General features: G+C 42.2%; 2 long non-coding RNA genes across 2 annotated transcripts; both read left to right on the top strand.

The window, feature by feature from the left end:
- The first annotated feature begins 22,355 nt into the window (after positions 1–22,355).
- Positions 22,356–103,139, top strand: LOC142827568 (uncharacterized). Its single transcript, XR_012902241.1, has 3 exons — positions 22,356–22,704; positions 99,266–99,337; positions 102,448–103,139. It is a non-coding gene; the product is annotated as an uncharacterized LOC142827568 (long non-coding RNA).
- Positions 103,140–123,675: 20,536 nt separating this feature from the next.
- LOC142827767 (uncharacterized) lies at positions 123,676–128,846 on the top strand. The gene is made up of 3 exons (XR_012902515.1): positions 123,676–124,257; positions 124,633–124,771; positions 126,438–128,846. It is a non-coding gene; the product is annotated as an uncharacterized LOC142827767 (long non-coding RNA).
- Positions 128,847–142,712: the final 13,866 nt, after the last annotated feature.

Here is a 142,712-nt window from a genome sequence, read left to right as displayed (position 1 = left end):
CAGGACTACCCAGGCTTGGGTCTTTTGCATCATAGGCAGTTTGGAGGTTAGCCCCATGTTAAAGGATGCAATGCCAAAGCTGGGGGCTTTATTTTAATAAGGAGGAGCAGTACTGTGGATAAGGGACACAGGCTTGTGCCTCTCAGGGCTGCAGATCCTTTGATACTGAATTGTATCCTCCAGTTGGGAGCCACCTCTTTAAAGGGTGCGTATGGAGATGCGGCTGCAGATCCATCTAAAATTTGGAATGCAGATTGCAAATTGGGTACAATTTAAGTATTGTGGATGCAGATCCAATGTCAATCGAAATTTTTACATCTGCACGTGGCTCTAGTGCTGAAATCTTTGTGATATAACTTATGGGAATATCACTTCTAAAATATAATGCTCTGCGCTGAGTGAATCATTTGTCTTTGGCTTGGTTTGGTTTGGTTTGTTAATGGGCAGTAATTCTGCAAAAATTTCATGACCCTGGTGAACATATTCATTAGAGGTACTAGAAATCAGTAATTTAAAAACACTTGTTCTAAGTCCTTGGCGAGTGCATATTCACTCTGTCATATAATCTCTTATTTTATCTTTGTCAAAGATTTTTGCAAATCTGTTTTCATTTTTTCAAAGTAAATATATTATTAATAGTAATGGAGTAGAATAATATTTCTCTTTTATATCTCTTCTCATTGGAATTAACTTCAGCACACTTGACAGCTGAAGGACAATGTGTTGATTTTTCTTTAATATCAGCTGTAAGTTTGCAAGGATATGAGTCAGCCAACCATTTGCCAATTCAAGATGGGTTGCTACTACATAAGACTGGGGGGAGGGGTTTCTTTTCTCTCTAATGGGACTATTCTTCAGGCAAAGTTCATAATATGTGGGCTAATTTTAACAGCCACTGAGCAGTTCTGTATATATTAGCACAACCCTGTGTTTTACATTCAGACACACATCCAACTGTATATTGAATTCATCTCTCTTATTTTTGAAGATAAAGCCAGTGTAACTGAGAGCCATCATGAGGCTTTGCATAAGTATCTTGTCAGAGACTACAGCACACAGATTGTAGGCCAGGCCATCTGCCATCTATTCAGCTTCTGACACAGACTTGAAGTTGCCATAGCGTTATGAAGAGAAGATTTGTCCAAGACTTATTGGACTTCTACAGAGAATGGTTGAAAAGATGAGAAATGCTGTGTAGGAAGGAGGGGCAGTGAAAAATCTGCTAGGTGAAAAAAAGCCTATAGGGAGAAGGCCCTGGGAGATAGTATTTTGCCTAAAGAGCAAAGAAGAACACTGCAGCACTCAGGAGTATGAGTGAAGGGCAAGGAATGTCTGCATAACCCAAGAGAGGGAGGAGAACCAACTGTCTGAATGTTTATTTGGATTTTCAGCTGGATACCTGTTTCCTTCAGTTGTAACAAAAAGTGAAATTTGACCTCAGAGAGGGTGGGGGCATGGAAAAGTCAGACACCTATTGAGTTCTTGGGAGATAGGTGGGCTCGAGTTCACTCACATGTAAAGACCACTCCTCCATCTTAAGGAGAGGAGCCACTAAGCCCAGGACTCAGAGAGGGTCAAGGGCAATTAATGAAAAAGAGGGTCCAGAGAGTATCCAAAGGGGACATAAAGCAAAGGACCGCACAGAGAACTGTGCCCTGGAGAGCTCCCCAAGGCTGTTCAGGAAGCCAATAGATATGACCAGTGGATGTAACCACTATTCCCTGTAAGCTGTGCACTTGGGAGCCACCCAGGAGAGATTCAAATGCTGCCCAGCTGATTAGCAGAACACCACAGTTGTCCAGAGATGGAAGCATGTGTTTTTATTGTGGTACACATCTGTGCATGCCTTGGTACTCATAGATGGAAAAATTAGAGGGAACAATGGATATGACCCAGAGGAATTCTGCCCATACATGTGACCTGAGGAAAGAATGGGAATAGGCCCCACAGTCACAAAGCACCTCCAATCCCACATCTTCCTCCTGGTGTGATGGATGGCTACTTTGGCTAGGACCAGAAAGAGGTTGACAAGGAGATCTCTTTATTTTGTGGGGCCACTCATAGGGTGAGTATAGTTCAGGTGGTGCAAGGAAAAACACAGCCACTTCCTATGGAGAAGACTATGGAGATGCCAGGAAAGGGGCTTCACCTCGTGCATTCAATGTAAATGTTCATTAGGGTCTGCCTTGTGCTGCAACAGAGATAAATACTGGGAAGTGGGGTGAAGTGCACCAGGCACATGCCTGTGTTACACGCCACTGAAGAAGCTGCCAACTAATAATCTCGATAGGCCTCAGGAGTAAGATGAAATACATACTGGCCCATGGGGTTCTTCATTCTCCGCAGGTGGTAGAAAGTCCCACCATGCACATTCTTCACAAATATTCTTCACAAATTAGCGTTTTAAAAAAATAAATGAATGGAGATTGCCTATGTCCTAGAACTGGAAAGGACAAGGAGTTCAGTCCCCTGCCTTCACAACCGGACCAAGGACCATCCCTGACATTTTTTTACCCCCAATCCCCTCCTTAAAGATTGAATTCATAACCTTGGGTTTAGCAGACCAATGCTCAAACCACTAAACTATCCCTTCCCCCGTTCCACTACAGATTAGGGAGAGAATTGCTATGACAGTTGCAAGTAACTGATTGCCTTTTAAATGTGCATTGGTTCATGGGAAAGTGTGAACTTTTCCATTCCTTCCATGTCCCTTAGCTTCCTGATCTCTGAAATGTTCTCTTTGAGAAAGGAGCTATTTTTCTTGATGCAACACCAACTAGCATGATTACTGTCCAGTGACTGGTATTAAATACGGTAACCATAGTTTAAATCAAATCAAAATTGTAACAGCTGAAAAATTCTCATCAAAATTAGTTTTCAGCAGGCTGGTCAAGGAGGGATTAAAATATATTCCCAGTAGAATAGCAAATGAATTAACTTCAAACCTTAGTCTGTGAGAAGCACTGATTTCTTCCCTTGTAATAAAACAGTTTTTGTTTGTTTTTGTTTTGCTTTGTTTTATTATTTTGTTTTGTTTGGAAAAACATAAGTCTATAATAGTTAATGGACTGAAAAGAGATTGACAGTGGGTAACTGGAACGTGAGAAAAGAAATAAAAAAGAATCCTTACCAATATGATTCTGCTTATTTTATGTGGTATAACATAATAATGTTTTAGGATTGAAAGAGGCCCTAGGTTGACTTTGATCAATCAATAACTCTAGCTAGGATCAGATAAATTCCTACTGAGTTTCTTCTACTTCTAGAACCCCACTCATTCATGAGTATTTTAACACTGCTGAGTGTTTATATCTCTATTATCTGTATAAGTTTATATGTGTTTAGGTTTATGTATATATGTATAAATGTCCAATTATATATAATGTGCTTGAAGTTACAGTTAAAAAAAAGTGACAGACTTTTGTGTAGGTATAGTGTAAGCTTCTCCAAATGTCACTGAGTCCATATTTTTCCCTACACCATTGTGACTTCAGATCTTGTGCTGTTTGTTGTGCCAAACTGTGTGGTCATTTTTTGATAGTCCTTAAACTTAAATTGATTATTGTGATGGGCCGCCAACGGCCCGCACGCCAGATGGCCCAAGCCGCCGGGAGCTGAGCAGAGCCACGGGCAGAACACCCCCTCGGCTCAGGGCCAGAACCTGCCTCCGTGCCCGCGGGAGATCACCAGCCCCTTCCATGGGAGTGCTCAGGGAGGGGCTGTGTTGGAGAGTGACTGCCGGGACATGGCCGGGGAAGCTGCCATGTCACCGGAAGGGTGGGGCCTCCAGAGTGCGTCTGGCCATATGGGCCATTTCAAAAGGGCCACCGGCCGAAAGGAAGGGGGCAGCCTCCTCTCAGGGAGGTAACTACGGACCGAGGCCCAGGACGGATCGAGTGCGTGCCCGAGACCGGCAGGCAGCCCGTCCCTGTCCCAGAGACTCCCGGGACGGCCCCCCACAGCCAGCGGTTGACGAGTCCCGGATCGGAGGATGACCAGGACAAACCCCGCTGCCAGCATAGAGAACCACTCAGTGGGGACAAGACCCGGGAAAACCAGACGACCCACGGGACTTACGTGGAATGACCCCGGACCCGGACCTCAGAATCCTGGCACTTAGGGTCCCGGGCTAGGACCCGGAGAGAGAGTGGTCCCGGTCCCCCTCCCAACCCTCCTTGAGCACCCAATCCCTTTCAGAATTGGAACGCACACTGACGTGCTAACTGAGGCAGCCGGACCGCAGTGCTGGCCAGGGTATCACCCCTCTGAGGGGTGAGACATGGGGCGCAAGCCCCTGCTCTCCCCCTAAGGTGGGGTATAGACACGGGGTCCGCTGAACCCCCCTCTCCTGCCCTGCAGGGAGGGAGTGATCGCACCCACCTTACGGAACGTACTACCAGGAATCCTGGCCAGGGGCTGGGTTAGAGGATGAAGGGGTTCGCTGAGCCCCCTGCCCATCCAGTAGGGGGTGATCGCACCCCACGACTCATCCACAATGATCTATGTCAAAATTTGAACCTAGTACTACAATTGTGAAAAATGTGCGTTCACCCACTATAGTGTTTGCTACAACTCAAAAGTTTGTTTTGCAGGCCTGACAAAGAGCTCTGGGTAAGCCCAAACACCTTTCTCCATCACCAATAAAAGATACTGGTTCATCCACCTTTACTCTCTGAGGGTATGTCTACACTACCCCGCTAGTTCGAACTAGCGGGGTAATGTATGCATACCGCACTTGCTAATGAAGCCCGGGATTTGAATTTCCCGGGCTTCATTAGCATAAGCGGGGAGCCGCCATTTTTAAATCCCCGCTGCTTCGAACCCCGTGCAGCGCGGCTACACGGGGCTCGAACTAGGTAGTTCGGACTAGGGTGCCTATTCCGAACTACCGGTACACCTCGTTTCACTTTTTGCGGAAAAGCATCCATGGCCAATCTAGACGCGCTTTTCCACAAAAAAGCCCCGATCGCCATTTTTTGCGGAAAACAAATCTCTGCTGTCTATACTGGCCCTTTTGCGCAAAAGTTTTTCAGAAAAAGACTTTTGCCTGAACGGGAGCAGCATAGTATTTCCGCTAAAGCACTGACAATCTTACATGAGATCGTCAGTGCTTTTGCGGAAATTCAAGCGGCCAGTGTAGACAGATGGCAAGTTTTTCCAGAAAAGCAGATGATTTTGCGGAAAAACTTGCCAGTCTATACACAGCCTTGTAGTGTGGATGCTCCACAAGTTTTGGTGCAAAAATGGCCAGTTTTGCACAAAAATTCTGCAGTGCAGACATAGCCCCATCATTTTCCCCAGCAAAACATGTGTGATAAAGGAAAAGAAGTTTTGTAGAAAACTTCTGCACATAAGTCAAACTATGTAATGTTTATCCAACCTAGTGTGACCTCAGTGTGGCTTCATAGCTAATATTTGTACACATTTCTGAACTCAGTCAAATAAGCCACTCATCTGAACACACAAATAAGCCAGTGTTCAAATGCACTGACATTTACCTGGCATGGTAATTTTCCATTGGGCATCTGAAAACAGTCCAGCAATGAGTTAGTTTGAACTCCCTACACACCTCCCAAAAAATCACACCATTGAGCCAATGGGAAATTCAAGCTACTTCAAGCGTGGCAACAAGTGAAGTTGAGGAAACATAAGGGAGCAGTCTGCATAGCATTCAGTGCATCATGATCTTATTTCAAACGTGTTTTTATTTTTGTGTGAAACTCTCCTGAGGCCATAGAGTGTGTTTCAGTGGAAGGAGCAGATGAGAGAAAGGAGGAAGAGAAAAGCAAAGAGGCTTATACTGATAAGAGAAAGGTATAGATGCCAGAACAAGGAGCATCTCAAGTTACAGTGGAGGAGGTCTAGGTCAGAAATTAGGAAAAACTATTTCACTAGGAGGGTGGCGAAGCACTGGAATGGGTTACCTAGGAAGGTGGTGGAATCTCCATCCTTAGAGGTTTTTAAGTCCTGGCTTGACAAAGTCCTGGCTCAGATGATTTAGTTGGGGTTGGCCCTGCTTTGGGCAGGAGGCTGGTCCAAACCTAGGATTCTATGACAGTATGTGAAAGAAAGCATAGAGACAAATAGAGTAAAAAGAATAAAAATCTTCAGTGACTCCAACTGTTCCATATAATCTACATAGAATCTAGATAGTTTATGACTAAATAATGAAAAAGATAGTGGTAGGGATACTGTATAGACAATCTGACCCAGATGGTGGTGATGATCATGACTGACATATGTTTCAAGAGATTAGTGAGTTTATAAAAATAAAAACAGTGAATAATAATGTGGAATTTAAACTATCTCCACATTGACTTAGTTATTTGTAGTGTCAATAAAATGCATTCGATTCTTGAGGTGACGTACTGATTCCTGGAGAAGTTAGTTCTGGAACAAGGGAGAAGCAATTCCTGATTTAGTCTAAATGGAGCTAAGAATCTGGTCCAATAAGTCAATATAGCTGAACTGCCTGGTAAGACAGACCATGATATATTTAAATTTAATAATCTTGTGGAGGAAAAAAACATGAAAAGCACGCCAAAGTAGCATTTAATTTACAAAAGATTCTGTTATGGTTTGTCCACCCCACACAAGGCCTGAAGGAGTAAATTTGTCCAATTAATATTTAGGCCACATCTGGAAAAGAGCTAGAGAGTACTAATGTACAATTTCACAGAATCATAGAAGATTAGGGTTGGAAGAGACCTCAGGAAGTCATGTACTTCAACACCCTTCTTAAAGCAGGTCCAGCCCCAATTAAATCATTCAAGCCAAATCTTTATTGAGCTTGGCCTTAAAAAGCATAGAGATTCCACCACCTTTCTAGGAAAATACATTCCAGGGCTTCACCACCCACCTAGTGAAATAGTTTTTCCTAATATCCAACCTATACCTCCCCCACTGCAACTTCAGACCATTGCTCCTTGTTCTGTTATCTGCCACCACTGAGAACAGCCTAGCATTATCCCCTTTGGAGCTCTCCTCCAGGCAGGTGTAGAATGATATCAAATCCCCCCTCAGTCTTCTCTTTTGTAGACTAAATAAACCCAGTTACTTCAGCCTCTCCTCATAAACCATGTTCTACCCTAGCCCCCTGATCATTTTCCTTGCCCTCTACTGGATATTCTCCAGTTTTTTGACATAATTTCTGTTGTGAGGAGACAAAACTGAATATAATACTCCAGAGCTGTGTCTAGACTGCATCCCTTAAGAGGAATAAGGTATCTTTTGGAAAAGGCTTTATTTTCCGAAAGATCCCCGTCTAGACTGGCGCTTTTTTCTGGCAAAGGCCCAAGCCCGAAAAAAGCAGCAGCCATGTTTATGCAAATGAAGTGGGGGGGATTTAAATCCCCACTTCATTTGCAATTGCGATACGTCTAATTTGCATCCCTTTTACGGAAAAGGGATGCAGTCTAGACACAGCCCAGATGTGTGTCATCATTTCCAAGTAGAGTAGAGGGAAATAAGCACTTCCATCAATCAGCTGAAAATGCTCTTACTATTGCAGTCCAGTTTGCCACTAGCCTTACTGACAACAAGGGCACATTGTTGTCTCATATCCAGCTTCTCATCTACTATAATCCCCAGGTCCTTTTCTGAAGAAGTGCCACTTAGCTTGGAAGAATCCAAGTACTGCTACAGGCTGGGGACCAACTAGCTAAGTGCAGGAGGACTCTGCACTTATCTTTGTTGAACCTCATCATATTTCTTTTGTTCCAATCCTCCACTGCATCTAGGTCACTCTAGATGCTATCCCTAACCTCCAGCATGTCTACTTTGTCGCCCCTACCCGTAGGGTAGTATCATCCATAAATTTGTTGAGGGTGCACTCTATCACATAATCCAGATTATTAATAAAGACGTTGAACAAAACTAGCCCTAGGACTGGCTCTGGTGCACTCCATTTGATACTGAATGACAACTAGACATCCAGTCACTGATCATTCCCCTTTCAGACTAATGATTTGGCCAGCTTTTTATCCACGTTATATCCCATCCATCCAAGCCACATTTCTTTAACTGCTCGCAGCTATACTGGCGGAGACTGCATCAAAAGTTTTGCTAAAGTCAGGTATCTCATTTCTACTGCCTTCTCCATATCCACAAAGCCACTTATGCCACCATAGAAGGCAATTAGGTTAGTCAGGCATGACTGTTTCTGATCACCTTCCTCTCCACTGAGTGCTTCAAAAGAGATTCCTTGAAGACCCAATCCATAATTTTTATGGGAACTGAGATGGGCTGATTCATCTGTAGTTCCCTGGCTACTGTTCCATTTTTGAATATGGGCACTACATTTGTCTTTTTCCAATCATCTGGGACTACCCTTGAGTGCCATGCATTTTCAAAGATAATGGTCATTGCCTCTGTAATAACAGCTGCAAACTGCCTTAGCAGGCTCAGATGCATTAAATCCATCTTCATGGACTTGTGTTTGTCCTTCTTTTTCATTTGTGGATGAATTTCTAGCTGGGGAACAAACTGGGCTGAGTTTACAAAACCCAGGATTCTGGCAACAGAAAGTGGCTTCAGGGAAATAGTCTGCAGTCATTCCTGGGGAGAATGGAGGTTTATCAGGCTATAGAGAATAGCCTACAGTTACTCCCTGGGAGTTTAAGCTGGTACAAACAGAGAAAGAGTGGGGAACCAGTCACTGTCAGAAGGAATCCAGGGAAAGAGAACAAGGACTGAGGGAAAGTAGACCATAGCTACCAAATACAGGGTTCCTTGACTAGAATCTGGAGTACTGAATGGATCTGGATTCCTCTACCAGCCACTGAGGAAGTATCACCATCAGAGGAATACTCGAGAAGATTGTTTGGGAAGGATTTGGGGTAACCCCTGGAAAGGGAAACCACATAGGGCATGTCTACACAGCAAAGTTTTTTCAGGATACCAGAGAAATCCCGGAATAGCTATCCCATGTCATTTGAATGCATCTGCTATTTCGAAATATAGTGGATGCACTACTTCGCCACCCCTGTAAACCTCATCCTACGAGGAGTAAAATGTGCTCATATTTTGAATTTTAGGTGCTATGTAGATATACATAGTCACCTAGCCAAAGGGCAGAGTCACAAAGAGGAGGCTGTAGTTCCTGGGCCAAAAGGGGTCGCAGGATGAAACAGCATGGGTGAAGACACTGCCAGAGGACAGTACAATGGCTGGCTGAGCTAACTGCCAAGACAGCCAGGAGGAGACACCGCCTTCAGTGAGTGGACCATGTTATTAGGGCACTACACAAATGGAAATTAATAGGTACAGTTACAAAAGTGAAATCCCTTTGAGTCGTATGGAAACATTTTAAAAACACCATGACAGAGGCTGAAATTAAATATATACCCAAATTAAAAACTACCACCAACATAGTATGAGATCCAAAACCATGGCTAAATAGCAAAGTAAAAGAAGAGAGTAGAAGCAAAAAAAATTCTTTAAGAATTGGAAGTTAAATCCCATGGAGGAAAATGGAAAGGAACATAAACTCTGGTAAGTCAAGTTCAAAAGTATAATTAGGAAAGGAAAAAAAAGAAAGAAAGAAAGAAATTGAGGCACAGCTAGCCAAAGACTAAAAAACTAACTGCTTTTTTAAGTGCATCAGAAGCAGAAAGCCTGCCAAACCATGATGCGACTGAACGATGGAGGCACTGACAGAGTACTCGAGGAAGGGCACTGAGGAGAAGCTATATTAATTCTTTCCATAAGTCTTCACTGCAGATGATGTGAGAGAGATTGCCGCACCTGAGTCATTCTTTTAGATGACATTTCTGAGGAACGGTCCCAGATTGAGATGCCATTAGAGGAGATTTTGGAACAAAATGCTAAATTAATCAGCAATAAAACATCAGACCAGATGGTATTCATGCAAGAGTTCTGAAGGAGCTCAAATGTGAAATTGCAAGACTATTAACTGTGGTATGTGACCTATTATTTAAATTAGCTTCTGTAGCAGATAACTGGATGACAGCTAATGTAATAAATGGTCTGATAGCACTTTATAGACTAACAAAACATGTAGATGGTATTTGTTAGTCTATAAAGTGCTACCAGACCATTTGTTGTTTTTTTCTGTACAGACTAACTCAGCTACCCCCTGAAGCTCATGTAATCCCATTTTCAAAAAGGGCCCAGGAATGTTCCATCGATTTTCCATACATGTATGGAATACATTTTATTATGTGCATCAGGGCATGTGCAGATGTACACCACCAGTAGAAACACATGCTGCTGGCAGGGGGCACTCTGCTAATCAGCTGGGTGACATTTGAATCTTGCGTGAGTGGCTGCTCAAGTGCTCAGCTTATAGGGAACCTGCTCAAGAGATGATCACAGCAATTACAGGCTGTTAAGCCTAAATTCAGTACCAGGGAAATTGGTTGACATTTTGGTACAGAACAGAACTCTCAGGCACAGAGATAAACACATGTTATTGGAGAAGAATAAACTTTTTTTTTAAAGGGAAACCTGTGTTATTTCCTGGAGGCCTCTTCTTTTGGAAAAAAAACAAACAAACAAAAAACCCTCCTCCCCATCCACACATGTCTTTTTCCAAAAGAGCTCTTTTGGAAAAAGGCTTCTTCCTCGTAGAATGAGGTTTACCATCATCGGAAAAACCCCTCTGTTCTTTGACTTTCTGTTGAAAGAACACAATAGCAGTGGGGCCGTAAGTATAGTTTTTCTGGAAAAACTCTGCATGGTAGACATATCCAGAAAGAGGAAATTAGTGATGCCCCCCAGGGGTCCATATTGGGACCAGTACTGTTCAGCATATTCACAAATTATCCTGGAAAGGGATTTATAGTAATGACAAAATCTGAAGATGATATAAATGTATTCAAAATGGTTATGACCAAAGCAGACTTAGAATTACAAAGGGATCTCATAAACAGAATGACTTGGAAACAAAATGGCAGATAAAATTCAGTATTGATAAATGCAAAGTAATCCTCATTGGAAAAACACAATCCCAACTATACCTGTAAAATGATGGTGTATACATTGGCTGTTACCACTCAAGTAACAGACTTTGGAGTCATTTTTGATAATTTTCTGAAAACATCCACTGAAAGTGTTGTGGGAGTCAAAAAACAGGATGTTGGGAATCATCAGGAAGGAGAAGGATAGCAAAAGAGAAAAAATCCAAGATACACCCATATCTTGTATGCTGAGAGCAGATCTGGTCACATCCTCCCTCTCATTTAAAAGATCTATTGAAATCAGAAAAGGTAAAGAAAAGGGCAACAAAATGATTAAGGGTCTGAAACAACTTCCTTATAAGGAGAGGTCAATACGACTAGCTTTAAAAAGAGATGATTACGGGATGTATATTAGAGGCCTATAAATCGTGACGAGTGTGGAAATAGTAATAAGAAAGTGTGAGTTACTCCTTAACATAACACATGAACTATGGGGAACCAAATTAAATTAATAGACAGCAGGTTTAAAACAAACAAAAAATAAGTATTTCTTTACACAACTCATAGTCAGCCTGTGGAACTCTTTGCCAGAGGATGTTGTGAAGAATATAACATGGTTAAAAAACAAACAGATAAGTTCCTGGAGGATAAATCCATCAACGGCTTTTAACCAGGACAGGATAATCATACTTGGAAGTGACCCTAGCTCCTGTTTGCCAGGAGCTGGGAATGGATAATAGGGGATGGATTACTTGATGTTTACATGAAATCATAGAATATAAGAACTGGAAGGGACCTCAAGAAGTCATGAAGTACAGTCCCCTGCCCTCACAGCAGGACCAAACATAATCTAGATCATCCCTGATAGATGTCTATCCAACCTTCTCTTAAATATCTCCAATAATTCCACAACCTCTCTAGGAAATTTATTTCAGTGTTTAATCACCCTGACAGTTAGGAAGTTTTACCTAATGTCCAACCTAAACCTCCTTTGCTGCAGTTTAATACTGTTGCTTCTTGTCCTGTCCTCAGAGATCAAGGAGAACAATTTTTCTCCTTCCTTCTTGTAGCTACCTTTTAGATTCTTTAAAACCACTATCATGTCCCCTCTCAGTTTTCTCTTTTTTAAACTAAACAAGCCCAATTCTTTCAGTCTTCCTTCATAGCTCATGTTTTCTAGACCTTTAAATCATTTTTGTTGCTCTTCTCTGGACCTTCTTCAATTTCTTCATATCTTTCTTGAAATGTGGTACCCAGATTTAGACACAATACTCCAAGGCCGTGTCCAGACTCAGGGGTTCTTTCGAAAAAAGTAGCCTTTTTTCGAAAGAACTTCCCCTGCATCCAGACTCAAGCCGCGTTCTTTCGAAATTATTTCAAAAGAACGCGGCTTTTCTTTCGAAATTATTTCGAAAGAACGCGGCTTTTCTTTCGATGGCGGTAAACCTCAATTTACGAGGAAGAACGCCTTCTTTCGAAAGAGGAACTTTTGAAAGAAGGCGTTCTTCAATGTAAAGAGGCCGTCTTCGAAAGAGAGCATCCAGACTCGCTGGGTGCTCTCTTTCAAAAAAGCGGATTTCTCTTTCGAAAGATCCGCCTGCAGTCTAGACGCGATCTTTCGAAAGAGGCTCTTTCGAAAGATGCTTTTGAAAGAGCCTCTTTCGAAAGAAGCCTGCAGTCTAGACATAGCCCAAATGAGGCCCAATCACTGCAGAGTAGAGTGGAAGAATTACTTTTCATGTCGTGCTCACAACACTCTTGTTAATGCATCCCAGAATCATGTTTTCTTTTTTTGCAACAGTGTCACACTGTAGACTCAAATTTAGCTTGTGGTCCACTATGACCGCTAACTCCCTTTCTGCAGTACTTCCAGCATGACTTATTTTGTTCATTTTATCTGAAGCACATGGCATTAGTCACTGTAAGAAGACAGGATACTGAGCCTGATAAACCATTGAGGAGACCCAGTATAGATATTCTTATGTGCTGTTCTTTTGTTCTTTTTCCTTTCTTACCTGATTGGACCTTGATGGAGAACTTACTCATAAACTTTTCATTTACATTTAAATTATATAATTTCAGCTTAGGATAACTCATTACAGGTCTCCAAAGGAAGAGATTTGCATTATTCAGAGTCTGGGGAAATCCAGCATTAAAATAATAGAACATTACTGAGACCTGAATTGGGTGGGGATTATTATACAACAAAAGGTTTCAGTTCAATGCTTCTAAAATGAACAAGAGCACACTGTGTTTAGATAAAACAGCTGAATATTTTGACATCCCTGGAAGAGATGTTATTGCTTTTTATTATCCAAGACACAAATTTCAGAACAATTTATTCACAACGTATAGGGCCAACATTAAAGATGCTGAGATTGTTTTCTCTGGAACTGGATTAATTTATTCCTTCCTTAACTGGAATCAAGCTTTTCAGGTGAATTGCGCTGTAAAGAGCTATGACAAGCAGGAGTAGTTATGTGTCTTCATCTTTGGACAACTGTTCAGAAAAGGGATAATATGAGCTTTGAAGATATCCAGGGGAAATTTAATACTGGAATCTAAACACTTCTTTTCCTACTATGTGCAATCAGGCACTCAAATTCTTTGCTTGCTCTAAAAAGATATAATAAAATTGCCTATTGAGACCCCAATTTTTCTATCTTTAAAGTTAATGGCAAGATTCCCATGGATTTCCAAAAGAGAAGTATTGGGACCTGAACCTGGATTTAGTGATTAAGAGTAACATTTTTTTTCTATATAGTGGTTTTTCATATATTGTATCTATATTTTTGTTAAATGGTCCTACAATACTGTAAAGTGCATACAAACTCTACAAACCTTTTTGAATAATCGTATTTCTCACTTTCAAAGTATTTTCCAATACAATTAATTGCAGATGGAAACTTTAAAGAAAATGTAGTGTGATATTGCTAATGTACCATACAGGGGAACTGACACAATTGCCTGGCCTCTTAGCAAGTGTGGCGAGATCTGCGCTCCTGGAAGAAGTGGGACCTCAGGAGAAAGAGGGAGCGTTGGGGGGAGGGGGCGTAGGACACTAGGCAGCTAGGACTCCAGCAGTGATTTAAAGGGCCTGAGGCTTGAGCTGTTGCTGCAGTAGCAGAAGCTGCTGCCTGGAGCCCTGGGCCCTTTTGAATCGCTGGGGCCCTAGGGCAGTTGAAACTTTTGCTCCTCCCTGTTGATGAGTATAGTAACATACAGCACATTCCCTTTTCTGCTTCCAGTACTAGTGGTGTAAGTTACGATTGAAAGGTAGTTAAGAAAAAAGTTCTAAAGAACTTTCAACTTTATAGGCCTTTTACAGTGTTGTGAAGAACATCCTCAGTCTCGATATATGATCTCTCTATTCAATATTAAAATCAAGGCTGGCAGCACTGCTTAACATTAAAGTTGTCTGACACTGACAAGACCCTGTTTTTAGTTGTTTATAACATTGCCACTCTTTAATTGGTATTTTCAAGGCCAGGGATCTGCTTCAAGTTGATATTTTTTTTCTGAAAACTTCAAAATAATTCAGCCTTTTATGAGTATGAAGCTTGGGGAAACATTGTTATTGTTACAGTGTTTGAGCAATCCAAGAGAGATTTTTATTAGCTTTAGCACTTCCATATTATGAATCTGAAATCTGACAGGGCAGTGGCCTTTCCAACAGAGACGTGCCTTTTTCTATCTGAGTAAATATCTGCCCACATTTGGCTCAATAACAAGGCAAAAAATGAATTTTGCATATGCTAAATAGAGACTTGCTTGTGCATCACAGATGTATCCTGAAGATTCCATTCATATTGGGAAACTCCAGACAGGGGTGAGTAGGACTTTATCTTCAGTTGCTGATCCCTGTTTCTGCAGGCAGGACACCAAAATAGAGAGCAAAGCTTGTCTTTCCAGTGCTCTCAATTACCTATTGTGGGGACCAGGCAGACAAGAGTGGCAAATGACCTGACTGAAATGCAGCAGGGATAATAGCTTAAGAAGAGGAGTGTGTATGGAAAGATTGGTGATGGACACTGGAACTGGTGTCTAACACGGAGTGAGATAAGTAGACTGACATTGGTTTGAGAATGTGAAGGAGATGAGGAACCAGTAGAGACACATGGATTAGGGCTGGTTTGACAAAGAGACAATCATGGAATCAGAAAATTATAGAGCTGGAAGAGACTTCAAGAGGTGATTGAGTCCAGCCTCCTGCCCAAAGCAGGACCAACCCCAACTAAAACATCCCAGCCAGGGCTTTGTCAAGCCAGGACGTAAAAACCTCTAAGTGCTCCGCTATTTCAAATTAATTTTGAAATAGCGATTTGCATGTATAGATGCTATTAAAGTTAATTCAAAATAACGGCTGTTATTTCGAATTAACTTTGCAGTGTAGACATACCTTAAAAGAGTAATGTTACATTGTCAATAAATGTGGTGTTTTGCCATATCCCTCTAAAAAGATCCTGTGGAATTCTTTTAAATATAACAAAATTGCTTTGTAATAGTTTAGGCACTTTTAGATCCATCAGTGAGTGCCCAGGCAAGTTAAAATGTTCCTCAACGAGTTTCTGTTTATTACCGTTTTAAATATCTGATTTGTGTCCATTAAACCTTTGTATTAGAGATTGTCCAGTTTGGCCAATATACATGGCATAGGGACACTGTTGGCACTTTGTGGTATAGATCACACTGGTGGAGGTGCAGTTGAGCCTCTGATCTGGTGGCTTATGTGGTTAGATCCTGTGATGGTGTCATTTGTGTAGATGTGTGGACAGAATTATCACTGGAGTTGATTACAGGGGTGGAGTCCTGGATGACTATGATGAAGGTGTTCTGTGTATTTGTTGGAAAGAATGTTTCAGGTTAGGGGGTTGTCTGTAGGTGAGGATTGGCCTGTCCCCCAAGGCCTGTAAGAGTGACCGATCATTTTCTAGGATAAGTTGTCAATTGTTAATGATGCACTGGAGTGATTTAAGTTGGAGGGCTGTAGGTATGACTAGTGGGGTTTTGTTATTTTCTTTTGTTGGGCCTGTCTTGAAGAAGGTGATGCCTGGGTACTTGTCGGGCTCTGTCAATCTGTTTGGTTTTTTTTTTTTCCACTTCCTTGGGTGGGTATTTAAGTTTTAAGAATTCCTGATAGAGATCCGTAAGACATCGGTAGGTGTTTGCCTCTGTCTGTGGGATTGGAGCAAATCCAGTTGTATCTTAGGGCCTGACTGCAAATTGTTTGGGAAATGTGTCTTGTTATTTATTTGTACTCTGGACCCCTTACTCCTTTCATCTGCAGAAGTGGGTTGTGCCCACGAAAGCTCATGATACCATCTACATTTTTTGTTAGTCCCTAAGGTGCTGCAGAACTATTTATTGTTTTTTAAGTTTTTTTTCAGTTATAGAATAACACAACTACCCCTCTGAGACAATGAGGAGAATGTGACTGGGTTAAGGATCTAGGATGCAGAAGACACATACATGACACAGAGGTAGGTGCAAGGAAGGGGGCCAAGATTAAGATAAAAGAGAGATGAAATTATGCTTACTAGGAAATATTTTCCAAAGCCTGGAATAGTTCCCAAGATTTCTGAGTTCCACCATTCTTCTGTTATGAGAAAATATTTATGAAACACACTGGCAGAGATTCTATCTCCCTTTAGTGCTTGGCCACAGAAACGATAATAACCTACTACTGCAACTATTTTATTAACTCAAGTGACAGAGGTCTGTGTAATTGTCTAAAAAAATTCAACTCTGCTGATGATCATCTGGGTATCAATATGATATAATTTGGGGGGTTTTCAGTTTCTTTTTGTAAAAAAGGGACCACATTCAATAAAAAGTCTTTAAAAAAACATTATTAAGCCTTCAAAAGTTAGGAAATGGAAGACTTATGGTTTCCTGAACAACCTGAATTTAGCCCCTGTGTGCATATGCATTATGATGCACTCTTTAATGATATGATTGCATATTATTTTTCCATGGGTCCCCTGTCTTATTTTGTACACAGGATTGATATGTTCTGGGAATGAACATGGCCCCTGAAGGTTAATAAGTCTGATGCTATGATCCACTGGGAAAAGTTAGTTCAAGAGACTCAGGGCACAATCATTGTTACTTCCATATAATATGTAATTTTTCAGCATTAGTGTGCAGGATGGACAATGCTTTCTGAATAATAAACTATTCCACATAAGGGAATGAGTTAGTCATGTTATATTCCCCATATATACACATCCTCTTAATACAATAGAAGACTGAGAATAATTGTGTTTGCAAATTAGGTTTGCATGTGCACAACAACTACTTAAATCTCTGGTCTAACAGCTACACCTTTCAAACTGCATTCCCTGGTTCATTTCAAAATATTTAACTGATTTGCATGAGATTTTGCATGCATAATATGCCACATGCATATTCTGCTTTAACAAAAATATTTTGCTTTAACAAAAATAAAGGAAAGACCAATTTTCCTCTGGGACATGTCAGCTATTCATTTTAGCTGTACACATGGCATCAATCAAAATGATTCATTACATGTGCTGTCTATGTGATTAAATCTGTGCAAAAATGAAAAACAAAAACCAGCTCTAAACATTTGATATTCTAAGGGAAAAATTCCAAATTCCCTCCAAGTTGGGCTCTGTGTAGATACAGTAGTAATGGATGGTGCTGCTCTTTGTGGGCACATCGACACAGCAGTGCTATTTCAGAATAACTGACATTATTTTACGTAAGAACATAAGAACGGCCGTACTGGGTCAGACCAAAGGTCCATCTAGCCCAGTAGCCTGTCTACCGACAGTGGCCAGCACCAGGTGCCCCAGAGAGGGTGGAACAAAGACAATGATCAAGCGATTTGTCTCCTGCCATCCCTCTCCAGCCTCTGACAAACAGAGGCCAAGGACACCATTTTATCCCCTGGCTAATAGCCTTTTATGGACCTAACCTTCATGAATTTATCCAGCTTCTCTTTAAACTCTATTATAGTCCTAGCCTTCACAGCCTCCTCTGGCAAGGAGTTTCACAGGTTGACTACACGCTGTGTGAAGAAGAACTTTCTTTTATTAGTTTTAAACCTGCTACCCATTAATTTCATTTGGTGTCCTCTAGTTCTTCTATTATGGGAACTAATAAATAACTTTTCTTTATCAGCCCTCTCCACACCACTCATGATTTTATAGACCTCTATCATATCCCCCCTCAGTCTCCTCTTTTCTAAACTGAAAAGTCCCAGTCGCTTTAACCTCTCCTCATGTGGGACCTGTTCCAAACCCCTAATCATTTTAGTTGCCCTTTTCTGAACCCTTTCCAAGGCCAAAATAACTTTTTTGAGGTGAGGAGTCCACATCTGTACACAGTATTCGAGATGTGGGTGTACCATAGTTTTATACAGGGGCAGTAAGATATTCTGGGTCTTATTTTCTATCCCTTTCCTAATAATTCCTAGCATCCTATTTGCCTTTTTGACCGCCGCTGCATTCTGTGTGGAAGTTTTCAGAGAACTGTCCACGATAACTCCAAGATATCTTTCCTGATTGTCGTAGCCAAATTAGCCCCCATCATACTGTACGTATAGTTGGGGTTATTTTTCCTGATATGCATTACTTTACACTTATCCACATTAAATTTCATTTGCCATTTTGTTGCCCAATCACTCAGTTTGGTGAGATCTTCTTGGAGTCCCTCACAGTCTGCTTCTGTCTTGACTATCCGAAACAGTTTGGTATCAGCTGCATACTTTACTACCTCACTGCTTACTCCTTTCTCCAGATCATTTATGAATAAGTTGAAAAGGATTGGTCCCAGGACTGACCCTTGGGGTACACCACTAGTTACCCCTCTCCAATCTGAAAATTTACCATTTATTCCTACCCTTTGTTTCCTGTCTTTTAACCAGTTCTCAATCCAAGAAAGGACCTTCCCTCTTATCCCATGGCCATGTAATTTACACAAGAGCCTTTGGTGAGGGACCTTGTCAAAGGCTTTCTGAAAATCCAAGTATACTATATCTACTGGATCCCCCTTGTCCGCATGTTTGTTAACCCCTTCAAAGAACTCTAAGGGTATGTCTACACTACCCTCCTAGTTCGAACTAGGAGGGTAATGTAGGCATACCACACTTGCAAATGGATCCCGGGATTTGAATTTCCTGGGCTTCATTTGCATAAGCGGGGCTCTGCCATTTTTAAAACCCCGCTCGTTCGAACCCTGTGCCGCGCGGCTACACGGGGCACAAACTAGGTAGTTCGAACTAGGCTTCCTAGTTCAAACTACCGTTACTCCTCATTCCACGAAGTAGGAATAAGAGATCCTCTGGAAAAGGGCTTTTTTCCGGAGGATCGGGGCCAGTGTAGACGCTCTTTTCCGGCTTTTCTAAAAGCCGGAAAAAAGCAGCGGACATTTTTATTTAAATGCCGCGGGGGGTATTTCAATCCCCCGCGGATTTCCCTATTACGACCTGTGAAATTAACATGCCCCTTTCGGAAAAGGGACCAGTGTAGATGAGCCCAGTGCGTGTCTACACTGCAAGCCATTATTTCCATAAAATTTGAGATGGTGGACTACTTATTCTGACTCCTGTAACCCTCGTTTCATGAGGAGTAAAGGAAGTTGAAGGAAGTATATCCTTCCTTTGACTATCTGCTGTGTAGACAGAGCCAAAAGCTGAATTAAGCTATTTCAACTTCAGCAACACAATTGATGTAGCTGAAGTTACATATCTTAATTAGACTTTTGCCCTGCAGTGTAGATGTGCCTTGCATGTTTTGTTTTGAATCGTCTCTTGTGACTTTCTGTACACCAGAGGGCAGAAACAGGGACAATCTGAAAAAAGTAATATGCAAACAGGATTTGTAAATCAGCATCAAGTTAGGTGTTTTTGGAGGATAAGGAATAGAGAGCAGAACAGATACCAGGTGGACTTATCATGATGAAATGTCTGTTGCTTACAATTTGTTAGGGGTGAGAAGGCTTTTGTAGAAGTATAACCAGAAAGCAATGTTTTGATCACATAAAATCTCTATTCCTAGCATTCTTTGTTTGAGATAGGAAATAACTGGAAACTCTCATTCAAAACCTCTAACACTAATTTCAAATGGTGCAGTTAAACTTGAATCCAGATGTAAAGCATTATCTCAACATTTGTATTTATTTTTTTGAAAAAGACACCAGAGCAATGAGAATTTGCAAAATCAAAACTCAGCCTCTTTGGCACATCTCTCATCTTAATATTTTAGTTTACATGAAGATTAAATCAAGCAAGTCCTGATCCCTTAAGCTGCATTTTCCTTCCATTCCCCATTGCAGTTACTGAACTATTTCATGGAAAATACTTCCTAGACGATGGGAGATCCAGGGGGAGAAAAACTCTTGAGATATCAAACTCTTGAAATATCATTCCATGAGGAGTAACGGTAGTTTGAATTAGGATCTTTAATTTGAACTACCTACTCCGTGCCGTGTGTAGCCACACGCATGGAGTTCGGACTAAGGGGGATTTAAAAATGGCGGCGCCCAGGAACATGCAAATAAAGCCCAGGATATTTAAATCCCAGGCTTCATTTGCAACTCCATTTGCCCTAATTACCCTACCTAGCTCGAACTAACAAGCTAGTGCAGACATACCCTGATTGTGTAGTGAGTTATAACTGAATAAACTGGTGAGCTATTGCTTCTTCAAACTTTTATGCAGTGCCTTGCCACCACACTGTCATTTCTGTATAATTCATTTTGCAGGAGTCAAGCAAGAAGATATTTTCTGAGTGGCATTGTACTGCCAAAATTTCCACATCAATAGGCATTACCTGGAACATTCCCTAGGAAAAATACTTGTGTCCAATTCCCATATTCCCTTCCCCCATGTTCCTCCTGAAAAAAGCCAACCTCTATTAATTCCATACTTGGGTTGCATCACTGTTACATAGCCTTGAAAAAAGTAAATAAATCATTGCTAGGAACAGAGTAAGAAACCTTTTTTTTTAAATAAAAAAATCATGATTATCTCTGTGAGAATTAAGAAGCTGGTTTGTTTACTGGAGGTCTTCCTTTCCAAGACATCAGTGCTTCTTTGAAGGAACTAAAACTAAAGTCACTTTCAGCCCTTCAAAGAGGGTGCAATTTAGTATTTTTAAGAGGGAGAGCAGAAGAGTGACAGACTAGGTGTAAATGTATTTTGACACAATTAATGTAAAAGAAAATTACTATTGCAGAGGTTGCTATGGTTAGCACTGAACAGAGATCACATTAAAGAGCATGCCACAGAATTGAATGAATGCTCCATGTCTAGTCACCACTGCCTTAAATGGAACTAGCCATAGTCTTCAAGGTCATTTCACATTTTTGGATTAGCATAAGGAGTAGCATGGAGTGTACATCTCTTTGGAAGTCACTCAAATGTGAAAGTGGCTCTTTCTCATGTTACAAATAGTAATGAAGAAAACTGGAAAAACAATTTTCATAATGTTCCTTTTATACCCCCCCCCCCCCCAATTAATCTCAGTTGTTTAGACACAATTAGCTCACAATTTGAGCCCTGGTCTACAATAGTGAATGTTTTCAAAATAACTCCCCTTATTTTAAAATAATAAGTGGAGCATCCACACTAACAACCTTGTTATTTCAAAATAATGGGCTGGTTATTTCAAAATCTGTAGTCCTGCTTTCCTCGGAGAATAAGTTTAATTTGAAATAAGCTTATTTTGGGAGTTATTATTTTGAATTTAGTTATTTTGAAATAATTTCCTAGTGTAGATATGCCCTGAGAGAATAAATGAAAAAAAGCTATTAGAACCTTGACAATATTGGCTCCTATTTATTTTGTGAAATGTGTCTTTGGAACTGAAAACAAACTTTTTCCTCATTTGTATGCTGCTTAGTATATGGCAGTGTGGCCAGTATCCCTCCATCTCTTGTTTCCTCCTGAGTCCTTTGGCTTCTTCCTTTGTGCCTATTCACTAAGCCTGACAGCAACATCCTTTGACCAAAACTGAGGAGAAAAACAGGTAGAGGCTGAGACTCTTTAATCTTCAGCACCTCTCAGGGTATGTCTGCACTGCAATCAGATACACATGCCAGCTGACTTAGGCTAACAGGCCTAACTAAAGTGTAGACCTACTCTCAGAGATGGCAGATTTCTCTTTTTTCTCCAAGGATGTCGGTGTCGAATTACCCAAACAATCTTATACAGAAGATTTACTAAAAACCAGATACAGTGACATTTCAACAAACCTTTCTTTTATCTACCTTTACTCATCCTTCTCAAAAACGAAGCTAGATAAGCTATTCACAGCTTACTTATAAAGAGAAAATGAATAGCTTTTATCCTGCAATAGGCCACACTGCTGACCATTTTGGTCCACCTTTTAGCTTTCTTTGGTGACTATGTCTGACGGTCCGACCTCGACCTGCACTCAGGGGGGAGCTGCGGCCACGACCCCCCCGCAAAGCCCAGGAGACATGCCTCTGCGGAGTCCCTGCTGGGGCACCGCACCAAGTGCAGGGCAGGAGCAAGCGGTGTTTCCCAGCTGCGCCAGCAAGCCCGAGCATACCGAGGACAGGGGAAGCCGGGACGCAGCCCTGCCTCCTATGCCGTGACTTAGGAGAGCCAGCAACGCTGGGGACGGGGCGAACGCCAGGGACACAAGCCCCGGCGGACCATTTAAAGCTGGGACCGGGGCCAGAGGAGAGGGGAAGACGCCAGGAGGGTGATCTCTCCCTTCCCCCCCAGCTGAGGAGCAAGGCCCGGCTGCCGGAGGAGGACACAGACAGGCTGCCGCAGGCCACCGCTGCGGAGGTAAGGGCCGAGAGGCCGCCATCCTGCCAGACCAGTTTGGAGGAGGATAAGAAGCAGCCCAGGGCAGGTCTGTACTGGTGCCCGTGGGCTGACACATTACGGGGAGGGACCCCGTCAGCCCGGTGAGGGCTAAAGACCCAAACCCTTAGGGCCCCGGGCTGGGACCCGGTGGAGAGGGAAGGCCTGGGTCTCCATCCCCTCCCCCCCTCACTTCCTTGGTTCCACCGAGCGATATGCACCAGAACCTTAACGTACGTGGGCTCGTAGGGACGTAACCCCGGCATGGGAGGGTTACGTGCTTGCACCCGAACTAGAAGCTGTCACAGACAGAATAGCCTAAAGACGGCTGGCTCACAGGGCCATAACCTCGGCGTGGGCAGGTTACGCGCTCGCGCCCGAACTAGAAGCCGTCAAACTAGGTATGAAGCCTTTGCTGTGTCCAGTTCTCTCTTACTAACCTCCTCTGTCTACATACATCAGTTTCAAATCATGTGCTATCATTGCAGTTAATTTTTTTTTTCATTTTCCATCCATCCTTCATCTATGGGTGTGTGTATTAATATATATACCCAATCTCAGTTGTAACATTAGGATAAAACAGGAAGGGCATGCTTCTGAAGCTCGTCCCGTTGCTTCTATTTTAACCTCTGCATATTTGTTTACCTTGTCATCTACCCTTCCCTTTTTATTTGCTCTATATAGTCCAAGCTCTATATAGTCCACCAGGATCAGGTCCTAAAAGTCTTTTATAGATTTCTATCAGACTACTGTAACTTTGGGTAAGAGCTGAAATATTATTTAATGGGTAACATGTCTGATTCCTTAGAATTAGTAGAACTTTGCATATTGTGAATATTATTTTAAATAACCCTAACCATATTTGATTGGCTATCTGGGTGGGAGCCCACAGCTGATTACTTAAAGGGAGCAGTGCTTTTGGCTTCTGATTAATTAGTGAGGTATTATAAAAACTGTTTTGTTTCTGGCTTGGTGAATCCAATTATAAGATCAACAACAAGTGCTAAGGATTGTCTGCCTCATTTTTAGCTCTTTGCCCTAGCTGAGCCAATTCCAGTGTGCCCCAACCCATAAACATGATGACCTATACTATAAGCTTGCAACAACATTTTCAAAAGCTCCTTAGGGATTTAGGAACCTAAGTATCACTGGGATTTATGCTTCTTAGTCATTTAGGAACTTATGATAATTCCTTCTTGGAGTCCATCTTTCATGTATAACTTATGAAAATCTTACAAGGTCTGATATATGGTAGTGCATTAAGTGGTTTGGTATTACTGCCACACTGGAATCGCGTGCACATTCAGGCTAGGTCTACACTACAGAGTTTTTGCGCAAAAACTCATGGAGTGTCCACACCTCAAGTGTGAAATGAAAAGAACAGAGGGGTTTTTCCAGTGTAGGTATTCCTCCTCCTATGAGGAATAACTCCTTTTTACACAAGAGTGCTTGCGCAAAAAGTGTGTGGAGATGGGCAACAGCATTTTTTTGCGCAAAAAGAGGCAATTGAAAAAAGCACAGGTGCCCTGGTAGCCATTCTGAAAATAGCAATCAGAGTTTCCTTTTGAGAGAGCGTCCATGCAGTCTGGATGCTATCTTGTGCAAAAGCTCATTGCTTTTTTGATGCGCTTTTGCAATGTGGATGCGCTCTTGCGCAAAAAGTTTTGCGGAAAATCTCTTCCGCAAAAACTTCTTGCGCAAGAAGCCTGTAGTGTAGACGTAGTCTCAGACTGCAATTTTCCTGGAAAAAGATAAAACAGACTCTGAGAGTTGAATTTTTCTATATCTACATGGTTGGCTTTAGGTATCAGTGTTGGATGTCTCTCCCAGGTTATTAATGCACAATTTGCATAGGCAATAAAAATCATGAGACAGAGGAAGAAGGATATATTTTCAAGGTAAGTGTCTTTTAAATCCAGTGTGATTGCCATATAGCATGTGAAGTCATCTGCTCTCCCTGACAGGTGAAGAAGTCATTCTGCTGAGTTCATTAATCATAGGGGAGAAATTCTTGGACTAATTTTTATCCCTATTTATTGCAGTTTTACTGGCAGAAGTAGATATGAAATTCTAAAACTTACCAGACATACAGTGTACAGGTTTGGAGCTTCTGCAACAGAAGCTTCCCAGCTGCAGCCAAAAAATGAAGGAGGGATAGGAAATACCTCTGAAAAAGGCCATAAGACATTACACTAGAACACACCATTATACATATTTGAGGAACAATATCAGAAAAGAAAAATATTTCATTTTGGTGTGAATAGCAGCAACCCATTGTATTCTGGTTATACAATGTCCTTATATTCCTGCTCATCAGTCAATGTTCCAAGCCAAGGATTTGAAATAAGGTTTGTAATCATTTGGAAATTATAAATTTTGCAGCCTTTCCTCAATGTAACATTGTGACATATCATGTCACAGTCTAGGCTAAGTCCAATATTATGCAGTCCAACTCTGAAGGTGACTAGGGGTTTTATTTTCAGACTTGACAAAGAGTCTGATTAGTTAGAGTATATGTTCAATGAAAATTTCTGCCAATGAATCTTATATGATTTTGAGGTCAAGATATGTTTACCTAGAACACACACAAAAATTTTAAGAAAGAATCTTTCAAGTTAATACTTGAGTTTCACTTCCTTTACTTGATTTATGATCTGTCATCCACAGTTCCACTCATTCTTTTGTGGTATTTTTCTTTTTCTGTCACTTATGATGAAATAATGCATATTGAAGATAAAACAATAAGAACGGCCATGCTGGGTCAGACCAAAGGTAGCCCAGTATCCTGTCTGCCAACAGTGGCCAATGACAGATGCCCCAGAGGGAGTGAACAGAACAGGGAATCGTCAAGTAATCCCTCTCCTGTCACCCATTCCCAGCCTCTGACAGAGAATAGGGACACCATTCTTACTCATCCTGGCTAATAGCCATTGAAAGTCCTAACCTCCATGAATGTATTTAGTTCATCATTGCAAGCTTACATATAAAATAAGCAGAAAATAAAACCCGTGTGTAACAAAAATGAGGATTGTTATGGTCTGGATTACACCTTGTTTTGGGTTAAGTTGAAACCTCATTGAAATTGATGTATGAATCGGACCTACATTTAAGACTGTTGCATGAGACTGTTGAAGGGAACCAAACCTGAAACAGGCCTAATAGTGCCTGTCTAGAATCTTGTGCCATGTGAAGGGTTCCTATGGGCATTGTTCTGGGGTATACATGCAAAAGAGAGAACTGGGGTGCAGACAAGAAACAAACTGAGAGCAGAGGGGGAAAAAAGCAGCTGTGATTGTGGAGAACCTTTCAGAAATTTTCAGCATTGGGGATACTGTCTAAAGGAAGCTTGGGTCTGTAAATCTAGAAAATGCTCCTTTTGGTTTGGTGCTGTCTGCACTCACAGAAGCAAGACTTCATGCATTCCCAATCAATAAACAGGGTTACATCAAAGAAAATATCAGTCTCCATAATTAATTCCTACTCCCAGCTGGAACATACCTTGAAATCCAAACTTTTGCTAGCCATTTAGGTCAATAAGGGAATACACATATTAAAAATTCAGCAACCAAGAGTCAGTATAAGAAAACTGATTAGGGAAGAGTCACAAGGGGTTCTGAATTTTGGTTCAAATAAGTATACCAAATTTGGAACCTATGTTTTGGAGTCCTGAATGCAGCTGGCCTCTGAAAATTCCATGACTCTTCCTAACAATAATCAAGGCTGGGCCTTAATTGGCAGGTACAATGCAACTCCCTTCCCTTATGTCCTTTTAATGCTTCTAGTGTGTGCTTCTGCCTTCCAATCTAGACTAGACTTTGCATAGGACTTGATAGTGGAAAAACACCACTGCACCTTTTTGGATGCCTCACTGGGGTCAATGAGAGTGGGAATGTTAATTAACTATTGAAACTAAGAAGCTAGTGAATGGTAGCTCATCAGGACAAATGTAAAGGAAGGAAAAATGGGCGAGCAAGTTTACCTTTTGAGAACTTCCTGTAGGTGAATTGCTCCATGTTCCATGTTGTAGGAGATGGAAAAGATCCTACAGCATTTGTTCTTGGAAATGGTATCATCGTTTCTTGCTAGATCAGATCCTATTCCTTCCTGCATAGTAGACACATTCATATGTATTGGTTGTCAGTCATATACCAGAATACCAAAGTGTGCACCGTTGATAGCCTTTTCCCTGCATTGATTTAGTGGGGTGGATAAACTTGATTGTGCATATAGCTTGTGCAAATGAGTTAGTATGTACACAGCGAGTCCCCCTGAAACTTAATGGAACAACATACATGCATAGAATTAATTGAGAAATCGGATGGTCCAAGGCAAGGGATTAACTCAATCTGGTTTTTGCTCTGTGTCATGGCAGGTTTCCTTTGTGGCCTCAGGCAATTCACTTAGTTTTGCTGTGATTTTATTCCCCAATTTAAAATAGGGATAATAGCACTGCCCTGAGTCACAGTGTTTATTCTCTTGACACAGCCACAGAAATATAAAGAAAGCACTGGGCACTGTCTTTTCCCAAGCATTTGGGTACTAACTATGGAAAAACATGGAAAATCTAGCCATGTATACACTGATGCTCTGTGTTCGGATACTTTCTGTCATCTACAACATGGTGGGTCCCATTGGAATGCCCAAAGTATTTAAAGGAATACAAACCTATTCCTATATACTGCAGGGTGTGGTGATGATAAATAAGTATACAGATGTTACAGTAAAGGAACTTATAGACAGAGCTAATTCAGGCCTTAGTTTTTGGTGGGGGTCAGATAAAAACCAGGCAACATGATAGCTTATTTCGAAATATCACGTCTATGCTTCAGGGAAGTCTCAACATTTGTCTGAGGCAGGCTTTCCTAAGGTAGAGGTGCTAGCTTGATTTAGAGCCCTAGTAGGCACTGGGGAGGAATAACTTAGAATGGCCTTGGTGAGGGGCTATTTTGAAATAGCAGAATTGGGGCGTCTACACACACCTTATTTCAAAATAGCTAGCCTTGGTCCAGATCTGATTGGGAGTTATGAGTAAGTGGTTTGATCCAGGGCCTGCAGAAGTCAGGGTACGTCTACACTACAGCGCTAGTTCGAACTAACTTAGTTCGAATTAGTTAATTCGAACTAAGCTAGTTCGAACTAACGCATCTAGAACTAAAAACTAGTTCGAACTAGCGTTTTGCTAGTTCGAACTAGTAAGTCCACATTGAGTGGACTCTGAACAGGGCTTAAGGATGGCCGGAAGCAGTGCCGGCAGGGCATAAAAGGAGGACTTAGAGCATGGAGATACTGTCTCAGGCTAGCCGAGGGCTGCGCTTAAAGGGTCCCGACCCCCACCCCGGACACACAGTTCTAAGGGGTGCCCCGCTTGCAAAGAAGTTCTGGCTTGGAGTGCCCTGAGTGCCCACACTGGGCACATCACACCACTCGGCCATCAGCCCGGCTGCACTTGCCGCAGGCTGCCATCTGGGGAGAGGGAGTAATTGGGGGGCTGCAGGAGAGCTTCCACCCCCAGAAGCCCGCAGAGCCAGCCCAGTCCTCCCCATCGGGGGCTCGTACCCCATTCCTCCCTCACCTCCTTCCACTTGCCCTTCCCTAGCCCCCCTTCTTCTTGATGTACAAAATAAAGATAACGTTTCTTCCAACATTGACTCTGTCTTTATTGAAAAAAACTGGGGGAGACTGGGAAAAGGAGGTGGGAGAGGGGAAGAGAAAGGCTGGGAGAGGGGAGGGCAACTAACATGATCAGGGGTTGGGAACAGGTCCCAGATGAAGAGAGGCTACAGAGACTGGGACTGTTCAGCTTAGAAAAGAGGAGACGGAGTGGGGACAGGATAGAGGTCTCTAAAAGCAGGGGTTGGGTGGAGAGGGTGCATTCAGAAAAGTTCTTCCTGAGTTCCCATAAAGAAGGACTAGAGGACACCAAAGGAAAGGAATGGGTAGCAGGCTTGAAACTAGTAAGAGAAAGTTGTTCTTGACAAAGCAAATAGTTAACCTGTGGAACTCCTTGCTGCAGGAGGCTGTGAAGGCTAGAACTAGAACAGAGTTTAAAGGGAAGTGAGATAAAGTGATGGAGGTTGGGTCCATGGAGTCCTATTAGCCAGAGGGTAGGAGTGGTGTCCCTGCCCAAAGTTTGTGGAAGGCTGGAGAGGGATGGCACGAGACAAATGGCTTGGTCATTGTCTTCGGTCCATCCCCTCCAGGGTCCCTAGGGTTGGCCGCTGTTGGCAGACAGGCTACTGGGCTAGATGGACCTTTGGTCTGACCCAGTACGGCCATTGTAAGCTCAGGGCTCAGTGTCGGGGGTCTCAGTGGACCCCCTTGATTTTCATGCACACCTGGTCCTGGGTGGCCAGGCTGGCAGCTCTCCTGCCCTAGACGGCCACTTTCCTGTGCCTAGTGCGGAGATCGTGGACGAGGTCCACGATGTCCGCACTAGCCCAGGAAGGTGCCCGCCTCTTGCGGTCCAGGGCAAGCTCCCGGGAGCCGCCAGCCTGGTCCCGGCAAGAGGGGGTGGGCTGGGGGGCATCGGGTGGGTGGCTCTGTGCCGTGCCAGGTGCAGGGTCTGCTAGCTGGGTGCTGGCAGGCTTGCACCTGGCACGGGCACCGTAGCCAGCCCGTGCCCCTTTAAGGGGTCCGGGGCCGGGAGGGGGGCATAGAGTTTCCCTGGTGTTGGCCAGAGTGGCCACCAGGGAAACCTGGGGAGGGCTAGCCTCCCACTAGTTCGAACTAAAGGGCTACACAGCCCTTAGTTCGAACTAGCTAGTTCGAACTAGGCGTTAGTCCTCGTAAAATGAGGTTTTCCTAGTTCGAACTAAGCGCTCCGCTAGTTCGATTCAAATTCGAACTAGCGGAGCGCTAGTGTAGCGCATAGGAAAGTTAGTTCGAACTAACGTCCGTTAGTTCGAACTAACTTTCTAGTGTAGACATACCCCCAGTGTGTGTCTACAATTGGTTTTGGATTAGACCCAAGAAATGTTCAGAAACTTACAAAATCAGGATCTAAGAATAGTGAGTATGTGTCTAAATCAGAACAAAATATTTGAAACAAAACCCCAGAGGTAAACTTCCCTTATTTTGCACTCTATGTTCAAAAGCTGTGTGTGTTATGAGGAAAAAACCCTAAATTTAATGTATAAATTAAATCTGCCTCAAGCTCTCCAGCTGCTTTACTTGACAGATAGGCACTTATCCATATGCAGCACATCTTACTGAAACTGGCAGCACTGAAGGGTTAATAACATTTACTCAGTTGTTCAAGTTTTCTGCTATATTTGGAACAGTAGAATTTCTTCCCCAGCAATTATGCACATTTTCGCCTCATAAACTGTTTTTCCTAAAAATTGTAGCACAAAATCCCTTTTATTTTAACCTACAAAGTGCTAGCACCTTGTTCAAGTGGTTGAGCCCCTGAGCATCCACTGAACCTCATTGCTTTGGAGTCCAATAAAACACCCTTGATTGCCTTCTTCCCTGTATCAATGGATGGTTATCCTAATAAAATCCATGTGTTCCCTGCACCTTTCCTTTCACCTTTAGCTTTCCCTAGTTAGTATTATTTTTCAAGTAAGCTAAAGTTCAAGAAGAGTCATACTAATTACCTTGGGATAGTCAGGAATAGGTACTTCATTACACGGTTGGCCTGGATGAGAGTGATATAAAGATGAAATGTTCCTTGCCTAATATCCTGAGCCATCCAAACTCTAGCTTGAAAATATGAAAACCTTGTTCTTTGGGAAGATAAGCATCTGCATCTGCCAAGATACATATATAGGGTGATTTATATAAAGTAATTAGCTAATTAACATGTTTATGCTACAAATAATTTCCTCTATGTTGGACGTCCATACTGCCCATCAAATGATGTTATTGAGGTCTCTTCTTCTGACATCCCATTTTTTTTATTTTTCAGGTGATAATCTTATGCTGTTGACATGCTCTTATAGTAATGGTGCACCATTAATCATCCCATTCTGATGTTGCTTGTCTCTTACTCTTTTATCTTACCATATTGTTGCTGCTGTATCTTATAAAATTTTTCCTTGCAAATGATTTTTATGCATGTCATCACATTAATTACAGTTTCCTCCTAATCCTCTATCTCACCCAGCATTCACAGTGAATCTGATTATTATCTTGTGATACAAGATTAATGGCAGTTAGATTGTGTTTTAGATGAATTATAAGAGACTTTTTTGTATACGCAGCACATAAAGAGCTAGATTTAATAATCTTAAACTACATTTAATTTGTTCCATATCACATTCTGGAATGCCTCACCATCAAGATTCTGCTGGAAACTAAAGATGCCGGAGACAGCTATTATAAGTAAAATAACTGGCAGCAGTAATATTTTACTTGTGAAGTAAGTGTTTATTTAGTAGAGGTGCACCGGCTCACTGGATGCTTCTGTTTCTTTGCTCATAATGTGTGAGAACAGTGTGGAAGACTGGAATTCTGATTTTTGAGTTATTTTCTAAACAAATATATATCACTAGACATACCGTTAGACATGATAAAAGGGAGAATGGTTTGAACTGAGACAGATATAGGTGCACAGAATTACTAGTGAAAACTGAGAGGAAAAGGTAATCCTATTCTCCCACATGCTTTTATCCATGAAAGCTTTGTATTCGGTTGAAATGCATTAGTAAAGAATATCACATTCTTTTCAAGATTATGGATCTTTTTTGGACTATCAACTTTACAATATTTGAAACCAAATCTCAAAGCTGTCTTAAATGAAATTGTTCCAAGGATGGATTTGGCTCATGAGGACTTAGGCATTTTTAAAATTTTCTTTGAAGTCATAACTTTTTGAAAAACTCCTCTCTTTTTTATGTAGAATATATTTATTTTGGATAGCTACATTCAGTACTTATGAAAGCTATCTTTAACCTTTGATCCCTTCAATGTTGATTTAATCCCTGTTGGCACTGTTATTTCTATAATTACAGAATCTATTGTATAATATGGAAGATGAATTAGAGATGGGTGTAAAATGACAACTTTCTGTACTATTTAAAAAAAATCTTTTTCAAAATAAAATTTCTCATAATTTGTTTTTCAATGCCCAACAAATGGTAAACAAAAAATACATTTTGAGCAAAGCTTCATGGAAAAAAATGTGGATAGAAAAACTTGACTAGCTTTCTTTGGGTCTTTTGCACAACCACCTGATGATGCAGTATTGTTCCCAGGATTCATTTATTAGAGTTCATCCAGTCTAGTTTTAAAGAATTTTAAGAGACACTTTCAGGAGGTCTAATAAACTTTATTGTTAAAAGGTTTATGTTGAACCTGAATTTCCCTTTATTTTTATCCAGTTATTAACATTAACATCCTCTGATATCACCCTAAATCTGTGTGTCCTTACTGCTTTTACCTTTCAACTAATTATATGCTATCAATGGCCAAAAATTAATTTCACACAAATCAGTCAATCCATGGGTATTTAGTTCCTTTAACTATGGAATGTGATATTGTAGATGTAGATTCACCATTGCAGTGTACGGAGTTGCTGAAACCTCCTTGCTGCATGGTACAATCCCTTTTCATGTTTAATCTAAACCAGCACTGGTCATTTGATCAAAAGTTTCAGAGGGGTAGCTGTGTTAGTCTGTAACTGAAAAATTAAAAAATCAACAACAAATAACTCTGTAGTACCTTATAACGGATCCGGCGGGCTTCTCACCCCCAATCCGACGGCCCCCCACGGCGGGGTGAGCTTGGGAATGCTGGCTCACCCAGGGAACGCCAGTGGCAGCCGTGCTGGGGCTGCGCACTGTGGAGACACGGCCCAAGACACGCCACTAGAGGGAGATGCCGGTGTGGAAATGGTGCCGCGGCCAGACGCTGGCACAGGCACACTAGCATTTGGGGGAGAAGCCAGTGGGGGAATGGCACCGTGGCCAGACACCGGCGCAGTCGCACTATCACCTGCAGGTACCCGTGAGGGGAACCCGCCTATTGCAGCCAGAGGCGGGGCGGAGGAGCAGGCGGGGACGCACCCTGGGGATGGGGCAACCCTGAGGGCGATGGATTTAAAACTGGCCGACCCCCAGGTAGGGGGAGAATGGAGCCTGGAGAGTGACCGGGTTCTAGTGGGCTGAATGCATCCGGGTAGAAGGGCCGGAGTGAGGCGCGTTTGGGTTGTGACACGTTAGCCCAGGAGTGTGAAGGGGTGAGTAGGAAGAAGCCCAGGGCAGAGCTTTTGGCCCGTGGGTCCGTGCATTTTGGGCAGCATCCCCACTGACCACAGGAGGCAGAGAGAAAGCAATATCCCCTTCCTTTGGGCCCTGGGCTGGGACCCGGAGGTAAGGGAGGGTCTGGGTCCCCCTACTCCCTGCCCCGTATTGGTAAGGTGAGGAGTGCTCATAGAGGTGCCAGGGCCTCAGTGAAGTCCGAGTGAGACTGGGGTGTGAACAATAAAGACATTGGACTCATCCCAATTGTGGGTGTAATTGACGAAAGCAGGAAAAAGGAGTCAGGAGCCCCAGGGAGGGGACAGGACCCTCTCACACACCTTAGCTACTAACAAAAAATGTAGATGGTGTCATGAGCTTTTGTGGGCACAACCCACTGAAGAAGTGAAGAACCCATCTGAAGAAGTGGGTTGTGCCCACAAAAGCTCATGATACCACCTACATTTTTCATTAGTCTCTGGGGGTATGTCTACACTACCACCCTAGTTCGAACTAGGGTGGTAATGTAGGCAACTGGAGTTGCAAATGAAGCCCGGGATTTGAATTTCCCGGGCTTCATTTGCATAAAGCCGGGCGCCGTCATTTTTAAATGTCTGCTAGTGCGGACTCCATGCCACGCGGCTACATGCGGCACGGATTAGGTAGTTCGGACTAAGCTTCCTAGTCTGAACTACCGTTACTCCTCATTTCACTCCTAGCGGACATTTAAAAATGGCGGCGCCCGGCTTTATGCAAATGAAGCCCGGAAAATTCAAATCCCGGGCTTCATTTGCAACTCCGGTTGCCTACATTACCACCCTAGTTCGAACTAGGGTGGTAGTGTAGACATACCCTAAGGTGCTACAGGACTATTCATTGTTTTTGTTTTTGTTTTAATTTGGCCATTTGTTGTTGTTTTTGCAGACTTTGGAAGTGTATATCTAAACCTCTCTTTCTTGCTGTCATCAAAGGACAGGTGTTACCTGTAATATAATTACCTTCCAATTATATTATCAACATTTAAGACTAAATGCTATGTCTCTTCTAAGTGGTAATTTACAAATATGAGAAAAACCCTTATGGAAAAATTGTATGCGAATCTAATCACATACCAATTTTATGAGACTGGTGTTACTCCCTTGAACTTAATGGAGATAGTCCTGATTTTTGCTAGTGTAAATGAAACGAGTCAGATCTGTACTGCATTACTATAGTATTTTATTTTAAAAAAAAACCTCACCTTGTGTCTGCACATGGTTGAGCACAGAGAATGTGTGGTGGTAAAATGGAGGAACCACTACATCTTCTGTAGTCCTCATAGATGATATCTAAAGTCAATGGATAGCATAATTTATTCCTGCTCTCACTTGGAGTAAATTGTTATCCACACTGAATCCTGCAATGAGGTGTAACAGTTAATCTGAACTAAGGACTTAGTTTGGATTAACTTCTGCCATGTGTAGCCGCAGGCAGTCAGTTTGAACTAAGGGGATTTAAAAATGGCGCCCACCTGGGAACATGCAAATGAAGCCTGGAATATTTAAATCCCGGGCTTCATCTGCAAGTTCGAATGCCTACATTAGCCATCCTAGTTCGAACTAGGGGGCTAGTGTAGACATACCCTCATCTACTTAAATAGTGCTTTAAACAGTACATTATCTTTCTTGCCTATGAAAACTTATAACTTTTAAGTAATCAAATTCCTAGAAAAGTCCTTTTTATACTTCAGTACCATTTCTCTCCCCAGTCTTTCCTATTAATAATTGTAATAGTGCTATTTTCTTTTCAAACGGAGTACTTTGTGTGTCACTCTTTGTTCCTAGCTCTGTTGTGCAGTACATTTAGCAAAAGCTAAAGATGGTAGTGACTTGAGGTATAGCCACTATTAGGGCCCTGTGGTGGGGTCTAGTGGAGAGGGAAGGCCTGGACCCTCCTGTTGAGGATATATCCCCGCCCCCATTTCCTGACTCTAGCCAATGAGCCATACAGCCCTGCCAGAAGGGCTGCATTAATTGACTCTGGCCATTGGGCTGCACAGCCTCGTGAACAAGAGTGGATTTAACAACTCCAGCCATTGGGCCATGCAGCCCTGTGAACAAGGAGGGATTTATTAACTCTGACTACTAGGCAACACAGCCATGCAGACAAGAGCTGATTTATTGACTCTGACCATTAAGTGACCATGTCATCTGGCTAAGGGTAAACGTACAGACACAGGTTAGGAAGAATGAAGATGGCAATTGCAAGCACACTCCCATAGTCCTAAAGAGATAAGTGCATTCACCCTGTACTAGATGGGGTCCTCCCTAACTGTGTCACATGATCCTTTTCTGTCATTAAAAGTTTGTTCTATTAATTTTGGTAGAATAAATGGGGCCAGAGTTATTAACATGAGCCTGAACTAGCCAATATTAAATAGGTTTGGTCTAAACAGACCTCAGTCAGTTTAGTTCCAAACATATTAGAAAATTAATGCCCAAGATTAGAAGTATATTGATTGAAACAGACAAAAGGAGGCAAGGAGTATTGAGTAATTATGAAAAAACCCCATAATTAAACCCCTTTTGGAGATAGCAAATATTTGTTAAAATTTAATATTCAGATAAATAATCCTTTGTGGAGGGGAAGAAAGGATTAGTTCTGACTTTTGGTTCTGAATTAGGAATAATAGTCAGATTCCTGCTTTAAAAAAAAACAAAAAGGGAGAGAAGAGACAGCATAGTAAAGATGGGGAAGATACAGTTTTTGCTGATGTTCTCAGGATACAGGGCATCTGTTTGATCATGAACAGGTGTTTTGAGCTTGCAGGTTGGATTGCTCTGGAACTCCCCAGTCAAGGACATCATCTGGTTGGACTAATCAGGTCTGTCTCTTTCACCATTTTTTTTAATTAATTTCTGCTCATTTTCTCTTTCTTGTTTACCACACATAATCTTAACAAAGTCTCTGAGTGGTATCAATAAACCCTTTCTATTTAAATATATAGGATAATGAGCTTTCATAGGTGTAACCCACTTTATCAGATGAGTTATGGTTTCTCTAAAATGCCAAAGGACTACTTGTTACAGACTAATACAGCTACCCCTCTCAGATTTTCTATTTAAACATATTCACTATTTCTATCTCCTTAGATGTTTTCCTTAAACAATTTTATATACAAGGACAAGGTAAAAATCCATGCATGTTTACCCACTCTTCACCAGTTAGATTAACAATTAAAGTAGATGTGCTATATCCCAATTATTACAATATATCTTACAGTAGAGAAGTGAATTGGATCTAACATGTGATTACAAATTTTCACTTGTTCTAGATGCTGATTTTTAGGTGCTGGATTTTCTAGCATGGATTTTCTAACTGAAACACTGAGTCATTCAGTTCTTTAACCCTCTTATTTCATAAATGGTGATTGGTATCCACACACCGGTACTTCAGTTAGGAAGAAACAATCAATTGTGCACATACAAAATGAGAAACGACTGCCTAGGAAAGGATACCACTGAAAGAGATATGGGAGATCACTGTGGATTACAAGATAAATATGAGCCAACAGTGAAACTGTTGCAAAACAAGCAAACATCAATATGGGATGTATTAGTAAGAATGTTGTAAGCAAGACAGAAATAATTCTGGGCTGATTTGGCCTCAACTAGAGTATCGTATCCAATTCTGGGCACCACATGAAGAAAATCCAGAGATGAGCAACAAAAATTATTAAAGACATAGAAAACATGATCTGTGGGGAAAGACTGAACGTAATAGGTCTTTTTTAGTTTGCATGAGAGGGGACATGATGACAGCTTCCAAATGCATGAAAAATTGTTACAAGGAGGAGGGAGAAATTTTGTTCTCCTTAGTCTCTGAGGATAGGACAAGAAGCAATGGGTTTACATTGCAGCAGGAGGAGTTTAGGTTGGACATTCAGAAAAAGTTCTTACTTAAATTGTCCAGAGAAGTTGTGGGATCTCAATCATTGGAGCAGACAAGCACCTGCCTAAAATGGTCTAGAAATAATTTTTAGTCCTGCCATGATTGCAAGGCATAGAACTAGAAGACCTCTTGAGATCCCCTCTAGTCCTACATTTCTATCATTCTACACAGGCTGTGCTTCCCACAAAGTTAAAACTCTCAGTAATGACTCTTACCTATAAAATTAGTTTGATAAGGTTTTGGAGAAAGTTGAGAACATTTTCCTAAAGACAATGAGAATTGGAAAGAAGGTCTTTGTTGTTTTGATTCACTAGAAGACTGAGTTAATTTATTACCATTTGATTGTTCACACAACACATCAACTTTACTGAGTACAAACGCTGTTTTATGGTTGTGTATGATTATATTCTTTAAGAAACTCAGGTAATCTATGCATCTTTCATATGATTTTATCTAGTTTTTAAATCCAAAGAAATACAAACGGTGGGCAATTTTTCAAATGTATTTGGGTGGGCAAGGAAGTGCTATGTACAATTAACTCATTCTGTTTAGGAAAAAGAAATTCAGAGCAAGTTCCAGGAACAAGACACAGGAGTCTGAAGCTCATAAGAAAATTAAGGCTGGGGAAATTTATATAAAAGTTGGTTTGGGATTATCTGGACATGGTCAGAATAGAAGGCTTCATTTTTGTAGATATTTAATATTTAACTTGAAATGGTTCTCTTGAAAATCTATATTCTGTATGCTTGAAAAGATTCTGGAACTAATGAAAATGCTACAGGTTTTTTAGAAACAAATGAATTCACTTGTGCAAACTATAATACTGCTACCAATTTTGCCAACAAATTTCAGTCATCATCCTTGAATACTTCAGGGGATGCTTCTTGAATATTTTCTTTAGAAAGGGAAAAATCTATAACTAGATGAGATAATGCATTAGTAATTTTTTACACATGCATCTTTTGTACATTGCATGACTGCAGTACCGTAGATGTGTTACTTGTTATGACACTTGTATTTCTGCTGAGAAGAGGTGCCCAGAGAATAGCCATGCAAGGCCACAACACATTAGATATTAAACTCCATATACAACAAGTTTCTCTTGCAGTTGAAATTCATCATTGTGCTGTCAAATTGAAGCAGACTTGGATATAGTTTGCTGTAATTAGGCTTTAAGTCCATAGATGTAACAGCTGGGTTTCTTCTGCAGATTTACAGAGGAATATACCACACTAAATGAGCATTAAGCCCCCAAAGTGCTATAAAAGTTGATGCTCATGGTTCAAATGGAAGAATCATAGAGGAAATCTTTACTTTCTTTCTTTTTGCATATAGGTAGGGATGGCCCTGGTCCTAACCCATAGTTTGAGAACCACTGTAAGTAACATTTTTGTTAGACAAATAAATATGCATCAAAATATTTACTTTAACGGACACAGGGCACATGGGTATTATTACTTTTTTTCAGAATGAGGAATGGGGTGCAGAGCAGAAATGGACTAAGCAGTTCTTTAAAACCCCAGCAAATGGAAAAAACTGTTCAATATCACTTAGAACTCATGTACCTGCATAAGTAATCATGTCCTTTTTCCCATTTAGTTCACTCTGTTTTTGTTTCTGGTCTTGTCATATATCTATGCCATGACAAGCTCTTCTGTGGAATCTGTGTCTACATTTTCTTTTTATATTGTGTGCCAGGCTTTGTCCCTGCACTTAATAAAATAAACAAGGAAAGTGCCAGTGATTTCAATGATGCAGTAGGTGAATAAGTAGGGAGTAATAATGAATAAGGAACAATATTTGTTTGTACAGGCCTATGTAATTTTAATGATTGTATGCTAGTGGGCCAATCCACCACCAGTACATGAAATAGTATTCCTCGTGGCAACCAAATTTTATTCTCTTTGCTTCAGAACAGATTTTAATTTGTGAAAATCCAGACAACTCAATATAAATTAATCAAATAAATTCATCAGCACCTACAGAAGATGACCTGCTCCTTGCCCAAACCTGGAAGTCTGTACTGCATTTAAGCAATGCTGCAGCCCAAGCCCTACAAGCCTGAGTCAGCATTCATCGTCCAGCCAGGGGTATCTAATTGCAGTATAGACATACACTAAATGAACTCAAATTAGCATTTATATTTCCTGGCCTGGTCATGTGACCTAATCCAATCATGTGATTATTGGACTTCTTGCTTTCACAGAAGCTGTGGAGGCAGCTTACACAGAGCAGAGTTGAGAACCCCAATACTCTTAAAAGGCCAGTGCCTCCATCCCCATAACAAATCTGTCAATTTTAATTTCCTAAACATAAACACCAAAAATCAGTCAAGTTTAGATTGTAGATGTGGCAATTTGATACTTTTGGTGTTTTCTGTTCTTAATTTTGTGCAACTGTTTTTGACTCTTGACCATAACAATGCATAACATGACATATGCTATATTTTCTGCACCATTTGTCACATACTTTGTGCTTATTCCTGTAATAGTTCTTGAAAATATCAGTCAGAATAAATTACACGAGCCTGGAAAGCTTAGCCCTGCAGCAAAAATATGTGTGATGAAATGGAAAAAGTTGGAAGGAAACAAAATTCACTATTTTACCTGTTATAGAAAGGCAAAAGTAAAAGAGAAATATTTGTTTTTAAAAGTTTGACAGATATCTCACGAATGTCCTCTTAACTCAGGACACCAAGACCTCTAGCCTCCAAAGTCTCATTCTGGTCAGGGTGCACGTGGATCTTCTGCAGCTCTGGTCACTGCCTCAAACTGAAAGGCTTATGTCAAGAACCTCAACTCCCCATTACCTCACCCATCTTGGCAGTGCTGAGAGATTCAGCATTTTGCAGTGCAAAATAGTCTGGAAGTAAAGTGAGGACCAAATGTTACAGGTACTTTATGTGAAGATAACTATGTGTATGAATGAGACGCACAAACTATTGTCCTCTCTTTCTCTTTCCTTACCTACCTGTTCTCTCCCTGCAGTTTGTAAGGGAAATAAGTTTCTGTTTGTGTTTGCTCAATGTTTTTTCAGGTTTGTGGGAAATGTTGAGGCCGAAATAGTGGAATCCCATAGGAATACCTGCATGGTGGCATTTGCAAGTAGAATAAACAAATAATTCTATTGTGGCTGAGCTGCTGGAATTTCATTCAAATTCGTTCAACAACGAATAAGAGGTGGGCATGTTCTAAATGAGTCAGAAGACATGTCCTCACAATACTGCAGAATCCAAAGGACAAGATTGTCTAGCTTTAGCGTCCAGCCATTAGATACCTTTATCTATTAGATTAAAGAACCTGTTATAATATTCACCATGTAGGTACTTAAAGTGAGACAGCAGGTTTAAAACAAACATTATGAAGTATTTCTTCACATCATACACAATCAACCTATGGAAATCCCTGCCAGAGGAAGTTGTGAAGGCCAACACATTAACAAGGTTCAAAAAAGAATCAGATAAATTCATGGAGGGTAGGTCCATCAATGGCTACTAGCCTCTCTTTGTCAGGGTTGGGAATGAATGACGGGATGGATCACTTGATGGTTACCTGTTCTGTTCAGACAAGATACTGAGCTAGAATGATCTTTGGTTATTGCTCTTTAACCTTATCTTTGTTAATCTAAATAGATGAGCTCCCTGAGCATATCACTGCAAGGCCTGTTTTCCTAGATTGTTTATTTTTTTTCTGAGTTCATATTTTATATATATGAACAGACAACAAATCCATCCAACAAAATGGGCTAATTAAATCATTTTAACATAAGACAAAACTTTAGTCTCATACCACAATGCACTGAATTAACTCACGTATATTATGTCCCAATGCAAGAAGTGTCAGATTTAATTTTTGACACAATGAATCCATTTGTAAATAAGTAATTCAGTTCCTGCATCCAGCCTGATACACCTCACTATCAAGAGAGAAAGTTAAAATACTGCAAAGATTTGTTAGCACAGTATATCCTAAATTGAACCAGTCTCATGTGATGACAGTTTTTCAGACTGTGTTTTATACTTCCCATATACAATGTCAGCAGTTTAGTTTTACTTACTTTGTGGAGCCTGCATAAAAAGCTATACAGCCAGTCATAGACTTCACTGGGCCCTCTATTGGAATCTCCTCCTCCCCTTATTTCTCCTCTTGCACTGCAGATCAGCTGATCTGAGGCATGCAGGGGACATTAGGGGGAAAAGGAAAGGAGTGAAGGTGCGGCACATTTGGGGGAGGGAGCAGAATGGGGCAGGACGGGGTAGCTTGGGTAAGGGTCTTTAGGGGAAAGGGTGAAGTGGGGGTGAGGTTTGGGGAGCCAGGAGAGAGCACACCCTGGCACAGTAGAAATTTGGCCCCTTTGTCTACAGGTATCACCATCATAACTTGCAATGTCTTTTAACCTTAATAGTAAGCAGTTCCATGTCAGTGGTCATTTCACAAGCACATATTTCCAATGTCAGTCAGCCAGAATCACTGTTGTCTAATCCTTTCAATACTAGAGGATGGTGAATAAATTCATATTCCCAATGAGTGGTTTACAAAATGAATGCTTGATTTATACATGTTAAGGTCTCATGAGCTGGGACAGTTATTTCCTATAGGTTTTTACAGCACCTACCATAGTGGTTTCTTTGCCTCTAGGGACTACCAAAATATAAACATTTAATCAGAGGACATTTGTACCATCATACAACAGTGACACCAGAAGGAAAGAAAAAATACAGAGGCGAGACATGATAGGTCATTTAAAACAATACGTTTCTAAATATGAAACAACTGGAAAGGTTTGATTAAAGATATTTTCTTGGCATTTAGTGTGAATGATATATAATTTCGATCTAAATGATAATCCCTATTACCTTGAAATATACTCACCATAAATCATTGCTGCAATATATTATTTATTATTTACTAAAAGATGTGAGCAGCTGAAACAGTCTTTTATTATGAGTATATTCTTTACCAACAAGGATTTTTGCTGTTATGCAATAAACCATGTATTCTTTTAAAATGCAGAGAAAAAATCATTGATTGATTCTCCAAACTAATACATTGGGTTTTGGCCTCAATTTAGTAGCTCATTTCTACTCAGCAAAGTACTTTAGCATATGATGTAATCGGCAAGTGTAAGTCTCAGGTCCGACACTGGGTTCCCAAAATACAAAGTACGCCACATAGGTATCTGTCAAACACAAGTAGTTTATTTCTTGACAGCTAACAGCTGTGCCCCATAAATGGAAGAACAATATAACAAAGAAGAGGCATATCTTACATCCCTTCCTGCAAGCCTGGGACCCCGGGTAGGCTACGGACAAAGCGGGAGGTTGTCTCAGCTTCCGAGGCGCTGGTACCCAAAGCACATTGGTGAGGTCCGATTTGCTAGGCTCTGAGGCAGCCTTAAATACAGTTTTCCTGCCCTGTTTGGCAGTTTGGAAATTTCCAGGGCTTACTCATTAGTGCTGATATAGAGCTTAGCTGTTCGTTATCGATATGGATCTTCTTGTCTTTTGGCCCTGTTTATGTGATCAGTATGTTAGGGTAAACAGAATTGTTTATGTTTTCTTGCCCTTTATCGTTATCTTATACTTGTTCCTGCTATACTGGCAACAATACTTATCTTAAGTGTTCCCAAAGACTTGCTTCTGGCTCATCAGATATAGGGAAAAGGGAAAGGGGGGAAAGAATGCAGGCCTCACCACCCCTAAACTATCACGTACAAAGTTCTTCCACAATTGACCACTATATTCCACCCCTGGGTGATGTGGCATGCATTCTACCCCAACACATCCCTTCTAGGAATGTTTACTTGCTCGGCTAGTAGTGTCATACGGAAAGCCAAATGTCTTACATAACAGGCTAACATACTAGTAATAATACAAATATCTACAAAACCCAATAATAGAATAACAATAGGATGGAGGAGATTATATGTAGACTGGATGTCCAATTTGTCCCTGGTTTTGCAATACTTGGTAGTGCCAAATAGGGATGCCCCAGACTGGGCATCCATGAATCTGCCAATTATTCTGAGCCCAGTGCCCCAACCAGACTGCTAGACCATTGGCCACTGCCCAGGAATCTGTGTAAAGGAGGCATGTTTCATCCCCCAGCTCTATTGCCTGCTTGCATGCTAGGTGTACAGCCACTAATTCAGCTAGCTGGCTGGACCCTCCTGTGCCTTCTTTAATCATCTGTTTGTTCCGGGTCTGCTGTAGGGCAGCAGCTCGCCATTTCTGGGTACCCCCCACATATCAGGCAGATCCATCAGTAAGCCAGGCAAACTGTTTCTGCTCGGTTGTCAGAACACTGAAAGGAGAGCCCCACACTGCTATTCCTTGCAGCGGAGGCAGCTGTGGTCTGGGCTGTTCAGCCTTATCTCCTTCTGGGAGCTGTGCTATTAACTCATGCAAGTGGGAAACCCCTGAGGGTCCAGGCTTAGCTCTCTCCTGGATGTACCACTTCCACTTTAACAGAGTGCTGGCCATAGCTCAACCCGACCGGGGAACAGCTATATCTCGCACCCAGCTCATGATAGGGAAATGAAATCCCATAGGGTACGTCTACACTAGCTCGTTAGTTCGAGCCAGGTAGGGTAATGAGGGCAAGCGGAGTTGCAAATGAAGCCTGGGATTTAAATATCCCGGGCTTCATTTGCATGTTCCCGGGCGCCGCCATTTTTAAATCCCCCTTAGTCCGAACACCGTGCGCGCGGCTACACGCGGCACGGAGTAGGTAGTTCGAATTAAAGATCCTAATTTGAACTACCGTTACTCCTCGTGGAATGAGGAGTAACGGTAGTTCGAATTAGGATCTTTAATTCGAACTACCTACTCCATGCCGCGTGTAGCCGCGTGCACAGAATTTGGACTAAGGGGGATTTAAAAATGGCGGCGCCTGAGAACATGCAAATGAAGCCTGGGATATTTAAATCCTGGGCTTCATTTGTAACTCCGCTTGCCTTCATTACCCTACCTAGCTCGAACTAACGAGCTAGTGTAGACGTACCCATATATTGAAATTCCATTGGTTTCAGTACAACATAAGATGCTGCTTAAGTGATTTACTGAATATGGATGCACTTAAGTGCATGCTTAAATGTTTTGCTAAATTAGTATCATATGCAGATATAACTTTATTAGTATGAAACCATATGTAAGAGCAGAGAATCAGTCCCCCTGGTTCTTTTGTTAGTATTTATAGTATGTTGCTCTTTGTCGCTTAAACTTTTCACTATTTGACCAAAACAGAATGAGATTAGAATACATACAAATTAATAATTATTACACACAGATTAATAAATAATCTCTTAATTTTTGGATTTCTTATCCATTAAATTCTTTCTGTTACTCTTTGTTTGTGCAGCACCTAACCCATACTGTCCTGACATTCCACCTTGCAGAGAAGGCCAGAACAAGGCTCATAACCTGCTTAAGTGCCAGTTATGATTATGCCTGACCCCTTCTGCACTGAGTGGTTCATTGTGTCCATAGAGTAACTTGAATTGAAAAGGAGGAACGTGACTACAGACATGAATGCTAATGTGTCTTCAGTATAATATCTGAAGGGACAGTGTTTGAATTCTATTATCTGTAACAGGCTAATAAAATAAAAATAATGTAATAATGCATAAAACATAAGTAACACAATATAATTGTACTGACAATTCCATAATTACTGTAATAGTGTGACAAAGAAGAAGTGCTTATTATTCAAAGCAAGCTAAACAAAGTATGTGCAGTTCTTGGCTACGTCTAGACTACAAGCCTCTTTCGAAAGAATATTTCAAAAAAGCCTCTTTCAAAAGAGAACGTCTAGACTGCAACCACTTCTTTCAAGAAAGCGAGCCGATTTTTCGAAAGAGAGCACCCAGACAGTCTGGATGCTCTCTTTCAAAAAAGCCCTGTTTGCATTCAAGAACGCCTTTTTTCAAAAGAGCACTTTCGAAAAAAGGTGTTCTTCCTCATAAAATGAGGTTTGCCGAGGTCGAAAAAAACCACCAGGTTATTTCAATTAATTTCGAAAGAACTCGGTGGCAGTCTAGACGCAGAGGAAGTTTTTTAGAAAAAAGGCCACTTTTTTTTGAAAAAACACTGTAGTCTAGACACACCCCTTCTGTCTTCTGAAAAGTAGCTGAAGTTCCATAGAATAGGCCTGTATTACATTATCACAGACCACTAAAGTAAAGAGCCATTGCTCATTGAACAAATGTTCACGTCTTAGAAGTCCACTTGGCATATCTGCTTGAATTCAGATTTGGATTTTACACTGTAGCTCTTACAAACTGTATAAAAGCCTGAAGGAATTTGCCTTTAAGCCAGTCACCCCTTCATTGCAGGAGGAATACCAGCTAATTTGAATTAGGGCTTTATTTCGGAATCCTGTTTCACTGCTGCGTGTAGACACAGGCAGTTACTTCGGGCTAGTGAATTTCTAAAATGGCGACCGGCTGGGAACAAGCAAATCAAGCATGGGATATTTAAATCCTGTGCTTCATTTGCAATTTCGGTCGCCCTCATTAGCATCCCTAGATCGATCTGGGGGCTTGTGTAGACATACCCTTAGAGAAATATGGCTGGACTACTTGCACCTTGGGTGCAATGCAGTATGGCATTTCCCACACTCAGAGTCACAGAAAAAGAATAAGATCACAGCAGCTATATTTTGGGATCAAATGGAGAGCTGAGAAAGAAAACATATTTTGTCTCTGCCTGGAGACACACTGGTAGAATCCCAAAATCTCACCTGAATCTGTCCATAAGGCTTATCCCGCATTGACCGTGTCCCTCAGGGCAGGGAGCTGGTTGTATGGGGAGTGCAGGAATCAAGGCAGGGCCTTCGGAATGGGGAGGCAGGGCAGGAGGCTACGGGTGTGGGGGGTGCAGGAGTTGAGGGGAGGGGGTTGAGGAGGGGCTCAGAGCCAGAGGCTGGAGATTGGGGAGTGTAAGAGTGAGGGTTGGGGGTGAGGAGGGGCTCAGGGTGGGGGCCCATCCAGCAGAGCTCTCCTCCCCATTTCTTCCTCCCCCCGGCAACCAGTGGGGGCCTTTCCTTCCCCCCAGCCCCCACCACCACCATCAAGACCTTCTCTTTGCCCCCAACCCCTTCAGCCAGCAGGGGCCTTTTCTCCCCCCCCCCCCCCCATGCCCCAGCTTCCCTGGCCAGCGGGTGCCTTTTTTCTCTCCCCAGGTCCCTGAGCAGCAGGGACCTTCTCTCTTTCCTCCCACCACAACCTTCCTGGCTGGCAGGGTGCTTTTGTTTCCTCCACACATTCCTCTCCCCAGTCTGCAGGGGCCTTCTGTCTCCACACCTTCCTCCAGTCAGCAGGGACCTTTTCTTTCCCTACAGACCCTTCAAAAGACCTGCTGAACTGACACTGCTTCATTGATATAGTACTGCCCATTTAATGCAATATTGAAGACTAGTGCTAAATTTAAAATAGCTGCAACTACTGGCTGAAAAAGAACACAGCTGCAGAGTACAAGGGAAGAAATCTTTCTCTGTGGTAAGGGGTTGTCCGAAAGTGGTAGAATTCTGGCTCCATATCCTGACTTCAGGCTGGAAATTTTCTGACCCAGTTTGCTTCATCCCCTTTCAGGCTTGATGAACTTTGGGGCACATAGAGTGTAGCAGAGGGGAAAAAAATCTGATCAACTTGGTTATCTGAGTGCTGGAGTCTGCACAGTTTGCACCGGGGTATATCAAAGTGGATCAATGTGGTCTATCCCTGGATAGACTCTGTTTCCAGCATAATATTATTACACCTTCCATTTGCCTCTGAATTGTTCTGCTTTTGCTCCTATGTGCTGGATTCATGCTCATTTTTTTGTATTATTTGTATTTTCTCTTCTAAATTGTTCAGTCCCAACATTTTATTTCTAAAAAGTAATTGCATACATTTTAAAAAAGGAAACAATTATAATTTCTTCCTCAATACCTGTCAACTCCCAAGTGCTGCATGAGAGTTGGGAGAAAATTGTTTTTGAATATGTTCTGAAAAAGGCATTTTCTCTTTCTTAATTTAATCCTATTAGTCCTAGTTATATTCCCTTTTATTATGGGGACCATATTGTGTTTGCTAGACTCATAACTAGTCAGCAAGACTATTTACATGAATAAGGCAAGAGGATAAAATACTTGTTCTCCCTCCTTGATGTTTTACACTTTTGAAATAATTGTAGACTTACCGTGTGTCTATATTTAGCCAAATTCTAATACATTTATTTAAAGCATAGTTTACTTAGCATGGGAAATAACCATGCACAACACTATAGTATCTGTTGACAATGATGATTTTTTTCTGGTGATCATTGTACATGATTGTCGGCCTGGCATTGTTTCAAAAGCTTTCTTTTTTTGTGAAATGAATAACAGGCAGTTTGAGAGTTGAAAAATTATGCACTCCCACCATTTAGAATGAAAACTATAGTGAATGTTATGCACTTCAAATGATTTAACATAAATGTGACATATAAAGAACTCTACAATCATCTGTTCTTGTGTCCATCCCCAGCTTCTGTAATTCTTTTCTCCCTTCCTCATGATATCTCAATTTCTACCTTCCTCCATCCCATGATTTCTACACTTCAGCTCCCCTTCACACATTCCAAGCTTCCCATCTTATTCTCTGATCCCGGAGAAATTCTGTAGTACTCCAGAATCACAGACACTAGAAACAGGCAAGCATACTTTCCAAGCTTTTGAAAATGGGTTTTCTACCCCAAACTTTTCCCACTTTATGGTTCCAATCCCTAAGAATTCTCTCTTAAAAATGTGCCACACCCAGATTCACCCTATGGCAAGTGAGTAAAGTCCTGCATCTGTGTGCATAATATGGATCCTGAAAAGTTAATATTGCTCAAAATATGAGGGCCTGAAAAAATCATGGAGTAAAATTGTGAAACCCAATTATTGATCAAGTAACTTACAAATGTCTATAAACCTATCAAGTCTGAAATCTTTTAAGAATTCTTATATCCTATTTAAGCATTCGGTGTTTGAGAGGTTTAGAATGAATGTATGCTTGAGACTTCACAGGTAAAGTTGCCTCTGGAAACTTCACAGAAGGGACTGGAAGCCATTTATTTTAGTGGGAGTGGCATTAGACTCCTTATCTAAGATCAAACACTGACTCTTGCTCACTTTAATTTCATGGATTGTACTCCCATTGACTTCAGTGAAATCAGAAGTGGCTGTATGAAAACTCTTAAGGGTAATCAATTCAGCAGTCTTAGTTCTTGTACTGAATGTAACCATTTCTATAATAAAGGTGTGACATACTGGAATGCTGGCCAGAGACATTTGTTTTTTGTTCCTAGTCACAGGACAGGATTCAGGGTAGAAATTCAACCCAGGTGAAATGAAATGAGTTATTGACAATTAAATCCAACACCAGGACTACATATACATTGAATTTTCTTGTGCAAGAACATATGCAAATGAGGTGTGGTGAACCTCATTTGCATACTGAATGAGCCACCATTTTTGTGCAAGGGGACTTTGCGCAAGAAGGAGCAGTCTACACTGCGCCATCTTGCACACACCCCTCTTGTGCAAGAGCCATTCTGCTGCTTATTTTCAGGCAGAACAGCTCTTGCGTAAGAGGGGGGTTTTGAGCAAGAAGGAGCAGTGTAGACGGCTCCTTCTTGTGCAAAAGTCCCTTGCACAAAATGGCGGCTCATTAAGTATGCAAATGAGGTGCAGCAATAGCCATCGTGGCACCTCATTTGCATATGTTCTTGCGCAAGAAAAGGCAATGTAGATATAGCCTTACTGTTATTTCAGGGATGCTATATTCAATGTCTTCTCATACCAACCCTCATACACAGACACAGGAATTGCACCATGCTCACTGGAGGGAGTCAGAGCAGGTTTGAGATCAGAGTTTCCTTCTAGACAGATGTGTCTTAAAAAGCTTTGCAAACTCTGTCGGCCCCAGTTTGAAACCAGAGTTTCCTTTCTTTTAAATACTGTCAGTCTGTGGTGCTTTATTCCATATTATTCAGCACAATCCCTCAAGATCACTGCCTCAGGATGATTGCCCGTATGAATTTGTGGAACAAAATTCCAATAGGGAGGTCCTTAAGTTGTGTGGTCTCATGGGCATAGAAGCAATGCTTACCAACAAACATATTATGAGACTGGATGATACATGGGTACTGAAGATGCTTTTCTATGGCCAGCTTGTTCATGGAAAATGCTCTATTGGTGGTCAGTATAAACATTATAAAGATATCTTAAAGGCCATTGTGAAATCATGTGGCATATTTCCTGGTGATCTGGAAATAATAGCTCAAGACAGATTTCCTGGTGGGAAACTATTGCACTGTTTCAAACACTTTGAAAGTGAATGTGTCAAGACATTAGCAGAAAAGTGCAGACACCAAAAAGAGTGCACAACACTTGCAGATGGCGAATTTTATGTGACATCTATAATTGGATTTGCTGATCAAGGACTGGCTTAATCACTCGTCAATTGATAGCTCAGTATATATATATATGTTCAATGGATTGTCGAAAATTCACAGTGGTGGGGTACGTGTGACTGTGTTGAACATGGATTTGTGGCAATAATGTAGATAGATGTTTATCAGAGCTCTTCTTTCCCTTTTTGTCCTAAGATACCTTAAACATTCTCCTTTTTAATGTTTTTTTTTCCTGGTAAAATTTGTCAGCTGCTATATTTTTGCCAGGTAACCCCAAAACAATCACCACAACAATGTGTTTCAAATAATGCTTGAAGTTTATTACATGCATATTTTATTTAAGTAATTGTACTGTCATAAATGAAATTGGTGCATTTTTAAAAGCAGTTAGTTACAGAAGAAATAATTTGGCCCATTTTAAATATGTAGTATACACTCTTTCAATATGCATATAATTACTTTTTCACCAACACTTTAAAAGGATAATAAGTCCATAAGCAATATTTACTAATCATGTCGAAGGAAATTCTCTAGTGGTTTACACTCTGTACAGCCCTAGTGACTTCAATGAGGTGAGCAGGTGTGTAGATGAAAGCAAAATGTGACCTGTCAAACTTTGCCTCGTAACATGATTGGCAGCTCTAGGCTGTTCAAAAGAAACTCCTGGGAAGAAATGTTAATTAAATTAAAAGGTAAAAGGGAAAGAAAAGCAGAGATTGATTCAGAAGAAACTGCCTAGGGTTCTCAAAGGAACTAATATATATGTCTTTACACTTTGTAAAGCATTACATTTCATTATTCGTTACAGTATTTTTTCACTCTATATCACTGCTGTCCAGGGAAGCTATAAAACTGTTCCTCTGGTGTGGTGCAGTAGTTTTAATTAGCTGATTTCCAGAAGTTCCAGATAATGCTATCTGGAAATCAGATTCCCAAACCTGCACTGTCCTTTGTGGGAGATGAATCTGAGGAACTGTCCTGGATTGAAGTGTCATTAGAGGAGGTTTTGGAATGAATAGAAAAACTTAACGTTAACAAGTCACCGGGACCGGATGGCATTCATCCAAGGGTTCTAAAAGAACTCAAATGGGAAAATGTAGAAGTGTTAACTGTGGTTTGTAATCTATCCTTTAAATTGGCTTCTGTATCTACTGACTGTAAGATAGCTAATATGACACCAATATTTAAAAAGGGCTCTAGAGGTGATCCTGTCAATTACAGACCAGTAAGTCTAACGTTGGTACTGGACAAATTAGTCGAAACAATGGTTAAGAATAAAATCATTAGGCACGTAGAAGAACATAATTTGTTGGACAAAGGTCAACATGGTTTCTATAAAGGGAAATCATGTTTTACCAATCTATTAGAGTTCTTTGAAGGGGTTAACAAACATGCGGACAAGGGGGATCTAGTAGATATAGTATACTTAGATTTTCAGAAAGCCTTTGAAAAAGTCCCTCACCAAAGACTTGTATACATTACATTGTCATGGGATAAGAGGGAAGGTCCTTTCATGGATTGAGAACTGGTTAAAAGACAGGAAACCAAGGGTAGGAATAAATGGTAAATTTTCAGAATGAAGAGGGGTAACTAGTGGTTTCCTGCAAAGGTTAGTCCTAGGATCAATCCTATTCAACTTATTCATAAATGATCTAGAGAAAGGAGTAAGCTGTGAGGTAGTAAAGTTTGCGGATGATACTAAACACGGGAGCAGACTGAAGAACTTCAAAAAGATCTCACAAAACTGAGTGATTGGGCAACAAAATGGCAAATGAAGTTTAATGTGGATAAGTGTAAAGTAATGCATGTTGGAAAAAATAACCCCAACTATACATATAGTATGATGGGGGCTAATTTGGCTACAACAAATCAGGAAAGAGATCTTGGAGTTATCATGGATAGTTCTCCGAAAACTTCCACACAGTGTGCAGCAGCGGTCAAAAATGCAAATAGGATGCTAGGAATGATTAAGAAAGGGATAGAAAATAAGACACAGAATATCTTACTGCCTCTGTATAAAACTATAGTATGCCCACATATTGAGCACTGTATACAGATGTGGTCTTCTCACCTCAAAAAAGATATTTTGGCCTTGGAAAGGGTTCAGAAAAGGGCAACTAAAATGATTAAGGGTTTGGAACAGGTCCCATATGAAGAGAGGCTAAAGTGACTGGGACTTTTCAGTTTGGAAAAAAGGAGACTGAGGGGGGATATGATAGAGGTATATAAAATCATGAGTTGTGTGCAGAGGGTGAATAAAGAAAAGTTATTCATTAGATCCCATAATATAAGGACTACACGACAACAAATGTAATGAATGGGTAGCAGGTTTAAAACTAATAAGCAAAAGTTCTTCTTCACACATCGCATTGTCAACCTGTGGAACTCCTTGCCAGAGAAGGCTGTGAAGGCTAGAACTATAACAGAGTTTAAAGAGAACCTAGATAAATTCATGGTGGTTAGGTCCATAAAAGGCTATTAGCCAGGGGGTAGGAATGGTGTCACTGACCTCTGTTTGTCAGAGGCTGGAGATGGATGGAACAAGACAAATTCCTTGATCATTGTCTTTGGTCCCCCCCTCTGGGGCACTTGGTGCTGGCCACTGTCAGCAGACAGGCTACTGGGCTAGATGGACCTTTGTTCTGACCTAGTATGGCCATTCTTATGTTCTTAGCTATCCAACCATCATAGTTACAGTCCCTGGATTTCCACTGCCTGACTCCTTGCATTAATATTAAAATAAAAACCCTGAAAAGCAAGTGTTTGCTTTTTCATTCTCATCTAGGTAGCCAAATGCAAATAGACTTCCAGAACAAGACTGGAAATGCACTGCTGAAAAGTAGCTGAAGAACCATCCAAATTCATTACCACTGTTCTGTCAGTGGTATGGTGGTAGCTCTATAGAGTGGGGATGGGAAAGTGTTTCTCAGAAAGGGTGGTTATAATTTCCCTCTTTCCCCTGAAAAGAAATTACTGACTGGCTAGCACATTCGTGGCATAACAGTATTGGTGTTCAAAGGAAAACATAAGAAATAGCTGAGCAAGTGAGCAGGAACATGAAGGACAGGTTGAAAAACAATACAGCTTTAAGCGCAGCTTAAAAACCTGCCAGTTTTTATTATTTTTTCCAGAACAGCTCCACCCACGGAAAATTTATTGTTTTAAATCCATAATTGCAAGTAGTAAATTATCTGCTAGATGGAATTTAAATGAAACTCATTAACTACAATATATTAATATTCTGATATCTGTAGCATGTTCCATTTACATAACTTCCAGCATTTACTTCATGTAAAAACTAAAAATACCCCCTTAATATAATAGGAAAACATCCGAGAGAACCGCAAAGAATAATGTACCAAAAACCTCCTTGAACCACCTTGTTGATAGAACTGATATAACACCAAATCTTACAGATATAGAAATAGATATGTATATAGTTATAGTGGGACAGACTCAACACTGCAGCCTGCTGCATTCTGGTGGAAGGCAGGTATACAGGGCACTGGATAAGTGTCTTTCTCTTCCCAGAGTAAACTCCCAGAGATTGCTGCCATGAAATGAAGATAGGCAGACACCTGGTGCTAGTTAATTAGCTTGCTCCCTCAAGCAAGTCATTAAACTCCTGCAGCCAATTAAAGACAGTAGGGCTGCTCTCAAATGTTTCCCTCAGGCAAGGAGAGGGGGAAGACAAAGAGTGATAGACCGGAAAAAGGAACGGCAGTACAAGAGGAAGGGGTGTGTTGCGGAGCGGAGGAGGCACTGGGAAGGGTTGTTTGGGAAAGTGGCCCAGGGAAAAAGCTGCCAAATCAGAAGTAAAAAATACAACCCTGACTGTTGCTGCTGCCTTAGCCTACGTCTAGACTGCAAGCCTCTTTCAAAAGAGGCTTTTTCGAAAGATAATTTTCAAAAAAAGGCTCTTTCAAAAAAGAGCATCTAGACTACAAAATGTACTTTTGAAAAAACAAACTGCTTTTTCGAAAGAGAGCACCTAGGCAGTCTGGATGCTCTCTTTTGAAAAAAGCACTGTTTGCATTACATAGAGCCATTTTTTGAAAGAGCACTTTCGAAAAAAAGGTGTTCTTCCTCTTAAAACAAGGTTTTCCGCGGTCGAAAAAAATGCCGCATTCTTTTGATTTACTTTTGAAAGAACGCAGCAGCAGTCTAGATGCAGGGGAAGTTTTTTCGAAAAAAAGTCCACTTTAAAAAAAAAACCTGTAGTCTAGACACACCTTCTGGGTCCCTGGACAGGTACCGGAGTAGTGGGGGGGTGGGGGAGGCTCAGGTTGCCCCTAAATCCCTCCATGCCAACACAGAGACTTTCCCAAGAATGGAGACCAGGTATAAAGGGGTTTTCACCCTGAAACCATGGACTAGCCTGTGATGAGAATGACGCAGTAGGCTGTGGACCCGGACTCTTGTAAAGAGAAAGAGGCTGTGTGAAGGGCCACAGTGAGCCTCTGAGGCTAATATTATCTGCCAGTAGAGCAAGACCCACAAGGCACAGCCAGAGCCTTGCCACAATAGTTACATATATATATATATATATATATATATATATATATATATATATATATATATATATATATATATATATATGTTATTTATAGTTATATATGCAGAGTCAAAATTAAGGATGTTTCTAGTGACTTAATGTGACCTTTCTTAACTGACTCAGCTGTAAATTAATAGGGATATGTATTATACTTAACTGGTAACTTGCAAACTTGTGGATCTCTGTGTGTTTTTCATGCTGGTGTAGCCCAAGGTCCAGTGTGTTTCAGCAGCAGCCCTGGGAACTACACGTTGTGGACTACAAACTGCAGCATGTTGGGAGAACTTCCTGGTTCCTGCCAGGATGTGCCCTCTGCCCCCGGCAGGGTCTCAGCAAGGACTGTGCTAGAAGCAGCACACAGGCAGCATGCTGAGAGAAGGGGATGCTGAACTGTTTTCCAGTTCTATGTTTTTTACAGAATAAAGCCTGTTCCTGGTGATTTGTCAGAGTGGGTGTGGTCTGAGGCGCACTCACACATACACAACGCAGAGCATACCAAGCAGCCTCAGGCCTAGCCTCCCCCCCTCCCCCACACACACAGTGGTGTAAGAAGTTACAAGCTTCCCCTATGCTGAATAACCTCACACTGGGCTAGCCAACAGGAGGGGTTACTCTAGTGTTCTTGAACTTTGGCTTAAATTTTGGCTCAGCAAGGACCGTATGTATATCCTTTTTCCAGCTTACAAGCAATGGATCAATCTTCTACAGAACCTGTCCCAATTCTAAGTCAAGACTCTTGCTTATTATGCTACCAAATCAACTTGAATGCAAAAGATGGCCCAACACATTCAAAAGAATACCTGCATAGGCTGTAGTTGGGAGAGGTTTGGAAGGAATAAAATTCTGTAGGCCAGATTACCACTTCTGTATTACAATCAATGGGAAAAGATGAAGGAGTGAGTTAACCTTGTGGACTTTCTTCACTGAGGGTACGTCTAGACTACATGCCTCTGTAGGAGGTTTACCTCATCCCAGGAGGTTTACCTGGGTGGTCGACAAATACCTTTGATGTCGACACCCGCGCATCCAGACTATCGCGCTGAGCCGACAAACAGCTGATCAGCTGTTTGTCGGCTCAGCGCGGCAGCCATATAAATTTAAATGAAGCGGCAATTATTTAAATCGCCGCTTCATTTTCCTATGTCTGGTAGCCTAATCTACATGCCTGACAGAGGCATGTAGTCTAGTCGTACCCTGAGGAATCTACAATCAGCCAAGGTTGTCTGTGATGTTGCTGCACTGTGTGTGGATCATTGCAGCTCCTCATGGGCACAAAATATTCTCACCATACAGAAAACTATGTAGAAAATATTGCCCCAAGTTTTCCCCTGTAATCTCTGAGACTAAAAGGAGGACAATCTTTATTTTTCTTTCTCTTACCCACCTAGTCTCCAGACCTGCCAACTAATCTCCCCACCCCTACCAGAAACCCTTTCTGGCATGAGGAAATGATGCTGATGAGGTGGCTACCTGTTATCCCATCCTCAATGGAATGGATGGTCATTCTGTTCTGAGTAATAGCACTTTGCTATGAGCAAAACTGTGCTCCTCAGGAACATTTATAAAGGTTTCTCTGGAGTCTAAGGAACAGAAAGGAAGAAAGGAAGTGTTTCAGTATCAATATACACTGCAAAACACTTAGAGAAGTGTGGTGGTCATTTCCATGCTCCATGGTCCTTCCTAGAAGATTTGGTTACATGTGTAGGACAGCTGTATGCTGCACTTTTGTTACGTCTCTTCAATGACAATTTGCAATTATGTATGCTGCTTGTTTTTCAGACAATTTTTCCACCAGGGAAAAATCATCTCAGTTTTGCAGTATATCATTGAGAAACTTCACAGTTCCCATATCCTTGCATTGTTCTCTTGGGGTATGTCTAAACTACCCCGCTAGTTCAAACTAGCAGGATAATGTAGGCATACCGCACTTGCAAATGAAGGCCAGGATTTGAATTTCCTGGGCTTCATTTGCATAAACTGGGCGCCGCCATTTTTAAATCCCTGCTCGTTCGAACCCCGTGCCGCGCGGCTACACGCGGCACGAATTAGGTAGTTCGGACTAGGCTTCATAGTCCAAACTACCATTACTCCTCATTCCATGAGGAATAACGGTAGTTTGGACTAGGAAGCCTAGTCCGAACTACCTAGTTTGTGCCGCGTGTAGCCACGCCGCAAGGGGTTCGAACGAGCAGGCATTTAAAAATGGCGGCGCCCAGTTTATGCAAACGAAGCCTGGGAAATTCAAATCCCGGGCTTCATTTGCAAGTGCGGTATGCCTACATTACCCTCCTAGTTCGAACTAGGAGGGTAGTATAGACATACACTTGCAGACTTTTGCCAGAGAAAAGGCTTCTACATATGGATTTTCTGCATCCAAAAAGAATTGAATTAGTTGCTTCTGTGGCAGCATCTCTCACCACTGCTATGTCATAAAATATGGTTTGGGCCCAGGAGTGGCTAGGTTAGGTAAAGATGTGAAGGCAACTGCAATCCCTCTAGTCCTACACTGCAGTCCCTCTAGTCCTACAGAGAGTAGCAGAAAAAAAATTTAAAAGATTTGGATATCACAGGGATGGAGAGCGTAAACTGTAGCCAGAATGAGTCTCTGGAAGGAATCTGTTCCCCCAAGGACATAGTGCCACGGTGCAGACAGGACAGGATTTCAAGAAATGCTTGAGAAGTTGCCAAGTGTGGAATATGGGAGGGGAATCTCTATGAAACTGTAAGGTGTGTCTAGACTATATGACTCTGTTGATGGAGCCATGTAAAGTAGTTTACTCGACATAGTCAGTGAAGTGGAGATTTAAATAATCCCCGCTTCATTAAAATAAAAATGGCCATCGCGTTGTGCTGACAATCAGTGGATCTGGCACAGTGCAGCAGTCTAGACATGGCGCAGTCAACAAGGGAAGCCTTTGTCAACCACTCCTGTAAGCTTTGTTTCGCATAGTCATGTAGTCTACACACACCCTGTGAGAGCTGCTTCATGTACCATTCTTTGCATGTGGTTGTATACTTAGGGTACGTCTAGACTACAGGCTTCTGTCGACAGAAGTTTTGTCGACAGATACTGTCAACAAAACTTCTGTCGACAAAGAGCATCTACACTACATTGAGTTCTGTCGACAAAGCAAGCTGCTTTGTCGACATGGTAGTGTAGACGCAAAGGACAGTTTACATGCAATAACACCTTCTGTCGACAGAAACTCTGTCGACAGAAGGCGTTATGCCTCGTAAAATGAGGTTTACCAGCGTTGACAAAACTGCTGAGTTCTGTCGACGTTATGTCGACAGAACTCAGCGGTAGTGTGGACGCAGGTATAGTTTTGTCAACAAAAGTCCACTTTTGTTGACAAAACCCTGTAGTCTAGACACACCCTTATAGCCTTCCTTGGGGATCTGGTGGTGAGCGATGAAGGTGTTGCTCCTGTCTGTAGCATCTAGATGTGTCTGATGGTCTAGATCCAGATCTTTTTCCATAAGAAAAGATGGGCCACTATCTTTTCAATTACATCTAATTCTCATTTTTATTATTTCTATAGAAAGCGTATAATAGGAAAATGAAAGTCACAGGTTTTCCACATTTTTGAATGAGGAATTAGATGTATTTTTGTTCATCCACAGCAATTGTATTTTATAGTCTCTCTCTCTCCCAGAGTATGTCTAGACTGCAGAGTTTTTCCAGGATACTGGAGGTATCCCGGAAAAGCTCTGCCACATCCAAGGAATGTGTCTGCTTTTCAAAATAAAATAAATAAATAAATAAATAAATAAAAATTGGAAAAGCAGAAAGGTTTTTTTGTATCCCTGTAAACCTCATTTTATGAGGAAGACGTGATGTTCCAAAAGAGCCTTTTTTTCCCTGACATTTGGCCCAGTGTAGACAGGCCAATTGTCAGAAAAACCTCTTTTGAAAGAAAAATGGAAAAAGATACGCAAATTGTAGTTTGTAATTTGCATAACTTTTTCCAATGGAACTTTGTAGTCTAGACACAGCCTCACACACACATGTAAACTCACACACAACTTTATCTAATATATAAAGAAAAAAATATTTTACAGACTCTGTAGCCCATTTTTAGTGCTTATTGATTTCTAATGAATACTGATTTAAAGAGCTGGGGAATTATAGGGTTCTAGTCTCAGAATCACTCACAACAGAATCAAGGTTATTAAATTCAATATCTAGTTGAGAATATTAGTGTGGGCAATAAAGCCACTCAAAGGCAAAGTAAAGCTCTAAGCAATTTATTAGCACAATTAAGTAAGACACAAGTTTGAAACCACATAATAAAGAGATTGGTGTAACTCTGTAAGTTTGCTGTCTTGTACTGATCCTCACATCCTTCTTTAAGGTCCTTGTGGTGAGAGACAAAGACCCAGCTCTATGTCACCCTGATGAGTGAGATGGTCTAGATCCAGATCGGCCAATAACACCTTTTCATGGTGGTCAGGGCTATTATAAGGCTTAGGGCTGTCATGAATATTCTTTCAGATGTCCATTCTCCCTTGTCCATATCTAACTTCCTCACCCTAATAATTTTGGGCTGCTTTTTATTCTATAGGTTAGTAATGATTTTTGGTTCTTGTCATGTATAGCAATTCATTGCCAGGGCAAATTTGTTGTTAAGTATCTTCCAACAATCTATTCTGAAATATTCAACATTAATATCAGTTCAATGTTCTTGTTGTTACCTGGTAGCATTTTAGACAAATGCTTAAACACCCTATTCCCAGTTTCCCAAAACACAAGGTAACCATTTTCCATGTAGCTATGCTAAACTGTAGAGGCATAAAAGCCTTATGCTAACCACTTAATGTAATGTTTGACATGATACAGGCTTGTAGGTTCCTTGTGTTACTGACAAGTCAAATAAAATACTAAAGCTATCTCCATTGTAAGGTTCAACTCAAAAAACAGAAAGTTTCATTATTAATTCTGGTGACTAACATCTGGTTGTCAAATGGGTTTTAAGTAGAAAGAAAGGGATGATCCCATGACTAGATGCTAGCCTGGGAATCTAGATATCTAGGTTTAATTTTCTGCTCAATGATTCTAAGCAAATCAGCTAGTTTCTGTGTGTTTCAGTTCCCCATAAGTAAAATGTGAATAATTGTACTCCCACAGGGTCTCAGATGCTATGGCGATAAAACACTAAGTACCTTAGATAGACTGATAATGTTTTCCCCTTCTTTCTCCAAATCACTTCTTACCTGTTATCACAGTCATCTGTTGTGGTTGTTTTTTTTTCTGCCAGTATCACCACATTTACTTACCAAATGAATTAAAAATAAAATCAGTGATCTGAAATAGAAGCTGTATGATAAAATGTAAATGGCCTATGATAAGAGGCCACTTGTCTTTTCACCTCTGGGTTCTCTATCTTTCTTTCCACTGCTATAAGAAGACAAGCATCCTATGGAGTTGTAAATTACATTTTTTCACTATGTTCTGCTAACATAGTTCTGCTTCTGAGTAAGCCCCCCAATTACTCTTTGCAGCATAGATTTGGAGAAAGTGCCTTGTCTATATGAAGATGAAAACATAACCACTTTTGTATGCAGGCATATATATCTAGAATGAGAGCAGCAGTCATACATTGTACAGATGAAATGTCAAAATGCACAAGTGATATCCGATGCAAAATGAAGCCTGATGTTTCTAAGACAATACACTGGGAGCATCCATTGCAACATCAGGAAGATGTTTTTCTTTCTACAGTATTCACATTTCCCTAAGGACACACTTTACAATGTCAGTATAATTAGTGCGAACACCTGGCATTCGCTCGCCTTAGACAAGTATGCTTGGAAACAGGGAGTGAAGGAAGCTCTTGCTATGTATGAAACTACCTTGGTGAAGGAAACGGAAGACAAGAGAGCCCTCAGGAAGATCCGTGCCCGTGATACCAGAGCGACATCTGCCTTCTGCTGCTCACAGTGCGGAAAGGACTGCCATTCCCGGATTGGATTGCACAGTCACAGAAGACGCTGCTTGAATCAGTCCAACAGGCACAAACCCATGATCCTTTGGGATCGAAGGATGCCTATGATTGACGATAATTAGGGTGGCATTTCATAGAATCATAGGACTGGAAGGGACCTTGAGAGGTCATTGAGTCCAGCCCCCCGCCCTCAAGGCAGGACCAAGCTCTGACTACACCATCCCTGACAGATGTCTGTCTAACCTGTTCTTAAATATCTCCAGAGAGGGAGATTCCACCACCTCCCTTGGCAATTTATTCCAATATTTGACCACCCTGACAGTTAGGAATTTTTTCCTAATGTCCAATCTAAACCTCCCTTGCTGCACTTTAAGCCTATTACTCCTTGTCCTGTCCTCAGAAACCAAGAGGAACAAATTTTCTCCTTCCTCCTTGTGACACCCTTTTAGATATTTGAAAACCGCTATCATGTCCCCCCTTAACCTTCTTTTTCCCAAACTAAACAAGCCCAGTTCATGAAGCCTGGCTTCATAGGTCATGTTCTCTAGACCTTTAATCATTCTTGTCGCTCTTCTCTGTACCCTTTCCAATTTCTCCACATCTTTCTTGAAATGTGGCACCCAGAACTGGACACAGTACTCCAGCTGAGGCCTAACTAGTGCAGAGTAGAGCGGCAGAATGACTTCACGAGTTTTGCTTACAACACACCTGTTGATACAACCTAGAATCATATTTGCTTTTTTTGCAGCAGCATCACACTGTTGACTTATATTCAACTTGTGGTCCACTATGACCCCTAGATCCCTTTCTGCCATGCTCCTTCCTAGACAGTCGCTTCCCATCTTGTATGTATGGAACTGATTGTTCCTTCCTAAGTGGAGCACTTTGCATTTCTCTTTATTAAACCTCATCCTGTTTACCTCTGACCATTTCTCTAACTTGCTAAGGTCATTTTGAATTATGTCCCTATCCTCCAAAGAAGTTGCAACCCCACCCAGTTTGGTATCATCTGCAAACTTAATAAGCGTACTCTCTATCCCAATATCTACATCATTGATGAAGATATTGAACAGTACGGGTCCCAAAACAGATCCTTGCGGAACTCCACTTGTTATCCCTTTCCAGCAGGATTTTAAGATACTGTATGTTGGTGAAAGAGTCAGTGACATTTTCCTGGTTGGAGAGATAGTACAATACCAAGACCAGGGCTCTTGCCATCTCAGTTTGCATTCCCAAACTTCATCTACTTGTTTCTTTGCTTTGCTTACTATGAAGAAAAATATTATGTAAAATGAATATCCAGAGTCTTACATTAAGTTTTAACTTACTCTCAGGGCTGCCCAGAGGATTCAAGGGGTCTGGGGCAAAAGCAATTTTGGGGGCCCCTTCCATAAAAAACAGTCTCAGACCTCAGACATTCTCGTGGGGGCCCCTGCGGGGCTTGGGGAAAATTGCCCCACATGCTCCCCTCCCTACTCCCCCCCCCCCCCCCCTCCCGGTGGCCCTGTTTATTCTACATAGCTTTGCTTTCCCCATGTCAGCTTTGGGCCCTGTACTAAGTAAATTGTATTTAATTCTTGAGCACTAAGCTTTGCCCACAGTTGGAGACTGTGATTTTTAACATATGTAATAGAGAATTAGTAACGAGCCTTGGGGTACATGAACACTTGGCTTTATCCACATCTCTCTGAAAGTTCATAAGGAAGCAATGAGATTCTTGTGCTGGCTGATGGATACCTCAAACACAGGTTTTGACACTAAAACCTCAGCATGTGCCAATCGCACACAGCAATGTCTGAAATTCCCCAAATTTCCTCCAGGCCAGCAGAAAGGAGATATGGGGTACAAATTGGCACATGCTTCCTTTTTACTGTGTATCAGTAAAAAATTACTCAGCAGGAGAGTCTGACCCTTGATCATGTCCTGGTGCTCCAGTGTGATTTCAATGGAACAATGTAAAAGCAACAAAGCACAGAAAAACAGATGTTGGGAGTTCAGAGCCAGCAATGAAGCAATTACATTTTATTGACATCAGTTTAGCCTGATTAATATTTGCCTTATATTTGTCTAGATCTTATTGAAGAAAGCATAAATATAATCACGTTTTAAAGACTTTGTTGTGAAGAAAGTATTTCATTTGCTTCATAGTCTATCTTAGTTTATTTACCATCTTATCTAGCTCTCATGCAAGGCATAGTATCATTGAATGAATGACTTCTAAATGGATCAGAACCCACCAATCCATATATGCTTCTGTGTTGAGCTAGCATGCAGTAGCTCCCTTGGAAGTCACTGTTTATTACACTGCAAAAATACTAATAATGAGGTTGCTCCATATTGTGGAAAACTTAAAAAACAACAAATATTCTTGCAGCACCTTAAAGACTCAATTCACCTGAAGAATGGGTTGTGCCCACAAGAGCTCTTGATACCATCTACCTGTTTTGTTAGTCTTTAAGGTGCTGCAAGACTATTTGTTCTTTTTAAGTTTTTCCAGTTACAGACTCAGATACCCCTCTGAAGCTCCATATTAAGGTTAAACTTAAGACATGTCACTAGATGGCAGTGTGTCTGCCAGTCTACTGTTTATTGCCCATGTCACATTTCAATCTGATTCATAAATGTTCAACTCCTTTTCTGTTCACAATGTGCATATTAACATCAAATTACAGAATTTTTGTTAATATTAAAATATAAAATATCAAAGAAATGAAAGACGGTTTTCTCCTTATTCTAAGGTAAGAGATATTTATCATTTGACTTGATGATTATTCCAATACCATATCAGTAATACAACTGCAGTATAAATGTGTTGAACTGTTTGCAGTTGATGGGATCTTGCAATTACTTTTTTTTAACTGAATACTGGATTTTCAGAATTTAATTGTGATACACTGTTAAGAGAACTAAACCCGTGGTAGTGCATTCTTCTGTATTTTTCTATCTAGTTTTTTATTAATTTATAATTTTACGTATGAGCTGCCTGTGTTGTTCCAATTTAGTCTTCATAATTGGAACATTTTCTTAGTACTAGATTTTCTAGATATGAGAGACAGAGTAGCAGGCAGTCCTTAGAAATGTGTGCTAGTACTTACTGCTATGTGGCGCTAATTGCAAACCCATTGAATGTATTGAAAAAGCTCTCAATCACTTCAGCAGGCTTTTTTATCAGACTGTGTATGAATGGCAGAGAATTTAATTCTTTCATCACACTAAAGTGTGGACACCTCAAATCTATGGTTTATCTAGCTTCTATAAGATTAAGGAATCAGTATTCTTATTGCCATCTCCCCTCTTCATTATTCAGAATCTCATGAAACATGTTCCTAGAACCCATCTCCAAAACAGTTTTCTTTCAACAATGCAGGCTGTTATATATGGAATGGCCTCTTAGCTCTAGATCAGAGAGATCACACAAGCATGTCTTGCAACTCATGTTGAACCTGGTGGAGTGAGTCCTTAAACCCTCATAACTTGAACCTCAGCTACACTGCAATATTTTAACACAAAATGTAGTTCATTTATAAAACCTTTTACTGAGACAGGTTCCCCACCACTCATCACATAAAGTATAGGGGAAATCTAATGTATGTAATCTCAGTGACTGGTTTTTTAAATAATTTCAGGGAAAGCAAATGAAAAAAAATGGATATTTGTTTGTATTAAATAAAATGCACTATTAAGAGAAGATTGGCCACCAATGCCTAGAACTCATTTGCTGCCTGCAATTGATGACTGGGAACATAAGTCATTTAGGCGATGTCTACTCTAGGAAACTATTTTGAAATTACTAAATTCAACTTAAGAACTCCCGAGTTAACAAATTTGAACTAGCGTGTCCTTGCTACAGGGAAGCATTGAAATAAGTCCAAGGGAGGCTCCATTCATGTGGATGTGCTACCTCGCACATAGAGCCCCAGGAAGCACTCTACGAAGCTGCTGGAGGCCTCTCAGAGGCCAATAAATTTGAATTAGTGGCACCAGAGCATCCACATTAATGTTATTTCAAAATTACTATTTTGGAATTAGTGTTACTCCTTGTGAAAAGCAGGAATACAGAGTTTAAATTCCATGGCCCATTATTTTAAACTATCAGGCTTGGTACGGTGAATGCACCGCTTATAAATTTGACCTGTGAGGGGAAGAGAGAGGATGTTATTTTGGAATAAGGTCCTAGTGTAGATAAGGGCTTAGAGAGCATCTCCATGTTTGGGATCAAAGGATGATTCAGTCAGTCCACTCAGATCACAACCTGTGTTAGTGGAGGTTCTCGTGCTGTGGGAAATTCCTCTCACAGTAAGAAGGTTAAATACAGACTGTCCTATGTGGCAGCTGGATGAATTCTGAATGAAACCAAGTGTAATGGAGGCTTGCCCATGTGTTGGAAAGCCTGAGGCTAAGCCAGCCCCAATTATAAGAGGAGTCTCATCAGAGAGGACTTAAGTGATTCCAATATAAAAAGCAGCAGTAGCTGGGTGGGGGTGTTATAAGAATAGCCAAGACTAGCAAAGGTAGGAAGCTTAGCAGTAAACTGAAGATGCTCAGGAAACAGGAGAATGTGGCGCTGAGACCAGTGGAAGGAGCTTCTGAAGGCTCCTAGCATGGTAAAGCCTGTGACTGGGAAAAAGAAATAAGATGAACTGGAAAACTGTATTTGTTCTAGACTTGAGTGCTGGTTTTGATAAACTTTTTTGCCAGTCTGAGGAGAATTCGTGACAAGTGAATTAAAGGATTAAGTTTAGAAGGTTGCTGGAGACTGATTTCTTACAGAGGCCTGTATGAAGAGGAAATAGAAGCACAATGATCACACCAGCAAACCTGGCTCTGAGGAGGGGCTTGTGAGGGACTATGAAGCCACTGCACAACACCAAGTCTGATCCAGATTTTTTGAGGTGAAGAAGACAGTCCAAAATGATAGAAAATGACATTGTTATTTTAGAAGACTGGACACAAAATTTGCCATTAAATTACTTCTGTTACAAAAACTATTATACCAATGACATACAAATAATATACTGCCTATAACTTTGTAGGGGCAATGAATAAATTATTATGAATTGCTTTTTAATTGTAAGATGATATTAAGCTTGTGCTGAAGGATGCAGCTCCTGGGGTCATATGATGCTGTCAGCTTCTTGACTTTCATTTTAAATAAAATGGCTCCTAATTCACATACCGTTGGGGAAATAAACTTGAATGGAATATAACTGCTCTAGTGATGGTTGAAACAATAGATCCTTTTGATATGAGCTTGGTACTGCTTGATAGGCTGATGACATGGAAACACACATCTCTAGGGGGCCCTGACAACACTGTGCCAGCAGACCTTCATGTGTAGGAACCCTAACTGCCATATCTCACAGATTTGCAAAGGTGGACTGAGTTGGGGCTGTCACTAACAAAGTCCTCTTCTCAGGTACATAAGTACCAAATCTGCTTTCCTCTGGCATGGGACGTAACCCCAGGCCCACTGCTGGAGCGGGGAGTGGGGGTAGGGCAAGTGGAGCAACTGCCCCAGGGCCCGGTGATTCAGAAGGGTCCAGAGCTCCTGGCTGCTGCCACTGCTGCTACTGTCCCAGGCCTTTTAAATCCCTGCCTGAGCATTATGTCCCATGTTCCAAAGCCCAAGGAAGTGCTGATGGTGCTGAAGGCTACAGGGAGCACAGCGTGGTCTTGGCAGAACTGAAGATTGGCTGCCCCTAGCCCTACTTCTTCTTCCCAAGGCTCCATCCCTTCCAGGATCATGGAGCCACGCCCCCCACCATCTCTGGTGGCTTCCTAGAGACCCTGAAAAGATTTGGCTCCCAGTTTTTAAGTGTGTTGAGCAGGGGATTACTCATGCAGAAAAGGGAAAACCAGCCTGTCTATAATGAGTGGTGCTTGGTCCTTTTGCAAATAGCTTACATATAGTATGGCTATGCCCCCAGATTGCCAGAATTTAGTCCTGTAGATTACTCATATCATAACTTCTGGCATCTTTTAAAATCAAGTTTTGTTAGCAGCTGGAATTAATGTTACCACTGCTGGAGGAAGCAGCTTTTCTGATAGAGTAGGAGGACTGTAACTATGAAAGCTAAATCATTAAACTATTATTTTATAAACTCAGCAAAAAAATAACTAGATAAGAACCTTGGCAAGAAAACAGGATTTCTCTTAGGAGACATTTTAGTTATATAACAGCTTAACCTTCAATTTAATTGAATGCTATAATATTAGCTACTGAAATTATGGAGACTGCTTCAGTCCTTACCTGCACAAAGAAATGCATTTTTCAATCATGTCAGGAGATGTGTAAATGTTACTCTTTTAATACATATCATCAGCCAAATTTTCAAAAGAAGGCATTTAACATTGTGCATGTAAAAATACTTCCATGTCTAGTATATGGATTAGAATATGCCTTTCCATATGCACAAATGGAAAACCCCACATACCTGGTTTCTTATTATATGCACATCTGTGTTTTGAAATAGTAATTTGAAAATTTGGCCTGGTGGATATATTTACTCATTTGCATTCTGTATAAATCACATTAACAGAATTAATGGGAAAATATGGAGGCCTAAATTTTCAAATCTGAGTGCCCAACTCTAAAGACCATGAAATATTTCTTAGGCTCCCAAATACAAATGGTCTGGTTCCCAAAAGTAGTGAGTGAGCTCCTTCTGCTCCTTTTATTTTTAACAGGATTGTGGCTGTTCAAAAGTCTCAGAAATCAAACTTTTATTAGGGCTCCTGTGCATGGAGTTAAGAGCCTTCATTAAAAAGTCTAAAATCTTGGCTATTTTTTAAAAGTATATATTAATGATACAGTACTTCTGTAAAACAGTTATTTGCTAGTTCCCCAGTTTTGCATTTAACTGACCCCATTGCCTTTACCTCCTTTAATTCAGAGCACAGTCTTTATTTATTCTTTCATTTTAACAAGGTTCTTTATTTTTTGTATTAATCCTTGTCTATTCAATCTTACCCAACTTTTCCATTTTAATTTAAGTTATCTTCTCCTTAATGCTAATCCTTTCCCATCCAATCTTACAGTTATTTATCTTTGGGAAATTATTTTCTGATGCATTATGAAATTAAATACAAACATGCCTTATCAAAATAGCCTTTGACTTTTACCTCCTTTAATTATAACTTCACCATAAAGGAGTCAAATGTGAATGATTATTTTTTTACTCCATTTTATAGTGGAAGACTCCTAAGGAGTGATTTAGGGCAAAAAGTTTATTGGAAACTGCAAGACTAAAATCAAGGGTCATTACTGCACAATTTATATAACAAGTCACCTACTAGAGGAGTATTTATGCACTGACGATGGAAAAGTGAAATGTTTTTCATACCTTCTAATATAATTATTTGAACTTGTTAGAAAGCTTTCAACCTCCAGATCTACAATGTGCGATAAAACGCGAACAGCATATAAACCTTTGTGCTAATGGCTAGCAAATAACCCATTAGAACAATCCACCTTTCTTCTACAGCTCTTTGCTAAATGTGCAGTACTGGATGTCATTGTGCAGTGATTTTAGTGATTATGTCTTTTGCCACAATGTCTACGGCTCTACCTAGGAATCAGTGAAGTTCTGCTGTACAGGGGAGGAGAATGGTTCATAGTTAGATCACACTCTCTTCTGGAAGTTTTCCGGAGCTCAGTGAATGCCCCCTAATTGCTGCAAGAACTGGGAGTTGGAGCAGAGTACAGCAACACAGTTGCTCATCCAATCATTAGCAGCTCCTGCTCAATGTTTCTGCTGCTACTTTGCAGACTGTGGGAATGTTCTTGCAAGTGGGCATGTGCATCCCCCCTCACAAACATACACATGATCTACCAGTCTGAGGTCAGTTGACCTGCATTGAGAGCAATACAGAGAATTCCCTCCATTATTATACTTCAGTAAAGACTTATAAAAACAGGTTTTAATGTCTCTAACACTCATGGGTGAATGCTCTTACCACATCTGATGATATTTTACACTTCCTTCTATTACATTTTGGGGTTAGAGCTTAAGGAAATCAAAAAATTGTATAGAGTAAAAAGTGTCTCTGCTCACACAATGAGGGGACTAATCCCACAAAACCTAAGTGGTTTTAAGCTTGATCTTAACAAATTAATGAACAGGATCATATGATGAGGTTGCATATGGGAGATGGAGACTGTACTCAATGATCCAGGAGGTACCTTCCAGTCCTATGTTCTTAGAGTTCCTAAAATAAATGGATTCAGATTGGGTGCTTGATTGGTAGCATAGGAGATGGAGAGGCTGATTATTTCTGAGCTAGAAACATTAAACCAAATAAAAACATTAGGCAGGCCTAATTCACCACAAGGTGCAAACTCCCAAAACATTTTGCTGTCTAAAATTAGCTAGAGTCTTTTACAATGTATTGGAACATCTACATTCATTTCACCCACTATATAAAGGTACAATGTTTTAATTTTATAATCATAGAACCATGGGGCTAAATGGGTATGCAAAGCCTAACCTCCTGCCAAGATTTTTTTTGTGTCTATACCATCCTAGACAGATGGCTATCCAGCCTCCAATGGACAACCTCCAGTGAAAGAGCTTCCTCAACCTTCTGAGGCAGTCAGTGCCATTGTCCTACTATTCTTACACTTTGGAAGTTTTTCCTGCAATTTAATCTGTTGTTTTCAGTGTTAACCAATTGCTTCTTGTCCTGCCCTCTGTGGCAAGTGAGCAATTTTTCTTCATTTTTAATGGAAGCTTTTCATATGTTTGAAGACTGCTATCATGTCCCCTTTAATTGCCGTCGTTTCAAATGAAACTGACACAGTTCCCTCAGTCTTTACTCATATGACCTTTGATCATATTTGTCACTCACTTCTGGATCCTTTCCAGCTGCTGTACATCCTTTTCGTAAAGCAGTAATTAAAGTGGACACAGTACTCCAGCTGAGGCCAAGTAGAGTGGTACTAATAGCTCCCGTAACTAGCATGCTATGCCTCTGTTAATGCAACCCAAAATTGTATTTGCTTTTTTCCCCCCCAACAGCACTGCATTGCAGACTGATGTTGAGTTTGTGAACCATGACAACTCCAAGACCCTTTTCAGCTGCTGCCAAGCCAGTTGTCCCTCATTCTATATTTGTGCAGTTGGGTTTCTTTTTTGTTTCTTATTGTTAGAGAAGTTGCTCTTTTTTCAATATATTTTCTTTTTCACTGCATTAGTCCAAGGGAATCTCTATAAATATTCACAAGGGTCTTATAGTTTTCTAAAAATAATTTGTTTTTACGTACATAGTAGTTATTAATCATGCTTTTTTTCCAGTAATGCCTAGGGCTCAAGCAAAATTGGGGCTTCATGGAGATAGTAGATCAAATCTGATCCTATATATTAGTACAGTGCCTAAGAACTTGTTATCTAAATAGACAAGACAGACATTGAGAAGCCACAAGGAATATAATATAGAAGCAGAAGTAACAAAAAAAATGGTGACAAACATTACATTAGGTTTTGCATTAGAAAGTGAGTTGGATGAAGAGGTGTTACATATTATTTCCAGTGTTTATTGCTGAGAGTTTAACTTTTGTATTAATGAGATGTCAGATAACTCAGTTCAGTCAGATAATAAGCAAAGATATATCAATACAATCCAGGCCATTAGATACAAATCAGGAAGACAGACTTGTAGTTTATGCCTTCACTGTATTCCGTGAGTTCAGTGCCATTCAGATTTATACCCTCTCTTGTTAATAACAAATAGAGAATTCCCCAGATTCCATTGTGTAATTACAGACTACTCATTTCATACCCATTTTTCATGGTACAAAAGCATCTGCACCAGTTATTTCAAATATACGGTAACACTTGTTCATATTTGGCAAATCTGAACAGAATGTACATAATTTCTCTAAAAGGTACTATACATAAAAGGAATAGAGATTATATACAGTCTACCACTGGTAAATTACCACTATAAAGTTTTGTTAGAACACAAGGCATTCTAGGATTATAACTACATAGTTATACAATTTAGCAGAAATACAAAGCCTTCTAGAAAGTTATATTAGTTAACACTGGAGATGGAAGAAAATTCATTATAGAATGTAGACATGTGATAGCACTATAGTCAAAGTGCAGGTGGCAAGGCATTCAGAAGATCCTTACCTTAACCTCTAATTCCCATGTTTTAAGAATTTTTGGGGTGGATTGGTTGTGTTCTGTTGCTGCCTTCACTGTGCTGTGCCCAGTTAGCACATGGTGTGGGAGAGGCATTTGAATTATGTGGAGCTTCCCCGCTAAATTCTTTCCCCATCGCTACCCCACAATCCTGTCCAAAGTAATAATTCCATTTTATAGAGCCCCACATTTTCTACTTTCACTGTGCTGTGTTAGTTTTTGTATTGAAGAGTAGTAGTCGGGTGGAAGTTGGCAAGTTTTGGCAGCTCCATAGAGAGCATCTGGAGATTGGGCACGGTGGAAATCATGCTACATGGCTGGGATTATAGGAAGCATTGGGAAAGGGGCACTTCACTTTTTCCCAAGTGGACAGGGGCAGAGCATATTTTACATTTGGATTTGGAGGAGGAGGGACATGGTGGTTTGTTGGTGTTTTGTCCTGCCACAGTTCCTTGCAACTCTAGTCCTGTATTTGCACAGCACCTAGTGCCATGGGGTCTTGATCCATAACAACAAGACAACCCCAATCCAAAGAACTGACAGTGACAGTAAAATGCAGAGATGATAGTGAGATGCAGACACAAGGGGTGAGCACCAGGAAATAATAAGCGCTATGTGACAGGGTGGCTCATTGTTTGGTTTGTCCTCATGGCTGTTATAGGGATCAGCTCTGTTAGCTGGTGCCCCTTCTTCTGGTGGCATCTGCTATTACTTCTCCCTCAGAGAGTCACATTAATCTGAGGACCACAGCATCCTCTTCATGACACAGTCCTCTGGCTGCATCACATTGTGTCCTCTCCCTTCCAGGAGATGGTGTCATAGTCTGCAGGCCAGCCAGTTCTGTCAGTGGCAAGTAGAGATGAGGGTGGGTACTGCCTCCCACTCAGTACCTTTTCCCAGGCACTTTCCCAATAGCTTTGGCACTTTCCATGCCCTTACCTTAGGTCCTCAGCCTGCAGATCCCTGCAGACCACCAGGAGCTGCCTTTAGCTCCCCAGGTTTTTGCATGCAGCACTGCTCTGACTGGAATTCTTGTTGCCTTCAGCCTGCCAGGCAGTCTGTCCTTCTCCCTCCTCAAGATCCAGGGAGTGAATGAAGATGCTCTGCACTGCAGCTCATCTTATATGGGACTGCCTGATCCTGATTGGCTGTTCCTATAAGCCCTTATATGATTATCTGTGTTCTGTGCACCCTCTCTAGGGCTCTATGAACCCCCAAGTGTCCACTGTGGGGGCAGGCACCCCATCACAAGCTGGTATCACGGATTGTACAAAACCCACACTGGGAAACAAGGGGTTAAGGAACTGTTTGGGGCCCAACCAGCCCTGCCCCACCATCTCTCCAGCAAATGCTCCACTAGGTAGAGCAATTAAGAGAGGAAAACAGGTCATTTGGAGGTACAGCTGGAAGTGAGCAGATCTGCAGCCCACAGCTCCAGCAGTACAGAGCAGAGGGAAGCCTAAAGTATCTGACACAGGTGTCCAAAGAGACCCTCCATAAGGGAAGGAAGGACCTTCCCAGAAACTATCAGAGAGGGAAGTACCCGCTCTCACGGTCTGTGGACTCTAGACATTAGCCATTCTCTCCTCTTACTTATTTGATATGAACTCCCCACACAGGGGAAAACCCTGCATTTTGAGTGTGGGTGTTCACTGATGAGAGGAGGTGACCTAGGGAGGCAGCCTTAAGCAGCTTCATTTGCCAGACCACTGGTAGACTACAGGAGCTTTGGTTGGTTCCAGTGGAGTGGTAGTGCCAGGTCTCTCCTCCTCACAACTCCCCTACTGGACACAGATGAAGGCCTTTGTCATTAGGCCATAGTTCCAAACCAAATCCCCAGTGAGAACCATTACAGCTGGTCAAAAAAACAAAAAACAAAACCACAACAGAAGTTTTCCATCACAATATGGTGATTTGATGGAGTCAAACTGTTCCTTGGGAACATGTCAAAACTTTAGACAGAAATCAGGCAGACATGCTGGTTGGACTATTGAGTGGCTGGCTCAGCTGACTTCCTAACTAAATGATGGGAGGATGGCTTGGCAGGGGAAAAAAGGCAGTCAGGCATTTCCGGCATGATGTCCAGTTGGCTTACCTGCTGCCTAGCACTATGGCTCTCCAGTTTTCTGCCTAGCTGACTGGCAGGTGAACTACCTGGAAACTTACCAATCGGATTTCTGATTCTGTAGCCATTAGGGGACAGGTTTCTAAGCTCATTGGCTGCCCAGTCACCTTGCCAAGAAAGGCAGGGATCTGGAGGGCTGGTAAACAAGCAAGCCAGCCAACTCTACATCTGGTAGGTAGGAACATGGGTTGGTTGGTGCCAAAACAGATTGTTACATTTTGTTGGAAATCCTGAAATGATGACAGTTCTTCTGATATGGAATGGAATTTCAACAACCCAGAGTTTACTGTAAAACAAATGCCCTTTTCCAGGCAGCTTGTGAGGGGGCGCGAGGGGGTCACTCACCACCGTAGCGGGGGTCCGTCACCTGTCCCCGGAATCAGTCCATTCCGTCTGGCCAGGCCTCCGCTCACGGGCGTTTCCCCTCTGGACCCCTTCCAGTCACGTATGTCTCTTCACCACACTGCCCTCCAGCAGTGCCCAAGTCACTCGCTCTGTGCCCCCCTTCCAGGGGTTTGGTGTCTCTCTGGCAGGCCTCGGCATAGGCCTGGCAGGCTGGCCGTCCAAGCGCCCTCGCCCAGCCTGACTCTCTAGCCCTGCCCTAGCTCCAGAGAGCGTCCTGCTCCCTCAGCAGCCAGGCTCACACTGCCTGTGCTGAAGCAGCCCTTCCCCTTTATAGCTCCCAGCTGGGCCTTAATTGGCCAATGTGCCCAGCTGGGCTGAATTCCCCGGACCTGCTCCCGGCCAGGGTTTGGCTCTTAAAGGGCCAGTACAGGGCAGCTGCCCTGTTACACAGCTGTAAAAGCACTGACATAACAACTTTGGTCAATGTATTAGTTATGATCTCCGCAACCTAAGTGTTGTCAAGTTCTTCTCTAGGCACAATGGTAAAGGATTTTCAGGAACAACTAGCAGCTCTATGGTCCTACACCCAAGTAGCTACTAATACATTCAGCAACAGTAGACAAGTGCATTAGATAGATGATTATGCTAAGACGATCAGCAATGAAATAATTAATTTCAATATACCCACTCATTAAGATGAATGGAAGCACATATCTCTTGCAGCTCTTGGTTCAGGCTGCCTGCAGACTTAAGTGGAGAGCACTGCATTCATTTACATTCATTTTTCATTTTGAAAGAGAATTAGAGATTTTGTTGTATTGAAAATTACATCAAGAAGCATGCAGCAAGGTCTATGGCCATGTCATTGTATTGTATACCATTGATACACAACTTTGTCAACTGTTTAAGTACATGCTTTTCATTGAGAAGGTGATCAAGATCTAATGTTTAAATACAGTCTGGACCTATGACATTCTAGGTGCCCATTCTGGATCTTCCAATCTCAGACCCCCTATATGATGGTCTAAATCCTGTTAATCTTGGGTCCAGTTTGGCAGAAGTCAAGTAGAACTACTGAAATCAAATCAATGGGCCAATTTTCTTGAATAGGTGCTGTTCAAGCAGTTCTCTGTTTACATAGGTCTTACCTTGTGGAAAGAGTACTTCTGCAAAGTCCTGAATGCTCTCAACTCTGTATTGAACAGGATTTGGGATGTCTTAGGAGGAGATAGCTACCTTTCACCAGCATGCCCCAAAGCCCTACAAATCCTTCCATATGTTGCATGAGGTAATATGATACCAGTAGGACTATTTTATGTGTAAGGGTAATGGCTTTGTCCAATCTTGCCCACAGTGGGAATTTTGAATGTTTAAAGGTGGAAGAATTTCCCTCTATTACAGGGATTGGCAATAAGTGGCTCATCGGTCAGAGGCAGTTCAACAGGTTTAGCCTCTGGAGGGCTGCTAGTGCTTTATTTAACTATGCATTTGCAGGTGCAGCTGCTTTCCACTTTCACTGGCTGTGGAACTCTGTTCCTGGCCAATGAGAGCTGCAGGAAGTGGTATCTCAAGCTGTGCCGCTTTCTGTAGCTCCCAGTGGCCAGAAACCTTGATCCACAAGCAAAGGGAGCTGCAAGTGGCCATACCTGCAGACACACTGATAAATAAAGTGTCAGTGGCTTGCCAGAAGCTAAACTTGGTGAACTGCCTCCAGCTTATTGCCCACCCCTACTCTACTAGCTCTCCTATGAGGCAAAGACACACACTGACTGAAGTAAACCCAAATCTATCTCCTCCCTAAACAGGATTTCATGATCCATGAACTGCATCGTGGTTATTTTTTTTTTCTGATTAAAAACCCCACAACATCACTGTTGGTAATTTTCAGAAATATCAAAGGAATTGTTTGATATTTTCTGCTACAGCTTTTCTAATTATTTCAGTAGAAGCAAGCAGCACAATATGGCAGCCGTGAAGCACAAAGACAGAGATAAAATTATAAAATATTTCATCACAAATGTTCACAAAGCAGACCATATTTTTCACATAAAAAGAATGTAGCACTTATGTTGCACTTATCTATTTGCTTACAGGAAATATGAATATATTCAGGAGATTAAGCCATCAATGAATCCAGAATATTTAAATGCCTGACTTGTAGGCAGGAAGCATAGTAAGGGTCTGTCTAGACTACAGGTTTTTTTTTTCAAGTGACCTTTTTTCGAAAAAACTTCCCCTGTGTCTAGACTACTGCTGTATTCTTTCAAAATTAAATCAAAAGAACGTGGAGGTTTTTTCGACTGTGGTAAACCTAATTTTACTAGGAAGAATGCCTTTTTTTTAAAGTGTTCTTTCAAAAAAAGGCGTTCTTGAATGCAAACAGGGCTTTTTCGAAAGAAAGCATCCACACTGCCTGGATGCTCTCTTTCAAAAAAGTGGCTCGCTTTTCCGAAAGAAGTGGTTGCAGTCTAGATGCTCTCTTTCGAAAGAGGCTTGTAGTCTAGACATAGCCTAAGTCTGTTTTCTTCAGCATAGAATAATATTTCAGATAACATTTGTTTTGCAAATATATGAAAAGATCTTGCTTGCTTTACTCACGTGCATAATCCCACTGGCCCCTGCACCAGTACAATTTAATTCTAAATCTGCAAATTAAGCATATGTTGCCAACTCGATATTAACAAAATTAAATATAACTTCAGCAGCCAGTTGTAGCATTAAAAATGAGTTGGCTTTTTAACACAAAACGTGAATAAACTTAAGAGATGCGGAAAAAAATACCATGTAGGGGGAAATTTTCCACTTTTTTGCATTGAGGTCTGGTCTACACTACAAGTAAACTATATACAATTGTTTTTAATCTGGTTTTTATATATGTCTATGATAATTTTGTCTTAAAGCACTCTGATACAGTGACACAAAACCACTTTCTCCCTGAATACTAAGAGACAATGTCAGTTGATGCAGTGTGGGTGTAGATACTGCATTACATATGTCATTAGGAAAAAGTTCCTAACTGTCAGGGTGGTTAAACACTGGAATAAATGGCCTAGGGAGGTTGTGGAATCTCCATCTCTGGAGATATTTAAGACAAGGTTAGATAAATGTCCATCAGGGATGGTCTGGACAGTACTGGGTCCTGCCATGAGGGCAGCGGACTGGACTCGATGACCTCTCGAGGTCCCTTCCAGACCTAATATTCTATGATTCTATGATCTCTAAGGGCACATCTACACAGCAGGGCAAAAGTTGAATCAAGCTTTGAAACTTCAGCTACATCGATTGCATAGCTAAAGTCGAAATAGCTTTATTCGGCTTTTGGTGCTGGCTACACAGTAGGAAGTGTAAGGAAGAACACTCGTCCTTTGACTTCCCTTACTCCTCATACAATCAGGGTTACAGAAGTCAGAGTAAGAAGTCCTCCAGCTTGACAGTATTTTGAAATAATGACTTGCTTTGTAGACACGCTCTTTGTTATTTTGAAATAATGTCAGCTATTTCGAAATAACACTGCTGTGTAGATATACCCTAACAGCCCTCCAGCAGTTATGCCACAATGCCCTATCCACACACCACACGCACTCACAATTTGTAACTCTATGCCCAGGGGTCATAGACACTGGGAGCTTGCCCTTCTACCTACTTTAAAGCTGTGTTTTCGAATGCCTTTTCCTGATTGCCCACCTTACTAAACAGATCTATTACTCTACCTTTAGTGAGCGTTTGACCATACTGATTCCATGCACATCAAGAGTTCATGTTTCTATTGTCAAAAATTCCTTTTAAATGCCCTATTTTCAGCTCTTCAGTACATGAGGTTTTATGTTAGACCATTTACCTGTTCGGAGTTCACAGGCCTCAAGCCTTATGCTGATTAGCTGTTTGTCGGCTCAGCGCGGCAGCCATGTAAATGTAAATGAAGCTGCGATCATTTAAATCGCGGCTTCATTTGCCTTTGCCAAAACAACAAATCTACATGGCTCTGTCGACGGAGCCATGTAGTCTAGATGAACCCCAAGAGGCGGGCACCAAGACCTTGTCCACGACCTCCGCACTAGGCACAGGAAAGTGGCCGTCTAGGGCAGGAGAGCTGCCAGACTGGCCACCCAGAAGCAGGTGTACATGAAAATCAAGGTGGTCCACTAAGACCCCCGACCCTGAGCCCTGAGCTTACAATGGCCTTACTGGGTCAGACCAAAGGTCCATCTAGCCCAGTAGCCCATCTGCCGACAGTGGCCGACCCTAGGGACCCTGGAGGGGATGGACCGAAGACAGTGACCAAGCCATTTGTCACGTGCCATCCCTCTCCAGCCTGCCACAAACTTTGGGCAGGGACACCACTCCTACCCCCTGGCTAATACCACTCCATGGACCCAACCTCCATCACTTTATCTCACTTCTCTTTAAGCTCTGTTCTAGTTCTAGCCTTCACAGCCTCCTGCAGCAAGGAGTTCCACAGGTTGACTCTTTGCTTTGTGAAGAACAACTTTCTGTTACTAGTTTGATGCCTGCTACCCATTCCTTTCCTTTGGTGTCCTCTAGACCTTCTAATATGGGAACTAATGAAGAACTTTTCTGTATGCACCCTCTCCACCCCACTCATGCTTTTATGGACCTCTATCCTATCCCCCCTCCGTCTCCTCTTTTCTAAGCTGAAAAGTCCCAGTCTCTTTAGCTTCTCTTCATATGGGACCTGTTCCAAACCTCTGATCATTTTAGTTGCCCTCCCCTCTCCCAGCCTCTCTCTTCCCCTCTCCCACCTCCTTTTCCCAGTCTCCCTGAGTTTTGTTCAATAAAGAGAGATTCTATTTTTGACCACACATTTTCTTTATTTTGTACATCAGGAAGGGGGGCTAGGGAAGGGTAAGTGGAAGGAAGTGAGGGAGGAAAGGGGTACGAGTCCCCGATGGGGAGGACTGGGCTGGCTCTGCAGGCTTCTGGGGGTGGAAGTTCTCCTGCAGCCCCCCAATTGCCCCCTCTCCCCAGATGGCAGCCTGCGGCAAGTGCAGCCGGTCTGATGGCTGAGTGCTGTGATGTGCCCAGTGTGGGCACTCAGGGCACTCCAAGCCAGGACTGCTTTGCAAGCGGAGAACCCCTGAGAACTGTCTGTCCGGGGTGGGGGTCGGGTCCCTTTAAGCACAGCCCTCGGCTAGACTGAGGCAGCAGCTCCACACTCTGGCTGTGTCTAGACTACATCCCTCTGTCGTCAGAGGCATGTAGATTAGACACATAGGCAAAGTCAAATGAAGGCGCGATTTAAATGATTGAGGCTTCATTATAATTTACATGGCTGCTGCGCTGAGCCAACAAACAGCTGATCAGCTGTTTGTCCTCTCAGCGCTCTAGTCTGGACGCTGCCCTGCCGACATCAAAGCCCTTTGTCGGCAGCCCCGTTATTCCTCGTGGGATGAGGTTTACCGGGGCAGCCAACAAAGGGCTTTGATGTCGGCAGGGGAGCGTCCAGACTAGCGCGCTGAGCAGACAAAGAGCTGATCAGCTGTTTGTCGGCTCAGCGCGGCAGCCATGTAAATTTAAATGAAGCCGCGATCATTTAAATCGCAGCTTCATTTGACTTTGATAAAACAACAAATCTACATGGCTCTGTCGACGGAGCCATGTAGTTTATACGTACCCTCTAAGTCCTCAGCTGATGCCCTGCCGGCACTGCTTCTGGCCATCCTTAACCCCGGTTCAGGGTCCACTTAATGTGGACATGCTAGTTCGAATTAGCGAAACGCTAATTCGAACTAGTTTTTTAGTCTGGATCCGTTAGTTCGAATTAGCTTAGTTCAAATTAACTAATTCGAATTAAGTTAGTTCGAATTAGCGCTGTAGTGTAGACATACCCTCAGACTTGGGGCCTGAGGGTGGTGGTGGGCTTTTGTAGGGGTTTTGTTTGTTTATTTGGGTTGGTTTTTTTGCTATGTAGATGTATCCTGAGACAACTTGGTGTTTTTGAATGAGTCTCCCAGTAGATGGGATGACTTGGGCCAGGGAGACTGATCATATTGACTATATGAAGAGAAGCCCAAAGCAGAAGGGTTGCATCCTGCCAACAAATCTCCAGATGGCCCTGTTTTTAAATTCACTTTATTCTTTATTTTTGGACATTCTCTACACAACAAGGCTTAACTTGAAATAAGCTATGCAAATTGAACTATGTCAATTGTGTATCTCATTCTGAAATAGCTTATTTCGAAATTGGAAGCATCTACAAAGCACTTATTTCGAAATAGAGCACTCTTCCTCTGACTTCACTTACTCTTCATACAATGAGGGTTTCAGGACTCAGAGTAAGAAGTCCTCCAGCTTAATAGTATTTTGACATTATTTCAAAATAATTGCCTGCTGTGTAGACATGGACTAAGTTATTTTGAAATAACACTAGTCATTTTGAAATAATATTGCTATGTAGACATACCCTTAGTTCCAAATTAATATCTGGGGGCATGTCTAAAAATTATTTTGAAATAACTAAATTTGAAATAATAACTCTCAAAATAGCTATTTTAAAATAAACGTATTCTCCAAGTAAAGGAGCAGTATAGATTTCAAAATAATCAGCCCATTATCATATATATAGTAGCCCAATGTCTGTGAGTCTGTAATGCTGATGTACACAGCCATTCCCCCTGGCCATGTATTTCAGCACCCCGATCCCCCTTTGCCTCCCGCTGTGGCTCTCTGCTGAGCGCTGTGCTGCTCAGCTGGGCTGCGGCGAGGGAGCAAATGGCGGCCCGGCTGAGGGGCGCAGCACTCAGCTGAGTTCCACAGCGGGAGGGGAAGAGGAGGCGGGGCAGTGATGTACGCAGCCCCGCCCCCTGGCCATGTACGTCACCGCCCTGCCCCCCTCCTTCGCAGTGGCCTGTCTGAGCTGGCAGCACTCAGCCAAGCGCCACGGCGAGAGGGGAAGAGGAAGGAGAACGAGAGAGGAAGAGATGGAGGGGAGAGAGAGGCAGGAGGAAGAGGAGGAGAAGAGAAAGGGAGAGTGAGAGGCAGGAAGGGGAGAAGAGAAAGAAAGAGACAAAGAGAGAGGCAGAAGGTGAGAGAGGCAGGAAGTGGAGGAGAGCTGAGAGAGAGAGGGGGAGGCAGTAGGAGGAGAGAGAGAGATGGAGCGAGAGACCGGAGGCTCAAGAGAGAAGACCAAGGTGTAGGAGAGACCTGAAAAATCCCGGGCTAATTGGCTAGTTTCTAAATAATGGGCTTGGTAGTATGGACGACCCGCTTATTATTTCAAAATAAGGGGGAGTTATTACAAAATAATTCTCTAGTGTAGACCAGGGCTGAGAGTCCACAGTGAAATGTTAAGTCATTTGATATTAATCTTCACACAGTCTAACACAGTCTAATTATAGGGCAGATCCTCAGAGTTTGAAAAGAAACCTTCATTTCTTGGTGTTTTCACAGTCTTTGTCAAAGTCACCTTGAGAACAGAATCTCTGTTTCAGTATTGCTCCCAGTTGAAATTCAAAGACAAGCAAAAGATGAAATATGCATATACAGTAGACTTCCGATAATCCGGCACCCTTGGGACCCGGGGGGTGCCGGATTATCAGATATGCTGGAGTATCAGGAGGTACTCTGGTGGGGTGCTGTGACAGATCTTCCAGGACCCGCACTGCATGGGGGGTTGGCGGGGAACAGCGCAGGGAGGGGAGAACACTCCGCTGCGTTGCGGGGAGCTGGTGGAAGCCCCGTGCAATGGGCTTATAAGAAGGAAAACTTGTAAGCAGCGGCAGGGGAGAGGGGGTAAGAGGCAGGCAGCTGTTTAAGGTGGGCAGGCAGGGATGGGGGGGTTGGAGGGGGATGCTGCCTGCCTCTTGCCCCCTCTCTGCCACCACCACTTACAAGTTTCCCCGCTTTCAAGCCGGCTGCACGGGGCTTCCACTGTCTCCCTGCAATATGGTTCACCCCTCGCCGCGCTGTTCCCCACCGACACCCTCCTGCCTGCCTGCCTGCCTGCCTGCCTGTCTGCTTTCCATCCTTTCTTAAATAGATGCCTGCTTGCCTCTCGCCCCCTCTCCACCGCTGCCTCTGGGCAGCTCAAATTGTCCATCTGGCTGGAGCACTTCCGGGTTCCAGTTGGTGCCGGACTATTAGGAGTGCTGGACCACTGGATGCCGGCCAATTGGAGTTTTACTGTATGTGTGTATGATCCTTTTGAAAACCCAATACAATAATCAAGGTTTCGGTTCTAAAGATGGGTTCCGGTTTGTGAGGGTGGATGTTTCTTATTTCATTTAAATATGTTCTCTTATACTTTGGTGAAGCATTAATATAATAGGGTATGTCTACACTACCCTCCTAGTTCGAACTAGGAGGGTAATGTAGGCATACCGCACTTGCAAATGAAGCCCGGGATTTGAATTTCCCGGGCTTCATTTGCATAAGCGGGGAGCCGCCATTTTTAAAACCCCACTGGTTCGAACCCCGTGCAGCGCGGCTACACGGGGCACGAACTAGGTAGTTCGAACTAGGCTTCCTAGTTCGAACTACCGTTACTCCTCATTCCACGAGGAGTAACGGTAGTTCGAACTAGGAAGCCTAGTTCGAACTACCTAGTTCGTGCCCCGTGTAGCCGCGCTGCACGGGGTTCGAACCAGCGGGGTTTTAAAAATGGCGGCTCCCCGCTTATGCAAATGAAGCCCGGGAAATTCAAATCCCGGGCTTCATTTGCAAGTGCGGTATGCCTACATTACCCCGCTAGTTCAAACTAGCAGGGTAGTGTAGACATACCCTCAGTTAATAAAATCAAGGTAGTCTGTTTTTGTATATTTCTGCTGCTTTTGTCTGACAACTTGCTTATTTCTCATGCAGTTACTTTCATCCCACAGTGTTGATGTTGATGAAAAATCCATTCTGCCCAAGCAACTGATGCAGGCACATGGTTATCAATTACATTTTATAACACTATTTGGCTCTGACATTGTGCCTGTTATTGAAACTGCCCTCCCCCCCCCCCCCCCCCTCACAGGGGCTAATTAGCATTTGCTACTTCAGTGAAGCTGATAATGGAACTCAATGGCCAAAAGACAACTGGAGGGTTCTTTTAATAATCTTGTTTGTCATGATGTAATGACAGCTCCATTCATGTGCTTAATAATTTGCTTATTCAGCTAGCTGCCTGGATGATTTACTGTTCTTTTATCTCTGTTGAAAGGAATATCTCTAGTCTGAATATAAAATGAACAAAATTTAAAAAAAAATAACAATTTTAATGACCTTAAATTTAATTTCAATATTTTTATCTAGATGTACTAGAATGGGGGGTATTGACCTTCTAGATATAATAGATGAAGTTAACCATAGATTTAATGTCCTGTTCATTTTACTAAGAGTTTTATAGCCTTTCAAGTACAGAACATAAGCACATCTGCATTGGTACCTAAACTTTTTCAATTTTAAAATTTACAATTTCAATTTACTTTTTCATTATTTATAGTATTGTAATAATGTGTCCAAGTTAATCTATCCTGTGATCTAGAATGACTTCAAGTACTCACGATCCAGCTTTGCAAAGGGGAAAATTGTTTACATATTCTGGGTGGACAACCACATCTTATCCCCTACCGCTACCATGAGTTGACAGGTGGGACTGGTTGGCATACCCTTTGTTGATTGCTTTGGCAACATCTACCTGCCTGTGGATTTCCTGATGTATCTGCTAAAGGTGGCCATGAGTTTGGTAACAGTGGGCATCCATGATCTGGAGGATCTCTGGATGAGCACAAAGATGGAAACTACAGTTAGCAAAGGAGTTTGCTTGGTGGAGATGTATATGGAATTGTTGTAAACAAAGTGACATGAGCGATTAGGGATAGCCAATCATCTTGATGATAGTTTAAGAAGCATCATACATACTGTTCATGTACCTGATTGACCCCTCCCCCCAGTACCCATTCTTGGTTCTGGAGTGTTAGACTGTTGAAATTAGGGTGTGTCTACACTGCACTATAACTTGAAATAAGATATACAATTTGAGCTACGCAAATTGCGTATCTTATTTCAATGCTATTTTGAAATAGCTTATTTTGTCATTTGGCTCTGTCTACACAGCGCCAAATTTTGAATTAAAGTGACATTCTGAAACATCCCTTACTCCTTGTAGAATGAGGTTTACAGGGATGTCAGAATAGTGAGCCCAAAATAACGGGCTTGCTTTGAAGATGCAAGATAGCTATTTTGGGATACTCTGGTATCCTGAAATAGCGTTGCAGTGTAGACATACCCCTACAATCTCGATGTTCAGGCAGAGTAGAAAAGCTCTCCAGAAACAGGGAGGAAACTGAGATCTTCAGTCAAATACCATGTCCATAAGCAAGTCACAAACTGGGGGGCTATCACCTTAATTATGGTAAGTGCTCAACATGGAACTAAATGTGCTGTTTTGGTTAAGTGACCAACCAGAATTGGAATGGGAAGGCAGCAATTCCATGATAAAGTAACTGGAAAGGATGGACTAAGGCCATAGTGAATGGGTCAGGGCTGGAGGAGACACAGTGATTTTAAAAGAGAGATGTTGGTGTGTGCACAAAAGGCCACAGGACTCCCTGTGAGAGTCAACAGAGATGCATATGAAGGCCACCAAAAAGTCCTAGAAACCTGGTCTTAGGTTTTGGAATGGATGACGTGATTAGATTGGGAAGCATCATAGCAGAAGTATACGACTTGAAGCTGAGTGGCCCCTTTGGACACATGGATGTGTCCCTCCTGATATAGAATCCTACCATGGAATGTGAAGCTTATGTAGGAAGGTCTTGGTCCTGGTTTAAGGCTTGATGAATTTGGATGTCAAAGGAATTCCTAGGTAACTCAGAGTGTATGGAAGATAACAGATCAGATATTAAGTTTGAGAATCAGAAATTAAGTTTGAGAATCATGGACATATACTCTCCAGGTTTGTAATAATCACCTTTTTAAGGCAACGTATCTGTTTTCCTGTTCCTTCTCCATAGGTAGTAGATGACCACAACTCAAAAATCCTGACCAAAATTTTTAAAAGTGACAGTAATTTTGTGTTCCCATCTTAGACATTTTTTAAAAAAGCCCAAACTTCTGAACATGCTGAGTACATACCTTGAGATAATCAGGCCCCTCTAAAATTTGCCAAGTATCTCTCCCCTCCTCTCCTCCCCCCGCACCACAAATTGCCACACCTGAAATTTTAGCCATTTTGCATAAGGCCATTTAGAAAGGCTCCTAGAAAGCATAATACAGCATTATAAACATAAACATGTTTATAGTTGTGATATATATGTACGGCCCCAGATTTCAAGCTAAGCAAGCTATAAGAACATGATCCCCTCAAAGAATTCTAGTAGATTGGTGAGGCATGATTTCCATATATAGAAACCATGCTAACTTTTCCCCAACAAATTGTGCTCATCTATGTGTTTGACAATTCTGTTTTTTACTGTAGTTTCAACCAATTTGCCTGGTACTGAAGTTAGACTTACTGGCCTGTAATTGCCACAATCATCTCTAGGGACCTTTTTAAAAACCAGTGTCACATAAACTATCTTCTAATCATTGGATACAGAACATCATTTAAAGGATAGATTACAAACTACGGTTAGTAGCTCTGAAATGTCGTATTTGAGTTTTTTTAGAACTCTTAGGTGAATACCATCTGATCCTGGTGACTTACTACTATTTAGTTTATCAATATGTTCCAAAACCTCCCACAGTGACAGCTCAGTCTGGGACAGTTCCTCAGATTCATCACCTAAAAAGAAATAATTAATTTAATTTCTTGGCAATGATCTTATTATCCCTGAGTGCTCCTCTAGCATCTTGATCATCTAGTGGCCCCACTGGTTGTTTAGCAGGTTTCCTGCTTTTGATGAACTTCAAAAATTTATTACTGTTTAGTTTTTGGTTAACTATTCTTCAAATTTCTTTTTGGCCTTCCTAATTATATTTTTAAACTTCATTTGACAGACTTTATGCTCCTTTCTATTTTTCTCACTAGGATTTGACTTCCACATTTTAAATGATGCCTTTTTCTCTCTCTTTCTACTTCTTTTACTTCATTATTAAACCACTGTGGCACTTTTTTGGTTCTCTTACTATGTTTTTTGATTTGGGGTATACATTTAAGTTGAGCATCTGCAATGGTGTCTTTGAAAACTTTCTGTGCAACTTACAGGGATTTATTTTTGCTACTGTACCTTTTATTATCTGTTATTTTCTGAAATTAAATGCCACTGTGTTGGGCTGCTATGGTGTTTTTCCCACCACAGCTATGTTAAATTTAGTTATATTATGGTCACTATTTCCAAGTGGTCCTGCTATATTCGCTACTTGTACCAGGAGTGTTCCACTTAGGACTAAATCAAGAATTGCCTCTCCTCGTGTGGGTTCTAGAGTCAGCTGTTCCAAGAAGCAGTCATTTAAAGTGGCAAAGAACTTTATCACTGCATCCTATCCTGAGATGACATGTATCAAGTCAATACAAGGGTAGTTGAAATCCCTCATTCTTATTGAGGTTTTTTTTAAATTGTATAGTCTCTCTAACCTCCTTTAACATTTCAAAGTCCCTAACACCATTCTAGCAGTTGCTAATATATCCCTACTGCTCTATTCATATAATTAGTGCATGCAATTCTATGGAGCAGTTTGGTTCATTTAAGATTTTTACTTCATTTTATTCTATGCTTGCTTTCACAGATAGTGTCCCTCCCACACCAGCAGAATCTATTCTGTCCTTCTGATATAGTTTGTACTCTGGTATTACTGTTTCCCATTGATTAGCCTCATTCTACCAAGTTTCTGTGATGCCTATTACATCAATATTGTCATTCAATAAAAAGCACTCTAGTTCACCCATTTTATTATTTAGATTTCTAGCATATACGCATTTTAAAAACTTGTCCTGATTTCACTGTCTGCCATTACATGTGATTGAATGAGACTCTTTTTCATTTGATTGTTTATCATCAGCTCTTACCCATATTTTATCATCTTCCACACTCTCCTCTTTACTAAGACATAGAGAATTTCTATTAATAGACCTTCCCCTAAGGGATGTCTCTGTCTGATCCATGTGTTCCTCCACACCTGTAGGCTGACCTTACCTTAAAAATTACTCTACAACCTTTTTAATTTTAAGTGCCAGCAATCTGGTTTTGGTTTAAATTGAGCCCATCCTTCCTGTATATGCTCCCCCCTTTCTCAAAAGTTTCCCCACTTCCTAATAAATCTAACCCCCTTCTCCCTACATGATTGTTTCATCTATGTATTAAGCTTCTGCAGTTCTGCCTGTCTACCTGGCTTTGTACGTGGAACTGGAAACATTTTACAAAACGCCCCCATTAATCTCCTGGATTTCAGTTTCTTACCTAGTAGTCTAAATTTAGACTCCAGGACTTCTCTCCTATTCTTCCCTATGTCTTTGGTACCTGCATGTACCACAATCACCAGGTCCTCCCAAGCACACACATAAGTCTGTCTACACATCGTGAGAGAGCTGCAACCTTCACACCAGGCAGGCAAGTAACCATATGGTATTCTCAATTATCACAAACCCAGCTATCTATGTTTCTAATGATCAAATCATCAAATCCCCCATTACTAACTCCTGTCTTTTCCTAACAATTGGAATTCCCTCCCCACTGGAGAGGTATCCTCAGTGTGAGAGGATACCACATCATCTGGAAGGAAGGTCACAAGTATTGGGTCGTTTCCCTCTGCTCCGGTTGGATGTTTTCCTTCTCTGAGCCTTTCACCCTCCTCAACAGCACTGAAACTGTACCTCTCTATGTCCTTTAGCTCCTCTAATTCAGCCATAGTGGTCTCCAAAGTCCATATGTAGTCTCTGCGGGCCAGGAGCTCCTTGCATCAAATGCACATATGTACCACTTGTCCATAGCACAAGTAAGCATAAACACTGCATTGGGTGCAATAAACTGGATAGCCCACATGCTGCTGCTAGGCTTCTGACTGCTTTCTCCTTTTACATGTAGAGCTAATTCCTTTTTTTCTAGGTTTTTCTTAATTGGATGGGTTTGGTTTTCGTTTAGATTAAAGAAGTTTAAAGAATGGTAAGTGTATCTAGACTCCTTCAAACTATCCCCAAACACAAACACACACACTACAACAACCACTTACCCCCAAGGTCACATAATAACTCCTCCTTCATCTGGAAAACTCTCTCCAAAAACTCCTCTAATCACTAGCTCCATAGATCTGAAGTGCTTAGATAGGGGCTTATTTAAATTCTAAGATTTATAAGTGGGTACTTGGAGCCCCTGTAATGGTGCATATAGAATGTTGCCATCTTTTGGAAAGGATCACAATGAATTGAGATGACTCACTAATACTGAGTAGTGATAGAAATGTAGCCATGTTAGTCTGGTCTAGCTGAAACAAATAACAGGACTATGTAGCACTTTAAAAACTAACAAGATGGTCTATTAGGTGATGAGCTTTCGTGGGCCAGACCCACTTCCTCAGATCAAATAGTGGAAGAAAATTGGCATGACCATATATACCAAAGGATACTATCAAAAAAATGAACACATATGAAACGGACAAATCAAATTTCAGAACAGAAAAGGGATGAGGGGCGGAGGTAAATGTCTGTGAGCTAATGATATTAGAAGTGTATGGTCATGCCAATTTTCTTCCACTATTTGATCTGAGGAAGTGGGTCTGGCCCACGAAATCTCATCACCTAATAAACCATCTTGTTAGTCTTTAAAGTACTACATAGTCCTGTTTTTTTTGTTAATACTGAGTAGTTTATTATATCTGCAAATTGTACCTCTACCTAGTCTAAGATATAACCACCCTCTTACTGTTTTTAACACATCCTATTTCTCTTCCACTATATTTTTTGTTTGTTTGTTTGTTTGTTTGTTTGTTCCATCCCTCTATTAGGTCTTGTCTTTCAGGGTACGTCTACACTACAGCGCTAGTTCGAACTAACTTAGTTCGAATTAGTTAATTCGAACTAAGCTAGTTCGAACTAGCGCATCTAGAACTAAACACTAGTTCGAACTAGCGTTTTGCTAGTTCGAACTAGCGCGTCCACACTGATTGGACGCAGGGGGGCATTTAAGGGCAGCTGAAACCGGTTCTGGCAGGGCATCAGGTCAGCAGTTGCTTTGTGTGGCTGCTGTCTGAGGCTATCTGAGGCTCGTGCTTAAAGGGACCCCCCTGGACAGCCGGTTCTCAGCTTTTCCTGCTTGCTTGCCAACCTCGCCGAGGGACAGCAAAGCGTCGGTCTCTGTGCCCGTCTGTGTCGGTTCTTCCCTTCGGGGGGAGTAGGACTGCCGCAAGTCCTTTATTTTGCAGCGCACCTGCTCCCGGCTGCGCTGGTGGCCCCTGGCGTCCAGACTGGCAGCCATGCGTCCGTAGACGGCCGCATTCCTGTGGCTAGTGCAGAGATCGTGGACATTGGAGGCTTCCCCCCAAACCTCGATGAGGTCCACGATCTCCGCACTTGACCAGGCGGGCGCCCGCCTTTTGCGCCCCCGGGCAGGCTCCCGGGAGCCGCCAGGCTGGTCGTGGGGAGCAGTGGAGGGCTGGGAACCCTCAGATGGCTGGCTCATCCTGTGGCAGGTACAGGCTGTGCAGGCACGGGTGCTTGCAGCCTTGCAACTGGCACAAAGTGAGTAGCCAGCCCGTGGCCCTTTAAGGGCTCCGGGGCCGGGAGGGGGGCAATAGAGTTTCCCTGGCGTTGGCCAGAGTGGCCACCAGGGAAACCTGGGAAGCCTTAGCCTCCCACTAGTTCGAACTAAAGGGCTACACAGCCCTTAGTTCGAACTAGCTAGTTCGAACTAGGCGTTAGTCCTCGTAAAATGAGGTTTACCTAGTTCGAACTAAGCGCTCCGTTAGTTCGAATTAAGTTCGAACTAACGGAGCGCTAGTGTAGCGCCTAGGAAAGTTAGTTCGAACTAACGGACGTTAGTTCGAACTAACTTTCTAGTGTAGACATACCCTTAGAGTGGCAAAGATTGTCTTGGGACAAGAGCTGACAAGCATGTACAGCCACTAGCACTATGGGACTGCAGCCTCAAGTATTACTATGATATATAGAAATTAGGAATTATATGTCTTGTATATAATACATAGATATAATATATCAAGAGCAATAAACTAATAGCAATAATAAGAATTAACATGAAAATGGTGTGGTCAGAAATACACCAATTCTGTGTGGACAGCATGAGACCCCAGGCCAAAGGATAGTCACAAATAGGAAAAAAATTAAATGCGAATGCAGTTCCTTTTGATTGGTCTGTCTCCACTTATTTTTAATGATATATTGCAATATAAGAATTTATCTTGCAATATACAATCACTGTCCCACTTAATCCTAAATATACGTATTATATGCATTAAGTGACTTCCTTGATTTATAATTACTTTAAAAAGGCTAAATTGCCTTTGGCTGAACAAAATAGGTTTTAATTTAGATGACATCTTGGAGACAAGAATTAAACAAGTGCTGTGAGGTGCATAGGAGACCTGGATATTCAAGGTTTATTGGGAGGTTCCAGGTGCAAGGACAATGAGACTCTGTGGAGAGGTCCAGCTGCAGGTGATTAGGGCTCAGCAGGAGGGTCTGGGTGTGGAGGGGATGGGCTTGGTGAGGGGATCCAGATACTAGGGCAGTGGGGCTTCTGGGATAAGGGTCCAGTTGCAGTAGAGGGGACAGTGTGGAGCCAGGGGAGGTTTCTGGGGCTGGGTGTAACCCAGCCTGGTCCTAGCCCTGGTTCCAGCTGCACTGTGCAGGGGAAGTGTGCTCCTCCCCCACCCCAGTCCCATAAATACTAACAAATCTGGGATGGGGTGAGGCTTGGCAGGGAGTTTCAGGTGTGGGGGACCTGGCAGAGGGATCTGGGAATGGAAGAACCCTGAGGTATGGGAGTTGGGTGGACAGAGGTGGATCTGACCCCACATTGTCCAGTGTATCCCCAGACCTGAAGCCTCTCATATGCCCATTTACCTCTGTCAGCTGCTTTGGGCACCCAAAACAGAATGGCCATTTTTCTGTGGCGAAGAAAAGAAATCTGTGCAGGACATTAATTTGACATATGCACACAGTGACACAGAATTACCCTAAAAGTGAAATCCAGAGCGAAAGAGAGAGCTTTCTGTTATCATTCCCTCCATTGCAATTCCTCCTATAGCTCCTACTCTTCATGCCCTCATAGAGCAATTTTTCCATCCAGTCCCCAATCACCAAGAAGAATGAGGAGACATGGTCCCACTTCCCACTGAAAGCCCTCTATGTTGAAGCTTTGCCCTCTCTTTGCAAGTAAGTGAAAACAGAATGCTTGCTCTGGTCTCTTGCAGGAAGAATAAGCTCTCAGCTGCTGCTCCCACATGGCCTGCAGCAGCACTGATGCATCAGACAAAGTTTGCATAAGCATCTAAAATTTAGGGTGTCTATATGAACTTTGCTACAGCTCTGAACCTTTTGAAATTCATCTATGACTAGACGGAGAAGACAACAAAACAAACTTCTTTATCTAAAATCCAGTATATTTGTTGGAAGATTTTCTTTTAACTACACTGTTGAAAGTTCAAATAATAAGCAGAGAAGAGAGAGAATAAATTTGAACAGAAAATACTATTGGAAACATTAAAGCAATTTTCTCTATTTTTTTTCTTTTCATGGGTAAAGTATAATGATACAGCCTGTGTTTCACAGTGTTAAAAATTCATATTTAGTGTAATTTCTACTACACTTGTCAGATTTTCCCACTGAATCCTGACTATTTTTAAACTGAAGACAGATAAGTATGGTGAAAGAAAGCCTGGCAGACTATGTTTGCTGAATTGTGTTTGTCTTCTTAAAATTGCCATTGGATGGTATTTTCAAAAGGGCTTACGGGGTAGATACCCAAAGGATTTAGACACCCAAGTCTATCATTTAGGCACCAATGAGATGCTCAAGAAATCTGTTCAACTGCTGTGTAGATCTATAAGGGCATGTCTACACAGCAACGTTATTTTGAAATAACTCACATTATTTCAAAATAATAGAGTGTGCGTCTACACAGCAAGCCCATTATTTCAAAATTATTTATTATACAGAAGAATTATTTTATTATACAAAATTATTTATTATACAGATGTTCTTACTCCAACATCTGTAACCCTCATTTCACGAGGAGTAAGGGAAGTCAGAGGAAGAGTGTTCTTCCTTCAACTTCCTGCAGTGTAGACAGTGCCAAAAGCTGAGTTAAAGTACTTCGACTTCAGCTTCCCAATTAACATAGCTGAAGTTGCATATCTTATAATAATGCTAGCTATTTAGAAATAATGTTGCAGTGTAAACATAGCCTGAGTCTGATCCATTATAACCATCTTTATGTTCTTTACAAAGTGGCTGGGAAAGATAAAGGTACCATTGCAAACTCTGACTGACACTATTCTGATTTTTTTCTCCAACAACATAATGTCATTTCCTTAAAATAGCCCAGTAATATCTCCAATATATTTTATTAATTTTAATAGTCATTGGAAGATGGATGCCAATTCCAGAATACTCCAGGCCAATCCTGGAGCATTGGCAAGCATATGTGATAGAGGAAACAATACCTTTAATAATCTTTAACCCAATGACTATGGTCCCTATCCTCACTTGAAATGTCCTCCTCCTGTTTCATTTGAACTTGAGTTTCTTACTTCTTAGGTGTGTGCCCTAAACTACTGGAATTTTCTCACTAGCTCAACACATATTTAATTGTGTCCTCAGTAGCACAACTTTAATAAGAATGATTTAGAATCAAATACCTGAATATTCTATCATAGAATCATGAGGTTGGAAGAAACCTCAGGAGGTCATTGAGTCCAACCCCCTGCCCAAAGCAGGACCAACCCTAATTAAATCATCCCAGCCAGGGCTTTGTCAAGCTGAGACTTAAACAAATGATGGTTAAAGCCCTCCTCCTCATAGTTGGGAAACCTTGAGAACAAAAGTTCAAATCCCTTTTCTTTGTAAGGCAGATGGAGAACTGAACCTGGGTTTCTCACATCGTGGGTGAGTACTACAACCAGGCTAACAGGTAAAATGACACCTTGGTCCTTTCCTGTGACATTTCTTATGAAAATAAGCTTAGGTGCCCACGGAGGTTTTCTGCTCCTCCCACATCTAGGCCAGTTAGGGCCTGGGAGCAGAGAGAAGCACATGAAGTTTCCTCTTCCCTGCCAGGATGGAAGGAGAATTCACACGCTCCCCTCTTCCCAAGCCCTGACTGGCCTGGGGGCAGAAGGGGAAGCACACAAAGTCGCTTAGGGGAAACCTCTGGGGGGGCAAACACTTCATGCACTCCCACACCCACAGACCAATCATGGTCTGTGGGTGGGGCAGCAGGGAAGTATCATGGACCCACCCCTTCTGCTTGAGGCCCCACCCCTTCCGGTGGGTACCAGAGCCACTTCAGAAATTTCTGAAGTGGCCCCCGGTAAAAAATTATTGCTCACCACAGCTCTACATAGTACTGAGCAATATTTGGCTCAGTGCCCTTTGGCCAAATTCTGTTCTGAGTTACACTGGTAAATGTGAAGGATTCTGTAGTCAGAACAACTTCTGGTTTACAGCAGTATACATGGGTATGTCTACACTACCACCCTAGTTCGAACTAGGGTGGTAATGTAGGCAACCAGAGTTGCAAATGAAGCCCGGGATTTGAATTTCCCGGGCTTCATTTGCATCTCGCCGGGCGCCGCCATTTTTAAATGTCCGCTAGTGCGGACTCCGTGCCGCGCGGCTACACGCGGCACGGACTAGGTAGTTCGGACTAGGCTTCCTAGTCCAAACTACCATTACTCCTCGAAGAAGCCTAGTCCGAACTACCTAGTCCGTGCCGCGTGTAGCTGCGCAGCACGGAGTCCGCATTAGCAGATATTTAAAAATGGCGGCGCCCGGCGAGATGCAAATGAAGCCCGGGAAATTCAAATCCCGGGCTTCATTTGCAACTCTGGTTGCCTACATTACCACCCTAGTTCGAACTAGGGTGGTAGTGTAGACATATCCCATGAGAGTAAGCTATGAATGTTTAAGTACTTGTCAATTAAATTAACATGTTATTAAGTTACAGATTTCTGTATCATTGGAAACAGAATGTTTCAGCATCTTTGCAGATCATACAACAACTCACTGGAGTTATCTCTTTACTTAGGTCATACATCTGAAATCACAAATTAAGCTCCCCTCTAATTTTGCAGTATTAAGTAAATCCTAATATTTTTCATTACAATAAATTATCTTATCTGCTGTATACATCAGTCCAGCAGCCACTGCTTTTACTTCCAGAAGCTCTGTTTCACTAGCATCTACATAGAACTGCATTACCTAAGGTGCTGTTGTGATTGGTACTTAAGAGTCTGATTGAAATCCACTGGAAGTCAATAGCAGTCTTCTCCTAGAATTCTGTGAAACTTGGGTCAGTTCCCATGATGGATAGTTGGCCATATGGTTGATCATAGGTGTGAAAGTATATATTCCTTTATGAAGAAATGCCCCCATAACTTACCAAGGGCAGAGCCTAAGTGCAGAGCCTTCACCAAAATGGTAAAGTAAATGTATCACCACAATGTAATCCCTCAATTCTAGTTGTAAAAGATCTTTTAACATATTTTGCATATATTTTAATTAACAGGACTGGGGTCAGACAAAGGTAGCTGCCGCAAGAGTTTAATTCAGTGCAATGGAAAAATTCTAAAAGCAAAGGATTTCTAACTTTTATCCAAAACTAAACTTAAAATACAGGAGCTCAGCTCTCCAAAATTGACTTAATTTCCTTTTAATGTTCCTGAAAGGCTGCCAAGATTTAAATTGAATTTCTGAATTTCATTTTGGTTAAAGGAGTATGATATTAGCCAAGTTAGTTCCATTTATTTTAAAGTTTAGGGATCTTTTCTCTAAAAAAAGTGCTTCAGGCTGTGTATAACCTGTGAACACAGAAAACACAACACTCTTCTTTCACACTGGACACTGGTGTAGCCTATATGGATAGGTATATTTGGTATTAAGGCATAGGCATCAGTTAAGGAAGCAGTGAACTGAGCCTACAAGTCTTAAGGCCTTAAAGACAATAACTTAGATGAACTAATCAAGGCCTAAAAAGACACAGCATAAGGAGCTAACCAAAAGTAAACTTAGATAATAGGATATCACAATTTAGAATAATTCTGGTTGTCTTTGGCACCAGTAAACTTTTCCCAACAATCCCCTTCAATGGTCTTTTCTTCTAGTCTCTGTAAAGCATACAGAGTGACAACTACTCCACTTATCGACCTCCCTCTTTATTGCCAATGCAAGGTCACAAGCCCCAGCAGTCAAAGTCCAATGCGGATCTGGGAGATGGTGACACCAATTTGTTCTTCTCGGGTGTTCTTTCTGGTTCCTGTCCTAGGACTTCCCCCGTTGGCTGCTTTGAACCTTCCCAGTTTCAGGCTGGTTCTTGGCTGCTTTGCTATATGGAGGTCTGCTCTCTGTAGTAATTTTGTCCAGAGGTGTAGATGTACACACACCACTGCTTTCTCCACCCACCTCTGCTAGTGGTGCAGAGCACTTTGTCATCCAGGAAGAGCCAGCATTTTTTCTGCCTCAGGACAAGTTGTAAAGGGGCCGTGCTCTCTAACCCCATAATGGTTACACACAGGTGAGAAATTCCCATTTAATTAAGTATATAAAGTAACTATAGAAACTCTGTATGGCCAATTTACATATAGTTATTGATATACAGACCCTGGCTTGATGCAACAATTGCACAGGTAGCATCCTTCCCATGATTCAGCACTCTAATGATGCTATTGATTGAAGAATGGCGGGGTTCTAGTCTCATCTCTGTTACTCCTGAAACTAACCTTTGACATGAGCTCAGCAGAGCAGAGAGGAAGAAGTAAGGGGGAGGGATAGCTCATGTGAAATATGTTGCATAATTAGATACCTTATTAGAAAACATTTCTATAGAAATGAAAAAGGCTTAGCAGATGATATAAAGAATTGCACAATGACTTACAGATCCTAAGTATCTGAAACTTAAGTTAGTCTGAATCTGTAAAAGTGGCAAGGAGTCCTGTGGCACCTTATAGACTAACTGAAGTGTTGGAGCATAAGGCTCATGGGCCTTTTTGTGGGTCTTTGCCCACAAAAGCTTATGCTCCAACACTTCAGTTAGTCTATAAGGTGTCACAGGACTCCTTGCCGCTTTTACAGATCTTAGTATTTCACAAAGGTGATAGACACTGCAACGTTCTCAGGAAAGAAAGATAAGAAAAGACCTTGTAGCTGTGCTGTGCACATATTTTTGAAAGTGCTCACAGGATAAAAGCTATAACTCTTTTTGAGCTATTGTCAAGTATTAGATCAAGGGACCATTACTTCTGCTCTGCTGCTGGCAGGGTGCTGCCTTCAGAATTGGGTTCCTGGCCAAGAGCCACCACTCTCTGGCTGCTCAATTCTGAAAGCAGCACAAAAGTGAGGATGGCAATGTCTCAACCCGCCAAAAATAATTGTGACCCCACTGCAACTCCCTTTTGAGTCAAGACCCCCAATTTGGAAACACTGGTCTCCTCCATGACATCTGTACCTTGCAGAGTAAAAATACATAAAAGATCATATTTCACAGGTGGAGGAGACCAGATTTCACACTCCATGACAAATTTTTCATTGCCATAAATTTGGTAGGGCCCTCATCATATGCTTTTCAGTTTAGGAAGAGCTTTTCAGTTCTTGACTTAGCATTGGACTGAAATGGTCTCATTCTCAGAAAATCTTGTTAGTAATTACTTTTATAATGAAAGACTTTAATTTCTCTTGTTGGCAGTTACCTCTTCTGTGGTGAGCAAATAAACTGTTCTGGATATATGTGCGTACATGTGGCTGTTTTCAGGAAACCTAAAACAAATAATATTTAGGGAGTGAATGTTAGCTATAAATTGCTTGGGGTGTAGGGTCACATAAGGCACCTTTATAAACTAAGAGAAAATAGTCTACAAGCCATAGACATTGGCAGACTATGAAGGAATATAAGAACATGAAGCCTTTAGGGTCTTCCCACCTGATTGTACTGGCTTTTAGAAAAGTCTCAAATGTAGTAGGGAACAAAATTCCAACTGTAGAACAATGCTATAAATAAAACGTGAATCAAGGTCCCTAAGTATGTGGCACTGGAGATACAGTTCTTTCATAGAATCCAGACACACCTACAGACCCTTGCCTCATCGTAGACCTGAGCCAAAGCCATTGACCCAATGAAAAGATCCCCATGCATGAAAGCATAAGGAAGTCTTGCCTCATTGGAGGATCCATTCAATTCTCTTTTAAGTTTATGGACAGATAATTTTGACAAAAATGAAACATTTTTAGGGGAAAAAGGAAATGTTCATTACGTGTTTTCTATTATTTTATATTATCTTTTCTAACCAACCACAGCAGTACATGGGAAATTTTTGATAAAAAATGAAATTGCATCCTAAAGATACAAATTGTCACTAATATTTTCATGAAAATTCTCCTCTATTTTCTTACCACCTTGGTTAATACGAATTCTTGCATTTGCAATGAAAGGAAGCTGTATAGAACATTCATAGAGGTGTTTGAAAGAACATTGACAAAAGAAATTTTAAAACTCATGCCCTAAATAAAAGATATGGATGGACTCATCATTGTCTAACTCCGGGTATGTCTACACTACAAAGTTAGTTCGAACTAACGGACGTTAGTTCGAACTAACTTTAATAGGCGCTACACTAGCGCTCCGCTAGTTCGAATTTGAATCGAACTAGCGGAGCGCTTAGTTCGAACTAGGTAAACCTCATTTTACGAGGACTAACGCCTAGTTCGAACTAGCTAGTTCGAACTAAGGGCTGTGTAGCCCTTTAGTTCGAACTAGTGGGAGGCTAGCCCTCCCCAGGTTTCCCTGGTGGCCACTCTGGCCAACACCAGGGAAACTCTATGCCCCCCTCCCGGCCCCGGACCCCTTAAAGGGGCACGGGCTGGCTACGGTGCCCGTGCCAGGTGCAAGCCTGCCAGCACCCAGCTAGCAGACCCTGCACCTGGCACGGCACAGAGCCACCCACCCGATGCCCCCCAGCCCACCCCCTCTTGCCGGGACCAGGCTGGCGGCTCCCGGGAGCTTGCCCTGGACCGCAAGAGGCGGGCACCTTCCTGGGCTAGTGCGGACATCGTGGACCTCGTCCACGATCTCCTCACTAGGCACAGGAAAGTGGCCGGCTAGGGCAGGAGAGCTGCCAGCCTGGCCACCCAGGACCAGGTGTGCATGAAAATCAAGGGGGTCCACTGAGACCCCCGACCCTGAGCCCTGAGCTTACAATGGCCGTACTGGGTCAGACCAAAGGTCCATCTAGCCCAGTAGCCTGTCTGCCAACAGCGGCCAACCCTAGGGACCCTGGAGGGGATGGACCGAAGACAATGACCAAGCCATTTGTCTCGTGCCATCCCTCTCCAGCCTTCCACAAACTTTGGGCAGGGACACTACTCCTACCCTCTGGCTAATAGGACTCCATGGACCCAACCTCCATCACTTTATCTCACTTTCCTTTCAACTCTGTTCTAGTTGTAGCCTTCACAGCCTCCTGCAGCAAGGAGTTCCACAGGTTCACTATTTGCTTTGGGAAGAAGAACAACTTTCTCTTACTAGTTTCAAGCCTGCTACCCATTCCTTTCCTTTGGTGTCCTCTAGTCCTTCTTTATGGGAACTAATGAAGAGCTTTTCTGTATGCACCCTCTCCACCCAACTCCTGCTTTTAGAGCCCTCTATCCTGTCCCCCCTCCGTCTCCTCTTTTCTAAGCTGAGAAGTCCCAGTCTCTGTAGCCTCTCTTCATATGGGACCTGTTCCCAACCCCTGATCATGTTAGTTGCCCTCCCCTCTCCCAGCCTTTCTCTTCCCCTCTCCCACCTCCTTTTCCCAGTCTCCCCCAGTTTTTTTTCAATAAAGACAGAGTCAATGTTGGAAGAAACGTTATCTTTATTTTGTACATCAATAAGAAGGGGGGCTAAGGAAGGGTAAGTGGAAGGAGGTGAGGGAGGAATGGGGTACGAGCCCCCGATGGGGAGGACTGGGCTGGCTCTGCGGGCTTCTGGGGGTGGAAGCTCTCCTGCAGCCCCCCAATTACTCCCTCTCCCCAGATGGCAGCCTGCGGCAAGTGCAGCCGGGCTGATGGCTGAGTGGTGTGATGTGCCCAGTGTGGGCACTCAGGGCACTCCAAGCCAGAACTTCTTTGCAAGCGGGGCACCCCTTAGAACTGTGTGTCCGGGGTGGGGGTCGGGACCCTTTAAGCGCAGCCCTCGGCTAGCCTGAGACAGCATCTCCATGCTCTAAGTCCTCCTTTTATGCCCTGCCGGCACTGCTTCCGGCCATCCTTAAGCCCTGTTCAGAGTCCACTCAATGTGGACTTGCTAGTTCGAACTAGCAAAACGCTAGTTCGAACTAGTTTTTAGTTCTAGACGCGTTAGTTCGAACTAGCTTAGTTCGAATTAACTAATTCGAACTAAGTTAGTTCGAACTAGCGCTGTAGTGTAGACATACCCTCCAATAGTACTGCCACAAGAGAAGTTTTTTTCAACTGTAGCACGCACACATAGCATTTTTACTCAATGAGGACAGTTTCCCTGAGTAATCTAAATTTTAAAGTTTACCCACATCAGTGTTAAAACTGTAAGGGATGCAGAGAGAGGTGAGGCTGGGGACATACCGCAATATTATGTATTTCATATGGAGGAAAGCCTTTGTCCTCCACACACACACACACACACACAATTATTTATGGGTAGAGATCCTGAGAAGTTTCAACAAAAAGAGCTTTCACAATGGAAATAATTAGATAACCATAACTCTAATTATATCTATTGCTATATATAAATTCACTTATGATATTTACATATACATTAACTCCAGTGAAGACAAACCCTACAATTATGCAACAGAATCAAGTCACTATTGCATTAAAAACCTTTTTTTTTTTTTTTTTTAATTTCCTGAACTTATAATTCACAGCCATGAGCAGGGTAAACATGCTATTTTTTAACATTTAAAGCAGATTGATTGAAATAAAGAGAGAAAGCAAAAGAAAGGAGGAAAGGTGGAAAAAGATTTTTTTAAAAATCTCAGATGAAATCAGTGGTTAAAGTCCATGTTCACTTCAGCACAATTATGATTTTACCCCATTGTTTACGGTCCAAATTTTCAGGAAACATTATTTCTACATGGGCACCAAAATAAGAAACCATATTTTCAAAAGAGCTCAGCAGACAGATTGCTTCTAAGATTTTTTGTAAATCTGACCATGCATGTCATAATGGGAGCTGAATGCTTTGACAATCTAGCTGTAATTGTGGGCTTTGAAGATCAGGCACCTTGATTCTGATCCTGATTTTGCTTCATGCAGTTCTACATCTATTTAACTCTCCTAGCCTCCTCTTCTACTTGCTTAGTCTTATTATGTTGCAACAAAGAGCACAGAAAAAGGCAATATCTTGCCTGCTGGAATCCCCCAGACCTACAGATGGCACAGTTACCTTCTAGTCAATGGAAGCTTCAGGGGGTAGCCGAGTTAGTCTGTACAGGATAAACTTAAAAAAACCAACAAATAGTCTGGTAGCACTTTAAAGACTAACAAAATATGTGGATGGTATCGTGAACTTTCATTTGAAGAAGTGGACAGTACCCGTGAATGCTCATGATACCATCTACATGTTTTGTTAGTCTACAAAGTTCTACCACACCATTTTTTATTTTAAGTTTATCTTCTAGTCAATGTCCATCAAGCTTCAAGTATAGACATTGTACTGGGCAGGAGCTATAGCCTGAGTATGGTGTGCTCTGACTATCCTTAAATGACAGTCACTGAATCATAATCAGCTGTCTAATGAACTTATATTCCCACAATGGCTTGAAATGTGATTCCATTTTCAAGGTCAAGTCAAGATAGAATCAAGATACTACTTTGATCACACATTACTGGGAGCCATGCTGAGTGTGGGGACAGGTGAGCAGCATTGTGGAGAGGGATTTGTAAAGAAATTTACAGTGCCTCATTGGTGTGATTTTTACAGAAACTTAAATACACTAATTCTTCCTTAAACCTACTTATTTAACCTATGTATTTTTTCTTTTTCCATTTTTAAACAACTTCATCTTCATTTTCTAGCCATTCTATTCCTCTTCTGTATTTCATGTACTATTCTTTGCATATAAAGGCCATGGTGTATCTTTTCCTCCATCACTTTTTGCTCTTCCTGGTTCATCCCTGCTTATCTTCCTTTTTTTACTGCTCCCTTCCTATGCTTATCTCCCAATGGAATTCATAGCACTTAGACATACCGTCATTTTTCTTTTAATATTTTCATTTTCCTTTGCTGTCTTTTCTCTTCAAGGCTTTACCTTGATTGATTGCACCTCCCACTTCTTACACTTTTCTGATGTTCTCCCTTCTGAAATGTATTATCTTCTTAAGGGTTTCCCTTTAGTCTTAACTGTGCATCTAAGAGGTTATGCTCAGTTTGCTTAGCTGCAACTCCAATTGCACTCAATGTTTCCAATCACACTTTCAGTCCAGAAATGCTCTTTTCTAATCTAATGAGGTTTTTTTTTAAGATGATAACTGATGATTTGACAATAGATACAGATCTTCTCTGTCACCTTGAGTAAATTTCAAATGGGTGTGATTTAGGGGCCAATAGACCCAAAAAGTAACTTACAGTGATCCATGGATCACTAATATGCTGTACATTAATTGAGTCTGAGTAGATCATGCAGGTCTGCTTTAATGCAGATCTGTTTGCTTGATGTGAGTATGGGTGCCAGAATTAGACCCACTGAAAATAAACATTCATTTGTATATTGAAATTTCTATCCCTGAAATGACAAAATTTAGCGTGTCCCTCTATCTGTAGAAGTAACTTTTCTTATGGGCTTTGTCTCCTGACAGTAGATTAGTTCCTCACACTAAAATATATAGAAAATATACCAGCAATGCATTTAAAAAGCAGGGGGAAAGGATTTTTTAAAATATATATGCCAAAAACTATCTACTGAGAATCTTCAGTGGGGTGTGACCATCAAAATATAATAAAAGTTTAGGCAATATTAAATATTCAGCAGGGCAAATAATGTTACTTTGCAAAAAAAAGAAATCCAGAATAAATTTGAAAATCTTGTTTGATCAATAACGTGTAAAAATGAGGTTCTGGGAAGCCTGCTTTACGGTTTTATTCAAATGGAACAAGTTCTTCACCTGACTACACAGCACATATATTTCCCAAGAAGCCCATTTCATCTCTAAAATTCCCCACCCCCCGGGCCAGTTTTTATTTAAATCCCTATCTACTTGACTCTAGCCAATATTTATGTTTTGCTCAGAATTATGCAGCCTTGCATTTTCAAACTCTGTGTTCTTTCTGTGTACTGAAAAGATGTAAAAAATCTCCAGCGGTATCAGCGTTTTATGATTCATTATATTTTTTTCCTCTTATTGCTTAAAAAAAAAGACAGAAATGAAAATCTGATGCTTTTTTGCTGATTTCAATTTGCAGTTGAATTGAATTTAACATTAAAGTTTCAGATTAAAACATCAGTCTTATTTGGTCTAATTAAAACAAGATTATTTGGCATGCTCAAGCCATTTACAAAATTTATGTGTGCATACATAGAACATGTCTAATTAGAAAGAAGTTGTGCAGAATCTCAAAGAAGCCTAAAAAAAGGAACCCAAAAACCAACACCCTGATATTTTTTTCATGCTGATTTTCTTTTAATGTTGATGCCAATTGATTTACTGGCATAAGCACAGATCTATAGAGCAAATTGTTTTATATGTAAAGGTTGTCTTTGTCCACAGCATAGTATTTTGTAGGCTCAGACATTTTCTTAAAAGATAAGTTTCAAGCTTTATGGAAAGCAGAGTAAGAGAGGATTCTATAGTACATAGACCTAGATACTGACTAAGTTTTTATTTCTAATATGACATATGGAAGATAGTTCCTTTTATTTTCTTGCAATTTGGGGATATGGTTCTGTTCAGTGGGTAAAATTCCCATTTCCCACTGTAGCATCAACACTAGTAAACTAAGCAGAAAGAACAGAGAGCCTCTGAGCTTCATTTTGAATTCCTTGTGTAGTCAAAATCTACTCCCCAGCTTTGTTGGAGTTATGGGTGCACCAGAAAGAAATATATGTTAAGGCTGGAGCCCTAAGATCACGATACTACACTTATGCATTTGTAAGTATGACTTGAATGGGGCCTGAACATTTGTCCAACAAATATTAAGAATATTAAGTTCTGGGCACCACATTTCAAGAAAGATGTGGAAAAATTGGAGAAGGTCCAGAGAAGAGCAACAAAAATGATTAAAGGTCTAGAAAACATGACCTATGAGGGAAAACTGAATGAAATGGACTTGTTTAGTTTAGAAAAAAGAAGACTGGGAGACCACATATTAGCTGTTTTCAAGTATCTAAAAGGCTATCACAAGGAGGATGGAGAAAAATTGTTATCCTTGGCCACTGAGGACAGAGCAAGATGCAGTGGGCTTAAATTGCAGCTAGGGAGGTTTAGGTTGGACTTTAGGAAAAAATGTCCTAAATGTCAGGGTGGTTAAACACTGGAATAAATTGCCTAGGGAGGTTGTGGAATCTCTGTCACTGAAGATATTTAAGAGCGGTTTGGATAGACATCTATCAGAGATGATCTAGAGAAGGCTTGGTCCCACTGTGAGGTCAGGGGACTGGACTTGATGACCTCTCATGGTCCCTTCCAATTCTATGATTCTATGAAAACAGGGTTCATTGTGGGAAATTAGTGATCCAGGCCCTTTCCTAAGTCCTAAAAATGTAGGAATGTACATACAATGTCAGATCAGTAATACATATACTTCAGTATCCTGACATTTAACAGTGGCCATTGCCAGATATTTCAAAGGGAATGACCAGGATAGAGCAACCATCTAGGGATCCATTGCCTTTTGTCACGTCCCAAATCTGTCAGCCAGAAACTTTGGGGCACCCAGAGCATGTGATTGCTTCTCTACACATCCTAAGTAATAGACATTGATAGATTTATCATCCAGAAACTTATCTAATTCTTTTCTAAATCTACAGGTTGTACCTCCAAAAACTGGTACTCTTTGGTCTGGCAACATTCATCATCTGGCAGGACCACGGATGCTCCTGGATCAGAAAGCCCAGGAGCCTGAAAGCAGGAGGGCCAGGGCCAGGGCCAGGGCCAGGGCAACAAGGTTGACAACCCAGCTGGGAGCAGTGCAAGACCAGGGCCAGAGCCCTGCAACAGCCTCCAGCAGCCTGCAGCAGTCCCCCAGCAGCACAGATCAGCACTGGTCCGGAGCCCTGAGGTGGTCCCTGAACCTTGTGACAGCCCGTGGGAGCTCAGTGCTGAGGTTGGAGCCTGGAAGCAGTGTGGGACCAGAGTCCTTTGGCAGCTTCCTAGAGCATGGGACCAAGGCTGGAGCCCCATAGTCATTCCCTGAGCATGGGGTGGGGCACCGCGGCAGCCCCCGGAAGCGTGGGTTTGGAGTCGAGCCCTGCGATCGGATCCCTGGAGCAGCCCATTGGAGCACAGGGCTGGGGCTGGAGTCCCACAGCAGCACCCGGGAGCACAGGGCTGGGACCGGAGTCTCGTGGCTGTCCCTGGATGCACAGGGCTGGAGCCCAGCAGCAGGAGCCAGTGCTTTTGCTGCCCTGTAAGCCAAAAGCGGTTGGGCAAGCAGCCCAGACAGGTTGGGTGAGGGGGGTAGCGAGGTAGGGTGCCTGCTGGAGCAGCTTGAAGCCGGTGGCAGGAGCAAATTCTCTCATCTGGTACTGGTTAGGTGCCTACAGTGCCGGACCAAGGCGGTCCAACCTGTAATTATAGATTTGGACTGCATAATGTGCCCTGGAAGTGAGTTTCATAGAGTAGCTGGATGTTAAAATACTTCCTTTCTAAGTTTTAAGCCTTCTGCCTATTAATTTCACAAGCTGGGCCCTGGTTCTTGTATTATATGAAGTGGAAAGAACCCTTCCTTATGTATTTTCTCCACAATATTTATGATTTTATATACCTTTCTCATATCTCCCTTTCTGGTCTATTTTCTAAGATAATCCCAATCTTTTCAGTCTCTCCTCATATGGAATCTGTTCCACTCCCTTCTTTTTGCACATCTCTGTAAGTTTTCTAACTCTAATATAGCATTTTTTAGATGGAGCAACCAGAACTGCATGCAGTAACCAAAGTGTGGCTTTACCATGGATTTATATAGAGGCAGTGTGATATTTACTGTTTTATAAAGTATCTTTTTCTTAATGAGTCCTAACATTCTGTTAGATTTTTTGATTGCCGCTGTAAGCAGAGATGTTCTCAGAGAACTAATAATGATGACTTGACTCAAAGATCTCTTTCTTGAGTGTTAACAGCTAATTTTGACTACACTATTTTGTATGTCTGGGTATGTCTACACTACAAAGTTAGTTCGAACTAACTTTCATAGGCGCTACACTAGCGCTCCATTAGTTCGAATTAAATTCGAACTAACGGAGCGCTTAGTTCGAATTAGATAATCCTCATTCCACGAGGATTAAGCCTAGTTCGAACTTACGAGTTCGAATTAAGGGCTGTGTAGACCCTTAATCGAACTAGTGGGAGGCTAGCCCTCCCCAGGTTTCCCTGGTGGCCACTCTGGCCAACACCAGGGAAACTCGTTTGCCCCCCTCCCGGCCCCGGAACCCTTAAAGGGGCACAGGTGGCTACGGTGCCCATGCCAGGTGCAAGCCTGCCAGCACCCAGCCAGCAGACCCTGCACCTGGCACGGATCGAGCCACCCACCCGATGCCCCCCAGCCCTTCCCCTCTTCCCAGGACCAGGCTGGCGGCTCCCGGGAGCTTGCCCAGGACCGCAAGAGGCGGGCACCCGCCTGGGCTAGTGTGGACATCGAGGACCTCGTCCACGACCTCCGCACTAGGCACAGGAAAGTGGCCGGCTAGGGCAGGAGAGCTGCCAGCCTGGCCACCCAGGAGCAGGTGTGCATGAAAATCAAGGTGGTCCACTGAGACCCCGACCCTGAGCCCTGAGCTTACAATGGCCGTCCTGGGTCAGACCAAAGGTCCATCTAGCCTAGTAGCCTGTCTGCCGACAGCGGCCAACCCTAGGGACCCTGGAGGGGATGGACCGAAGACAGTGACCAAGCCATTTGTCTCATGCCATCCCTCTCCAGCCTTCCACAAACCTTGGCCAGGGACACCACTCCTACCCCCTAGCTAATAGCACTCCATGGACCCAACCTCCATGACTTGATCTCACTTCCCTTTCAACTCTGTTCTAGTTGTAGCCTTCACAGCCTCCTGCAGCAAGGAGTTCCACAGGTTGACTCTTTGCTTTGTGAAGAACAACTTTCTGTTACTAGTTTGAAGCCTGCTACCCATTCCTTTCCTTTGGTGTCCTCTAGTCCTTCTTTATGGGAACTAATAAAGAACTTTTCTGTATGCACCCTCTCCACCCAACTCCTGCTTTTAGAGACCTCTATCCTGTCCCCCCTCCGTCTCCTCTTTTCTAAGCTGAAAAGTCCCAGTCTCTTTAGCCTCTCTTCATATGGGACCTGTTCCCAACCCCTGATCATTTTAGTTGCCCTCCCATCTCCCAGCCTCTCTCTTCCCCTCTCCCACCTCCTTTTCCCAGTCTCCTCCAGTTTTGTTCAATAAAGACAGATTCCATTTTTGAACACAATTGTCCTTTATTTTGTACGTCAAGAAGGGTAAGTGGAAGGAGGTGAAGGAGGAATGGGGTACGCGCCCCCGATGGGGAGGACTGGGCTGGATCTGCGGGCTTCTGGGGGTGGAAGCTCTCCTGCAACCCCCCAATTGCTCCCTCTCCCCAGATGGCAGCCTGCGGCAAGTGCAGCCGGTCTGATGGCCGAGTGCTGTGATGTGCCCAGTGTGGGTACTCCGGGCAATCCAAGCCAGGACTGCTTTGCAAGCGGGGCACCCCTGAGAACTGTCTGTCCAGGGTGGGGGTCGGGACCCTTTAAGCGCAGCCCTCGGCTAGCCTGAGACAGCATCTCCACGCTCTAAGTCCTCCTCTGATGCCCTGCCGGCACTGCTTCCGGCAATCCTTAAGCCTGGTTCAGGGTCCACTTAATGTGGACACGCTAGTTCGAATTAGCAAAACGCTAATTCGAACTAGTTTTTAGTTCTAGATGCGTTAGTTCGAATTAGCTTAGTTCGAATTAACTAATTCGAACTAAGTTAGTTCGAATTAGCACTGTAGTGTTGACGTACCCTCTGTTAGGATTATGTTTTCCAATGTTAATTTCTTCACAATAATCAACACTGAATTTCATATGCGATTTTGTTGCCCAGTCACCCAGTTTTGTATGATGCCTTTGTAACTCTTCACAGTCTGTTCAGGACTTAACTATCTTCAATAATTGTGTATCATTTGCAAACTTTTACATCCTACTGTTTATTCCTTTTTTCCATATCATTTATGGCTATATTGAGAGCACTAGGCCCAGTATATATCCCTTGGAGACCTTGCTATTTATCTCCCTTCCTTGTGAAAAGTAGTTTATTCCTTGTATTTGTTTCCTGCCTTTTTAACCCATTATTGATCCTTGACACGACCTTCCCTCTTATCTCATGACTTCTTTCTTAAGAGATTTTGGTCTGGGAACTTGTCAAAGGCTTTCTGAAAGTACAAGCACACTATATTCAGTGAATCTCATTTGTTGCCCCCTCAAAGAATTCTAAAAGATCGATGAGGCATGATTTCCCTTAACGAAAGCCATGTTTACTTTTCCACACAAAAAATGTTAATCTAGGTGTCTGATAATTCTGTTTTTAACTATAATTTCAACCAATTTGCCTGATACAGTCAAGCTTTCTGCCTTGCAATTCCAGGATCACCTGTGGAACTTTTTTTTTTAAGGTTGGCATTCATTAACTCTTCTCTAGTCATCTAGTATAGATGTTTATTTAAACAATAGGTTGCATAGAACAGATACTAGTTCTGCAATTTCATATTTGAGTTCCTTCAGAATTCTTGGGTGAATACCATGTGACCCTTGTCATTTATTATTGTTTAAATTATCAATATGTTCCAAAACCTCTTCCATCAATATGTCCAGCTGTGACAGCTTCTCAGATGTGTGACCTAAAATGAATGGCTCAGGTATGGGAATCTTCCTTCCATCATCTGCACTGAAGACCGATTAAAAGAATTCATGTACCTTCACTGCAATGGTCTTGTCTTCCTTGAGTACTTCTTTAGTCCCGCAGTAATCCAGTGCCCTCTTCCTCCCTCCCCCTTAGTTTTTGGCAGGCTGCCTGCTTCTGATATACTTAACATTCTCTTGCTGTTAGTTTTTGAGGGTTTTGTTAGTTGTTCTTCAAATTATTTTTTGGACGGCGTTTATTATACTTACAGTTGACTTGTCAGGGATGATGACCCTTTCTCTTTTTCCAAAGTAGGATTTGATTTCCAGTTTTTAAATGATGCCTTTTTACATCCTTTATATGCCAATTGACCTTGAAGTGCATTTGTCATGGCTGACTTATATGCATAAATCATAGATGAAATCCTCTACTAATTGAAGTCAATGCCAAAAGTCCCATTTACTTCAGTATGTTCAGGCAATCACCCTGTGACAAAAGGTTTGGTAATATCTACAGATTCTAAATGAATCTGCTTGTAGTAGACACTGTATAGAAACTGAGATACAGTCTCTGTCCCAAACAGTTTACAATCTAACCTGGAAAATATAAAATATTCCACTTTCCTATTGATAGTATAGACAAAAAACATAACCAATATCAGGGTCAGATTTAAATTTATTACAAGAAAGGCATAGATTAATGATTGACACTTAGGCAAAATCAGATTGCCACCACTTGAGTCCAACCCTAATTAAATTACAGCAAAAATTCTGTAATTGGGATACCTTAACAAATATCAAATTAAGAAACAAAAAACATGAATTACTAGGGCAGATCTTCAGCTGGTGTAAATTATCCCAAGGAGCTGTCCAGTTTACACAAGTGAACATCTGTCTCACTGTATTCAAAATATATGGATTCACTATACTTAATCTTTAACTATGTGTTATCCTTTATACAATCTATTTGGACACTGCTGCAGCACAGATCTGGGATTCAGGAATTCAAGGTTCTAATCCTGGTTCTTCCACAGACTTCCTGTGTGACTTTGAGAAAATTGCTTCAATCTTGTTTTTCCATCTATAAAAAGGAGATCATATTGTAATGGTCTCCCTCTCAGCATAGTGATGATGTGACAAGTTTTAGACTGCTCCTAGGCCTACACTTCCTCTGGCATTTACTCAGTCAAGGACATACAGAGTTGAAGTTGCATACAGGCTGCAAGCAGCCACTGCATGGGTCAACAGTAGAGGATATAGCCAAAATAACCCCCAGCTTCCCAGCCTGTGAACTCAGAGCTATACTGCCCTGTCCTGATCAAAACCACACACAGTTTGCTTCTCCATCAGTGTGGAGAGGAACATGCAACAAGCCTATGTTAAACCAAGCTGAGATTTTTTTCCCCCAGACATTTTGCTCAGAGGTACACTAGTTTATATAAAACAAAAAAAAATCCCTGCAAAAATAGGTTTTAAGTTATTATAAGTTATTATAAGTAGCAAACAGATCAAAGCAGATTACCTAGTAAATAAATAGAACTACAAATGAGGCCTAAAATAATAAAAAGATTGGATTAGCAATTTCTCACCCTGACTGATAATACAACAGGCTTAGAGATTCTCAAGATATAAGCTTTTAGAGGCGTAGCCATGTTAGTCTGAATCTGCAAAAGTGGCAAGGAGTATATAAGCTGTGCTTGCTTTGCAGCTTGGGCTTCCCACCCACATTCCAAATCCTTTTCTTTTGGAGCTTCTCTCAGTTATTGAATTGGGGGTGGGAGAGTGAAGAACAACTGATGATGTCACTCCATGCCTTATATAGCTTCTCTAAGAACCCTTTGTTTCACATTTGGATCCCACACCAGTTTGTGGAAAAATGAAGGTACCCAAAATGGAGATCGATATCATGTGGTGTGGTCACATGCCCTTGCATACCTTCCTGTGTCATAACAGCCATTACTCGTAGACTTTCTGGAGTATACTCAGGAAGACTCACCAAGAAGGGGATAAGCGTCATCTAATGTTTATTACCATGAATAGGTCCTTCATAGTCAGTTATCTAGACTGAAAACATCTTGTCTAATAGGCATCACCCAAGCATAACTACATCTGAAATGGAGATACATAGCCAATATTCATAACTTTGGATACAAAAATGATGTATGCACACAAATATGATAATCATTTTTAGCAAATCATAATTTTTCCATTGACACTTTACATGGCCTGTTTTCTACAAAATGCATCATAATCATATAATAATAATATTACTATGATGAATATGGGGTTTAGTGTCACACATATTATTTACCTATTTAGCATATGTATCATGAAACGCTCAATTCTATAGTTTATGCCACGCACTTAGAATTCCTCAGCTGGACAAATGTATAGAAGTACCAATCATGTTTTATTAGTAATCTATATTTGGCAAATTCAGTTGATATCTGCTGCTTAGAATATTATACTTAACAGCTGTTTAAGAATCAGTTACCCACTTGGCACTGCTAGACTGCTTCCCCATTAAAAGCACTTTGAAAATGTTTGTGACTCCCCTCTGGCCTTTCCCACAGAAGAATACATTCTGGTGGGAGACCACTTTTTGATGCACTTCAGTGCACATTGTACTTTCAGTGTCTGGAATTTATGAATCAAATCTTCAACTTTATGGCCCATTTCCCATTAACTGGACTAATTTTCCTGAAATTACATTTTTCTACCATATGATGGGAGGTAAGGGGAAGAATGTGGCATCAGTTATGGTGCATGAGTATAACTTGAATAGAGTAGTAGTACTTGATTTGTAAAAAAAAAAAGAGAGACCTAATTCCCTCTATATTCCATGTGCTTCATGAAATTTCATGCCTGTCCTGGACAACAATGCCAGTGGGAACTGCCACTCAGGTGAAGTGTTTGAATCCTCTTTCTTGTATAAATGTGGTGGTTTAAACCAACAGTCTAGACATTGTGTGGTTTTCCTCTAAATTACCTTAAATCCTACTAGAGATTTAAAGAAAGGGTCTGGTATTGCTGAGCACTCTTGAGAGGTGACTTGAAAGGATTCAGAAGGCACTCAGCACCTCACTGGATCATACCTTTACTAAGCAGAGCTATAGAGCCATGGCAAGCATTACTTAAAGAATGTGATAGCTAAAACCTAATGAGCTCTTGGATGGTTTTATGAAGACATGACTGAAAAGTTAAAATATGAAATGGAATGAAAAAAGAAGAGCAGAAGGACAATTGTTTGAAAGTAGAAAGAAAGGAACTGAAAGCAATTAAGACATCTTCAGGAGTTAGAAGACTATGACTGCTGAACAAATGCCGGTTGAATGAATACATATTCTGCTCACTAGTGAGGATTTATATTGCAGTAAAACTAGGACTCAAAGAAACTCCCACACTGATATAAGATGCCTTAGGCAAGCCCACAGCAATACTTGAGTGCACACATAATTAATCAGGTACAGATAATCTTCTAAGCAAAGCAGGAAAACTCAAAGAATTATTTGCAAAGAAAATAAAATGAATTCAATAATTTCCTAAATCCAATTTTGTGCAGAAAGTGTAATGAAAGCAATTTTCAAAAAAAGGAGGAGCAACTCAAATGTAATTTTGTGTTCTCTTTCAAGTCACTAAGCGAGCATCATTCAGAAAAAAACAGTTCATTAATAGAACACATTAAGACGCCCAGACTGTCCTAATGAAGATGAAGATCAACAGCAACATTTTCAGCAGCAAATACTGAAATTAAAATGAGGAATGTTTATAAAGCAGGACAGATAACTGAGTGGTTCACATTTTAGTCTGTTAATTTCAGTCATGCTTGAAAATATGCTCACTGTACACTGTGCACCAGGATAACACTCACACATATAATAAATGGATAATTATAATAAGATGTATTTATATTACAGAATTCTGTAGGCCTATCAGGCGGTGACACTCCCCATCTAGTGGTTACAGTCTGTGGTGGTACTCCCATCGTGTGATTGCATTTTACGGCAGCAGTCCCACCTAATGGTTATGAGGTAGGGCAACAAAGACCCTCCCCACTCCACTGGGTCTGATCTGGGGCCTGCTTCAGCACTGTAATTCAAGAGACTGCTAGCTGATGTTCAGTTAATGCTGATCCTAAGGCCTCTTCCTTAAGGAGAGGTCCCTAAAGTCTTTGTCATGGGTCTCATGGTAGAGAGTCCCAGTTCTCTGCATCACATCGCCTACTAAGAATGCCTTCTTGCCATAGTCACTCTGCAGCAGTGAGCAGAAATCAACCTAACTCTGCCAGCCACCCTTCTGTGCTGAGGAGACTCCCTTTGGGTATGTCTACACTACCCCCCTAGTTCGAACTAGGGGGGTAATATATGCATACCGAACTTGCATACCGAACGTGGAACGAGGTGTACAGATAGTTCGGATTAGGAAGCCTAATCCGAACTATCTAGTCCGTGCTGCGTGTAGCCGCGCGGCATGGGGTTCGCACTAGCCGGCTTTTAAAAATGGCGGCGCCGGCTTTATGCTAATGAAACCCGGGAAATTCAAATCCCGGGCTTCATTAGCAAGTTCGGTATGCATACATTACCCCCCTAGTTCGAACTAGGGGGGTAGTGTAGACATACCCTTTTAAAGTTCCTTCTGCAACTGGAACATACTTAGAAGTATTTTAAAGAAACCTTACTGAAGGCACAGGAACAAACCATCCCGATGAGCAGTAAGAAAAGCAAATATGGTAGGTGACCAGCTTGGCGTACTGGGGAAATCCTTGGTGAGCTTAAACACAGAAAGGAAGCTTATAAGAAGTGGAAGCATGGACAGATGACCAAGGAGGAGTGTAAATATATTGCTTGAGAATGTAGGGCAGTAATCTCCAAGTTGAAAGCACAATTGGAGCAGCTAGCAAGGGATGTGAAGGGTAACAAGAAAGGTAACTGTTATGGGTTGGGGACTGACTGGCTAAGTAGCAGTTCAACAGAAAAGGACCTGGGGATTACAGTGGATGAGAAGCTGGATATGAGTCAACAGTGTGACCTTGTTGCCAAAAAGGCTAATGGCATATAGGCAGTCCCCGGGTTACATGGATCCAACTTACATCGGATCCCTACTTACAAGCGGGGTGAGGCAACCCCGCACTAGCTGCTTCCCCCCAGCAGACCAGGGAGACGCGAAGCTAGCGCCCCTCCCCCCCAGCAAACCAGGGAGACGCGGAGCGGCTTTTCTCAGCAGACACCTCAGCTTGAGAATAAAGGACTGAAGGAAGTGAGGTGTGGGAGAATAAAACTGAAAAATGTTTGGCTAGAGTTTCCCCTACAATATGTACCAGTTCCGACTTACATACAAATTCAACTTAAGAACAAACCTACCGTCCCTATCTTGTACGTAACCCGAGGACTGCCTGTATTAGGGTGCATTAAGAGAAGCATTGCCAGCAAATCTAGAGAAATTATTATTCCCCTTTATTCAGCACTGGTGAGGCCACATCTGGAGTATTGCGTCCAGTTCTGGGCCTCCCACTATAGAAAGTATATGGACGTATTGGAGAGGATCCAGCAGAGGGCAAACAAAATGATTAGGGGGCTGGTGCACATGACCTACTAGGACAGACTGAGGGATTTGGGCTCGTTTAGTCTGCAGAAGAGAAGAGTGAGGGAGGATTTGATAGCAGCCTTCAACTTCCAGAAGGGAGGTTCCAGAGAAGATGGAGCGAGGCTGTTCTTAGTAAAGACTGTTGGTAGAACAAGGAGCAATGCTCTCAAGTTACAGTGGGAAAGGTCTAAGTTGGATATTAGGAAAAACTATTTTACTAGGGCTATGTCTATACTGCACCTCTCTTGCGCAAAAAAAGGCCCCTAATTAAATATGCAAATGAAGCACAGCAATATGCTAATCCATGCTTCAGTTGCGTAGGCTTTTGTACATGAGAGGTTCAGTGTAGACATAGCCTAGGAGGGTGGTGAAGTACTGGAATGAGTTATCTTGGGAGGTAGTGGAATCTCCATCGCTGGAGGTTTTTAAGTCCTGGCTTGACAAAGCACTGGCTGGGTTTGATTTGGTCCTGGGTTGGTCCTGCTTCAGGCAGGGGGCTGGACTCAATGACCTCCTGAGGACTCTTCTGGCCCTAGGCTTCTATGATTCCATGACTCCCCTGACTGAGTTGTTCCTGTATTTCTGACTCAATTATCACCTCTAATATCATTAGCTCACAGACATTTACCTCCCTCCCCCCAGCAACCTTCTGTTCTGAAATTTGATTTGTCCTTTTCATATGTGTTCATTTTTTGATTGCATCCTTTGGTATATATGGTTGTGCCAATTTTCTTCCACTATTTGATCTGAGGAAGTGGGTCTGGCCCACGAAAGCTCATCGCCTAATAGACCATCTTGTTAGTCTTTAAAGTGCTACATAGTCCTGTTTTTTGTTTCAGCTACAGCAGACTAACACGGCTACATTTCTATCACTATTCTATGTCATAGATTTTGTAATTGCCTACTGTCTTCCAAACTCATTTGTTTTAGCTAGTCTGTGCTATTTAGAGCCACTCATCTGTGCCACATTCCTGATGTCACTAGCAGCACTCCAAATACACCATTAGCATCCCACAATTCTCCAAAAACTATTGCCACTTGACAGCTATTGCTCTCTTCTTATTTACTGGTTGTCTGTAATGTAGTCGTACTCAAAGACTCCAATCAAAACCAGGTTCTTTCTGTCCTATGTTCTATACAAGCACACAGCCATGGATCTTAAAATCTCAGGGTTTGTAAAGCTCAGTAGATGCTTAATGGGACTTTCAAAAGCATCTCTGCTTTTCTCTATCATTGAAATCAACAGGACTTAAGTGGTTTTTGAAAAATCCCAGAAGTTGCCTGTTTACATCTATAGGTGCCTAATGACCTTTATAAACTGGCCATCAGTCTCTTATTATTTAAAAATTTACTATTTATGTTCCTGCCCAGTGGCTCAGTCTGCCCAATACAGTTTGAGACATTTCCTCAACACTTCATCATCTAGAAAGTAGGAAACATGGAGTTTAAGAAATTAGATTCCATGAGGGTATTTATAGTTCCTCAAGTTTCTAGTCAACTAGACATCTAAATCATAGTAGCACTGTTTAAAATCCAACTAAAATAATTTATTCACTGCACATTCAATGGGACTGGAACCTGTCAAATGTTGGACTACATCACAATAAATATATGAATTGTATATAAATATGAATTGTGTCATCTAGGGACTAGAATGTAACGTGAATCTCAAATTGTCATCTATGGCTACACTTCCCAAGGGAAGTCTTGAAAGCCCCATTGGTGGAATAATTTTAAACAGAACAAATAACTAGAAAATTATACTGTGGGGAACAATCTTTTGTCTACACTTTCTGTGAACCTGTGAAACATAACAAGTTAGTTTATCTTTTTCTTTTATACTTTAATACATTATCATTAGCTTTGGCAATGGTGGGTTGTTATGTAATGTCAGATTCAGTCACATGGCATTGCATCTACTGACTTCAAAAGCAAACCTACTGTACCAGACAGATCAACTGTTGTTATTATAAAAGAGGTTATGATAAAATGATAATGGGTCACTGATGCTTTACTGTCTTGTGTTGCTTGTACAAATTTATTTGATTATAATTAGGAGAGTTAACTATCATATCCAACAAACTAAACTGTAAAAGAGACAGAAAAAAATCATGTGCTTTAAAAGCAATGTGAATTTTTTCCTATTTAATAATCTTTTATTCAAAAAATATTACTACAGTAACATGGACACTGGGAGAATGACACATGACAGACAAGAAAATTTGTACTCTTCCATCACTGTTAAATGTAGTAGTTAAATATGAGAGAAAAGAAAACACACAAAAAATCCCTCTAAGTCAGGTATTGAAAGAAGTCTTTGAAATAAGCATTTGCATGAGTGAAGATGTAGGTGTTATAGAGCAGAATAATGTTCCCATCAAAATAGGAAGAGCCTATTCAGAATCAAAATAATTCTTGCAGAACAGTAGTAACAGATTTTTAGGGCAGGTAATTAACTGTTTAGTGGATCTGTTTTATTCCGTGAAGATTGAAATCCAAAAAGTTAATTGAAGTCTAGCCTGATTTTCAAAGATGCTGAGTTCCTACTGAATTCATTTAGAGTTGTTGAAGCTTAACACTACTGAAAATCAAGTCCTTTAATACGTGTTTTGATTTCTGATAGTTGACTATTGCACACATTAGAAAGTTACTCAGGTTTTGCTTAAATCATTTAAAAAACTGATTTAGTAAAACTAATTCAAACTCCCATGCACTCATGCTTATTCTGATTTAAGATTGGCTTATATCAGTCTAGTTGAGGTAATAGTTTTATCTTTGTGTACACTTAAAACTTTTAATCAACACAGCTATGTTGGTCAGTGTTTGTAAGCGCGTGTGTGTGGGGGGGAGGGAATCGCCTATTGACATAAGAAGCATGCTAAGAAAATTCTTATTGAATACGTAGCTTTGCAATCAGAAAAATGTTTCTCTTGGCATAGCCAGTATCATTTGGGGGAAGAGGTTTTTCCTACAACTAGCAGAAAAATTTCTGTGCCGTGTATATACAGTGTCTACACTAGGGATTATGCAAGTGTACTTATGCCATCATAGCCTCTCTAGTGTAGAGAGTTTGGACCTCTGAAAATTCACTGGAGTAGAAGGACAGAAGAGCGAAGGTATTCTGTCACCGCATCTGCACCCATTGGGTTGGAGGGAGCGAAAGAACAAGAGGCCAGCAGAGGATTTGTTGGCCACAGGCAACAGGTTTGATGTGGGCAAATAGTTATGAGGGCTCCAAAAATAGAAACACCGGGAATCAAATTTTCTCCTACACTGTACATCTGCACATGCTCTATGCTGAAGTACCAGCTATGTAAAGGACTTGTCATCTTCAGGAGACAGCTGCTTGCTGCTGGGAGCAAGGACTTTCCTCCTTCTGCTGCTGCCACTCCCATTGAGAAGCAGGCTCCAGTATTCCCCTTCCTGCCAATGTTTCCATACAGCTATCACTGCTCTCCTTTGGGGAAGTCCACCCCCTTCCTCCCCTGGCTCTGGCTGTGTCTGGATAATGCCATTCAGTCTAATGTGAGTTGGGAAACTTAAGAATTGATTTATGGGGGGGAGGCGGTGTTGTCTCTGAGTCAGTGTCTGGATTGACAGATTGGAGGCAGTATTAAGAATACATGGATGAAAGAAAAGGCTTGCTTTTATTGTGAATGAGAAACAGGACTGTTTGGCAAAGAATTAAGGATTAATAGTTGATGAGGTTAGGAGTAACATCTAATGGGAGTGGAATCACAATTAGGACCACAGTAGGTTTGATATGGAAGGGGTAGATTTAAGGATTAATTGATTGGGTGGGGAGGATGACAGGTGACTGAGGATAGGCTCAAGGATAGTGTGTTTGTGTGTGTGTGTGTGTGTGTGCTATGAATGACTATCTTGGCCACTCTATGCAGCAATTATTTCAGAACTCACAAGAAGAGGCCATTTTCTTGTGTTTTTTTTTCTCTCGCGTAGCGTAATATTCAGATACATGATCTCACAGAAACATGCTGTGGCTAGATTGTGGGGAGTTTAACTGTGCTTTCACTGGGAAGTGTGGAAAGCTGGGAATGAATTCCCTAATTGCCTGGTGATCCCTTTCTATTGAGCTGATGATTATGGCTGGTATTCAGGTGCTTGCAGAGTTTAAGTGAAAGAGCACATTGATATGAGAATATCTTGGGATAGTAGTCATTCACAGTACATGTAAACACAGAAACACGCGCACAAATATAGCTGCAACTAAGAAAATTGGTAAATTCATCATCTTGAATTAGAGGAGAAAAGAGCTGATATGGAACAGATGTAGGAAAGCATAACCTGCCTGGAGATTCTATGGCAACTGATTAAGCTTTGTGGGGAATGAAATACATTATTGACCCATAAAACCAAATACCTATTAAGAAGTTGTAAGCAAATTTCAGGAAGCAGGAAAGGGCAGACAAGACCAGTAGACTTTAGTTATCATCTCAAGATAGACTCAAGGGGCTTAATCTAGTTAGCTTAACAAAAAAGATTAAAGTGTGACATGATCACAACTTATAAGTACTTACATGGGAATAGATATTTGATTATAGTGTCTGCAGTGTAGCAGAACATGTATAACATGACCCAATAGCTGGAAGTTGAAACTAAATAAATTCACATACACATTTTGAATGATTTGGGGGGTAGACGAGTTAGTCTGTTTCCTTCCACCACAAGGAATGTTAAAAAGTTATAAGAAGCCCTAAGAATAGGGTTCATGCTTACAGTTTTCAGAGAGTAGAACTGAGCCCATTGTTCTCCCAGTGAAGGTACAGGTTTACTTTCTAGCTAGTTCCCTTGCCTTTTATTTTGTTCTCCACTTCTCACATTTCTGGCTCCAAAGGTGATTGTACTGTAAATTAATGCAATGCAATGTTGTATTCTCATTGCCAAACAGCAAATAGAGCTTCTCCCCACCGATTGTAAAGATGAGTTTGGAGATGACAGGAGAGCTATAAACCATGTAATTTAGCAGTGTATAACATGTTCTATCAAAATGAGACCTGATTTCAGTTGCATACATTCTGGATACCTATTTAATGTGTATGAAGAGTTTTTTTTTTACATTCGAATAAATTAAATATAATTCTACAGTGTTTTAAAGTTAAATCCAAACAAACACCAATATATATTAACGTCACTGCTGCAAATGTATCTCTTAAGTAGTAAGCTGGCCCCCAGTCCTATATTTTCTGAGCAACTCACAATCATTAAATGTAAACCCTGCTCTCTTGACAGGTAGGAAAGCACTATTGGCTCCATCATACATACAGGGAGAAGAGAAATTTAGGACAGACAGAGAGACAAGGAGCCAGATTTTAAAAAGTATTAGGGGACCGAAAGGTGTGGTTTGATGCCTAGTGGGATTTTTAATAGTGTTGTTACCTAACTCCCACTGATTTTACAGTGACGTACCTTTAAAAATCCTTCTAGAAACCTAAATAGCTATGAAAACCTAACCCCAACTGACTCTCTCAAGGCCTCACAAGAAATTTGTGGCAGATCAGGGAACTGAACTCCAACCTACTGAGTTCAGACTAATCACTGCTGCAGCCTATCTCTCAAAAGCATCTTCAGGCATGTGTGTAGCTACAATGAACTTAATAGGGATTCTGTATGAGCAGTGAATTACTCATCACCACAAGTGTGTCTTGGGTTAATTATTTACAAATAAAGGTATGTCTTAAAATCCAGAACTTTAACACACAAGAACCAAATTGAGAGAGAACCGAAGCAGGTTGCTCTGCATGGCTATGTCTAGACTGCAGGCTTCTTTCGGAAGAAGCTCTTCCGAAAATAGTCTTCCAAAAGAGACTGTCCACACACAAAAGTGCATCAAAAAAGTGATGCGCTTTTTCGGAAGAGAGTGTCCAGACTGATTGGATTCTCTCTCGCATAAAAGTCCACCCGGAACCACTTCAGCCAGGGCTTTAGGTCACCATTTGCTCCCGAGTGCTGGTGCCAGAGCCTTGCAGAGATGCATGCTTAAAGGGAACCCCTTGGACAGCCGTTTCTCTGCTTCTGCTGCGTGCTTGCTACCTCTTCGAGGAACAGCAAAGCTCTCACAGTGCCTGCTGTGGTTGCCCTGCTTTTTTGGACGCCACGGCTTTTCCCTTGGTGCCATGGAGCTGGAGTTGCCCCTGGGCATGTGATGGCTTCACACAACCATGCTGCAGTTTTTGCAGAACTTTGTGACAGCTGCCTTCCTGGACCTGACCAAGCTCGACCCCAAGCTCATTCTGGAGATCTTCTCCCTGGATGTGGGAGCTACACTCCGGCAGCTGAAGAGGTGTTTCTGGAGGCTTGACACCAGTTCAAACTGGTGGGACCGACTGGTCATGTTGCAGTGATGACCAGCAGTGGCTCCAAAACTTCTGCATATGGAAGGCCACCTTTTTGGAGCTATGTGCCTGGCTCGCCCTCGCCCCCACCCTCCAGAGATGCAACATCCACCTGCAGCCCACCATCCCCCTGGAGAAGCAGGTTGCAATCACCATCTGGAAGCTCAACTACCAGATGGTGGGCAATCAGTTTAGCATGGGGAAGTCCACCGTCGGGGTCCTCCTCATGGAGGTAAGGCACTCTCGGGCTGCAGTCCCTGTGGGGAGAGGGTGTCCTGGAAAGAAGGACCCTAGGAAATGGCAGGTTGGGGGTTATGGGGGGGTGGAGTGGGGTTGGAGGGAAGCCCTGTCCCCAGGGGGTTACGCCTTCCCACCCTCACACAGCCCTGATGCCGTGGGGGCGGCCTCATAGGGGGTGGCTCCTGGGGTGTTTGGCGAGGGGAAGGGAGAGGGGGGGCACATCCCAAGGGTTTAGGCACTCCCTCTCTCATTCTCTGTTTTGTGTGTTTCTTTATCTCCTCCTGCAGGTTGTGAGGGCCATCAACTTGATCCTGCTGGAGAGGGTCATCCACCTCGGAGACCTGGACCCGATCGTGGCAGGGTTTGCCACCCTAGGAATCCCAACTACGTTGGAGCCATAGATGGGACCCACTTCCTGATACGAGCACCAGAACATCAAGCGGCTCAGTATATTAGTGACCTCGGCATTGTGCTGCTTGGAGCAGAGGTCCTGCAAGGTGTCCTCCTTGCCCCACGGCTCGAGGAGGGACAGGCTGTCCACTCCGGACCAGGAGAGCACCCACCTCTTGGTCCCCCTTGGTGGGTCCTGGGACACCTGAGGCTGCTTCCTGTGAGGGCCAGGGGTATCAGAAGGGACTTGATGCTGGGCCATGGGTGGCAAGGCCTGTGGCAGGGAGAGCCATACAGTGAGGTGGTGCTCCCAAGCTGGCTTCCTGCCACAAGGTGTGTCCAGGGTGCCTGCAGATTTAAGAGGGGCCAGGAGACAGAAACTAGAGAGGCTTGATTAATTTGGATGGTGTGTCCACAAGGGCACCTGTGTTATTTCCTGCAGGCCTCTTCTTTTGAAAAAAAAATCTTCCTCCCTGTCTACACACGTTTTTTCCAAAAGAGCTCTTTTGAAAAAAGGCTTCTTCCTCATAGAAAGAGGAGTACCAATGCTGGAAAAGCCCCTCTGTTCTTTCAATTTACTTTTGGAAGAACGCGATTGCAGGTTTTGTCAGAAAAATGGCCATTTTTTCAACAAAACTCTGGAGTGTAGACATACCCAAAGGCAGTTAGGCACTACTCACCCCACATTATTCTAGGCAAGCTTCTTCCATCTACATTACCTCAGGGTATGGCTACACTGTCGTTTTTTTTCTGGAAGAGGTATGAAAATAGTGTTCACATTTGCATACTTTTTTCCATTTTTTTTCCTAGAAGAGGCTTTTCTGCCATTTGGCCCCGTCTACAGGGGGCCAAATGTGGAGAAAAATCCCTCTTTCAAAAGCCCCTGTTTTACAAGGAAGAAGGGGGCTTTCAAAAGAGGTTTTTTTCCCCCACATTTGGCCCCATGTAGATGGGGCCAAATGGTAGAAAAGCCTCTTCCAGGAAAAAAAAATGGAAGAAGGCACACAAATGCGAGTGCTATTTGCATACCTCTTCCAAAAAAAAAATCCCCACAGTGTAGCCGAACCCTCTGATTGCACTCTTCCCTGCAGAACCCTGTAACTTATAAGCAACAGCCACAAATGCTGTACAAATTAAAGTGACAGCCTATATTCCAATGTAGTTTTCTAATGCGTCACATGAATAACCATTCTGCCAGAAGTCCCTTAGCAAAATGTATTCTCGCGCCCATTTTTGAAAATGGCTTGGCTATCTTCATTGCTTTTGAAGTACTTTACCTTAACAAATTGTTTCAAAAAATCTCAGTGAGGGATCCTAGAAGGCAGTAATAGTGAAGCCCCTTGTGCTATGTTGCCCTTTCTCAGTAATGGAGAAAAAAATCCTGGTAGTAGTCATGTTCTCTTGAAGTTTCCAATTTCTTGAGCCTGTTTTCTGTCTTCAGAGGCCCATTTGCTAACCTGTCAAACCTGTGTTTTGTCATTATTATTATTAGCAGTAGTATTATTATTATACACAGGAGTATGTATTTGCTTCTTTATCTGTTACCTAATTTTCTGTGAAGGACAGAGCAAATAAAAGATGAAACAAGGCAGTTGCAAAGAAAAAAAATATTGCTGTTTTCTCATTTCCTTCATATTATATTTGGACCACACAAAATAAAAAAATTGAGAGCAGGTACATATGCTGTCTCAAAAAGAAAACAGCCGAACACCAAACAGCAACCTTTTACAAGCCTTATATTATACTGATTTTATCCAAATATTTTTTATCGATACAAAAATATGCTATGACTTTGAATAATCATTATTCATCAAGACATAACATAGGACACAATACAAATTCTAGAGAAGTCTAAGACAATTTATGTATCTTGTTTAAAGTTTAGGAAATCATTTAAATACCAGGGTTGGCATGAACACATCAACGAGTAGAAGAAAATGTAATGTGGCAAGTATTTTAATAGCAATGTAGCAGATTACATACCTCTCTTAAATGTAAACACATTAAACAACATTGAGTAAGGATATTCAATGGGAAAATGTCAACTTTTAGTTTCCTGTAATCTTCATGTGTTCAAAGTTGGAGGTCATGCAAGAAAATTTTAGCACTCAAGAGAAATCATCAGGGCTGTACTGGCAGCAGGAAGAATGTGACAAAGAGCAGTGACATTTACAAATCCTTTGATGGCTAGGGATGATTAGATGCCCTGGTTAGTCAGAGGAGTGTTTCTTGTTTCTTTGTAGCAGTTGTAAAAGAATCAGTCATCATATTATATTTGCTGAGTAGAATAGGATATCATAAAAGTTAAGTGCATAGTATAGGAATATTAGTACAGCTCATATTGAGGAGACTGACTTCTTTGACCTCATTTTTTAGATATGTTAAGGCATGAACAATGTTCAGAATGTCAATGTGATGGTGTAGAAAATTATGCATTTTTTGCCCAAAGAGTCAGGTCATATGCCATTCAGGGAATAGAAACTGTGTGCTTGCATAGGAGCTAGTACACAAGGAGAGCTGTGGCAATAACAGATTATTCTTCACACTAGTGCTTTCAAAAGTCAAAAAATTATTTTGGGGTAGGCAAAAAAAATGAATATTAAAAAAAATAGCAAATCAAAAAGTTTTAAACAAACCTCACTTTTGGATTTTGACCATTTTAAACACTTTTGAATTTAAAATAAAAGAAAATTAAGGACATTTTTAAACAAAATTGTTTCAAATTTCAAAATTGAAACATTTCCTATAAATAGTTTGATGTTTAAAAGTGTACTTTTTTCTGATATAAACAATTCAGTGAAAACAACAAGAATTCATAAGACGCGTGTGTCACTGAAGCAGAATTTTTTTACCAAAAAAAGTAAAGAGTAGTTTTGCAGGAAAGTCAGAGTATTATAATCCAGATTTATATAATTCATTTAGACTTTTGCATATATTAAAATGTGTATTCATTGAAAAGATGTTTTATATCGTTTCAATGGGAAATTATGAGCCTGCTCCTGACACTGTTACTAGTGTGGAACAATCTCTTACTCTGTGATAGCCTTCTTGACTTCCATAACAGTATTTATAAAATATGACTCCATCTGCAAAAAGGTGGTAGAATCTGGATCTAAGCCCTAGTCTACAATAGGAATTTATTTTGAAATAACACCCTCTTCCCCAGGTTGAATTTATAAATGGAGCATCCACACTACCAAGCTCATTATCATATATATAGAGTAGCCCAGTGTCTGTGCATCTGTGATGCTGACGTACACGGCCACGCCCCCTGGCCGTGTACGTCAGTGCCCTGCCGCCCTTCCCTTCGCTCCATGGCAGCAAGAGGCCACAGGGTCCCCCGGACACCCCCCACCGCCAGCGCTGCTTCCCTCCCCCCTTTCTCCAGCCCCCCCATTCTCCCCCCAGCTCTGCATTCCACCCCCTTCCAGTCAGCCCCACCCCCTTCCCCTCCCTGCCTGGTGCGCTGTGGCGCGCTGCACTGCTCCCAGATGAGTGGTGCTCCCACTGGGCCCCGACGGGGGAGCAAGTGGCAGCAAGTGGCCCTTTGGGTTCCGTAAGCACTGGGAGCGGTGCAGCGCGCCACAGTGTGCCAGGCAAGGAGGGGAAGGGCGCGGGGCTGGCTAGAAGGGGGGTGGGAAGCAGAGCTGGGGGAGGATCGGGGGCTGTAGGGGAGGATGGGGGGGCCAGAGGAAGGGGGGAGGGAAGCAGCACTGGCGGCGGGTGTCCGGGTGGCTGTGGGGCTGGCCGGCAGAAAGTGCGGGTGGGAAGCAGAGCGGGGGGGGGCATCAGGGGCTGTAGGGGAGGATGGGGGGGGGGCGGAAGAAGGGGGGAGGGAAGCAGCACTGGCGGGGCGGGTGTCCGGGGGCTGTGGGGCTGGCCGGCAGGAAGACGGGGTGGGAAGCAGAGCTGGGGGGGTATCGGGGCCGTGGTGCTGGATGGGAGGAGGGGGGCGGGAAGCAGACCTGGCGGGGGGGTGGTGCAGCCACTGGCTGCAGCTGGACCCCAAAGGGCTGCTTGCTGCTGCTTGCTCCCCTGCCGGGGCCCAGCTGAGCGCTGCTCAGATGGGCCCGCTGGGACAGGAAGGGGGGCAGGGTGGTGATGTACATGGCCAGGGGGCAGGGCCGTGTACATCACCGCCCCCCCTTCCTCCTCCTGCCGTAGCACTGAGTGGTGCGCCCCTCAGCTGGGCCGCTGCAGGAGAGGGGAGGGAGGGGAAGTGACGTAGACAGCGCCACCCCCTGGCCGAGTACGTCACCACCCCGCCCCTCCTCCCCCATGGCAGCCCGGCGGAGCGTGCAACAATAAGCTGAGCCACCATGGAGGGAGTGGAAGGGGGCGGAGCAGTGATGTACACGGCCAGGGGGTGGGGCCGTGTACGTCACTGCCCCCCTTCCCCTCCCACTGTGGCACTCAGCTGAGTGCTGAGCCCCTCCACTGTGCTGGGAGGGGAAGGAAGGGCGGTGACGTACACGGCCCTGTCCCCTGGCCATGTACGTCACTGCCCTGCCCCCCTCCCTTGCGGCAGCCCGGCTGAGCAGGCAGCACTCAGCCAAGCACCACGGTGGGAGGGAAGGGGAAGGGGGCAGGGAAAGACAGAGGGGAGAGAGAAGGAGGAGAAGAGAAAGGGAGAGTGACAGGCAGGAGGGGGAGAAGAGAAAGAAAGATGGAGAGAGAGGCAGGGGGCGGAGGAGAGCTGAAAGAGAGGGGGATAGACAGTAGGAGAGAGAGAGAGGGAGAGAGAAAGAGAGCACTCAGGAGAGAAGACCTGAAAATCCCGTCTTATGATGGGCTAATTGGCTAGTTTTGAAATAATGGGCCACTTAATTCAAAATCTGTACTCCTGTTTTTCTCAGGGAATAACTCTAATTTCAAAATAGTTACTTTAAAATAGCATTAGTATAGATGCTCCGGGGAAACTGTTTCTAAATAACTACTCCACAGAGTAATTTGAACTAATTACTCACCGGTACTTCATGAGGCTCTAAATCCAAGTTAGTGTGTCCATATTAATTAGCCTCCAACTAATTTTGAGGATTCCCTATAGTGTGGACACTCTAGTTCAATTTTGTTATATTGGGAGTTATTAAGTCGAATTTACTAATTTTGAAATAGTTTCCTAGTGTAGACATGGCCTAAAAGATTAAAAGTAATGAAACAGAGTACTGAAATATACATTTCTCCAAAAATGGAAAAGATCTAATGTAATCATTTTTCAATTTTTTTATAGTTAGAAATAATTTTTAAGACTTTACTATGACTTCTCTGTTATTGGTATGGGTGACACCATCTGCCTCGTGCTATCCTTATTATGTTGCACACATAGATATTTTGGATGTCATATCTGCAGTTAGATGATAATTAATGATTTGTCCAGTTTAAAAAAAAGCATTTTGCAGAAAGCCTACCAATTTTACCTCTCTCCAGATGTTTTGTACAGATGGTATGAGGTTTTCTGAGCGGCATAAATAAAAGTCTCCATGTGAGCATGTGTGGTCATGACATGAAGAATGGGATTAGCTTCCTCTATCCTTATGTAACTAGTCCTGAATTATTCTGAACTCTTTCATATCCCTTAGGTTACAAAAGCTGTTAGATCAAGGATACTCAGAATTCCCGAGTGCCTCAGGCTGCCTTCCTAAAATGGAACATCATCCATGAATAATATCCTTGACTGTGATGGAAAGCTCTCCTAATACAGAAGATACAACAGTCATGGTAAAGTCACTGCTAAAATGTGTCTATATTTCTTGTGCTTCTTTTTATTGTTTATTTATAAGACATTAGCACTTATCAGTACTATTGTCCCATTGTTCTAGGTGTGCTACAAAAGGCACTGCTATCCTTAATTTACAGGTAAGAATAGAGGAACAGAAAGATTTAATAACTGGTGTAATCTGTTGGCAGAGCTGGGGATTGAACCTATAACTATGGCTCAGTCCAGATCCTTCACCATAAGGTTGTTTTATTGTCATTTGCATTAAGGGCATTTTAGCTACAGTAAGGTACAGAGTTCCAGCCATAATTTCTGCAACTGGATTTTTGACTGTCACCGTCTAAATGTAACTGCCCTGGTATTTCCCTTCCAGGCTTCTGGTTCCTGTTCTGTCTTAGGTAGAGACACACATCTCTCTCCCTGATTGAACATTTTCAGGCTGCCTCGCTTCCTGATTTATACTATGATATCCTCAAAAAAGGAAAAGCTGTACTTGGCCAGACAATGGTCCAACTAGCCCATTATCCTGTCTTCAGAGACTACGTCGAGACTGCTTGCCTTTTCGACAGAGGCTTTTTCGACAGTATCTTTCGAAAAAGCCTCTATCGAAAAAGAGTGTCTAGATTACATTATGTGGATTGAAAAATCGATCCGCTTTTTCAAAAAAAGAGCATCCAGACTGCCGGACACTCTGTTGAAAAAAAAAAAAGGCACCCGGAAGTACTTCTGGCAGGGCCTGGGGGTAGCCTTTATTTCCAGATGCTGCTGCATGCCCTTCGTAGAGACGCGTGCTTAAAGGGAGCCCCCTGGACAGCCATTGCTCTGCTTTTGCTTCTGGCTTGCCTACCTCCTAGAGGGAAAGCAAAGCTGCCGCAGTGCTTGCTCTGGTTGCCGTGCTTCCTTGGATACCAGTTTATTTGCAGGGTTTTTTTTTCTGCTTTTCACTGTGTTTTTGGCTATGAAGCCTAAGATGGCCCCACGCTGCCATACTGCAGCTTCTCCTGCATGACTCGGTTATGAATTTCCTGCCCCATATGGACCTGGACCACACCGAGGAGACCCTCCTTTGGGATGCAGGAGCTCTGTCCTTGTCCCCAAACTTTTTTGGGGACAGGCAGATTTGGAGGCACAAGATGAGTTCAGACTGGTGGGACCAGCTCGTCATGCAACTCTGGGACAATGACCACTGGCTCTGCAACTACTGGATGAGGAAGGCCGCATTCCTGGAGCTGTGTGCCTGGCTTACCCCTGCTCTGGAACACCAGGACACCCACCTGTGGCCCGCCATCCCCCTGCAGAGGCAGGTCACAATTGCCCTGTGGTAGCTGGCCACCCCTGACAGCTACCGTTCTGTGGGACACCAGTTTGGCATGGGGAGGTCTACTGTTGGGACCATTTTGATGGAGGTAAGTCACTGTCAGGGAAAGGCCTGACACCCTGCTGAGTGGGGTGGTTGAGAAAGGGGGACTGCCAGGCAAGGGCAAGAGGGAGTGGGGGATGGAGTGGCACTTGGAGGTGGCTCCTCGGACACCCCTGCACTGATGCGGGGGAGGAGGGCATCCTGACAATGGAAGGAGTGAGTAGTGGAGGGGAGGGTTGTCCTCCTAAGCACTTAAGTAACCTGTCTAACTCCCTGGTTTCTATCTGTCTATTTGTCTCGTGCTGCAGGCGGTGAGGGCCATCAATGCAGAGCTGCTGAAGAGGCTCTTCCATCTCATGGTCCTGGACAACATCATTGCCAGGTTTGCCACCCTGAGCTTCCCGAACAGTGGAGGAGCCCTCAATGTGACACTCATCGCAATCTGCGCACCACCCCATTGAGCAGCCCAGTTTATAAACAGGAAGGGTTACTATTCCATGGTGCTGCAGGCCCTCGTCGACCACCGGAGATACTTTATGGACATTTGTGTCAGGTGGTCAGAGCAGGCACACGATGCCCACATATTCTGTAACTCCTGACTGTTGCACCGCAGGCTGCAGGCAGGAACATTTTTCCCCCAGTGGCACCTTGTGCTCAGGGACGTGCAGATGCTGGTGTGCATAGTGGCTGACACGGCCTACCCCCAATGCCGTGGCTCATGAAACCCTACACCGGCCACCTGGATGCGAGCAAGGAGCTTTTCAACATGCATCTTGGCTAGGCTCGCATCCACGTGGAATGCGTGTTCGGCCGTCTGAAAGGGAGGTTCCATTGCCTCCTCACATGCCTGGAGATGGGTGAACACAACATCCCAGAGATGGCGGCTGCGTGTCGCGCCCTCCATAACCTGGTGGAGAGGAGAGGGGAGACCTTCCTGCTGGGGTGGGGGACAGGTGCTTGTGGTTTAAAGTAAAAGGTTCGGAAATGTGGCTAGTTCCAGGGAGGCGCAGAAACAGGCAAACTATTACCAAATATCTTTTAAACTTTTATTAAAGGGCTTCTACGTATAAATTATGATTTTATCAATTTCTTACATATGTAGGCACCAAATAATTATTAGAATGTCCAATTATTAGAATGTCCAAAGCAAAATGCCATACAGTAAAGAAAATTCCTTGAGGTTTCTCTAAATCCCAATAGTTGTTAACAAGGGACTAGGGATTATTAACAGTTACAGTTACATCAGTCTTACTTATAAGACTAATCATTATCTAAAACTTTTAACACTACTACTTAACAATACCTCTAATCAATTTCAGATAACAATACTTACATTTAATAGACACACAAACTACAACAACAACATATTTGGTATTCGTTATGTTTGGTATACGTTACACTCTACAGGAACTCGTTTGGTTCGGTGAGCGGGAGGTGGCCCTCGGGTGATCAGTCCTCGGACCTGGCTCATATTCCGCCATCCAATGTTTATTCGGGATTCCTCAATTTGATATAGGAGGGGTAGCTGTTTTATAGAGAAAGCTTTTGCACGCTTTTTCTGATAAACTAGCAGACCCTGTCTGTTAAGTGACAGGAGTAAGGGGGTGAGATGGTTTCCTGTTTTTCCTTTTCTGCCTTATCGGGAATGGCACAGCTAGCAGAACCAGCACGAACTTTACATGAACTTTTGGGTCTGGTTTTGGTTCCTGTTCGTCGCTGATCTTTAAGTTACATAGTGTAAGGTTTTCATCAAGGGGAAGTTGACCTTTTGCTTGGATGGCAATACGCGCGAGAGGCCTGGCCAGCAAAGAGCCTGCTTCCACAGTGCTGATGGTGAGGAGAGGCCATTTCAGCAGCCCCAGATGGCTGCTATCTGTCAGGCTCACCAGTCTGGTGTCCGAATCCGAGAGGCCCTGAGGAAGAGATTCTCAGAAGGAGCCCACTGACTCTCCCCAGGGCCTCCCCCATGGGCGGTTTGGCCTGACCCACCCCTACCTTTCCCTCCACAACCCTCACTCTCTTCCCATAAATAAATACACACCTGTTTTTTTTGGTAAACACACGTTGGTTTTTTATTAGAAACACTAGCAGTACAGAAAATGTGATAACTGTGTATAAACCACCTTTCACTTGTTACTGTTCAACTGTTAATAAACAAAGTAAATCTGTCACTCAAAAGCAAAGATTTTGTTACATAACTGAAATGTCCTTTAACTGGAGTGGTAGGAGACTAAAAACCTGGAGAGGGGAGGAGGGCTCAAGTAGGCCGCTGCTGCCCTGATCACAGGGTCCTGCCACCTTCCTGCGTCCTGGCATCACCACAGCCTTGAGATCGGGTGGAACGAGAGCCAATCCTGGCCCGGGCAGAAGGTGTGTGTGGGGGCAGCTGTTGGGCCTGTGAGGGCTCGGGAGCAGGAAGAACGGAGGGGGGAGGAGGAGAGGGCTGGAGGAACAGGTGAGCTGGGGGATCAGGGGCCTGTAGTGCAGGAGGAGTGGTGCCCTTGACAGGGGCAGGGAAGCCGAGCACCTCCCGCATTGTGGCACAGATGGAAGTGCACTGCTGGACCAGCTCATCCAGCAGCCTGGTGTGCCACTTGGCCTCTGCCTCTGTCCTCTGCTGGAGGGTCCTGTTCAGGTCCTGCAGCGCCACTACGTGCTCCCTCAGCAGATCTGTGTAGACCTGCCAGTGCCTGTGGGTGCTACTGGTCCAGGATGGTGGTGGGGCGGGTGTGGTGCTCCCCTGTTGGATAGAGGGTCCAGCTGTGGAGGAAAAGAGGAGGCGACAATCAATGTCTCTGTGCACCCCTGTTGTCCCCGAGGGCATGCCGTGGCTGTCAGAGGCTCTCCTTTGGACAGGAGACTCAGGGGTGTTACATGTGACACTGCGGGTAAGCTGGGCAGTGGCCTGAAAGTCTCCTAGGCAAGGAAACCATCTGGGCAAGGAAAATATTCACGCCCAGTTGCTGACAGAATGGTATAAAGAGACCTTATCCTAACTGAGACTTGAACCCATTACTCAATAGTGCTTCTTCCTTTGAAGGCTCTTTGCTCTCACTGTAGGAAGAGTGTATAATGTATTGATTATTCTCCCACTTTGCTCCTAGCTAGCCCTCCTCCCCGCACTGCCAACCCGCCTGTGTGTGGTGACCTCTCAAATCACTCATGATGTTTCCTCCCCAATGTCCACAGATGCCTGGGAGGCCTCTGGGGTCTGGAGGACCTGCTCCTGGGGGAGGGTCCCTCCTGCCTCCTCTTCCTCCTCCTCCTCTTGGTGCAGCTTTCCCACCTCTCCTGCCTCATCTTCCTCCCTCAGGGGTTGATCCACAATGTGGTGGGGTAACCCGGACTCCACCACACACTGTGGAGTCTGGGCTTCCCCACCGCCCAGGCTCTGCTCCAACTCCTGGTAGTAAGGGCAGCTCTCTGGGGCTGTCCTGGAGTGGGAGCTCTGGTCCCGGGCCTTGGCATATCCCTGCCGCGGCTCTTTGACCTTGGCTCTCACTTGTGCCATGGTGCGGGGGTGATGCCCTTTGGTGGTCAGTCCCTGGGCCAGGTGCTCATAGATGTCCACATTCCTGCAGCATGTCTGCAGGGCTTCTTCCTGGGACCAGATCTCTGTCAGGTTTTTTATTTCTGGCCTTAACCAGGCTGGTGCCCACCTTTTGGTGCCCCTGGGTGGGTCCTCCTCTCTGTCCCGAGAAGGGCCAGGGATGCCTTGAGGCTGGGACATGGCTAGCATGGGTGCTCTGGCTAGCTTCCGGACAGCAATGCCTGTCTGGGTGCATGTGCCTTTAAGAGGCTACGGCCAGGAACCACAGAGGTGCTCTGCATGTAAAGGCTAGACTGTCCACCAGGGCTTCTTCCTGGAGGCCTTTTTTTTTTTTTAAAGAACTGGCTCCCTGCATCCACACACATCTTTTTTTGACAGATCTCTGTCAAAAAAGGCATTCTTCCTTGTAAAACGAGGTTTACCGATGTCAACAAAACCACCGCGTTCTGTTGATTTACTGATGATGGAATATGATGGTAGTCTAGACTCAGGTATAGTTTTTTTTTAAAAAGGCCACTTTTTTCAAAAAAATACTGTAGTCTAGACATACCCTGAGAGTGGCCTGTGACAGGTTCTTCAGAGGGAATTAACAAAACAGGCCTGCTGTCCACTCCTGGCTTATGGAAATCAGAGGCTTGAACATAGAGATGTAGCTGTGATCATCTTGACTCATGGCCCTTGATAGATCTAGTCTCTGGGAACTTATCTAGTACAAAGTGATAACAAGAGGTCAAGAAAAGTGCTTCACAACATCCCCTGACAAAGAGTGCACAAGCTGACTTTGCATTGTGTGAAGTACTTTCTTTTATTTTAAACCTGATGTCTATTTATTCCATTAAGTGAACTCTAGTTCTTGTGTTATATGAAGGAGTAAATAAAACTTCATTGTTCCCTTTCTCCATATGTGCTAACTCTGTGAGTATTCTGGGGTTGGAGCACCCACAGGGAAAAGTTAGTGGGTGAAGAGCATCCACCCGCACCAAGATTCTCTTTCTGCACCCCCAGCTCCCTTTGCTCTCACTCATTGATACCTCTGCACTTACTAACTCCACCCACTCTCTTACGGCACTACCAGAGCATGGCAAGCAGCTGATTTGCGACTTTCAAACTCTGGGAGCGAGGGGAGGAGTGGGGACAGGGTGCACTTGGGGGACGAGGTGGGGAATGGAGCAGGGACAGGAAGAGGTGGGGCAGTGACTTGTGGGCAGGATGGAGCAGCGGTAGGAAGAAGTAGGACACGAATGGGAATTTGAGGGAAGGGGTGAAGTGGGGGCAAGGCCTGAAGCAGGAATAAGTAGGGGATTGAAGGATCCTCCAACAAGATGAGATGTCAGCACCTCTGACTTTCTCTACAGCATACAGGGTTTCCTTAGTTATTTTCATTCCAAGCTGAAAAATCCTTGTCTTTTTAATCTCTCCTCGTACGGAAGCTGTTCCATACCCTTAATACTTAAGTTTCCCTTATATTTATCTTTTTCTATAGTAATATATTTTATATGAAATGGGATGACCAAAAATGCAAGCAGTATTCAAAAGTGTGGCATGACATGAATTTCTACAGTGGCATTATGATATTTTCTGTCCTATTATCTATCACTTTCCTAATGGTCCCTAACATTCTGTTAGCTTTTTATTGCTGTTGCACATTATACAGATGTTTTCAGAGAACAATTCATAGCGACTCCAAATTTCATTCTTGAGTAGTAGCAACTAATTTAGACCCCACAATTTTTTCTATACAGTTAACATTATGTTTTCTAGTGTGAAGTACTCTTCGTTATCCACATTTAATTTAATCTGTCACTTTGTTTCCAAGTCCCTTTGAAACTCTTCAGTCTGCTTTGGACCTAATTATCTTGAATACTTTAGTATTGTCTGTAAGTTTTGCCACCTTTCTGTTTACCTTTTTTCAGATCATTTATGAATATTTTGAACAGCATTGGTCCCAGTACAGTTCCTTGAGGGGCTCACTATTTGCTTATCTCCATTGTGAAAGTTGACAGTTTATTCCTACCCTTTAGTTTTTGTCTTTTAACGAGTTGCTGATCTATGAGAGGACCATCCCTCTTATCCCATGACTGCCTGCTGTGCTCAAGAGTTTTTGCTGAAGGACCTGATCAAAGGCTTTCTGAAAGTCCAGGCATGCTATATCCATTGGATCATCCTGGTCCATGTTTGTTGACCTCCTCAAAGGATTCTAATAGATTGGTGAGGCTTGATTTCCCTTTACAAAAAACATGTTGACTCTCCCTAAACAAATTGTGTCTGACAGTTTTGTTCATTAATGCTTCAGTCAATTTGCTTGGTATTGAAGTTAGGCTTGTCAGCTTGTAATTGTTAGGATCACATCTCGAGAGATTCAAAAAATCGTCACATTACTTATCCTCCTGTTATCTTGTTTCAGAAGCTGATTTAAATGTTGGATTATATACCACAATTAGTAGTTATTAACCACTCTGATTTCATATCTGAGTTCCTTCATATCTCTTTGGGTATGTCTAGACTACAAGCCTCTTTCGAAAGAGAGCGTCTAGACTATAAGCAGATTTTTCGAAAAAGAGAGCCACATTTTTGAAAGAGAGACTAGATGCTCTCTTTCAAAAAAGCACAGTTTGCATTCAATAGCACCTTTTTTCGAAAGAGTACTCAAGAAAAAAAGGCGTTATTCCTCATAAAATGAGGTTTACTGCGATGGAAAAAACTGCTGCGTTCTTTCAATTTACTTTTGAAAGAACACACTGCAGTCTAGACACAGGTGAAGTTTTTTTTTAAAAAAGACTACTTTTTTAAAAAAAACCCTGTAGTTTAGACACACCCTTTGAGAGAATTTCATTTGATCCTGGTGACTTACTGTTGTGACAAAGTCCCTTGTTAGTTCCCCAGGGCTATGTCTACACTCGCGGCTTCTTGCGCCAGAAATATGCAAATGAGGCTAAGTGTGGAATACCGCCGAGCTTCATTTGCATACCTAATGAGCCACCATTTTTGCAGAAGAGGCTTTTGAGCCAGAAGGAGCTGTCTACACTGTCCCTTCTTGTGCAACAAAAACCCTCTTACACAATGCCATTCTTCCTGAAAAGTAATCGGTGTAACGCCATTGCAATGTCTATCATAGTGACCACATGGAAATCTTATAGATCTATAAAGCTGCCCACTTAAGGTTTGCCTGCATTGTGAACTAATACACTGGGTAGCCTTGAGTCAAATAGAGATGTGCCCAAATTTTTCAGTGAGGAGGGCTGAGTAATTCTTTTTCCATGCACCCTGCCTAAAAAAAGGCACAATAGTCCTTGCAGTTTTCCAAGTAAAAAATTGTGATTGAACATGAGAGTCAGGGAGTCTATAATATTGCACTTCACAGTTTTATCTTTGTTAGTTAATGCTGAAAACATGTCTGTAAGACAGGGTGGGGCAGTGGGGCAGCAGGGTAGGAGTTTGAGTGCAGGGAGCTCATAGCGGGTGGCCTGGGTACAGGAGTAGGGGTTCTGAGGCAGCAGTTTTGGGTACAGAGGGGCTCAAGATGTAGCAATTGAAGTTCAGTGGGGGTAGAGTTTGGATATGAAGGGCCATGGGGGTTCTGGATGTACTACATAGGCTTGTCTGGGTATGGGAAATCCAGATGTACAAGGGCTAGGTGGATGGGAGAGCAGGGGTTTCTTTCCTCACCACTGAGGAGTGATGGGAGCAGGAAGCAGGGGAAGAGAATGCCCCATCATCTTCTATTTCCAGCCCAGCTGATCCCGGCTCACTGTAGGAGCCACTGTCTGGGTTGCTCCCAGCCCAATGGTGATTTTCCTTTCTACCAACTGCTCTGGGTACCTAAAGCACTGTATCTGCATTGCTAAAGAGTGATATGTGACTTCACTTGCAGCTTCCCTTTGCTTCCCTGTTAGAAAGTCATTTTTCTACAGGGAAGCAAAGAAATCTGTGGGAGACACGAGTTCTGTACAAAATTCCCGAAAAGTACGGATTACTCTTTCACTAAGTAAAACATATGTGTTACAGTCATGATATTGCACATATTTTTAAAATCTAGAATAGTCACAGAGAAAGATCATCAACTGATATAAATCAGCATAGTTTCACTCAGTATGTTGAATTACAACAGATGAGAATCTGTCCAAAATTTTCAGTGGGATAATATGATTCTTCTGAGAAATTTGAATCAGGGAAATATAGAATAACTTTTACAAAGAAAAGATGAAGCAAAACAAGAGTTGACTGGGAAAAGCCTTACACAGTGACAGAAAATGAAAGAAACTCTTCATGCAACAATTCCCCCCCCCCCATTTTCATCTGTTCATTGGACATTTAAACTGTTGTTAGAGGCATATAGGTGCAAAGTTCTGCCATTCTAAAGCATAGTGTAACATGCAAGATGAATTGGTATAAATGTGCCTTTTTTTATTTTAAAAGAGAACATTTCCTTTGATAAACAGCTTCTTGACCAGCATCAGAAAACCCAGGCACTAAAGCATGAGGTTTACCTTGAAAAGCAAAAATTGAATTATTTTAGGACAAGCTCGTCTAACAAAGTAATTAAGGGGTAGATGGCTCATTTTTTTATTTTGTTCTAACTAGTCTAATTTGAAAAAAATCTATTGGCAATCAGACATATGACAAGCATCTGTTATATGTCTCCAGTTGCAAGAATAATTGTTTCACTAAATCATTCTGAATCTTTGTGATTTTTGCTCTTTGTCCCTTAATGACAGCTTCCTTCTAATGCAGTTAGCCTTACAATAATCTCGTCATGTCACTTCTTATGGTTAAGTTGGATAAGTTATATGTTGTTAGAGCCTGAGCCATAAAAAACCATGTCATATAAAGCTAGAATTCTACATCTGAAGTTTGTACTCAGAGAGATAAAACTCCAGCTGCTCACTGCTGGAGGCAATATATAGTTTATTTCTCTTTCAGTCATGGTGCACAATACTTCTGAGAAAGGGAGCCTGAGAAATGATGTCCATTAATATAAATGTTGAGTGAGAGAAAAGATGAACACAGAATATTTCCATACTTGTTCCAGCAAACACTGACAAACCCCTGTGATTTAAAATGCTTCTCAGGCAGTCTTAATAATAATTAAATCACAAGATCTGCAGGGAACTCCAGTGGATCTTAGAACATCTACAGGATCAAATGGCCATACTCCTTGCTCATTGCAGAGGGAGGCAAATCGCCTACACCCCTTCCCACTTCTGACCAAAGGATTCATCAGATTCACAGAATAAGCTGACTCTGCTTTGCCCTCCTATGGGTATTTTCAAAAGCAGGGGTTAAAATAAAAGTGAGAAGGAAGACAGCTGCTCTTCCTTGCCATGCAGTGGTATGTAAGTAATCCAAAAAGGCCCTTTGGCTCACAGAATAATATTGTTCTTGTAATTTCATACTCCTTTTTTCTTTTTCTATGTGGAATTATATGGATTTATGTGTAAAGACAAAAACAGCCTCCCCCACCATCACAAACATACAGGCTGTGTCTTCACTGGCACCTTTTCCTGGAAATGCTTAAAATGGAACAGTTTTCCGTTATAAGTATTTCTGGAAAAAGAGCATCTACATTGGCAGGATGCTTTTCCGGAAAAGCCCTTTTTCCGGAAAAGCATCCATGGCCAATGTAGATGCACTTTTCCGGAAAAAAGCCCAGATCATCATTTTCGCAATCGGGGCTTTTTTGTGGAAAAGACTACTGGGCTGTCTACACTGGCCCTTTTCCGGAACAGTTTTCCGGAAAAAGGACTTTTGCCCGAGCGGGAGCAGCATAGTTTTTCCGGAAAAGCAGCTGATTTCTTACAGTAGATCGTCAGTGCTTTTCTGGAAATTCAAGGGGCCAGTGTAGACAGCTCGCAGCTTATTCCGGAAAAGTGGCTGCTTTTCCAGAATAAGTGGCCCAGTGTAGACACAGCCACACTGTTCTATACCGTATACTGCACCTTGGAGAGGGCTATGAATAGCTAATGGTGATTTTGTTCCATACAAAAATGTCTTCATTCGTCAAGGATGGCTTGTACCTGATTCAACAGGATTGTTGGACTTATTTTAATGTGTGAGCCAAAGGACTGTATGTCAATTATTCTGTACCATCTTATGAATGGCATTTAATTACGTATTTGCTTATAAACTAGTGGATGTCATTTCTCAATTGCTTTGTTCTCATAAGAATATTTAAGCAATCTTTGTGCTCCATGTATTAAGACCACATTGGGGCCACCCAGATCTTGGTGTAAACTGGAGTAGCTCTGAGGATAGTCTGAGGTGCTCTAAATTTTCCTCTTCTTCCCATACACTCTACGTATGCTGAGCAGCAAAGATAAACTGTAGTTCAGTGCTGTCTGGTTATGACCCTGTTCTATCCCTATGGTAAGGGCACGGAACAGAGCTAGCATAAATTTTTATGCCAGCTCCTCCCTTGAAACCATCTGGGCAAGGAAAATATTCATGCCCAGTTGCTGACAGAATGGTATAAAGAGACCTTATCCTAACTGAGACTTGAACCCATTACATTCAATAGTGCTTCTTCCTTTGAAGGCTCTTTGCTCTCACTGTGGGAAGAGTGTATAATGTATTGATTATTATCCCACTTTATTCCTTTGCTCCACTCTTGCCTTACCTCCTAAAAGCCCCCTTCCAGCTATGATAGATGGAGACCACATGGAACATGTCTTCATTATATATATATCATAAAGAGTTACACAGTAGACTCTCCACATACACAGCTGAACAACATTGACTCTGCTGCCTTTCAGACTCTATGTAGAAGAGGATTTTGGCCCTGTACTTCGTGCAAAGCTCTGCTCACTGTAAAATTCTATACTTAAAATACTTCTAAATATAGACATTGTGGTTTTATTTAAGGTAGGAAAAATATTTTTAAAGTGTACTGCAAAGCCTTTAAGGTTGATTTGTGGGAAATCTTGTGGCTTCATTCTTTGTGGTAAGTAGTGGAAAGAGATTTGATTGCATTACTTTCAGCTCTGCAGCTCCATAATCAACTTGTGATGTTCTTTCATGTAATTCCCAGTGTTTCTCTTGCCTTAAGGGAAAAAAATATGGTAGTCTCCTGTGATCAGTGGCATGATGTTAAAACTGTACATTTGAATAACCTAGCAGGCAGAATGTTTAGCTGATATTTAGGAAGGATTGAGTCGAGTGCCTGCCAGCATTATATTTTATTATAAATTCTTTACAGAACTTTCTGAGTCTTAGTTCTCTTTTGTAGGAACAAAATCTAATTGTTGTGTCATTTTTTTATATGTAGAACTTGGAAAGCACCAGGCATCATACTATGACCCTCGGTCTTATGAACACTGACAAAAAGTAACACTCACACATCTAAAATAATATCCCCAGTTGCATGCTGTCCCGAAGTTTAATGGGACAACCTGTGGTCCAAATCCTAGCTCCACAAAAGTATCCAATGCTCAAGAAAGAGAAAATCAAAGTATAACAAGGGCAGAGAAGAGCTACGGAGGTGGTTAGTGGAATGGAGGGTCTATCTTATGAAAGAAACTAAAAAGAGCCTTGCTTTGTTAGCCTAACTAAATGAACATTGAGAAGGGGCTCTGACCGCTGTCTATAAATACATCAAGGGAAGGGGAAGTAAACATGAGTCAGGGAGAAGAAGCTATTTAAGTTAAAGCTATTTGGCACAAGAACAAATAAGTATAAACTAGCCATGCATAAATATAGGTTGGAAATCTTTAAGAAAGAATGTTTTAACCATTAGAGGACTGTGATTCCGCCTGGATTCACATGCACTTGTTTGCCAAGTGTATATTTTCAAACTAACCTGCTTTTCTCATAGTTGAACCATATTGAAAACCCACAGGCAGAAATCAAGGTCCACTGGGTCTGTGCCAGTTTGAATGGGTTTGTTGGAAATTGAAATGAGATTGGGCCTCTGTGAAGGAAAAACAGCAAAACAAAATTCCTGTTTTAATTATGGAATATATTTATTACATGAATGAACACAACATTTAGAACACCATTCCCAATCAGTCAGAGAATTACATAAGACAAAAATGTAGCAGGTCCCTTCCTACTAGGATCAGACAGAACTTAAGGCTAAGAAGGTATGTTTAATTATTTTTATACTTTCTTTCTTTCTGCAATGTTCATCTGTAACTGACTACGATAATCCTCAGGATACATTCAGAACTGTTGGAAAGTTGTATCCTCTCAGTTCTCCAATGGGGGTGTCTTTTACACTGCTTTGCTGTGTGAACAACCACTTCTGTTCTGTTTACACAAACCTCCAGCATGCAAAATCACTACCAGTTAAATTATGAGCACTCCAGCTATGTATTAAAGATAGAGTTGGGATTTTTATGCACCTATGTCGAAATTGCCAACCATTAATATTTATGGGATGTTCATACATTTGGAGATAAAGATAATTACAGGTCAAAAGTTATCATCTGACCTACTAGTTATCCTTCTTGACATCCTGATTAATGAGATTTAGACAAAGGGGTGGTTCATCATTTCTTCCGATAAATCCTATTATGTTCACTGTCACTAAGCAAGTACTGAAATAAATGGCTGATGTAGAGTTCAGATAGGGGATCTGTGATCAAAGAAACCTACTGGAGAGAGAAAAAGAAAAAAAAACCCAGTCTTGTATACACATATACTTGCATTCTTGTAATAATCAAAGGCATCTGCCATTGATGAAAGATCACATTGTCTGTGCATCAGTTCAAATTTAAGAGAACCATAAGGATAGAAGTGGAAACTCATGATTATGTTCCCACATCCACAGAGACTACATGGAATACTGAACAGGGAATTGGGAATCCTGATTATGCAAATCCATGCAAGGCCTTTATCAAGGACTCATTTCAGTCCCATTTTTCCCTTTGTCTGACATGTCTATGCACTGGCTCTTACAAAGACAAAACTGGAAAACCACTGGAAATATAGCCCTTAAATACCTAGTTCTCTTTGGAATACTGTAATATACAAGATGTAACAATATTATGTTCCACAGGTTATATATTGCATGAAAATGTCTTCTCTAATTTAAATAAATTGCCTATTAATATAATTAAGTATGCCCCTGACTTTATGCTATAAGAGAAGGTAAAGAGGGTCATCCAGCATTTATTATTTCACATGGGCATTATGTGAAGCATGTGGTGGTGGCGATATTTCCGTCACACCTCTGCGGAAGCAAATTTGTTGAAGCACAGTACCCATGTAGTACTGAAAAGCAATAAGAACAAGACAATATTTTACGTCCATCAGAGCTAATATAAAGAACAGAGTACAAGTGCCCAAAGGAGAGTAATTCAGTGCACAATATGATAATAATAAATCATATGATAGATGAGTAGACAATTAATAAACATTGATAATTGAATGCAAAGGGCACGAGGATGAGCAAGGCAATGCATGATTCCAGGGGATGCATGTGAGAGAAGTAGAATAATGCTCAGAGAACTGAAATGTCACTTCAAAGGCATCCTTAAATTGGGCTGCATGTGGGCAAGTCCGGGTGATCTGGCAGACTCGCCGGGCCCATGGGCAGGGTGAGAGAGACAGCTCTGCACTCACAGAAGGGGAGGGCATTGGCCAGAAAGGCAGGGCTGGGGCAGGCAGCTCTCAGTGCTGCCTGGACCATGCCCTCCTTCCTCAGCACTGTCTAGAATGCACTGCCATGGAATATGGTGGTGATTGAAAGGGTCTAGAGCAGGGCTACTCAACTTTGGAAGCCCCAGGGGCCACAATGATACTCATAGCACATGCCAAGGGCTGCAGCTTATCTTTTACACTGATGGGCATGAATACAAAGCACTTCCCACAATGCCCCAGGACTCCTCACACCTCTTCCCTGGGGGCTAAAAATGCTGACACCCTGCACCCATCTGTTCCAAGCAGCCTGTCCACTTTCGTCTTTCAAAGCTCATTCCGCCTAGGAGACACCGTGCTGTTGTGGAGCCTGTTCCTAGTGGAGGCCATGTTGAAAGGCTCCCACCTGTGGGCTGTGTATTGAGCCCCATGTAATCCCAACTGCACCACGGACCACGAACATACAGGCTGTGGTCCGCATGTTGAGTAGCTCTGGTCTAGAGCTCCAGCCAATGCCACTGCTGTAAAAGTGACAGCTGGGAATCCTGGGTCCCTTTGAATTGCCCCTCATTGGGAGGCCTGTGCAAATCTGCTTTATATGCAAACAGATAAGCAGATAAGCAGGGGTTATGGCGTGAAAGTGTTGCTGAGTTATTGAGGGACCTGTCTCCGAAATGTGAATGGGGCTATTCTAAATCAATAAATTCAATTAAGTATTTAACATTATTTTTTATTGCTGAGCCCCTCTTATAAAGATCTTGGCAGAAAGCTATGTGAGAAAGAGTTGAGCTTTGTGAACCGGCACCCTTAGACGCACAGGTATCAGAATTTATGCCAAACCATACAGCATGTGTCTGCTACCCAGCAGAACACTGTGATAGCAATTAAGGAATGAAGTGGATTATTATGCACCTTAATGGTGATGGGTGGTTAAGGAAACAGGTAGGAGTAGAAGTACATATAGAACAATATAATGTGACAGCCCAATATCAGGAGGAGAGAGCTTTAGGTAACAGGAAAGAAGACAGATTCCCCTATTTATCTGCACTTTGCTTGGGGGTGGGAGAGGAGGCAAGAGAGACACAGTTTTGATTTGAAACATCTACTGTTCTTGGATAGGAGATGTGAATTGCTTCTGAAGAAGGTAATTGTAAGATCTGAGACAGTTTCTCATTACTGGGATATGGGCAGTATTCAGACGACAGTGAAATTGTAAAGGAAAGATTTTACAAATGGAGAATGATGCAAATTTGAGTTCTTTAATTCCTAGAAATACCATGCCTATTTGATAACTATATGTTAAAAAACTGGAAATAGATCAACTGAAAATAGTTGAATTGTGCATAGCATCCAGTTCCTTATCTAAGAGGAAAAAGAGAAAGGCCAAGACATGCAGCTGGGGATGTAAAGGGGACAATTGCCCAGGGGCCCCTTGCCTGCTGCTGGCAGCAGCACAGCAGGACAAAGACTCCTAGCACATCCTTGCTGTGTGTCACTCCCGGAAGTGGAAGGCTTGTCCCTCCCCAAAACTACCCCCTCAGTTCCTCTCCAGGCCCATCGAGAGTAATTCCAGGCCCTGGGGCAGAACAGTAAATGGGTGCATACGTGCAAGCTGTACCTGTGTGGACATTGCCTGCCTGACATTTGGCCGGTGCTATGCTTGTGCTGGCTGGGATCCAGTGAGCTGCTAGCCCATGTTGGCTGAGTGTGCTCTTCTGGCACGGAACAAGGCCAGGCAGAGAATCTGCCTCCGTTGTGCTGCTACCAGCAGCAGTGGCAGCCATGGTCCCCCAGGAAATTGTCACCTTTGCACCCTCCATTGATGGGAGCAGGACTGAATTAAGCTGTTCATAGGCCCTAGTGTAAGACAAAATTCCAACAGCCTCCATTTTGGGCACAGACGCCATTTTGGAGTTCTGAAACAACAACCAGATTCCATCTTGGTTGCCCTTCTCCTCCTCTTCCTCCTTTCCCATGCTGTGGTGGGAAAACCCTGTGGTCACACAGGTATAGTCTACCCGGAGACAGCAGACATGTAACCATAGACTGCCCAATGACAGCTTTCTATAAGGGCTGCCTCTAGCTCAGCTCAGGGCTGCCCATCTGAGTGGCAGTGTGTGCAGTCACTCAGCTGAGTACGTCAGTACCACGCCTTAGGATTTCTGGGTTGGGTAGCATACCTCACAAGCAAGGAGTGTGCAGCCATCTGCCATTCCTCTTTGTGTTCACTCACACTTGCTTCCACGACGATGCAGGGGAGGGAATAATTGGGGAGAGGCCTGTCATCGCTGCTGTCCAGTTGCTGTTCCTAACTCTCTTGGGATGAAACCGGAATCGGATTGCAGGGGCAAGACAAGCTGTGAGAGATGGTAGAGTGCCAGTGATCACTCTCCTGATCACTAGAGTTTTCTACCTTGGCTATCTTGGTCACAGTCTAGCTTTATTTGTTTTTGCTATATTCCTGTGTAGTCTGGTCCTTAAAATCCTGTTAAATAGTTACTTACTTGTTTATCTTTTCCTGTTTTCCTGTTATAATAAAATCTTGTTAGTTTACCTCACCTGTTTATCTTAAACATTTGAGGAACTGTGATACCCCAGGCTCCCCGATGATAGATGCAGGGGTAGGGATGGGCCTATTAGCTGGTGTCCTTTAGGCCAAGGGATTTCTATCTAACACTAGGCACTCTCATAATTATAAATCCTTTAATAAGAGTATATAAAAATATACAAGGAGAAATGCCCTATCACCTATACACCTAATATCACCCACTTTGATTTTTGCTCTTGAAAGTGGCGCATTGTGTGAGAAATTCAAGGTACTTCATTGTAAAATAACAGCCATTTTGTTGTACACTACTATTATATTTAGGATTTACCTAATAGTCAATCATCTGATACGGAGAAAAGTAAGGTGATCCTGCCACTGCTATAACTGTAAAATCCATAGAACAATGCTTTGCACCACAGAGCAGATAACCTGGCAACATTCTTTCTCAAGATCGGTCAGTGTCATTTACAAAATAACAGTACATTGGCTGATGTTGGCCATACATTTCCACCTGAAACAGTGTTAAGTAGTAGCCTAGGGTTTCTGAAACACAACTGTGAAAATGCAGACACTGTAGTAAGGAACAGTGTTCCCTCTAATATTTTCCATCTTTGGGTGGGTTGAATTTTCTTACATGCACCACCAGTACAAACAAAAAACCTAGATATGAATATATATTTTAAACAGCTCGTAGGTATTGATGACAACAGTTTAAAACAAGGGATAGTTAACAAGGAACAATGCTTATTTAATATTAAACAAAAAGAAAATTAACACTACCCTGGGACTACATGTATTTCATCATCCTTTCTGAAAACTCAAGCTAGTAAACATACCTGAATGCGTATTATCCACACAGCTCCACTTTAAGATGCTAAAACAATCTATGGCTGTGTCTAGACTACATGGCTC

This window comes from Pelodiscus sinensis, chromosome 3 (genome assembly GCF_049634645.1).
Source record: "Pelodiscus sinensis isolate JC-2024 chromosome 3, ASM4963464v1, whole genome shotgun sequence".
Classification (NCBI taxonomy): domain Eukaryota; kingdom Metazoa; phylum Chordata; order Testudines; family Trionychidae; genus Pelodiscus; species Pelodiscus sinensis.
The sequence above is the reverse complement of the archived record's forward strand: the minus strand, read 5'-3'. Positions and strand labels throughout refer to the sequence as shown.